Source organism: Agelaius phoeniceus, chromosome 25, assembly GCF_051311805.1.
Source record: "Agelaius phoeniceus isolate bAgePho1 chromosome 25, bAgePho1.hap1, whole genome shotgun sequence".
NCBI lineage: Eukaryota > Metazoa > Chordata > Aves > Passeriformes > Icteridae > Agelaius > Agelaius phoeniceus.
Genome location: NC_135289.1, coordinates 3,539,325 through 3,660,200, shown reverse-complemented (window position 1 = coordinate 3,660,200; position 120,876 = coordinate 3,539,325). Strand labels below are relative to the sequence as shown.

The 120,876-nt window shown below is 46.8% G+C and overlaps 5 protein-coding genes across 9 annotated transcripts; all 5 read left to right on the top strand.

Moving 5' to 3' along the window:
• Positions 1–2,631: 2,631 nt before the first annotated feature.
• Positions 2,632–19,172, top strand: SLC26A9 (solute carrier family 26 member 9). The gene is made up of 20 exons (XM_054648851.2): positions 2,632–2,756; positions 3,373–3,512; positions 3,674–3,784; positions 4,009–4,184; positions 5,220–5,384; positions 6,208–6,360; positions 6,692–6,774; positions 7,017–7,164; positions 7,825–7,938; positions 8,369–8,446; positions 9,457–9,552; positions 13,076–13,182; positions 14,634–14,703; positions 14,783–14,875; positions 15,335–15,451; positions 15,956–16,276; positions 16,826–16,880; positions 17,266–17,411; positions 18,183–18,260; positions 18,785–19,172. The coding sequence occupies exons 1-20, from the start codon at positions 2,632–2,634 to the stop codon at positions 18,830–18,832; spliced, it is 2,424 nt and encodes an 807-aa protein (XP_054504826.1). The 3' UTR covers positions 18,833–19,172.
• Positions 19,173–21,903: 2,731 nt separating this feature from the next.
• Positions 21,904–39,576, top strand: PM20D1 (peptidase M20 domain containing 1). Its single transcript, XM_054648761.2, has 13 exons — positions 21,904–22,109; positions 23,785–23,871; positions 24,433–24,665; positions 27,176–27,262; positions 28,718–28,851; positions 29,287–29,406; positions 30,165–30,240; positions 30,440–30,501; positions 30,747–30,825; positions 31,862–31,933; positions 32,376–32,544; positions 33,644–33,743; positions 36,453–39,576. The coding sequence occupies exons 1-13, from the start codon at positions 21,914–21,916 to the stop codon at positions 36,580–36,582; spliced, it is 1,545 nt and encodes a 514-aa protein (XP_054504736.2). The 5' UTR covers positions 21,904–21,913; the 3' UTR covers positions 36,583–39,576.
• A 6,909-nt stretch (positions 39,577–46,485) lies between these two features.
• Positions 46,486–67,195, top strand: SLC41A1 (solute carrier family 41 member 1). Of its 4 annotated transcripts, none has more exons than XM_077190671.1 (11): positions 46,486–46,501; positions 47,923–49,021; positions 53,175–53,282; positions 57,879–57,950; positions 59,917–60,061; positions 60,157–60,303; positions 60,827–60,974; positions 61,047–61,126; positions 62,014–62,148; positions 62,791–62,939; positions 64,626–67,195. In XM_077190671.1, exons 2-11 carry the CDS (start codon positions 48,686–48,688, stop codon positions 64,809–64,811), a joined length of 1,506 nt encoding a protein of 501 aa, XP_077046786.1. In that variant the 5' UTR covers positions 46,486–46,501; positions 47,923–48,685; the 3' UTR covers positions 64,812–67,195. The 4 variants fall into 4 exon arrangements, with proteins under 4 accessions (XP_077046786.1, XP_077046785.1, XP_077046787.1 ...); XM_077190670.1 differs by lacking the exon at positions 46,486–46,501 and adding an exon at positions 47,491–47,598; XM_077190672.1 differs by lacking the exon at positions 46,486–46,501 and adding an exon at positions 47,527–47,541.
• Positions 67,196–69,717: 2,522 nt separating this feature from the next.
• Positions 69,718–79,695, top strand: RAB29 (RAB29, member RAS oncogene family). The gene is made up of 5 exons (XM_054648823.2): positions 69,718–69,962; positions 72,178–72,249; positions 74,767–74,948; positions 77,560–77,681; positions 79,364–79,695. The coding sequence occupies exons 1-5, from the start codon at positions 69,800–69,802 to the stop codon at positions 79,479–79,481; spliced, it is 657 nt and encodes a 218-aa protein (XP_054504798.2). The 5' UTR covers positions 69,718–69,799; the 3' UTR covers positions 79,482–79,695.
• An 8,832-nt stretch (positions 79,696–88,527) lies between these two features.
• NUCKS1 (nuclear casein kinase and cyclin dependent kinase substrate 1) lies at positions 88,528–120,578 on the top strand. 2 transcript variants are annotated; one of them, XM_054648740.2, is made up of 8 exons: positions 88,528–88,847; positions 103,889–103,938; positions 105,708–105,813; positions 107,664–107,719; positions 107,987–108,139; positions 108,369–108,521; positions 111,735–111,884; positions 113,108–120,578. In XM_054648740.2, exons 1-8 carry the CDS (start codon positions 88,831–88,833, stop codon positions 113,305–113,307), a joined length of 885 nt encoding a protein of 294 aa, XP_054504715.1. In that variant the 5' UTR covers positions 88,528–88,830; the 3' UTR covers positions 113,308–120,578. The 2 variants fall into 2 exon arrangements, with proteins under 2 accessions (XP_054504715.1, XP_077046808.1); XM_077190693.1 differs by having other exon boundaries at positions 88,529–88,847; positions 111,738–111,884.
• The last annotated feature ends 298 nt before the right edge of the window (positions 120,579–120,876 follow it).

Sequence of the window (120,876 nt, the reverse complement as noted above, 5' to 3'; positions counted from 1 at the left end):
GCAGGAAAGTGGCTTTGTGCCAGGGGCTCCTATCAACACCAGCCAGGAACCTCAATGTGACTTTCCTCTTCCCAAGCACAGCTATCACCAGCACGGGGCAGCAGATAAGAGCTCAGTGAGCGTGTTTGCAGAATGAACTCTGGCAGAAAAGGTCTGTGCCTGGCATGCACAGCCTGGCCTGGGGCTGGCAGGGCTGGCATCAGCCAGGTCTGGACCGAGGGGACACCCATGTCCTGTTGGTCACCCACATCACGTTGCTGAAGCAGAGCAGCTCTGCTCCCATGTGTTGTTTGCCCTGATATCACATCCCATTTGTGTACTCAGTGAGGTCAAATCTTACATTTCTGAGCATCACTCACTGCAGGGATGGGCTGCCTGAAAACTTGTGAGCTCTTGGAGCTCTTCTCCCAGCCCTTGTCCTTTATTTCCACGCTCAAACTGGATGAGAGATCCTGAAAAACCTGGTCCCTGCAATGCAGCAGCTGTCTGGCACTCTGCTCTCCCCTCCACACTCATGGAATTGCTCCGGGGTCCTGCCCCAGCTGCAGGGTTTAAACCAGCTCTGCAGCTTGCCTCGGGCTCATCCCAGCAGCACCAGGCCCAGCTGGATTTGCCTTTTGTTCAAGGAGCAGCCACGCAGCTCCTCGTGCTCTTTACTGCCCAAATCTCTGAGGTTTCAGCTGCTGTTTGATCTGGGCAAGGCTGTGATAAGCCAAGGCAAGAACTTGACTCTGTCCGGGACGCTGACATCACGAGCCTGTTTGTTTAAGATGGAATTTAATCATGGGGATATTTTCCCCTCTATACCTGCTCTGTTGATTATTTTTTTCTGATTGCCAACACTTTCACTCAGCGGGGGAATTTCATTAAAGAGCTGGGATTTAATTGGCTGCTTGGGTCTGTCTGGTGGCAGAAGGGATGGAGATCAGAGAGACCACCAGGGATTATCAGCCCTCAGAAACTGTTGCTGAGGCTGGACATTCAAAATATTCACCAAGGAGAACTGGAAATTCCAAGCAGAGCTGTGGGGCTGGGAGGAAGGCTGGGAACAACCAAAGGATCACTGAAAACGTGGGAAAACCATGAGTGTTTATCAGACAGGCATTTGGCATGAGGGGCTGGGAATAGCCCAGGACACGGGTTAGTGCTGTTATCCAAAGGCAAAGCTTGTCCTTGCTCTTGGACGGGAATCTCCGGGGGAACAGGAGCAGCAGGGATGCCCTGCAGAGGGCACTGGGTCAGGCACTGGGACGGGTTCCCCCTTTGCTCCAAAGCCATGGGCTGGGGTCCCTCCCGAGCCCCGTGGGTGCAGCTCAGAGCTGGAATCTCAAACACCCCATGGCCGGGGCAGTTTTACAGCACAGTGCTCTTGATGGCCCCTGTGATCTCTAAAGGGTTGATGACCTCCCTTTCTAGACCCATTAGCTGCTATTAGCATAATGATTCTATTGACCTAAATTCTCCCCAGAGTTTCGGCTCCCTGCATCATCCTCTCCTTCCTGCGCTGCTCTCCTCCAATCCCCTCCCGCTCCCCGCTCCGAGGCACAGCCGGGCTCTCTCCACTCCTGTGCAAGGACACTTTGCTCATCCCGCTGTGCCCTGGACTCTCAGCAGCGCCCGGAGAGGGGCGGGGAGGCTCCGGCACATCCAGATCGCTCTGTAAACTCTAAACAACCTGGATGTTGCTTCTCGGTGCATTCTCCTGCCTGAATCACCAGCTTTTCCCACCCCCTCTTCTCCTCCCGTGTTGGGCAATGACCCATTTAGATACACGCCAAAACACAAATAATTACGGAGATGCTGGGTTTATATCTGACCACTTCCTCCCTCCCTCCTCTCCCCTCCCAGGTGATTCCCTCTCTCCTGGGCACGGTAAAATCAGGGATGTCTCAAGTCCATCATCCCTTTGCTGAGACCCAGATCCCGGGCAGGACTGGTCTGCCGGGATGTTTGGGCATCTTCATCACTGCCATGAGTTAGCAACAGTTATCTCCCCGAGCATCACTTCCTAGAGGAAGCCGGGCACTCACCCACGGCCGGGAGGATCGGGAAGGTTCTGGAATGCTGGGCAGTGTGGCACGAACAGCTCGGGAGGGATCCAGCCCTCAATCGTGCCGGTGCCGGTATCAACCAGCCTGGCAAAGCCTTGGTGGTGAAACCGAGCCATGGGAAAGGTCAAGGGCCCCGCCCGAGGCAAAAAGGCACTCCCGGAGCTGGGATTAACACCCCTAACCCTAACCCGGGATTAACCCTAACCCTAACCTGGGATTAACCCCAACCCTGCCCCTCTGCCGGGCGATCCAGGGTCCCCTGGCGCGGCACCGCTCATTAACACCGCTCATTAACACCGCTCATTAGCACCGCTCATTAGCATCACCTCCGAGCAGCCGGGAAGGCTGCGGGGCCGGGGAGCAGCAGCAGCCCCTGGAGCTGGGAGAAGCCACTCCCAGGACCTGCCTCTCTGCCACGGGGAAACTATTTAGGGTGGAGGAGCTCGGGGAGGGCTCCAGAGGCTGGAGGTGTCCGCTCTGGGCCAACTCCAGCCGCATTCTTGCCTTTGCTCTTTCTATTTTTTTTTTTTAATTTCTTTTCTTTTCTTTTTTTCCTTTTTAATATCCAAATGATGCAGAGATGAGCCAGGCCAGGCCTCGCTATGCCATCGAACGTGCTGCCTACTCTGTCAGCCTCTTCGACGAGGAGTTTGAGAAGAAAACCAGAGCTTACCCCGTCGGGGAGAAACTGAGAAACCTTTTCAGGTAACAGGGAGCGCTCATATTATTACACCACTCCAATTCCAGATTTAGTCAGGAATTGGAGGGGTATAATTCAGACCTGGGAATCCAGATCACATTTTTATCCTGGGGATCTGTGCTCTTCAGGGGTTTGATGGATGAAAGGTATGGGAGAAATGCAAATTGGGCTGAAGAAAATGAAATTGGTGGCTCTTTTCTCAGCAGAACAGTTTGCACTGGGTGCATTGGGGATTTGGGGTCCTATTTTCCTGTTTTTTTAATAGTGGGAAAAGCACAATTGATGATGTAGGCACGTGTGCATTATTTTTTTATGCTTTCCAGCTGAGATTTCCTTTTCTCAGCTTTCTGATTAAAATCAATACCACCTTAAAGAAAGGCTAATAATTATGTAAACAAAGGTTTATAACCCTGCTGATCACTTCCTTGGAAATCTATCTCCATTCCCCAGAAGAAGGAAGATAATAGAGGAAAGAGAGAGCTCAGGATCTGGTGAGGGAGAAAAGCTGAAACATTCCTGGGAAGATCCTTCCTTACTCCCAGCTCATTCGCTCCCTCCCTTCTTTCAGTTTCAAATTCTCCACCTTTCAAATCTGCTTTCATTTTTTTATCTCCCTTTTAGATGTTCAGCTTCCAGGCTCAAGCTCACCCTCTTCCGCCTGTTCCCCATTCTGGGGTGGCTCCCCAAGTACAAAATCAAGGACTACATCCTGCCTGATGTCCTCGGGGGGCTCAGTGCAGGGACAATCCAAGTGCCACAAGGTGAGCAGCCTCCCTCTCTGGGTGTCCAGGAGGGAATGACAGCTCTAGCAAAGCCCTGCAGGCGATGCTGGTGCCCATTTGGGAGGGATTTGTGTTTTGCTGGTGACACCAAGCTCTCCCTCCAGCCTGGAGCTCCCTGTATTTTCCCTTGTGTTTTGCAGGAATGGCCTTTGCCCTCCTGGCCAATCTGCCTCCTGTCAATGGCCTCTACTCCTCCTTCTTCCCCCTGCTCCCCTACTTCTTCCTCGGGGGCATCCATCAGATGGTGCCAGGTGAGGAATTGCCTGCTCAGGACAGTGAAATGCTGCCTGGGGACGCTGGTGTGTCCCAGAGCTGGGCTGTTTGCCCTGCCAGGCGTTTGTGGGGTCGCTGATTCTGTCACCCCAATGACCCCAACCCTGCCCCGGGGCTGGGGAGGGGCTGAGTGGAGCCCAGGAGCCTTCCAGGACAGGGCTCTGCCCACAGGGAGCTCCTGACCTCCCCGTGCTGCCCGCAGGGACCTTTGCTGTCATCAGCATCATTGTTGGCAACATCTGCAACGAGCTGGCTCCAGAGTCGGACTTCCAGTACTTCAACCACACCAGCAACGAGAGCAGAGTGAACAGCACGGCCCTGGAGGCAGCCAGGCTGGAGATCTCTGCCACCCTGGCCTGCCTGACAGCCATCATACAGGTGAGGGCTCTGCTGTGTCCCCGTGGAGCAGAGATGGTGGTGATGGCAGAGATGCTCAAAGGGGACAAACTTCTGGGTGGATGATGCCTCAAAAATAGAGATTTTGGGGCGGTTTTGGCCTTGGGGTGGAATTCTCCATGGGGACAATCCAAGAATGGCACTCTCAGCCCTGAATGGGGGTGGATTATGGCTCAAAATAGAGATTTTTGCATTTTTGGTCTTATGGGTAGAATTCTTTATGGGGACCATCCATTAGCCCTGAGTGGGGGTGGATGATGCCCCAAAGTAGAGATTTTTGGTCGTGGGGTGGAATTCTCCATGTGGACAATCCATTAGCCCTGAGTAGAGGCAGATTATGGCTCAAAATAGAGATTTTTGGGGATTTTTGATCTTGGGGTGGAATTCTCCATGGGGACAATCCAAGAATGGCATTCTTAGCCCTGAGTGGGGGCTCAAAATAGAGATTTTTGGTCTTGGGGTGGAATTCTCCATGTGGACAATCCATTGGCCCTGAGTAGGGGCAGATTATGGCTCAAAATAGAGATTTTTGGGGATTTTTGATCTTGGGGTGGAATTCTCCATATGGACAATCCAAGAATGGCACTCAGCCCTGAGTAGGGGTGGGTGATGCCTAAAAATAGAGATTTTTGGGAATTTTTTGGTCTTGGGGTGGAATTCTCCATATGGACAATCCAAGAATGGCACTCAGCCCCGAGTAGGGGTGGATGATGCCTAAAAATAGAGATTTTTGGGGATTTTTGGTCTTGGGGTGGAATTCTCCATATGGACAGCCCAAGAATGGCACTCTTAGCCCTGAATGTGGTTGGATGATGCCTCCAAGTAGAGATTTCTGGTCTTGGGGTGGAATTCTCTGCGTGGGCAATCCCAGAATGTCACCCTTGTCCCTGCTGTCCCCTCCCCTGCTCCGGGACACCGCTGTGTGTGTGTGGGAGAGCTGTGTGTGCTCCCCCAGATGATGCCCCTGCCCCACGCAGGGCTGTCCCTGCTCTGACCACAGCTCCTCTGCCTCTCTAGCTGTGCCTGGGCTTCCTGCAGTTCGGCTTCGTGGCCATCTACCTGTCAGAGTCCTTCATCAGGGGCTTCATGACGGCGGCGGGGCTGCAGATCCTCATCTCCGTGCTCAAGTACGTCTTCGGCTTGACGGTCCCGTCTTACACCGGGCCCTTAGCTATCGTCTACGTAAGTGGGGGCTCTGCACAGCCACCTTCCCCCCAACCCCGGCAGCACCACCACCCCTGCCTGGGAAACAGGGCCCAGGAGGTCAGGAAAGGGTGGGGGGAAAGGGGAATCCCTGCCCCAGCGGCAGAGTTGGGTGTTAGGAGAAAGTTTTTTGCTGAAAAGGGTGATAAAGTTCTGGAGTCACCGTCCCTGGGTGTGTTTAAAACAAGGCTGGGTGTCAGGGTTCAGTTGAGGTGTTGGGGATGGGTTGGACTCGATCATGAAGGTCTTTTCCAGCCTGGTGATTCTGTGCTCCCCAGCCAGCATTATCCGAGCTTGGATGTGTTTCAAACAGCCTGGATGTGGCACTGGGTGCCAGGGTTCACTTGAGGTGTTGGGGATGGGTTGGACTGGATGATCATGAAGGTCTCTTCCAACCTGGTGGTTCTGTGCTTCTGTGAATTCTGTGTTCCCCAGCAGCATTATCTGAGCTGTGGTTTTAGTGAGGAATAATGGATTGGGACTGGGATCTGGGGGTATGAGCTGTGCTGATTTGCAGCAGGAGTCTTGCAGAGTTGTCAGCAGCAGGAACGTTTCCCCTGAGCAGGTTTGGCCATTCCTGGGATTCCCTGTGTCTTCCATGGGTGCATCCTGTGCTGATGCAGCCAGAGCTGCATTAAATCACCAGCCCAGGCCCAGGGCTGGGGCCTGACCCCTCAGCAGAGGCTTTTTAGCACTGCTCACATCTCAGGGTGTCGATTGTGGTAACAAGTGCTGTCCGTTGTTCTGTCCATGTCGCCCATGTGGCTCACCGTGACCCCTCCTCCTGTTCTCTCCCCTTCAGACATTCATTGACATTTGTAAAGGTCTGCCCCAGACCAACCTGGCCTCCCTGGTCTATGCCTTGGTCAGCTCTGTGCTCCTGATCGTTGTCAAGGAGCTCAACCTGAAGTACATGAAGAAGATCCGGATGCCCATCCCGATGGAGATCATCATTGTAAGTGACACCTGGGCTGTCCCTGCAGCCTCCCCTGGCCTCACAGGCCCTGCTCTCAGCAGGGCCACCATGCAGAGCACTTACACAGTGAGTGTGACACGGCCCCCACATGGTTGGGGCTCAGGAACTGGGCCAGCCCCATGCTCATCCCTGCACTGCATCCTGGTGATGCTGAGGGTGAAGAAAACAACTCTGCTGGGACAGTCCTCACCTTCCCCAGCCCCAGCTTGGTGCTGGTTTTATTCTGTCAGCTCTGGGAGCGTGGCAGGGTGAATGCCCTGAGCCAGCCCAGCTCTTCCTGCTCACAGCTCTTTATTCCCTGTCCCTGCAGGTGATCGTGGCCACCGCAATCTCCGGCAGCTTCAACATGCCCGACAAGTATGGGATGCCAATAGTGGGGAAAATCAGCATGGGGTAAGAGCTTGTGCTGCTCTGATTCACCTTCCAGACAGTTTTCCTTCCTCCTCCTCCTCCTCCAGCCTGGAAAACACCTCACTCTTCCCTGCAACCCCAGAGTCCCCTTCCAGGAATGTCAGCGTGCCCTGTGACACAACCACCCCCATCCTCTGCAGTGTGGGCAGGGATTGTGCCATTCCTGAACCCTCCAGCCCCTCAGCCAGCACTGCCACACCTTCTCCCCTGTGCTCTGAGTGCAGGTTCCCAAAGGCCACCCTGCCCCTGGTGAGCAAGTGGAAGGACATGGTGGGCACGGCTTTCTCTCTCGCCATCGTGGGCTACGTGATCAACCTGGCCATGGGGAGGACCCTGGCAGCCAAGCATGGCTACAACGTGGACCCCAACCAGGTATGGCTGGGGCTGGGGCAGCCAGGGGCTGCTGCCTTTGCTGTCAGGCGTGAAGCGAAGAGCTCACAGCGTGAAGGGAAGACGTTCAGACGTGCTGGGCCCCGAGCAGACGTGCTGCTCCCGAGGAGGCTCCGTGGCTTTGTGCCATGCTGGGGGCAAAAGGACACGGCAGAGCCCTGTCCTGTGTACTGGAGAGAGGCTGGAAGAGGGAAAGGAGCTTCAGGCTGGGCTCTGTGCCTTGCTCTCCCTCCACACTCAGTGTTTTGGCAGCTTGAGGTGCGTGCACTGCTCAGGGAGCAGAGAAAGACCTGGATTCCTGGTGTGTCACCTAGATACTCGGAGAGGCAGGACATTAAATAATCCTCTTTTGTCATCCCTGGCACGGTGGCAGCTTTCAACAACAGCCACACATACCACATGGAGCCCTGCCCTGAGTGTGTCAACAGATGACAACGTGTTTATGTGGGATTGTGCTTCCAGGTTTCCCTGCTGCACCAGGGCCTAGCCCAGATCTTACTGGAAGGAAAGAGTCTGGGATGCACAGCAGGGAACCCAGAGCTGCCCTGGCCACATAAACCAGCCTCAGGCCCCTGCTCTCTTGCCAGTGTGTCAGCAGGAAGGGCAGCTGTCCTTTCTGATTCACTCTCCACATCTCCACAGGAAATGCTGGCCCTGGGCTGCAGCAACTTCTTTGGATCCTTCTTCAAAATCCACGTGATCTGCTGTGCCCTCTCTGTCACCCTCGCCGTGGATGGGGCAGGAGCAAAATCCCAAGTTAGTTCCTCTTCCTCCTCCTCCTCCTCCTCCTCCTCCTCCTCCTCCTCCTCTCCTCTCTCCATTCCCTCTGGATCACCAAGTGCTGTAGCAGCCACACGCTGCCAGCCTCACTGTGCAGCCCTGGAGAGGTTTAACACACAAGTGCTTCAGGCTGCTGCTGTTAAAGCACAATTTCCTCCCTCCCCAAGCCCATTTTGGTCCCTGATTTGGGCACAGAAACAGAGCTCTCAATCTGCAGTCCCACTCTGGACTGGGCAGCGAGGGAAGGTTGGGGTTATCTGTGAGATCTGCAACCCCCTGCCTGTTTTCAGAGGCAAACATCCTCTCCCATAAAATGCTGCAGTGCCCAGTTGTGCCCCTGACTACACCCAGGGGAGCTTTGAGAAGCCCTGATGTTTGCAGAAGTGATTTTCTTCCCTCTTTGCAGGTGGCAAGTTTCTTTGTGGCTCTGGTGGTCATGGTGACAATGCTGTCCCTGGGAATCTACCTCGAGCCTCTTCCAAAGGTAACACAAACATCTGTGCAGGCAGAGCCATTGCAACACCCGCTCTCCACACCCAAACACGGGCACAGCCTGGCTCCAAAAAAACCCTGATGCAAACAGAAGCACGGGACAGCTTGTTCCTGGCCTGGGGACCTGTCTGCAGGGCTGGCTGGAATCACACAATCACACAGCCACACAATTCCAGGCTGGTTTGGGTTGGAAAGGACCTTAAACCTCATCCCTGCCACGGGCAGTGACACCTTTTACTGTCCCAGGCTGCTCCAAGCCCTGTCCACGCTGGCCTTGGGCAGGGATGGGGCAGCCACAGCTTCTCTGAGCAAATAGAAATGTAAATTATGGTGAAAGAATCATCCAAATGACCCTGCTCAGATCCAGGTGAGATCCGTGTGAGCATCACCCTTGTGATAGGGCAAATATAAGTGTAAATTATGGTGAAATATTCATCCAAACGACCCTGCTCAGATCCAGGTGAGATCCTTGTGAGCATCACCTTCGTGATGGGGCAAATATAAGAGAGCAAATAAGTGTAATATATATATATATAATATAGATAATAAGTGTAAATTATGGTGAAAGAATCATCCAAATGACCCTGCTCTGATCCAGCTGGGAGCTTTGTCAGCATCACCCTTGTAATGGGGCAAATATAAGAGAGCAAGTGTAATATATATATATATAATATAGATAATAAGTGTAAATTATGGTGAAAGAATCATCCAAATGACCCTGCTCTGATCCAGCTGGGAGCTTTGTCAGCATCACCCTTGTGATAGGGCAAATATAAGAGAGCAAATAAGTGTAATTTATCTATATAATATATAATATAGATAATAAGTGTAAATTATGGTGAAAGAATCATCCAAATGGCCGTGCTCAGATCCAAGTGGGAGCTTTGTGAGCATCACCCTTGTGATGGGGCTGGCCCAAGGCAGGCAGATGCTGCAGAAAAGCATCCACTGCCAAACGTGGCACATCCAGGTGTGGCTGACACCATTCCCTGTCCTCCACAGTCTGTGCTGGGAGCCCTCATTGCTGTGAACCTGAAAAACTCCCTCAAGCAGCTGGCTGACCCCTTCTACCTGTGGAAGAAGAGCAAGCTGGACTGTGTGAGTGCCTGGGGCTGCTGGGAGGGATCACCTGGCCAGGGCTGGATGAGCAGGACAGACCCCAAAAAAGCCTTGAGTGGGGTTTTGGGGTTGTGAGTCCCTTGCAGGAGGTGGGTTTGGCTCTCTTGGTGAGATGGGGCTGCCTGGCCTGCCCAGCTGAGCACGCTGCAGCTCAGAGCACATATCAGAGAGGCCTGAACTCTTACCTGCTGTGTTCAAATGCCAATCAAGAGCGGAGCCTGTTTGCCCAGAACTAGCCAAACCGGCCCTGCTCAATATCTGGGAGTCATGACTTCAAAACTCACACAATGGCCCTCCAGGGTGAGGAGAGCCCTTCAGAGTGATAAGGACTCCAGGCACTGGTTGATGTATAAACCCAGGCAGGGGGTGGCGGGGGAGTGAGAACGGAATTTGGAAATGTCTGACATAAAAAGAGAGTGTTTGAACAGGGCTCCCACGGCTGAGTGCCGTGTGTGGACACGGAGCCAATATCCTGTCAGGGCCCAACAAAACCCCTTATCAGGGCAATCAGGAGGAGTCCAGAGGGGCTGGCCTGGGCCATGAAGAGCTTTCCCAAAATCCTGCTCAAACAAGTGCTGGGGAAGAGCTGGGTTATCAATTTGGGCACATCTCTGATCAGGTTTTGCTGCTGGGGGGTGAGAGGGGAGCTCTGTGGGCTCTGGCAGCTCTGTGGGCTCTGCTGCCCCTTTACCAGAGCACAGATGGACCCCACAGGCTTCAGAGACCCCGAAACCTGGGCAGAGCCCTGAGCATGGATTGAGTGGAGATGGATGGTGCTGCCTGAGGAACATCCTGGCAGATGCCAATGGAGTGAACGGGATTCCCCTGACCTCAATCTCCTTGGAATTTGAACTAGATTCAGTGTCCTGGCCCAAAATGGGGAGCACCATTCCTGGGTGATGTCAGAGCATTGGTGTTCATCACCTTCATGCTGGTTGTGTTTCAGGACAGCTAATTCCAACTAATTCTAATGATGGATGCATGGATGGATGGAGGAAAGCTCTTCCTTGCCATTTATGCACAAAATGAATATAAATTAAGATATTGAAGTCATCAAAGTTACCTTTATTCATCCAAGGTCAAAGTTAGTTTTTATTCATTTTGAGGATGGGTTTAAAACAACCTGATAATGATTTTCAGAGGAGATGTTTAAATGCAGGGCAGGACTGATCTCATATAGAGTGAGATGCTTGAGTGCTAGCACATAAAAATGACAAATGGCAGAGCTGTGAGCTGGAGTGGGGCAGGTTTTGGTCTCCTCTGCCACATCAAATCCTCTCTGTGTTCAGAGCATTTCCAGCAGGTGCTCAGGCAGTTTTCAGAGAGACAATTTCTGACTTTTTCTGAACTGCTCTGGCTGACAGCAGGAGCTGCTCAGGGTTGGAGCAGGGAGCAGCAGATGGTGGGATCTGCAGGAGCCCCTTCCTGATCAAGCCAGGCTGATCCTTTTTGGGTGGAACGAGCAGAGTGGGCGCTCGAGCAGCCGTGGAGAAACGCCCTGGCTGCTTCTGTGGCTGAAAAGGAACAGGGGCTCCTGGCAAACTGCCCAGCAAGGACGGTTCCCTCTGAAACATGCAGCAACTGCAGCATTAGAACAGCTGCACAATTCAGGGTTTGGCCTATTCATGTTGAGCTGGGAGGGTTTGAGAGCTCAGGGTAGCAGCACAGAACCATTTCCCCCATCCATTTTTCCCCCGTCCATTTTTCCCCCGTCCACTTTTTCCCATCCACTTTTTGCCGTGCATTTTTTTTTTCCATCCGTTTGCCCACACAGGTTTTCCATCCGTTTTCCCCGTCCATATTTTCCCCATCCATTTTTTCCATCCACTTTCCCCATCCATTTTCCCCATCCATTTTCCCCATCCATTTTCCCCATCCATTTTCCCCATCCATTTTCCCCATCCATTTTCCCCATCCATTTTCCCCATCCATTTTCCCCATCCATTTTCCCCATCCATTTTCCCCATCCATTTTCCCCATCCATTTTCCCCATCCATTTTCCCCATCCATTTTCCCCATCCATTTTCCCCATCCATTTTCCCCATCCATTTTCCCCATCCATTTTCCCCATCCATTTTCCCCATCCATTTTCCCCATCCATTTTCCCCATCCATTTTCCCCATCCATTTTCCCCATCCATTTTCCCCATCCATTTTCCCCATCCATTTTCCCCATCCATTTTCCCCATCCATTTTCCCCATCCATTTTCCCCATCCATTTTCCCCATCCATTTTCCCCATCCATTTTCCCCATCCATTTTCCCCATCCATTTTCCCCATCCATTTTCCCCATCCATTTTCCCCATCCATTTTCCCCATCCATTTTCCCCATCCATTTTCCCCATCCATTTTCCCCATCCATTTTCCCCATCCATTTTCCCCATCCATTTTCCCCATCCATTTTCCCCATCCATTTTCCCCATCCATTTTCCCCATCCATTTTCCCCATCCATTTTCCCCATCCATTTTCCCCATCCATTTTCCCCATCCATTTTCCCCATCCATTTTCCCCATCCATTTTCCCCATCCATTTTCCCCATCCATTTTCCCCATCCATTTTCCCCATCCATTTTCCCCATCCATTTTCCCCATCCATTTTCCCCATCCATTTTCCCCATCCATTTTCCCCATCCATTTTCCCCATCCATTTTCCCCATCCATTTTCCCCATCCATTTTCCCCATCCATTTTCCCCATCCATTTTCCCCATCCATTTTCCCCATCCATTTTCCCCATCCATTTTCCCCATCCATTTTCCCCATCCATTTTCCCCATCCATTTTCCCCATCCATTTTCCCCATCCATTTTCCCCATCCATTTTCCCCATCCATTTTCCCCATCCATTTTCCCCATCCATTTTCCCCATCCATTTTCCCCATCCATTTTCCCCATCCATTTTCCCCATCCATTTTCCCCATCCATTTTCCCCATCCATTTTCCCCATCCATTTTCCCCATCCATTTTCCCCATCCATTTTCCCCATCCATTTTCCCCATCCATTTTCCCCATCCATTTTCCCCATCCATTTTCCCCATCCATTTTCCCCATCCATTTTCCCCATCCATTTTCCCCATCCATTTTCCCCATCCATTTTCCCCATCCATTTTCCCCATCCATTTTCCCCATCCATTTTCCCCATCCATTTTCCCCATCCATTTTCCCCATCCATTTTCCCCATCCATTTTCCCCATCCATTTTCCCCATCCATTTTCCCCATCCATTTTCCCCATCCATTTTCCCCATCCATTTTCCCCATCCATTTTCCCCATCCATTTTCCCCATCCATTTTCCCCATCCATTTTCCCCATCCATTTTCCCCATCCATTTCTTCCCCTCCACTTTTCCCCTCCACTTTTCCCCTCCACTTTTCCCCTCCACTTTTCCCCTCCACTTTTCCCCTCCACTTTTCCCCTTCGTTTCCCATCCATTTTCCCATCCCCTTTTCCCATCCATCTCCCTCCACATCCCCACCATTCATCTCCCCTCTCCCTCCTCTCCCTGCAGCTGGTCTGGCTCGTGAGTTTCCTCTCCGCTTTCTTCCTGAGCCTCCCCTACGGCGTGGCGGTGGGCGTTGGATTCTCCGTGCTCGTGGTGGTTTTCCACACCCAGTTGTGAGTACCTCATGGCCCCCAGAGCCACAGCAGATCTGCCAGGGGCAGGAGGAGGGACAGGTGATTTTTTAGGAGCGACCTCTGGCCCGCGGAACGCGCGGCAGGAGCCCCGGGGAGTGCAGGTGTCCTGCCCGGAATGTGCAAACAGGAATGGCAGGCGCCAATTGACTGCCTGCATTCCCGCTCCCGTGCACATCCCAGGGCCAGGGGAAGCCTCAAGGGATTTGCTTCACCCCACACAGTTCCCAGCTCACACAAAGAGAGAGTCCTTGTGGGAACCCAGCACATCCCTCTGGCTGTCCAGAACAGCCCAGACCCTGCCAGGGGGCTCAGAGACCCTGGCACAGAGCCCAAAACACCTCTGGGATTGATTATGACCCATGGAGCAAATTACCAACCATAGATGATCAGCAAGCCACAACAGTTTAGGTAGAGTAATAGTGAAGTTATCACGGGGTGGAAAAGGAGATTTTGGGGTTTTTGGTATGGGGGTTCATGAGGCAAGACAGAGGGAACTGGGCATGTCCAGCCTTTCTCCTTCTTTTTCTTGGCCTCCATCTTCTGCTGTGATGGTGGCACTTTTGGATTGGTTTAGAGTAGAAGCTCACTGTCTAACACAGGTGATAGGTATTGGACAGTAATTGTAAACATTGTACAGGTAGTTTTTAGTATAAAGACATAACACCACCCCAAGGGCTGGAAACAATTCCCAGCTTTGTGTGAGGAGTTACAAACCACAAGAGTTTGAGCAAAATAATAGTGAATTAATCACAGGGTGAAAACGTAGAATTTTGGGGATTTAGAATGGGAGTTCATGAGGCAAGATGGAAGGAACTGGGCATGTCCTGTCCTTCTTCTCCTTCTTCTTCTTGGCCTCCATCTTCTGCTGTGATGTTGGCACTTTTAGATTGGTTTAGAGTAGAAGCTCACTGTCTAACACAGGTGATAGGTATTGGGAAGTAATTGTAAATATTGTACAGGTAGTTTTTAGTATAAAGACATAACCCTGCCCTGGGGGCAGGCAGAGTGCCTGGAACTGTCCTGCTGGATGGACCTCGGCAGGGCAGGAGAAAAATTTTTTATAGATAAGACACAATAAACAACCTGGAGACAGAGAAATGAAGAGCCCTGACTCCTTCTTTGAGCTATGGGCTGAGAAAAGAGACTTTCCAACTTTTCTTGGAGTCACTCTGACCAGTGAGAGATCCCAACAAGTCCTGTCTGTGTGCAGGGCCCTGGTGTGAGGTGTTCTCACCACTTTTAATCCATTAAAGCCCTTTCTTAATATTTCCCAGTCTGCCATCTCAAAATACTGACTCTTTTTTTTGCCCTGTAGACTCTGCAGGGGTGAAATGTAAGAGTTTTCCCCAAGCAAATGTTCAAATCCTGGGGTGGAATGTGAAGCAGAAGCAGTTTTCTTTCCCCTAACCCTGATCTCTTCTTTTCTACAGCCGCAACGGCTCTGCCCTGGGCCAGGTGACTTCCACTGACATCTACAAGAACCCCAAAACCTACAACAAGGTGAGCTGCAGATAAAACACCCTCGGAGAAAATGCTGTTCTTAGCCACTGTTTGCTCTGAGCTCCTGTCTCTGCTGCAGGTCCATGAAGTTAATGGGATTAAAATCATCACCTACTGCTCACCGCTGTATTTCGCCAACTCGGAGATATTCCGGGAGAAAATCATAGCCAAGGTGAGCAGTTCCTCAACAAACCCCTGCCTGAAGCCAATCCCAAACTGCCCCTGCTCTCTCCTGTGGTGCTGCACAGGGTTAATTCAGCTGTGGATGATCGTGGACAATGGTCACATCCACTCTCTACTCCTCAATCCTCCTCTCCCTGATCCTCAGGGCTGTTCGCAGAGCTCATTTTAAAGGTTGTGCCCAAATCATTTTAAGCTCATTTTAAAGGTTGTGCCCAAATCCTGGCAGGCTCCTCCTCCAAGCTCTGCCAAAACAGGAGCATCCTGCTATTCCAAGTCTCTCCCTGCATGTGCAGGTTCCCTGAATTCCAGGAGATGTTTGGATGTCATCAGGATCACCCCACTCCAGTGCCCAGCTGGTGCCCCAGGCTGGGAAATGCCAGGGAAGGAACAGCAGCTCCTCACTCTTGGAACTGACTTTTTAAGGAAAAGAAATATCTCTTTTCCACAGACAGGGGTGGATCCCGGCAAGGTGTACTTGGCCAGGAGGAAATTTGTGAAACAGCAGGGGAAGAGCACAGCACAAGCACCAGCAAAGCTCCCAAAATTCCTGCTAAAGGAGAACAAGGTAACTCAGCTCTGAGTTCCCAAAAGGGTCCCTGTGTCCATGGGTACAGCCCCAAGTCCCCATCAGACAGCTCCTCTTGACATGGGATTTCCTGCACTGTTTTCCTGCCACATTTCCCACCTCTCACCCCCTTTCCTCCCCACCTACATCTCCATTCCTCCCCAAACCTGAAGGTGCAGGAGAACTGGGAATGGCTGGGAGGCTGGAGAGGAGGCTGGAATGGGAACATGGGGAACAATCTGCAGAAACCAGGCAGCTTTGGCCTCTTTCTCTGGGGCTGTGTCAGCAGTTCAGCCCTTTCAAAGCCCATTGCTCAGCCACCCCAGCCCCATTTGCTTTGCAATGCTGAGCACTTTGGAAATAAATGAATCATGGAAATTATCCTAAGTCCAGCCCCAAGGGACAGCCAGGCTGGAGTTAGTCCAGATTCAAACCCTTCATATCATGGGTAGAGGTGCAGTCACCTGTGCCCTGCCCTGACTCTGCACCTCTGCTCTGCCTCAGACCTTGTCTTTGCAAGAGCTCCAGAAGGACTTTGAGAGCGCCTCTCCAACAGACACCAACAACAACCAGACCACTGCCAACGGTGCCAGCATCTCCTACATCACATTCCACCCTCCTGCCCCCGGGGCTGGGCCAGGGCAGAGCCCTGGGGAGCTGGGCAGCAGCAGCAGCACCCTGCAGGGCAGCACCCTCAGCGTGCTGCCCACAGCAGACACTGACCCTGTGCTGGCAGCACCGCCCTACGTCAGCTTCCACACCATCATCCTGGACATGAGTGGGGTGTGCTTTGTGGACCTGATGGGCACAAAGGCACTGAGCAAGGTGAGTTCTGTGCAGGGACCTTCTGCTCTCTCACATGGAGGTGTTTATGTGCCTCAATTCACAGAATTCACAGAATCACCAGGTTGGAATCACCTTCAAGATCATGGAGTCCAACCCAGCCCCAACAGCTCAACTCAACCCTGGCACCCAGTGCCACATCCAGGCTTTGTTAAACACCCCCAGGGATGGGGACTCCAGAACTTTCTCACCCTTTCTGTAAAAAACTTTTTCCTGATATCCAACCTAGATTTCCCTCGAGGCTGTGTGCTCTGGTTGTGTCAGTGCCTGGAGACAGAGCCCAGCCCCAGCTGAGCACAGGCACCTTTCAGGAGCTGCAGAGTGAAGGGGGCACCCCTGAGTCTCCTTTGCTCCAGGCTGAGCACCCCCAGCTCCCTCAGGGGCTCCTCACAGGGCTTGTGTTCCAATTTTCCTCTTCTGCATCTCTGATTTTCTCCTTCAGCCCCAGCACTGATAAAAGTCTTTATGCATGAACACAAAGCTGGAGCAGCAGTGGTTTTAATCCTCTCTCTCCCATCTCATCCCTTCCAGTTGTGTTCCAGTTACCGGAAGATTGGGATCAAAGTGTTCCTGGCAAACGTGCATGGTAAGAATCCCCAAAGAACACATTTCCATGGGATCTCCCCCCATTTCTGAGCTGCTGACAAACAGCAGATCCTTTTCTGTTCTTTATTCAAACTGTGAGATACCAGTCCTTTGCTGGACCAGGCTAGAACAGATAAAAGGAGAAAACAGAAGAAAGGAAAGAGAATCACTGTTCTCTGTGTGTGAAATCAGTGCTTTCATTTGGGAAGTAACAAAGCTGGAACCCCTCCACACTCAGCATGCAGGAAAGCAGATCCCCACACTCATTTCTGCTGCAAACCTGCTTCTTCTGAGCCTTGCCTGAGCTCAGAGGACCCCAGCAGCCACACACAACTCCAGAATTCCTCCTGGGCTTTCCTCCTGGTTCAGCTGTCTCCTTTCTCCAGCCCAGGTGTACGACGACATCAGCACAGGGGGAGTCTTTGAGGAAGGAGCTCTGGACCCAAGTCACATCTTCCTGACCATCCACGATGCTGTTTTGTTTGCACTGGCCAGTATCAGAGAATTTGTCCACCCACCCATCTTGGAAGAGGTAAATTTGCTCCCCAGCCTGCAGGATTCTCCTGTTTGGCCTCCAGGGTGTGTCAGCACAATGAAAAAAATAACATTTTATTGCCTAAAATAACATTTTATTACCTAAAGAAGCTTCATGTTTATCTCAAGCGGTAAAGGCCTAAATGCAGGAAATTATTTAATATTCCAGTTGTTGTGTATGGGCTGAGCACCTTGTGATGGAATGGATTTCCATGGGAAATCAATTTTTTTAGTGTCAATTTGTTTTACACAAACCCTTAGCTGAGAGATGAGTACTGTGCCAGCCTGGAGGAGCCAGAAGAGCTGTTCCAGCACTGTGCCCTCAGTTTGGTGCAGGTTGGAACAGACAAAGGCAGAATTTGGCCCCCAGTGATGAAGAAATGAAGGCAAAGCTGGTGCAGCTGGAATAGTCCTGGCATCCATGAGTGCTCCACTGGTGGGAGGAGAACAGGAGGAATTCTGAGGCAGGAATGTGGCCCATGCTGGTGGCACAGCACCAGACAGGCTCTGTCCCCAAATAGAGGTTGGTTTATTGTGTGCCAGCTGGAGGTGGCACCAGTTATCTCCCAGGAGGAGTTAAGGTATCTCCTATCAAAGCAGAGTGATAGGAAATGCAGATAAACACCTGGAGCAGGACTCCTCCTGTGCCCCTTCTCCTGGGCATTTCCCTCAGAGCATGGGTCACCTTTTAGGCCTGGCTTAATCATTGTTTTCACTCCTTTTGACCCTGCACTCTGCTAATTCGTGGACTCAACTCTTCCCTGCACAGAGGCCGACCCAGACAGAGCTCTCCATCTATGATGAGTCTGTGGATGAGGGCAGTGCAGAATACAAGAACCTGGAGGAGGTGAGTTGTAGTGCCAGGGGTCACTGCAGCCATGGGTACGAGGCAGAAATCAAAACTTCTAATTGGGACTGATTAGATGGGAAACCATCTGGAAGTACTGCAGTGCTCAGTGGAAAGTTAATTGCAAATAGAATTTTAAATCTCTGTCTTGAGGAGCTCTGGAAGGCACCAGGATGAGGAGCAGGTAGGTGACCCCACAGAGGAGTCCTTCAATCATTCTGGGCCACATGGCTCAGGTTCCGTAGGACCCGTGGGCTCCACACATTGTGGGGGAAACTCAGAGAACCAGGTTTGACTCACATCAAAGGCAGAGTCACCAGTGAAGATTTTCAGCACAGGCTTTGTAAATGCTGCAGTGATTTTCACCCACGTGTGGGCCTTGGGAGGAGCTCCCCTCCCTTCCCCGTGCTGCCCATGCCCAGCTGGAAGCTGGAGAAGAGCTGGAGCTCCTGGGGGTGTTTGTGTGACAATGACACCGAGCTGTGCCACCAACCCTGACCCTGCTCATCCTCTGTGCCCTTCAGGAGATGTTTGGGAGCATGTTCCACTCAGAGACCCAGACAGCTCTGTGAGCACAGCGAGCACCGGGCAGACCCTCCAGGGGAGATTCCTCCAGACCCTCCAGGGGAGATTCCTCTCTCCCACCCCTCCATGGAGAGCTGTGCTTCTACCTGGGGATGGAACAGGTTTGCAACGAGGCCATCACCCTCCAGAACTGCCAAATCCTCCCTGTTCTGCTTGTGGCAAACCCTCCAGAGGAGACTCCTCCAGACCCTCCAGAGGAGATTCCTCTCTCCCACCCCTCCATGGAGAGCTGTGCTTCTACCTGGGGATGGAACAGGTTTGAAACGAGGCCATCACCCTCCAGAACTGCCAAATCCTCCCTGTTCTGCTTGTGCCAGACCCTCCAGAGGAGATTCCTCTCTCCCACCCCTCCATGGAGAGCTGTGCTTCTACCTGGGGTTACAACAGGTTTGCAACGAGGCCATCACCCTCCAGACCTGTCAGATCCTCCCTCCTCCATGCTCTGCTCGTGGCAGACCCTCCAGAGGAGACTCCTCCAGAGAAGAATCCTCTCTCCCCCCCTCTGTGGAGAGCTGTGCTACTACCTGGGGATACAACAGGTTTGCAACAAGGCCAGGACCCTCCAGAACTGCCAAATCCTCCCTGCTCTGCTGTGGCACCCAGAGCAGAGGACTCTGAGCAGGCAGAGCCAGCTGGGGCAGCAGGAGCTCAGCAGCTGCCATCTGATGGACTCTCAGCTGGAGGCAGGTGCCTGAGCTCAGGGGACGTTCAGCCACCCCTTTGTCCCTCACCATCCTTCTGCCCACCTGGAATTGCATCCCCTGGCCCTCCTGCTCCTTGCCTTTCCCTCCTCCCTGTATCCCCCCCCAGGTGAAACACAGGCAGACACTGAGAGCCTTTCAGGAGGTGTGGCAGGGCAGCTGTGCCAGCTGTGCCAGCTGCTGCTGCTCTCTGATGTGCACTGACCCCTGCAGCCCCCCGAGTTCCCCTGTGTGTCTCTGCCTCTCCTCTTCTGTGTCCCAGCAGCCCAAAAAACACTGCCTCAGACCAGTGCTGTGTTTCTGATACCCCAAAGACCTCAGGACTCTCTCATCAGGGCTAAATTCTGAAATATATATATTTTTTTTTTCTTACTAATAGGACAGGTTTGTACTCAGAAATAAGAATTATGTGCACGTTGTCCTGCCTGCCCAGCGGGTTGAGTACGTGAAAACTATTTTAAAATTCTATTTCTATTTTAACACTCTAAAATATTACAAATATAAGCAAGCTTTAATGTGTATGGTTTTAAAGTACACGGATGTTATTGAGCTGATTGCTGAAGGCTTCCTGGGGCTTTCCTGCAGCTCCCACATGTCTCATGTTTAAGGAAAATAGAGTTTCCTGAACCATCCTTGCTAGAAAGTCACTGAAGGAAACAACAGCAGCAGCCTGCCAGTTTGGTTTTATGTAACATCTCAATAACCAAGTCACCATTTCTCTACCTCAATTTCTGATTTTGTGGTGCAGGAGAGTAATAAAACCAAAGGAAGGCAGAAAACCCCACTAGCTGATCTTATTTTAATCTTAGACAACAATGGTTTCTCCAGAAATCTCCATGTATAGCTTGTTTTACAAGGTAAAAGCAAGAGATGAAGTCTCTTAAATTATCTTTGAGGGTGATTCCTCATGGCCTTTTGTACTGCCTGAGTGCTTCTTTTAAAAAGTGCTAATTTTGAATGAAAGGCAACGAAGAAATTGGTGCAGAGCAACAAGAAACTGCCCTGATCAATATTTTTGGGTCTCTGAGGCAGCATCAAATTAAAAGAGGGAAGTTCCAGTTCCCAGCTCTACATTCAGGATTCCTTACAGGAGGTTGATTTTTCCAGCCTGGGGTCTGACAGGAAAATGCAGGAATCCTCAGAGCAGAGGCATAAACCAGATTGTATTTCCTGAACTTCCTACAAGAAATGGGATGGGATGTCACAAGAAATGGCTCAGAAACAGCAGAGGTGGCTCTCCTGCAAGTCATGACCCAGGCAGAAGGAAATCCCATTTCTGCAGCCAAATTCTGGGTCAGTTCTGGCAATAAATGTCACACCAGCAGGTAAATGGCACTGCTGGAGGCACAATGTGGCCAAAGTCATAATTCCCAAGTGCCTGGGCAGAGAATTAGGGGAGCTCAAAGTCACGCTGGTGAAATATTTTCAATTCCAGTAAAATATTCCTTTTATTGCTCTTAAGTAACAGTGAGGTTGATGTGGTTTGGCTCTGAAGCCTTACTTGGTAAATGCATGATGTATAACCGGCTCAGAAATGTTTGTAATTTATTTAATTTAATGTTGGTTTCGTTCTTCTTTTTTTCTTTTTCTTTTTTTTTTTTTTTTTGATAATAAAGAATGTGTGAACAATCATTGTCATCTTCTGCTGACTCAGGGGCAGGATTTCCACGGCTGTTCCCATCTGGTCTTTGGCATCCCGGGACAGCTTGTGCCATGGGAAGCTGGGATAAATCTTCACATTCCATTCAGAACAGCTGTAAAGAAGGGAATAAGAAGGGTTCCATCTTGCTAGCTGGTGGAATCAAGGAAAGTAGTGAGATATTTTGAAAAGCAGGTGGATTTAAAGTTTGTCAGGAGTGGGGCTGCACAACACAGGGACTCCCTGGCATTCTTCTGCCTCCCTTGTGGCCCCAGTGAGCCTGGAGGTGGTTATTCCCCGCAGGAATTCCTTTTATCCCCATCCTTTGGGAGCAGCACCCCAAGATATTGGGAACAAATTCTTCCTTGTGAGGGTGGGCAGCCCCTCGCACAGGGTGTCCAGAGAAGCTGTGGCTGCCCCACCCCTGGAATTGTCCAAGGCCAGGTTGGAAAGGGCTTGGAGCACGCAGGGACAGTGGAAGGTGTCCCTGACAGCGCAGGGGTGGAATGAGATGGGATTTCAGAGTCTTTCCAACGCAAACCATTCCCTAAGCAGCGCTTCACTCGGCCGCCCCCACATCCGCTACAAACTACATCTCCCAGCAGCCCCCGCGAGAGCAGCGGGTTACACCCTCCCCTGCTCCACTCCTATTGGTCGCCATGCTGACGAGCCGGGTGGCGATTGGCTCCCGCTCACGCCCATCAGCCGCGGGGGCGCGGCTGTCAGTGATGGCGGGCGGGCGACGGGCGGTGACGGTGGCGCTGCTGGCACTGGGCACGGTGGTGCTGGCGCTGGTGGCCGCCGTCCTGCTCCGAGCCTTCGTCCTGCGAGCCCCGGCCGGGGTGCCGCGGCTCTGGGCACGGAGCGCCGGCACCGTCGCCCTCAGCGCTGGCGAGCGGCAGGAGCTCAAGGAGGTGCTGCGAGGTGAGGGGGCCCGAGCGCTGTGAGCCCCCCTCGCCCCTCCTGAGGGGGGACCCAGGGCACGGGGGGCGGGTGTGGAGGCGGCCGCTCCCCGGGTGCTTTCCCTGCAAGGAACCGGGTGTTGGCTGCCAGCAGGACTAAGGAAGTGATTGAAAGTCTGTGCTGGGCACTGCTGAGGCCACGCCTCGAGCGCCCTGTCCGGTTCTGGGCGCTGCAGTTCAGGAAGGGCTGGAGCGAGTCCAGGGAGGGGAATGGAGAAACCTGAGGGAGCTGGGAAGGGTTTGGAGAATCCTGAGGGAGCTGGGAAAGGGTTTGGAGAGTCCTGAGGGAGCTGGGCAGGGGCTCAGCCTGGAGCAAAGGAGGCTCAGGGGGAATTTCTGGCTCTGCACAACTCCCTGCCAGGAGGGGACAGCCGGGGGGATTTGGGATCTTATCCCAGGGAACAGGGACAGGAGGAGAGGGAACGGCCTCAGGCTGGGCTGGGGAGGCTCAGGTTGGACAGCAGCAGGAATTTCCTCATGGGAAGGGCTGGAAGGGGCTGCCCAGGGGGGTTTGGAGCGCCCATCCCTGGAGGTGTCACCTGGAGGTGGCACTGAGTGCTCAGGGTGGGGATCGGGCACAGCCTGGACTCGATGATCCCACAGGGATTTTCCAGCCTCGGCGATCCTGTGCTTCTCCTGAGCCAACTCTTGCCCTGTTGTTGATTTTCTCCACCGTTTCCTGCTTGTACACACAGAATTTTGCCAGACAGCCGTGAAGGCGTTTCCAGACATCCCTTTGTCCACGGGATAAGTCACCGTCGGGATTTTCTCCCTCTCTTGTTCTTGCTCACCACTGCTGTGCCCAGTCCTGGGCTGTTTGTGCTGTCTGACGTAGAAGATTTGAGGGGTTTAGCTCTCAGTAGGGCTGGCACTGTGCAGGAAACCACAATCTGGCACCAAGTGATAAAACCCTGTGTGTAAACCTCATACCTTGCTGGTTTGTAGGATTTATTGCCTAGCAAATTGTGTTTGCATTCTTTTTTTAATGGGAAAATGAAGGCTCACAATAGATTTTTGTGTTAATTCATGAATCACACGACCTCAAAAGAATCCATAACCTCTGCTGGCAGCTGCTCTTTGGAAAGGCAGCTGGGGCTGAGTTACTCCCATGTTCTGCAGGACAGGGACTGGATGCTGGAGAGCCTGTTTAAATGCCAGGGCAGAGCAAAAGGGCCAACAGAAGCCCTGTGTGTTTATATAAATTAATTTATAAAGCAGTAGGGAGGTGTAATAACCATCACAACCTGCTTAACTCTTGAGAAAGAGCCTGGGACTGCCAGCTCAGCTGCCAGAGGAGCCTGTGGCTCTGGGGAATCAGATCACCCAAGCAAACTGCAGCTGCTCCTGGACAGCAGCACTTCTAAGGACATCATTCAACACTTGCAGCATGAAAAGTGGAGTCAGATTGTCTGGAGAGTTGGTTGAGCTGTTAGGAAATGCTGGTGGCTGCCTGTGCACGGCCCAGCTGAAGCACATCAGTCTCTGTTTGATCATGGCAGCTCGTGCTGTGCTGTGGAATAATGTTTAAATCCTGGAAAAACACTCAGGAACAGAAATGTGCTTCCACTTGTGAAGTGCAGTTGGAGCTGTGATTGGTTTTGGTGCTGAGTGATTTCTGTTCTGTGTTTTCTTTGAAGGGGCCATTAAAATCCCAACTGTGTCCTGGTCTCCAGAGGATGTGAATACAACTGCCATGGCAGAATTTGGGAGCTACATCCAGAAAGGTACTGAACTTTCAGTCTTGGCAATTTCTGCTGCTCTATTTTCATAAACAAATTGAAGAGAGCATGTATCATTCCTGAATATCAGAGATTTTTATGCTTTTCCTGAAGAAATGTCCTGTCAGACGTGAATGAAGGAATTTCCTGTCAGAAATGTCACATGTGTGTCCCCTCTGTAGCAGTGGTATCAATGGCCCCAAAAGGTTCAAAAGCCTTTTTGTAATGATGGTGTTTGGTCCTTGAGATGGTTAAATGCCATTAAAAAATAAAAGAGCATTTTTCTGCTGCTGCTTCAACCTAATTTTTTGGCAATTCCATCATTGTGCCCTGCAAAAGAGCTGCAGCACTGCTGAGCAAGAATTCTGCTTTTGTTTGGGAGGCTTTCAAATCCCAAGTGAGATGGATTGGTAGAAGTGTGAGACCTCCTGTGCCCAGTCTTATTTCCAGTTCCCCTCTGATGCTCCCTAGCTGACAACTATTCCATAATGCTAAAATTACCCCTTATTGTTAATTTTTTCCTTTCACATGTCTCTTAAATTTTTTTTTATTTTTTTTCTTTAACAGTCTTCCCAGCTGTATTTTCTTCAAAGTTCATCCAACATGAAATTGTTGGCAAATACAGCCACCTGTTCAGAGTGCAGGGCTCTGCCCCTGGCCTGCAGCCCTACATGCTGCTGGCACACATGGATGTGGTGCCTGCTCCCCCTGAGGGCTGGCATTTCCCTCCTTTCTCAGCTGCAGAGCACGAGGGCTTCATCTACGGACGAGGAGCACTGGACAACAAAAACTCTGCCATGGTACTGGGCTGGGTGATGTCCTTCCACACAGACACAGCCTGCCAGAGGCACAGGGGAGTGCCCAGCCTCCTGGGATTCACTGTGGTCTCTCCTTCTCACCCCTCTTTCTGCTAGGGATAAATTCCTAGTTCGGATAAATTCCAAGTTTTTCCTAAAGATGGGGTGTTCTCACTCACTCTTCACTGTTACTGGAGAAAAGAGGGTTAAAGAATCAGGAGAGTCATATTCACAGATGCAGATGGGTTTGGTTAAATGCCAGGTTAAAGTTTTATGGCACCAGAGAATCCATGGTTGCCCCATCCCTGGGAGTGTCCAAGGCACTTGGAATTCACTCTGGTGTCTCTTTCTCACCCCTCTTTCTGCCAGGGATAAATTCCTAGTTTGGATAAATTCCAAGTTTTTCCTAAAGATGGGGTGTTCTCACTCACTCTTCACTGTTACTGGAGAAAAGAGGGTTAAAACTCACAAAGAATCAGGAGGATGATATTGCCAGATGCAGATGGATTTGGTTCAATGCCAGGTTAAAGTTTTATGGCACAGGGGGCCAGAGAAACCATGGTTGCCCCATCCCTGGGAGTGCCCAAAGCACTTGGAATTCACTCTGGTGTCTCTTTCTCACTCCTCTTTCTGCTAGGGATAAATTCCAAGTATTTCCTGAAGATGGGGTGTTCTCACTCACTCTTCACTGTTACTGGAGAAAAGATGGTTAAAACTCACAAAGAATCAGGAGAGTCATATTGCCAGATGCAGATGTGTTTGGTTAAATGCCACTTTAAAGTTTTATGGCACAGAGGGCCAGAGAATCTGTGGCTGCCCCATCCCTGGGAGTGTCCAAGGCACTTGGAATTCACTGTGGTGAATTCACTGTGGTGAATTTCTCACCCCTCTTTCTGCTAGGGATGAATTCCAAGTATTTCCTGAAGATGGGGTGTTCTCACTCACTCTTCACTGTTACTGGAGAAAAGAGGGTTAAAGAATCAGGAGAGTCATATTCACAGATGCAGATGGGTTTGGTTAAATGCCAGGTTAAAGTTTTATGGCACTGGGGGCCAGAGAATCTGTGGCTACTCCATCCCTGGGAGTGTCCAGGGCACTTGGAATTCACTGTGGTGTCTCTTTCTCACCCCTCTTTCTGCCAGGGATAAATTCCAAGTTTGGATAAATTCCAAGTTTTTCCTAAAGATGGGGTGTTTTCACTCATTCTTCACTGTTACTGATGAAAAGATGGTTAAAACTCACAAAGAATCAGGAGGATGATATTGCCAGATGCAGATGGATTTGGTTAAATGGCACTTTAAAGTTTTATGGCAGAGGGGGCCAGAGAAACCATGGTTGCCCCATCCCTGGGAGTGTCCAGGGCCAGGTTGGAGCAGCCTGGGATAGTGGAAGTTTCTCTTCTTGTGGCACTGGATGAGCTATAAAATCCCTTCCAACCCAAATCATTCCATAATTCTCTGTCAAATGCTGTGTTTGAAACCTTGTCCTTTTTCCCAGGTGTCACAGAGGCACTCCAAGCCAAAACTGGCCCTTTGAAAAGGTTTAAAAATGAAACATTTAAAAAATGTTTCAAATTAAACATTTTTATATAATAAGAAAGACAAACAACCCTGCATCTTTTATCCAGCCTATGGCAGAACAAAGAGCTGTTGCACTGAACACATTTGGGAAGAATGGAGTCAGAAAAGATTGGGAAAGATTTCTCAGGGGGAAAAATGATGGAAAAATGACTCTGGAAAATGTCCCTTTGAGACTTTGATAATGCCTTCCATGGCAGCCCGATATTTCAATTTGAACAGATGTTTAGTGTCACACAGGACACACTCCTGGAAAGTTTCAGGATGTTTAATCATCAATTTCAAAGCCTTGAAACTTGAAAGTGTAGGTTGGTGCTTCATTCTGCTGTGAACTGCACAAGTAACTGCACAAATGGCCAAAAAAAAGTCAAATCAACAATTTTAGTGAACATGGCAAAAAATGGGTGCTGACAATTTCGAGGTGATATGTGAAAAATTATTTAAATTGAAAAAGAGAGATGGAATAATAGAGCAAATGTGTGTATTTATATATACTGCCACAGCAAATGGTAGATTTGATTTTTTGATTTCTCATCCTTCAGATTAATTTTCTTGTTCTGTTTCTGTCATCTTGGCAGCTCCTTAACCCTCCTGGATTTGGTAGCTCCAGAGAGAGCCAGTCTGGGTGTGTGACAGGCACTGCAAGGGAGCAGTGAATTCCTGGGTGATTCTGCTCCGGGGGCTCCTGTGCAGTTTGTCCCTGACCCAGCTGCTCTGTATTTCATGTCCCTCCCCTGGCACCTGCACAGCATTCCTGATCCAAACCACTGCAGGGTCTTTTCCAAGGAATGGGAATATCCTCGCTGGGAGCTGTAGGAATCAAAGCTCAGCAGTGAACAGCACAAACATCCCAAAATTCTCTTCACTCTGCATTCTGTTGCATTTATTCTCCTGGTCAGCCCCAGGGATGGTTCAGCAGTTCTGCTTTTCCTGCAGGGCACTCTGCAAGCTCTGGAGTTCCTGCTCAGGAGGAATTACCGACCCCGGCGCTCCTTCTACATCGCCATTGGCCACGATGAGGAGGTATCGAATTTCCTTTCCTTGCCACACACGCTCCTCTGGGTTTTCCTTAGAAAGCCCCAAGGACGTTTTGAGCTGAGGCTGTTTCCCACTCCCTTTGCTGTGTCTTCCTTCCCTGCTGAAGGTCCTTGACTGTAACATTTTCCCCTCTCCCTGTGATGGGAGCCCTGGGTCAGTGCAGCCTTCCCTCCTTGCAGCCCCTCATTGCATTTTATTATTGCATTTTCACTTGGGGCCTGCTGTGGGAGGGGTGCAATGGATCTCCATTTTCATTCTATTGCCAAAGCTTGCAGCCAAAGCTGACATTTCAGTGCAGGCCTAAATTGCAAACCCATTTGTGCTCTACACAAATAATTTGGTTATTTAGAGGCATGGTTCTCTGCCCTCTCTTTTCAGTGTAGGCTGAGCTGGGTTTGCAAAGTGCAAACCCATTTGTGCTCTACACAAATAATTTGGTTATTTAGGGGCATGGTTCTCTGCCCTCTCTGTTCAGTGCAGGCTGAGCTGGGTTTGCAAAGTGCAAACCCATTTGTGCTCTACACAAATAATTTGGCTATTTAGGGGCATGGTTCTCTGCCCTCTCTGTTCAGTGCAGGCTGAGCTGGGTTTGCAAAGTGCAAACCCATTTGTGCTCTGCACAAATAATTTGGTTATTTAGGGGCATGATTCTCTGCCCTTTCTGGAATTCCAGACCCCATCACTCCTTCTATGTTGGCATTAACCTCAATGAGGAGGTATTTTCTTTCCTTTCCTTGCAACAACAACCTGTTTGCATTGTTCCTCTAGGTAACAGGGCTTAATTTTGAAACATTGTTTAGCTGGAAGGTCTTTCCTGTTTTTCTTGGTTCTGTGGGGAGATAATGTGTCAGGCCCCAGGTCACAGTTATGGATTGATTGATTGGCTTGCAGTGACATTCACAAAGGGTTTGGTGTGATGAGCAAAGGGAAAAGAACATTGGAGGGTGTCACTTTTAAATTCTTTTCTGCAAGGAAGGTGCAGCAGGAATCCCCTTTTGGAGACAGGAAAAGCTGGGTTGAGATTCACATGGTTGTGCCAAATGTTCAGGAAGAAGTGGCAAATATGGTCCAGTGGTACAGAGAGGGGAGGTGGGTTTGGTTAGGCACTGTCAAAATAGAAACACAAAGAATTGTTAATAGTTGAAATAAATGTCTGCAGTTGCTAATCTGGGACTTTACAGCTCTGAGGTATCAAAATGAAAGCAGCAGGCAGTGACTCATCAATAAGAGCACCTCTCATCATGGCTGTAAATTCATCTGCTATCAGGCCATTAACAATCTGCAATTAATTTTCCTGGAAGAATCTTTCATGTTGCTCTGGAGCTGTTCCCCAGGGGATTTCATGCATTCTTTGTGCTGTAGCCAACAGCAAGGTGCTTTCCAGTTTTCCTCCCAGTGTTTTGGCTGGATCTGATCAGTTCCTCTGCCTGGATTGCACAGGTGTCTGGGCTGAAGGGAGCAAAGAAAATTGCAGCTCTGCTGGAAGCCAGAGGAGTGAAACTCTCCTTCCTGCTGGACGAGGGGAGCGCAGTGCTGGATGGCATCATTGCAGGGGTGGAGAAACCAGTGGCTGTGTAAGAGTGACCACCAGAATGTGACTCATTTTCAGTCCTTAATTAATGATAATGACATTGGTGATATCACTACAGAACGTTGGCAGGACATTGGTGCTGCTGGAGCTGCAGCAGTGGCACAAAGTGCAAGGCAGGGACCTTCAGCCTTTGCCTGCTGTCCATCACAGTCATGCTGACAGAGGCACAATGTTCCACTGAGCATTTGGATTCTGTGCTGGAGAATTCTGCTCTGCTCCCTGCACAGGCAGCCCAGCCACCAGTCCTGCAGAGATCTAAACACTGTTAATGATTTGTTGTTGCTGCTTGAGTGGCTTTTATCATACTAGAACTATGCAGAGTAGTTATTTTTATCTACAGTCTCTGTGTGTGTGTGTGTGTTTGGAATTACATTAGTCATTTATTTGTTAATTAATTGATTAATTTATCATTGTCCAGGATTGCAGTCACAGAAAAAGGTTCAATGACACTGAACTTCACAGTGGAAAAAGAGCCAGGGCATTCATCCTTTCCCCCTAAGGAGACAAGTATTGGCATTCTGGCAGCAGCCATGTCCAGGTGAGAATTTCCCTGCCACCCAATGCCAAAAACAGTCCAAAAACCTCCTGAATCACTGATATGTGACTTTTTAAATATTTGTGTTTGGAGTCTTTTTCAAACTGCTGTTCTATAACTGCAATTGCAGTTTGTAGCTCACTTTGAAGGGCAGAAATGAAACTCCCAGCCAAGGGACAATTGCCAGGTGTCTGCAGAGTCTTTGCACTTCAGCTGTTCCAAGTGTCAGCCAATTCTTTAAAAGCAAGACAAGTGCTGTCTGCCCTAATTTCCTCTGTAGCAACAGAGATTCCATTGTTTGGGTGCAGGATTCCTCTGGAATTTGTTCCTACCTCAGCTGGGAATTCTCCAAGCCAATGAACAGGGAGCAGAGTCATAACGTGACTGCAGGAATCATCTCTCTACATCTCTGTGCAGATACCAAATTGGCTAAGAAATACATATTTTAGAAAAACTGAGTATGTCCAGACCTGCTGGGATTTGTGTGCTAGTTTTCTGGATTTCCATGTATTTATAGCAGCCAGGCTTTGGGATTTTTTCTGCTGTTTCTCCAAGGAAATCTTTGCACGTGACTGGAATGCCCAGAAATCTGTGGAGCTGTGCTTGCAGTCACTTACCAGGAGAGCAGAGTGTGATCACATCTCCAATCACAGAGATACATTTCACAAATCAAATTCCTGCCATCCTTCTGGAGCAGCAACAGCCAGAGAGTTGTTTTTGAACCTTTCCAGCGTTGCAAACATGAACAATTTGTTTTGTAGGCTGGAGCAGAATCCCTTGCGCAACCTGTTTGGCCAGGGCCCAGAGCTCATGACCATGGAGCACCTGGCAGCAGAGGTGAGGACTCAGGCAGGATTTCATTCCCAAATTTCCATAAGAAATTGAAGAATTTAGTTGTGTAGAAAGGATCAAAAAAGCTGGTTTTTCACCCAGATTATTGTTGCTGCTGGGATTGTTTTGTCCATATTCAGGTGACTCCAGCACGCTCTTGACAAATGAAAAGTTTCTGATTTGTGCTTTTGTTTCCTGCCCTTAGTTCAAGTTTCCTCTCAACATCATCATGAGCAATTTGTGGCTGTTCTCACCTATTGTCAGCAGGTAAGAAAAGAGATCCTTGATAAACATCCCCAACCTCTGAGCCTTAAAAGATGAAGCCATTTCTAATCTTCCCAGGAAATCAGTTATTTTATAGTTTGGATAATTCAGTGGTTTCCTGTTAATAACCACTTTGTTAATTGAATAAGCCATCATTCAGCTTATTGCCTGTGCAATTCTGGTGCTTAATTTTTAGCAATATTCAACTTATTTGAAAAATTGGGTTTGATTTGTTTCTATTTTTTTAGAGTCCTTGCCTGGAAACCTTCCACCAACGCCTTGATCCGAACAACCACTGCAGTCACCCTGTTTAATGCAGGAATCAAGGTACTTCATTTGGGTTTTTCTCCATGTAATTATGATGAGACAATTAGGACATTTCATTTCCACCTATTTAAGTCCAGTTCTAAGATCAGTGTGGGCCCTGTGTGGTGCCACAGTCTCATTCTTACCTCAGATACAGCTTGGGTTTGAAGATCACAGTTGAAAATCTCTCTCAGAAGTATCTGATCTCTGCCCACCACTGTTAAAATTCTTAATACTTCAGCATAGACCAGAAAATGTGGTTTCTGCATAATCCTACAGAGGCAATATTTGAAACTGTCACAGTCACCAACACTTCCCTGACCCAGACATCTGCAGCACAGGTCTGGGGTTTGCCTGAAGTGTGTTAAATGTGCACCTTGGACTGAGAGATAACAGCCAGATCCTTCCCTGATAAGGAGGTGGAGCTGTCCAAAAATCCTGGAGCCCTGGAAAACAAACAGGCTGTGTTTGGTGTGTGTCTGAAAAATCTGGGACTGAAAAGCATCCCTGGACAGGAGAAGATGCAGTGGCTGAACAGTGACACGGAGTGGCCAGGAGGGAAGTGACACCCTGGTTCCTTGGGGTTCTTTCTAAAGATTTCATGAAGATTCATAATCATAAAGATTCAGCTTTTGTTTAACAAAGTTGTAAATATTCAGTCTGTAGATAAGAAGAGTTATGTGTTCAATAAAAATCAGTTGTTAAGCAACTTACATTTACCCAAATATGTAATGTGACAGTGAGGTAAAAATAACACTTAAAAAACCCCAGAGTTTCAGGATTTCTCAGTATAAATGTTCTGAAGGGAGAGAGCTTAGCTCAAGATAAAAACTTCTAGAGAATTAACAAGTAACTTCATTTCTGTTGATTTGACAAATATTTCTTTGTGTATTTAGCTGCATTTTAGATAAGATTTACAGTGTTTTAACACAGAAAGAGACATCACACTTGGTGTTAACAGTCGAGCACCTGAGGCCTGAAGCTGTTCTGAGTTTTCAGCTGGCATTTTATTCTGATTTTCACTTCCTTTTAAACTTTGGCCTTTCCTTTTTTCCAGGTGAATGTCATCCCTTCCTCTGCCAGAGCCACAGTGAACTTCAGGATCCACTCAGCTGAGACAGCTGCTGAGGTAGCCCTGGGCAGATCCCCTCACTCAGCCTTTGTGGCCCAGAGCACGGGGATCATCTGGGATATGGAAGGGGTTTGTGACCTGGCACAGTTTGGGGATCTTGGACACCTTGGGATGTCTGACAGGCCTGTCCAACCCAGGGCACCTGGGAAACAAAAGCTCTTCCCTCCCCAAGCCTTTGCTGGGAGTTTCTCTCTCTGGAAGCTTTTTCTGGATTATTTGGATGCCATAATTCCCAAGAGCAGCAGGCTCAGCTCCTGCCTTCCAGGAGTGCCTTGAGACAGAGATTAAAACTGCACCTGAAGTGTCAGCCATGACTCAGAAGAGGAGCTGAACACACTTCAGCCACAACTGCCAGCTCACAGACAGAACATCTGCTGGTGTCTCTAAGGGCTGCTTTCTCATTTCTTGTGTTCCTCTTGTCTCTGTGTCTCACCCCCAGGTGCTGGAGACAGTCAGGAGCACCATTGCTGATGAGAGAGTGAAGATTGATGTGGTGGAGGCCTTTGACCCCCTGCCCATCAGCCCTTGGGATGAGCAGACATTTGCTGTCCATATTTTCCAAAAAACCATCCTGGACACTTTCCCAGCTGTTGACAGTGTGGTCCCAGGTGACAGCAGGCACATGATGATTATTGTTTCCTCTTTTTGCTTTTCCTTTCTCCAGCTCTGCCTTGTTTCCATTTGCTGTGTACTCCTCCACCCCAGCTGTTAACTGCTGGAAACAGCTGTTTTTTCCTCTTTTTATTCCCTTCCCTCTTTATGCTTTAAAAGTTTTCATGTTGTTTTTTAGTAGTGGAAGTAAAAAAGCAAACAGGAAGCTGACAGAAACAATGAGCCTTGAATTGGGCTCTCTACACACACAAAGGAATCTCTTCAGGGAAGAAAGGAATTGTGAGGGAGAGGAGGAGTCTTCTTGCTTCAGTTCTTCTTTTATTGTTTTCATAGCTGCCAAAGCCATTCCTGCTTTTCTGTATTGTTCCTTATGATCCCAGCCCCTTCCCTTTCTTGCAGCTCTTTCCTAGCTCTGCAGTTCTTGGATTGAAGTTTGAAGTCTGCATTTTTGGATTGAAGTTTGAAGTCTGCATTTTTGGATTGAAGTTTGAAGTTTGCATTTTTGGATTGAAGTTTGAAGTTTGCATTTTCGGATTGAAGTTTGAAGTTTGCATTTTTTGGATTGAAGTTTGAAGTTTGCATTTTCGGATTGAAGTTTGAAGTTTGCATTTTTTGGATTGAAGTTTGAAGTTTGCATTTTCGGATTGAAGTTTGAAGTTTGCATTTTTTGGATTGAAGTTTGAAGTTTGCATTTTTGGATTGAAGTTTGAAGTTTGCATTTTTGGATTGAAGTTTGAAGTTTGCATTTTTTGGATTGAAGTTTGAAGTTTGCGTTTTTTGGATTGAAGTTTGAAGTTTGCATTTTTGGATTGAAGTTTGAAGTTTGCATTTTTGGATTGAAGTTTGAAGTTTGCATTTTTCGGATTGAAGTTTGAAGTTTGCATTTTTGCATTGAAGTTTGAAGTTTGCATTTCTGAGTGTCAGAGCTGTTCTTGGGCTGAGTTGTGTGTTCAGCTCCATGTTCCCCAGTACCAATCATTGTTTCCAGGGATGCTTTTGCTGCAGGCAGAGCAGGACTGTTTCCTTTGCTCTCCCTCTCTCCTGGGGAGAGGTGGGGCACTTTTTGAAGCTCAGTTGTTCCTCTTTGTTTTCCAGGCACGTGCATTGGAAACACGGACAGCAGGCACTTCACCAACGTCACCAAGGCCATTTACAGGTTCAACCCCCTGCTCCTGAAACAGGATGATCTCCCCAGGTACTGAGCTCTTGGGGTGGGCCCAGGCAAAGAGGAGATCCATGAGCAGAAGGAAACCCAGCCTTGTGTACCTCCCATGCTGTCATGCCACCATTTCCTGCAGATTTGGGGATGGAAATTGCCTTGGGACCACATCAAGTGGCTTTTTATTCCTTCAAATTCAGCCAGAACCCATTGAGGTGTTTGATTCTGTGCTGCTTTGGGTCCTTTGTGTGCTGCAGCAGTGTGAGAGGTGCTGGTCTGGTAGTTGGCCTTGTCCTGCAGATTTATCCACATATTTGGACACTCTGAATTGATCAGAAATTTCCTGAAGTTATGTGATAACAACACCATCATGCAAGGGATTGATTGCTTATTTAAATTTCTCATTTTATTGAGGTGCAGATGATGCAGGGGTGTTCTGCTGTACAGGAATGGCCAAGAGATTGGCCTTTAAGATTTTTTCAATATTAGATTTTTAGATTTTTTTCCAGACTCAGCTGTTGGGCTCTGAGCCTTTGAATCAGTACATTTGGGTTGGTTACAGTGCAGTTTTTGGGCCATATTGCTGTGTTTTTCTATTGGTTACAGTGCAGTTTTTGGGCTGTATTGCTGTGTTTTTCTATTGGTTACAGTGCAGTTTTTGGGCTGTATTGCTGTGTTTTTCTGCTGGTTACAGTGCAGTTTTTGGGTTATATTGCTGTGGTTTTTGTTGGTTACAATGCAGTTTTTGGGCCATATTGCTGTGTTAACTATTGGGATATATTGCTGTGTAACCAGTGCAGTTTTTGGGCCATATTGCTGTGTTTTTCTGCTGGTTACAGTGCAGTTTTTGGGCCATATTGTTGTGATTTTCTGCTGGTTACAGTGCAGTTTTTGGGCCATATTGCTGTGTTTTTCTGTTGGTTACAATGCAGTTTTTGGGCTATATTGCTGTGTTTTTCTGTTGGTTACAGTGCAGGTTTTGGGCCATATTGCTGTGTTTTTCTGTTGGGATATATTGCTGTGTAACCAGTGCAGTTTGTGAGCTATATTGCTGTGTTTTTCTGCTGGTTACAGTGCAGTTTTTGGGCCATATTGCTGTGTTTTTCTGCTGGTTACAATGCAGTTTTTGGGCCATATTGCTGTGTTTTTCTGTTGGTTACAGTGCAGTTTTTGGGCCATATTGCTGTGTTTTTCTGTTGGTTACAGTGCAGTTTTTGGGCCATATTGCTGTGTTTTTCTCTTGGTTACAGTGCAGTTTTTGGGCTATATTGCTGTGTTTTTCTGCTGGTTACAGTGCAGTTTTTGGGCCATATTGCTGTGTTTTTCTGTTGGTTACAGTGCAGTTTTTGGGCTATATTGCTGTACAGTGCAGTTTTTGGGCCATATTGCTGTGTTTTTCTGCTGGTTACAGTGCAGTTTTTGGGCCATATTGCTGTGTTTTTTGTTGGTTACAGTGCAGTTTTTGGGCCATATTGCTGTGTTTTTTGTTGGTTACAATGCAGTTTTTGGGCCATATTGCTGTGTTAACTATTGGGATATATTGCTGTGTAACCAGTGCAGTTTTTGGGCCATATTGCTGTGTTTTTCTGCTGGTTACAGTGCAGTTTTTGGGCCATATTGCTGTGGTTTTTGTTGGTTACAGTGCAGTTTTTGGGCTATATTGCTGTGTTTTTCTATTGGTTACAATGCAGTTTTTGGGCTATATTGCTGTGTTTTTCTGTTGGTTACAGTGCAGTTTTTGGGCTGTATTGCTGTGTTTTTCTGCTGGTTACAGTGCAGTTTTTGGGCCATATTGCTGGTTTTTTCTGCTGGTTACAGTGCAGTTTTTGGGCCATATTGCTGTGTTTTTCTGTTGGTTACAGTGCAGTTTTTGGGCTGTATTGCTGTGTTTTTCTGTTGGTTACAGTGCAGTTTTTGGGCTGTATTGCTGTGTTTTTCTGTTGGTTACAGTGCAGTTTTTGGGCCATATTGCTGTACAGTGCAGTTTTTGGGCTATATTGCTCTGTTTTTCTATTGGTTACAGTGCAGTTTTTGGGCCATATTGCTGTGTTAACTATTGGGATATATTGCTGTGTAACCAGTGCAGTTTTTGGGCCATATTGCTGTGTTTTTCTGCTGGTTACAGTGCAGTTTTTGGGCCATATTGCTGTGTTTTTCTGTTGGTTACAGTGCAGTTTTTGGGCTATATTGCTGTGTTTTTCTTTTGGTTACAGTGCAGTTTTTGGGTTATATTGCTGTACAGTGCAGTTTTTGGGCCATATTGCTGTGTTAACTATTGGGATATATTGCTGTGTAACCAGTGCAGTTTTTGGGCCATATTGCTGTGTTTTTCTGCTGGTTACAGTGCAGTTTTTGGGCCATATTGCTGTGGTTTTTGTTGGTTACAGTGCAGTTTTTGGGCTATATTGCTGTGTTTTTCTATTGGTTACAATGCAGTTTTTGGGCTATATTGCTGTGTTTTTCTGTTGGTTACAGTGCAGTTTTTGGGCTGTATTGCTGTGTTTTTCTGCTGGTTACAGTGCAGTTTTTGGGCCATATTGCTGGTTTTTTCTGCTGGTTACAGTGCAGTTTTTGGGCCATATTGCTGTGTTTTTCTGTTGGTTACAGTGCAGTTTTTGGGCCATATTGCTGTGTTTTTCTGTTGTGCACTGCTTTATGAACCAACAGCCAAGCAAGGGTGCTGGATTTGATTGCAATTGGATCAGAAATTCCCCATGACCTGAAAAATGTCCTTTTTTCTTTCAGGATCCATGGGTTAAATGAGAGAATCTCTGTTGAGAATTATGAGAAGCAGGTGGAGTTCCTCTTCCAGCTGATCAAGAACTGTGACATTGAGGCACTTCCAGAGCCCCATGCCAACTCCCACGAGCTCTGAGCCACTTGTGGGAGAAGCAGCTGCAGGTGGACCCTGGGACAGGGGCTGAAGATGGAGTTTTGTCTTGAGTATTGAGCTACAGCTGGAATTTGGGTTTTTTTTATACTGTGGTTTACATACAGATGGGAAAAGTGCTGGTTGTGTGATAGGAACCTGATAGCCAAACCCAACAAATAACTCTGATTTCTGTGGTCTGATGTGCAGCCATTAATCTGGCACTAATTATTTTCAGCACTTTAAACCTCTGAAATTGGTAATGACTAAAAATCTGAGCTATAACCAGCAGTCACTCACACTAGAAGCTGACTCAGCCTGTGTGCTTCTGACCAACTCCTTTTTTATGGTGAATGGATGTGTCTCAGGTGAGGACTCTGCCAGGAGCTCATGGGGAGGGTTTGTGGGGTGCTGAAAGGGTTCCTGCCACTGGTACAGCCACACTGAGAGGTTCTTGCACTGCTGCTTCCCAGGGGATGCTCCCAGGGGATGATCCATGCCAGGGGCAGTGCTCACTCCCATGGCTGCACTGATTTCTGACTCTATTTTCAGGTACTTCAAAACTTCTGTGTTGCTGTAACTGAGGAGGTGCTGAAAACTCTCCTGTCCATCGTTCTAGTGATGATTTTTGTTCCCTCCATGGCTCCTGGTGTGGCTCAGGGTGTTTTGTGCACCTGGATGTCAGAATAAGGGACTGCAGCTTTAAATAAGGAATTAAATCCCTGTTGTCTGCTCATCTCTTTTCTCATTGAATCACTTCATGCTTCCCCTTTGCTCTTCTGAAAACTTGATTGTGAAAGATGTGAAACCTTCCAGTTTCTCCCAGTTCAGTGCTCACTCCCATGGCTGCACTGATTTCTGACTCTATTTTCAGGTACTCCACAACTTCCACGTTGTTTTAACTGAGGAGGTGCTGAAAACTCTCCTGTCCATCATTTTAGTGATGATTTTTTCCTTCCCCAACTCAGGGTGTGTTGTGCAGCTGGGTGTCAGAATAAGGAACTGCAGCTTTAAATAAGGAATTAAATCCCTGTTTTCTGCTCATCTCTTTTCTCATTGAATCACTTCATGCTTCTCCTTTGCTCTTCTGAAAACTTGATTGTGAAAGATGTGAAACCTTCCAGTTTCTCCCAGTTCAGAGGGCTCTGAGGTTTGTTCCTTCACTGTCAGTGCAAGCAATTTCCACTTTCCTGCTGTTTTTTGGGAACCCTGGGGAAGGCAGGCATGGATGTTGATCCTGCTCCATCTTGCACTTCTTGCCTACCTATGGCAGCACTGAAGGGTCCAGCATTCCTTTGGCCTTTGCAGTTGGGGTTACCAGTATTAATTTAGACAAATACCAGTAATTTAGACAAATAATTTATTTAATTAAATTAATTCTATCAATAAAAGTGATGTTAGCCAAAGAAAAGCCTGGATCCTGGGCAAGGCAGGCCATGGATGTTGATCCTGCTCCATCTTGCACCTCTTGCCTACCTATGGCAGCACTGAAGGGTCCTGCATTCCTTTGGCCTTTGCAGTTGGGGTTATCAGTATTAATTAGATAAATAATTTATTTAATTTAATTAATTCTATCAATAAAAGTGATGCTAACCAAAGAAAAGCCTGAATCATGGGGAAGGCAGGCATGGATGTTGATTCTGCTCCATCTTGCACTTCTTGCCCACCTATGGCAGCACTGAAGGGGTCTGCATTCCTTTGGCCCTGACAGTTGGGGTTACCAGTATTAATTTAGACAAATACCAGTAATTTAGACAAATAATTTATTTAATCAGTTAATTAAATTAATTCTATCAAGAAATAGTTAACAAAGTGATGTTAGCCAAAGAAAAGCCTGAATCCTGAGGAAGGCAGGCCATGGATGTTGGCTCTGCTTCATCTTGCACTTCTTGCCTACCTATGACAGCACTGAAGGGTTCTGCATTCCTTTGGCCTTTGCAGTTGGGGTTATCAGTATTAATTAGATAAATAATTTATTTAATTTAATTAATTCTATCAATAAAAGTGATGCTAGCCAAAGAAAAGCCTGGATCCTGGGCAAGGCAGGCCATGGATGTTGATCCTGCTCCATCTTGCACTTCTTGCCTACCTATGGCAGCACTGAAGGGGTCTGCATTCCTTTGGCCCTGACAGTTGGGGTTATCAGTATTAATTAGACAAATAATTTATTTAATTAAATTAACTCTATCAAGAAATAGTTCACAAAGTTATGTTAGCCAAAGAAAAGCCTGGATCCTGGGCAAGGCAGGCCATGGATGTTGGCTCTGCTCCATCTTGCACTTCTTGCCTACCTATGACAGCACTGAAGGGTTCTGCATTCCTTTGGCCCTGACAGTTGGGGTTACCAGTATTAATTTAGACAAATACCAGTAATTTAGACAAATAATTTATTTAATTAAATTAATTCTATCAATAAAAGTGATGCTAGCCAAAGAAAAGCCTGGATCCTGGGCAAGGCAGGCCATGGATGTTGGCTCTGCTTCATCTTGCACTTCTTGCCTACCTATGGCAGCACTGAAGGGTCCAGCATTCCTTTGGCCTTGGCAGTTGGGGTTATCAGTATTAATTTAGACAAATACCAGTAATTTAGACAAATAATTTATTTAATTAAATTAATTCTATCAAGAAATAGTTAACAAAGTGATGTTAGCCAAAGAAAAGCCTGAAAGCTGCTGTGTGCCAGTGCCAGTGCCTGTGCTGCAGGGACCAGTGCAGCACCTCCTGCTGCACAGATGGGTCTGTTTATCAGAGCCTAAATCATGCACTGGAATGGGTGGATGTTCTGCTTTAAATTCACACTGTGAAATGTGCTGGAATGTACAGGAAATACCCTGAAATGCATCCTGAAAAACACTGATGGAACTGATGTGATTCCAGTTCTTTCCGTTCACTTATTTATTTGTAGTCTGATCTTATCACTGTGGCCAGAGGGCTCCAACTGTATCACTGAATAATTGCAACAAAACTGACAGTTTCATCTAATAAAACGAGGAATGTGAATTCTTTTCTGATGATTATTTCTTCTTTTTATGTAGCTGTGTAATTGCAGTGAAGTCATTTCCACACCTGAGCAATCCATGAAGTTTCCATCCAAACAAACCCACCTATTTTCCAGCCAGTTTTAATCTTGGCTGCCTTTTCTACACACAATCAGCTCACCCTGGCCAGGCATTGTTGGGCACTAAATCGTTTGCACCTTTTCTGGTTTGCTACACTTTGTGATTTGTTCAGGCACGTGGCTGTGGCTCTTTTGTGGAGGTGTCACTGCTCCTGGGAGCTCCTGTGTGCAGGCACAGCAAAAGTGATGTGTCAGGGCACAGCACTGAATGGAGCACAGCCCTGGCAGGGGGAGGTGCACAGAAGGATTTGTTGTTGTTCTTTTCTCTGGCAAATCTCTGTAAAACTGAGTTTAAAGCCTTTGCTTTGGCTGTAGAGGGGAAATATTGTTTAACAGCTGATGGTTGTGTTGCCAGTCAGAGGGAAAACAGGGAGAAAATGGGAAAAAATCCCATGAGAGAGCACAGGTTGTGAAAATGCTGACCTGGGTCATGCTGCTGAGGTGTGGAAGGAGGGATTTCTTGCCTGTTGTACCAGCAAATATGTCCTAAAGACATAAAGCATCTTTATATTCTGTAATCTTCCCCCAGCCAAAACCCCCTCACTTCTGTTCTGGTGAGGATTGTTTCTTTAAAGGAAGAAAATTCATTTTGCTGCTGAAGGAGCAGTGAAGGGCAGAGGGTGCTGGGAAGGCAGGGCTGGGTTTGGCAGCTCCTGGTGAATGTGTGCCCTGAGATTTGGCTGGGGCAGCTCCTTGCAGAGCTCATGGAGTGCAGCTCCTCAGCCAGGCCTGGGGTCTCGCAGGGCCTCTGCACTGGGGATGTGCTCAGCAGAGCTTTGCTGCCACCTCAGGGGCCACTAAAGTGCTTTAAACAGAGCCTGTCCTGCAGGATCCGCTGGGGAAACTGCACATTCCCATCTGTACCCATTTTCCCATCCCTTCTGATGATTATCCCTGCTTTTTCCATGGGGCAGCTTGGCCTTTGTGCTCTTTAAGCCTCTTTATTTTATCACATTTGCTGCCAGGTCGTGGTTGTGTGACACAGTCCCAGGGAGTCCCTCAGTGTTTGGTGTCTGCACAGGTCCCTTCCCACCCCATTTCCCTGTACAAGAGATGCTGCTGAAAATGCCACTTTGCCTAAGCAGAGTGTGAAATTCCCATCAGTAACAACAATAATATGAACGATGCCTTTTCTGTTCATATCCCCTCCAAGCTTGCATGGTGTGAGCAGCTACTGGAGAGTGCCAAGCACATGATGAAAGCACAGAGAGTGACTCCAGGAGCTATTCTTTTTGTGCTGCAGTGAGTCACCGTGCCTGGAGCAGGGAGAGCAATTACCTCTGACTCAGAGAAGGAAGGAAGAGCCTGATTTTCTGCTCTGAACTCAGGTAACTCAGTCATGCTGACAGATGTGATTGGAGCACTGTGTTAGCCCAATTCCAGCGTGTGGTACAGCCATAACAACTCCATTTTTGCCCTGTTTTTCCCCAAATCTGCACAGCTGACATTCCTGTGCCAGCACTGACTCCAGGTGAGCTGTGTGGAGCTGTCAGGCTGCTGAGGGCCAGCTGAGCTGGGCCTGCTGCACCCTGGGGAAAAGGTCACATCCCACACCTGCATTTTCTAAAGAAAGCTCTGTTGCTGGGCTCTCTTTAACAGAACTTGCTTTATTTTCAGCCCCAAGTGGCCGTGGGGAGTTCAGGCTCAGAGCTGGAGGAACAAGGTGTTTACAGAGTTATTTCCTCCAGCTTTGCATTTGACACTTGCATCCTTGGCTCCTCTTTTGCTGTTTCATTTGCTATTTCATGGAGCTGCTGAAATCCATTTTCTCCAGCAGGTGCTGTGAAAATTTCCCTGTCTCAGTGCTGTGGGGTGAGACAGGCACTGAGAACCTGGAGGCTGCTCAGCCACACCCTGTGCTGATAGAGAAGAGCATTCCTCACCTGCAGCTCAGTCTGTCACCCTCAATTCTCGAATTTTCACTGCTCTTCCTGCTGCTGCTTGAACCCTTCACAAATTCTTGCCAATCTCTTCACTCCTTGCTGGTGCTCTGGAACTTTTACAGAATTTTTGTCCCTTCAGTCCCGAATTCAGGCTCTTGCATCAACCCTTTGCAGATGTGCTGCTGTGAGGTGTCTGCAGCATGTGCCACCATCTCAGGGCCTGCAGTGGTGCAGAAATGCTGCCCAGGGGATGATTTTCCTGGCTGGGCAGCTCAGGGAGGGCTGTGTGACACTGGAGCAGGGGCTTGGCTCAGCTTTCCGCTCCCACAGAGATAAAGGGCTCAGCCTGCTGGGGAAGGGAGGGCCCTGCTCCCTGCAGATCCCTCTGCTGATTGCAGGGCTGAGCTCAGAGCTGTGCTGGGGGGCCCAGAGGAAGCTGCAGTCACTTCTCAGCAGGAAGGAAAATGAGCACATGGAAGGGTGGTTAGAGCAAGGGGGCAGGGGACAAAGGGAAAATGCTCTTTGGCACTCAGGGGTTGCTCACAGGGCAGGGGGTCTTACAAGTGACATTCAAACCATGCAGCTTTTCTCAGGGTGCTTCTCATGCCTCTTTTATTGATGTTTTTAACCCAGCACAATGCTGTGGTTCATTGCAGCCCTGTACATGCTCAGATCCCTTGAACACTGTGCCTGGCCTTGCACTACACAGATGATCCCATGGAGAGGCCTGGCTCAGATATTGTGGATCTGATCTCCTCCCACTTGGATTTCTAAATGTTGGTACTGCAGGACTGCCTTGTTGTATGTAAACATGTTCATCCAAACTCCTCTTTGGGATTTTGGGAAGTGAGAGTGTCTTCATGGAAATAGGGGGGAATTAAGAGATTATTGTGTATTTTTTTTATTTTATTTTTTTATTATCCCATGGAGAGGCCTGGCTCAGATATTCTGGATCTGATCTCCTCCCACTTGGATTTCTAAATGTTGATTCTGCAGGACTGCCTTGTTGTATGTAAACATGTTCATCCAAACTCCTCTTTGGGATTTTGGGAAGTGAGAGTGTCTTCATGGAGCAGAAAATAGGGGGGAAATTAAGAGATTATTGTGTATTTTTTTTTGAATTTTATTTTTTTATTATCCCATGGAGAGGCCTGGCTCAGATATTCTGGATCTGATATCCTCCCACTTGGATTTCTAAATGTTGATTCTGCAGGACTGCTTTGTTGTATATAAACATGTTCATCCAAAATCCTTTTTGGGATTTTGGGAAGTGAGAGTGTCTTCATGGAAATAGGGGGGAATTCAGAGATTATTGTGTATTTTTTTTTTAATTTTTTAAAAATTTTTTATTATCCCATGGAGAGGCCTGGCTCAGATATTCTGGATCTGATCTCCTCCCACTTGGATTTCTAAATGTTGGTACTGCAGGACTGCCTTGTGGTATATAAACATGTTCATCCAAAATCCTCTTTGGGATTTTGAGAAGTGAGAGTGTCTTCATGGAAATAGGGGGGAATTCAGAGATTATTGTGTATTTTTAAAATTTTTTTATTTTTTTATTATCCCATGGAGAGGCCTGGCTCAGATATTGTGAATCTGATCTCCTCCCACTTGGATTTCTAAATGTTGGTACTGCAGGACTGCCTTGTTGTATGTAAACATGTTCATCCAAAATCCTCTTTGGGATTTTGGGAAGTGAGAGTGTCTTCATGGAGCAGGAAATAGGAGGGAATTAAGAGATTATTGTGTATTTTTTAATTTTATTTTTTTATTATCCCATGGAGAGGCCTGGCTCAGATATTCTGGATCTGATCTCCTCCCACTTGGATTTCTAAATGTTGGTACTGCAGGACTGCCTTGTTGTATGTAAACATGTTCATCCAAAATCCTCTTTGGGATTTTGGGAAGTGAGAGTGTCTTCATGGAGCAGGAAATAGGGGGGAATTCAGAGATTATTGTGTATTTTTTTTTTAATTTTATTTTTTTATTATCCCATGGAGAGGCCTGGCTCAGATATTCTGGATCTGATCTCCTCCCACTTGGATTTCTAAATGTTGGTACTGCAGGACTGCCTTGTTGTATGTAAACATGTTCATCCAAACTCCTCTTTGGGATTTTGAGAAGTGAGAGTGTCTTCATGGAGCAGAAAATAGGGGGGAATTCAGAGATTATTGTGTATTTTTTTATTATCAGTCTCTGGCCTGGCCAGTTTGTGGTATCAGTGTTTTCTTCAGCCTAATTCTGGCCATAAAAGCATTTCCTCCCAGCCCATTAGTGGAACACAGCTGCCATGTGAGGCACATCCCCAGTGGCCCCTGGCAGGTGTCCCTGTCCCTGCTGCCCCACCGGATCCGCCGACCTTGTGGAGCACAGGAAAGCCAGGCCCAGGTGCTCTCATGTGGCCACCAGGGAGGGACCTGCCAGGGGCTGCCCCGTGTTTGTCACAGCAGCCCCAGCACGTGGGGCACCCAGGAGCACAGCTGGGACCTTGGAAAAAAGGATGGAGATGGGGTTGTTTGCTTCCAGGCTGGCAAAACAGGAATCCTGGAGCTGCATTTCTGCCCCAGCTCAGGGCCAGCTGCTGACGTGGTTCCCTGCCCTTGTGAGCTGCTTGTGCCCTGCAGTGACATCTGAAGGGGCAGGTCCTGCTCCATAACCTGCTCAGGTTTGTTTTCCTGCTGAGGTTCTTGTTTGGAAGGAATTAAGAACCCAGTTCCTGTCACACTGATTTTCTAAGATTTTCTAATCCTTCTGATGTTGACATTCTTGTAACAAACTTTCTCACACCCCTTCTGTAAATAACTGATTGTTTTGTGTTCTTTTATAGAAGAAGAAAAATGTAATAAACTGTTGGTTTGCCCAGTGTCATTGGAGAGGTGGCACTGTCACCCTCCAATCCACTGTCACTTTTAGAAAATTATAACTGTTGGAGTCAGAAAATAAACTTCCCTTTCCTTCACCTTGAGAGCAGCAGTGTGTGCTCTCGTGTTGTTTTGTGTCCTGCAGGGACAAGTTCCCTCAGGATCCTTGCTGAGGAGCAGCTGGGGCTCCATTGAGGCTGTGGTGAAGCCAGGACAGGGAGCAAAGGCACCTCCCAAGGCACTGACACTTCTCTATCAGGACTTTTAAAGTGATTTTGGCCAAACCCTTTTATCCTGCTGGATTCTCCTGTGAATCCCTGAGGCCATTCCTGAGTGCTGGCCCAGAGCTGGGCAGTTCAGCAGGGCCAGAATCACGTGGCTGCTGTAAAACACACGGGCACCACATTCCAGGAGACATTCCAGGATCCAGCTCAGCTCAGTGCTCAACTCCTTCCTTTCCAAACGTTTTTTGTTGCCTTTGCTACCTGCTCCCTGCAATTGGAAACCCAATTTCCTGCCCTTTCATCCTCTGCTTTTTTTGATCTCAGCCTCGCTGGGGGAGGTTTTATCTATTTCTGTTTTCTTGTCTCAGGCAGCTTTTGTCCCCACACTTCCACTTCCTGAGCCTGCAGCTGGGGAGCAGTGAGGTCACATTTGGGTGCACGTTGTTTTTGGGGAGGTGAGGGAAGAATTGAGGCTCCATCCCGGGGGAGGGATGGATTTTCTGAGTCAGGAAGGAAAGATGAAGGTGGAAGCAGAGCCTTGCAGCCAGGTTTGTTTGGACAAAGGAGGATGGAGGAAGGGTTTGGAGCTGCAGTCCCAGCTGGGCATGGCAGTTGGCTGTGGCTGGAGTTGTGTCTTGAAATGTCTCAAGTTTTCCATGAGGTTTCTTTGCTGCTGAGAATGAGTGAAATGACCCCAAAGGCTCCTCATCCCTGAAATCCCAGAATCCCTGGATGGTTTGGGTCGGAAGGGACTTCACACTCCTTCCTTTCTAGGGAAGGAGTTTTTCTAGACCCCTTTCCATTCTACCCCTGCCATGGGCAGGGACATCTTCCTCCATCCCAGGCTGCTCCAAGCCCTGCCCAGCCTGGCCTTGGGCACTGCCAGGGATCCAGGGGCAGCCCCAGCTGCTCTGGGCACCTCCCAGGGAGGAATTCCTTCCCAAATCCCATCTATCCTGCCCTCTGCCAGTGGGAATCCATTCCCCTTCTCCTGCCACTCTCTGCCATATAAAAAGTCCCTTTTCAGTGCTGCTTTCTCTGTGCTTTCTGCTCCACAGGGTCCTCTCATCCTCTTCTCCAAAAGCACCAAATCCTCCAGGAGAACACCTCACTGTGCCCAGTTTTTGATGGAAGCAGACAGAACTGGAGCAGCAGAGCTTTGGGTCACAATAAATCCCTGCCCAGCACTGCTGCTGTTTCCTTGAGGAATGAGTGAAGTCAGCAGCTCCAGGCAGGCTGAGTCCCTGGATCCATGTGGGAATGTGCCCTCCCCTTCCCCCCCACATTTCCAGTGTCCCAGGCACCCTCATTGGCCCAGATTGTGTCTCCAAGGCCTGGAGCTGGGCTCACATCATCACCCTGAGCAATAACTCGCTGCTGCCTGTTTCCTGGGAGGAAAGGAAAGGCAGGAAGGAAAAACAACGGCTCAAAATTTCCACTCATGACAAGAAAAAAAAAAAAAAAAAAAGGGGAAATAAAAGGAAAGCATGAATCAGAGCTGGTTCATTCAGGAACACAGAACTCTACAGAGCAACAAGGACCTGACCTCTGTAGCAGGAGTTTTTATGCTCTTTATTTATTTGTTGTGGGACAGTTTGGCAGAATAGAGGCAGAGTACGTGACAATATTGCTGAGCTTCTGTTCAGAGCTGCCTCAGCCTGGCAGAGGCCTGGAACCCAGGGGATTGAGCATCTTGGTGCTCCTTGGCCTGGACCCAGCTGTGTTTCCCTGGAAGCAGCCCTGGGGTGGCACCGCCGGGCACCTCTGGCACCTGTGAGCTCCCTGTCCCCAGAGGGGCACAACGAGGCTTCCCCAAAGAGGGATCCACAGAGGGCACAGGTGAGAGCAGGGAAACCATGGGGGGATGGATCCATGGATGGATGGATGATGGATGGATGGATCCATGGATGATGGATGGAGGGATGGATGGATGGATGGATGGATGATGGATGGATGGATGGATGGATGGATCCATGGATGATGGATGGATGGATGGAGGGATGGACAGATAGATGGATGGACAGACAGCAGGATGGATGGATGGATGGATGGATGGATGGATGGATGGATGGATGATGGATGGATGGATGGACGGACAGCAGGATAGATGGATGATGGATGGATGGATAGATGGATGGATGGATGGATGGATGGATGGATGGATGGATGGATGGATGATGGATCCATGGATGGAGGGATGGATGGATGGATGGATGGATGATGGATGGAGGGATGGATCGATCCATGGATCCATGGATGGATGGAGGGATGGACAGATGGATGGACAGACAGCAGGATGGATGATGGATGGATGGATCCCTGGATAGAGGGATGGATGGATGGATGGATGGATGGATGGATGGATGGATGGATGGATGGATGGATGGATGGATGGATGGATCCCTGGATCCGTGGATCCGTGGATGGAGGGAGGGATGGACAGATGGATGGACAGACAGCAGGATGGATGAATGGATGGATGGATGGATGGATGGATGGATGGATGGATGGATGGATGGATGGACGGACAGACGGACAGACAGAAGAATGGATGGAAGAATGGACGGCACAGCGGATGGAAGGACGGCAGGACGGACAGACGGAGGGATGGACAGACAGATTGACCGCTCCCGCCCGGTGCGGGCTCAGCCAGACGTGACCCACAGGCCCCGCCCCCGCGCCGCCAAAGGGGCGTGGCCTATCCGCACAGGGGACGCGCTTTTCACCGGGGGCGGGGCCAGACGTGACGCCACGCGGGTCGGACCAATGGGAGCGCGGCGCGGCGGGGCGGGCGCGGCCGCCATTGGCCGGCGGTGATGTCAGGGCGGCGCGGGGCGGGGCCCGGCGGGGCAGAGCGCGGGGCGGCGGAGGAGCCGCGGGTGCGCAGCGGGAGCGGAGCGAGCGGCACCGGGCGGTACCGGCACCGCGGGGACACGGTACCGGCACCGCGGGGACACGGGCGGCGGTACCGTGGGGACCGGCCGGGCGGCAGCCCCGTTCCGCATCCCCGCGGGGATCCGCTCCGGAGCTGGCGGCTCGCGGGGCGCTGCGGGAGGCGGGAGGAGCCCCGGCCGCCCCGGGGGATCGCCCTGCGGGTCCCTCCCGGGGTCCCGGTGCCCCCGGCTCAGCCGCTGAGGGTGCCCGGGGAAGCGGGAGCGCAGCCGGGGGAGAGGTGGGGGTACGGCGAAGGTTGGAGGAAACGGATGGAGCGGCTGCCACGGGACCCCCCGGAATATCGGCTTTCCTCCCGTGTGTTTCAGGTGACGGGCGAGCTCTCGGAAAAGCGCGTTGTGTGCCAGGCTGCCCCAATGCCGGCCCCCACCCTGCAGCCGGGCCAGCTCCGTGAGTAACCCTCGCTGGGAGCTGCTGTTGGTGCGAGTAACAGGAACTGTGCTGGCCTCGTGCTGCTGGGGGAGGAATCCTGCTGCGGGAGGAGGAGGAGGAGGGCGGCAGTGACACTCGGAGCCTGCTGGAATCGCTGGCTGTTGTGGCAGAAACCCGCAGGAGCCTTCAAAGGGGAATCCTGCAGAGCGACGGTGCCGCTGGCAAAGCCCTGGCAGCAAGAAGAGCCTGAGCGGGATCATGTCTAAAAGCCAATCCTCTCCTTCGGTGTTCCTTTAAGCTTCTACATCCTTTACTTCTTCTGTTTTTCCCTCTGCCCCGTCACATCTGCTGGAGAAAAGCTGGGAGGAGATGCACTAAGGCATCGCACATCTCGGGAGGAGAGCTCGGATCGTGCCTCGGCGGCTGCAGCAGCACAGAGCGCTGGGGAGGAGCAGAGCCAGGGGGAACTGAACCATTCCCAGCTCCTGCCGTGTCCCCTGTGCTCCGTGTCCCTGCTTGATGGGGATCTCTGCCGCAGGAGCAGGCTCCGCACTCCCGGGCGGGCGAGCAGGGCTGGCACAGCTCCCTCCTGGATGCTGGCAAGGCCGTGTGGATAAGCTGCTGGCAGAAGATCCCTCCTGGAGCAGCTGCTGGCTGTAGGCCCAGCGAGCCAAGGGTCAGGAGAGCGTGTCCTGCAGCATGACATCCACGCTGGAGCACAAGGATCCCCCCCAGGCCAACGGGGACTGCGGGCAGCCCGCGGGGCCCGAGCATTTCCTGCGGCCCGAGGGCACCGCCGTGGACCTGGTGGTGCTGGAGTCCCGTGCCAACGCCAAAGGGGTGAGGGAGGAGGATGCTCTGCTGGAAAACGGCAGCCAGAGCAACGAGAGCGATGACACCAGCACGGAGCGGGGGCCTGAGCCCCCCTCGCCCCTGAAGGAGATCTCGTTTTCCATCGGGCTGCAGGTGCTGTTCCCCTTCCTGCTGGCTGGATTTGGCACGGTGGCTGCTGGGATGGTGCTGGACATCGTGCAGGTAGGGCTGGGATGGTGCAGGTGGGGCTGGGGTGGGGCTGGACATGGTGCAAGTAGGGCTGGGATAGGGCTGGGATGGTGCAGGTGGGGCTGGGATGGGGCTGGGATGGTGCAGGTGGGGCTGGGATGGGGCTGGACATGGTGCAGGTAGGGCTGGACATGGTGCAGGTAGGGCTGGGGTGGTGCAGGTGGGGCTGGGATGGTGCAGGTAGGGCTGGGGTGGGGCTGGACATGGTGCAGGTAGGGCTGGGGTGGTGCAGGTAGGGCTGGGATGGTGCAAATAGGGCTGGGGTGGTGCTGGACATGGTGCAGGTAGGGCTGGGGTGGTGCAGGTAGGGCTGGGGTGGGGCTGGACATGGTGCAGGTAGGGCTGGGGTGGTGCTGGACATGGTGCAGGTAGGGCTGGGGTGGTGCAGGTGGGGCTGGGATGGTGCAGGTAGGGCTGGGGTGGTGCTGGACATGGTGCAGGTAGGGCTGGGGTGGTGCAGGTGGGGCTGGGATGGTGCAGGTAGGGCTGGGGTGGGGCTGGACATGGTGCAGGTAGGGCTGGACATGGTGCAGATAGGGCTGGGGTGGTGCAGGTAGGGCTGGGATGGTGTAAGTAGGGCTGGAGTGGGGCTGGACATGGTGCAGGTAGGGCTGGGATGGTGCAGGTAGGGCTGGTGCTCCTCTGGCACTCTGCAGGGCTGGGTGGGATAAAGGAATAATAAAGGAATCGCCAAGGAATGCCAAGGCTGCAATAAAGGAATGCCAGGGCTGCTTCAGCAACAGGGAGGGGGGAAAACAGTTTATCCCTGGTGTGCTGGGTGGGGAGGGGGAGATGGGGGAGCCCTCCAGCTCCTTGTGCCAACCCTGGCTTTGTAAATTCAGCTCAGGTAATTTAAGGAGGTGGAAGAGAAGTGAGGAATGAAGGAGGGAGAGGGCACTCAGAGGAGAAGGTGCAGCCTGTGCATCGCAGCTGGAGACAAATCCCTTCCCTGCTGCTGCCTGGGGACACCCCAGCCCTGGGACTGGCTCCTCTCGTCCTTTTCCCACTCAGGTGCTGGCCCAGGCTGTGCCAGCCAGGGAAATGTTTCCCTCCGTGTGTGCCAGGCTCATTCCAGAGCTTCCTGCACCATTCCTTGTGCCCTGGAGGCACCCAGGGATGACAGGAGAGTTCCCCCTGGAAAGGCTGCGCTGGTGACTTTTAGGAAAGGCCAGCAGGGAGCTGGCAGCTCCCCCTGGATGCAAACTGAGGTGTTCCCTGTGGGAATGTGCCAGCCTGGCCGTGTTTCCATGTGGGAACGCTGCCTTTGCAGACGGAGCTGCTCCCAGCGCGTCCCCCAGGCGTGCCTGGCATCAGATCAGCTTCTCCTGGGGCAGAGCCTCCCTTCCCTGGGGCACAGCCCTGGGCTCTGGGGTGGGGACGCGGCCATTTGGGAGCTGTGGGCAGCCAAAATCGGCTCAGCTTGGAGCTGCTGGGCTGGGTAAACAAGGCCTGGCGGTGTGGGCAGCGGGAGGCTCCGGTGTCAGCCCCTGTGCCAGGAAGTCAGAGGGGTTTTTTTGGGATCTGTGGGCGCTCAGGCAGCCGCTCCTCAGGGCTGCCCTGCCCACAGCAGCAGCTTCCCTGCGTGCCTTTGAGCTCTGCTCATCCCCTCCTGGTGGGACCTGCTGGGACGGCTGGGAAGTGACTGCAAACAGGAAAGGCTGGACAGGGGAAATTAATCCAGGACAGCTTTACTGGAATCGTTTTCTGAAAAAAATAAAGTTTCAAGCGTGTTTTCCCTTCACAAGGTCCTTGCCTGGCTCTTCTGGAAGTTCCCCAAAGTGATTTGAGCCCAAGCTAAAGTTTTTCCTGGAGCAGGCACTGCCCTTGTGGTCAGTGTTGACACATGGTGTTCATAATGTCACTTCTCATCTTTCATGCTCTAAACTACACTGAAGCCTTCAGCACTTTCACAGTGTTCTGGACAATTTTTGTCAGCAGTTATTTGCAATTCAATCAATTACACAACTAAATTATTCCTTTATGAAGTTCACCTTCAGGATGCCCTTTTAGAAAATCAGGATTTGAAGGAAAAACAGAAATTTGAGAGCTACAATAGAAGGGGCTGGGAGAGTCTGGCTCAGCCCTGTGTTCTGATTCCTGTGGCCTTTAGGAGTAAAACTTTGTAATTCCTGTGGAATTCCCACAGCAGCTCAGCCTGTGCTGCCAGCAGCTCCAACTCCCTTTAGCCTTGGGATTAAATTCCCATGGCTGGGAAGGAGGATGGATGATTTTTCCAGAACCACCCAGGTCCAGCTCACCCCTCCAGAGCTGCATGGGATCCTGGGCAGATCCTGAAGGACTATTATTATTATTGTTGTTGTTGTTGTTGTTGTTGTTATATTTCATTATTTCATTATTATATAATAAAGGCTATGAGTCTTTGCTGTGTCTTGCAAATATATATATTATATTATTTGACTATATAGTTATTATATTATATAATTATATATAATATATAATTATATAATGTCTATTATTATATTATAAATATAATATATATAAAATATATATTTATATATAAAATTTTATATATTTATAAAATTTTATTTTACTGTATGATTATTATATTATTGTGTTATTAATATAAGATATATATAATTCTTTATGTATATAGTTATATGATATATATAAAATTTCACATGCAAATTTTTATATTTATAAAATTATATTATACTATATAATTATTATATTAATACATTATTTTATTATTATAATAGATGTCATTATTTTATTATTATAATATATATATAATTCTATAATGTATATCATTTTGTGTATATATATATATATATACATATATATTTATATATAAAGTTTATAGATATATATTTGCAAGACACAGCAAAGGCTTTCAGCTGAGACTGACCAAACTCCAGCACTCAAATCTGCCAAAAACTGCAAGTATTGGGCAAAGCCTGTCCATGTTTCCCTGTTTTGGCCTCTGGGTGTGTAAACATTTTGTCCCTGGGGACTCTCTGGGGGATTTTCAGTGGAAGTTGCTGGCTCAGGGCTGTTTTGTCAGCCTGGCAGGGCTGGGCTCACTGCTGCAAATGTCACAGTGGGAAATCCCCAGTGTGGCAGCAGGAGGGGCACTGGGGGTGCTCAGGGCCAGAGGGGACAGGGAGGGGTGGCACTGAGCACAGAGCCAAGGCTGGCACCAGCCACAGGGAGATGGGCTGGATTTATTGATGTGTTTGCTGAGATGGGCTGGATTTATTGATGTGTTTGGTGAGATGGGCTGGATTTATTGAGTGTGCTTGGGTGAGATTTGCTGATTTTATTGAGAGTGCTTTGCTGACATTTCCTGGTTTGATTGAGTGTGCTTTGGTGACATTTCCTGGTTTTGGTGAGATTGGCTGGTTTTATTGAGTGTGCTTTGGTGAGATTGGCTGGTTTTATTGAATGTGTTTGGTGAGATTTCCTGGTTTTATTGAACGTGCTTTAATGTGAGATTGGCTGGTTTTATTGAATGTGCTTTGGTGGCATTTCCTGGTTTTATTGAAAGTGCTTTTGTCAGAGATTTGCTGGTTTTATTGAGTGTGTTTTGGTGAGATGTGCTGGTTTTATTGAGTGTGCTTGGATGAGATTGGCTGAATTTTATTGAATGTGCTTTGGCCAGAGATGTGCTGGTTTCACTGAATGTGCTTTGGTGAGATTTGTTGGTTTTGGTGAGATTGGCTGGTTTTATTAAATGTCCTTTGGTGAGATTTCCTGGTTTTAATGAGTGTGCTTGGGTGAGATGTGCTGGTTTTATTGAGTGTGCTTTAATTTGAGATTTCCTGGCTTTATTGAATTGCTTTGGTGAGATTTGCTGATTTTGTTGAATGTCCTTTGCTGGTTTTATTGAATGTGCTTGGGTAAGATTTGCTTGAATGTGCTTTGGTGAGATGTACTGATTTTATGGAATGTGCTTTGGTCAGAGATTTCCTGGTTTTATTGAATGTGCTTTGGTGAGATTGGCTGGATTTATTGGATGTGCTTTGGTGACATTTCCTGGTTTTATTGAACGTGCTTTAATGTGAGATTGGCTGGTTTTATTGAATGTGCTTTAGTGACATTTCCTGGTTTTATTGAATGTGCTTTGGTGACATTTCCTGGTTTTACTGAATGTGCTTTAACCTTGCAGCACTGGGACGTCTTCAAACAGGTCACTGAGGTGTTCATCTTGGTTCCTGCTCTGCTGGGGCTGAAGGGGAACCTGGAGATGACCCTGGCATCCCGCCTGTCCACAGCTGTGAGTGCCCAGGAGCTGGGGAGGCACAGGGACACCTGCTCTGTGTGTGTGTGGGAGGGTAAAATTCCCAAATTTCCCCCAGAGCCCGGGGTCCAGCTGTGCTGGGAAGGTGTTTACACCCTGCTGGCTGATGGGATGTGAAGGGTTAATGGTGCTGGAGCTTTGCTGCCAGCTCAGGTGCTGTGCTGGGGCTGGGATCCAGCTGTCCCAGCAGGAACTGGGCACAGCAATGTCCCCAGGGCAGGAGGGGACAGCTGGGGAGCACAGGGGAGCTGGCAGGGAGAGTGGCCAGGGATGGAGGTCACAGCTGGGCTTTTGTCCTGCTGGAACTGGCTCTGGCCATGGAGATGAATCACATATGGAATTGAATCACATATGGAATTGAATCACATATGGAATTGAATCACATATGGAATTGAATCACATATGGAATTGAATCACATATGGAATTGAATCAAACATGGAATTGAATCAAACATGGAATTGAATCAAGTACAGGGTTTAACCAAATGTAGGGGTGAATCCAGTGATCTGTTAGCACTTGTTAGTTTTATTTGCTTCCTTCTGCCACGCAGATGTGCCTGTAGATCAACCAAAAATGAATGTTTAGGTTGCCATAGCCAAATCAACAGGCTCCAACGTCATGTTTTTAACCAATTGTAGCCCAGACAAAGCCTTTGTGACCTGTTTGGTCAATGTGCCAGTGCCAGCCAAGGAGTGGCCAATACCCAGTTGTGACAATTTTTGGTGTGAGGCAAAGGAGACAAATCCCATAACCCAAATTCTGCTGGGCTCATCCCCTTCCTCTGGGGCTGTCCTTGCTGCAGGAGAAGGCACAGCAGAGCTGCACAGGGCTCTCTCTGGGTCTCCTCTCCTCCAGGGACAGAGGCTGAGCTTTGTTCAACCCTTCCCTCTGAAACAATCAAACCAACAATTCCCTTTGTTTGTCTCCCTCTCCACTGTTGGCATCCTTGGCTCTTTGCTGTCCTGGCTCCAGGGACGCTCTCCCTGCTGCTCAGGGGGTGCTTGGCCCTTGTGTGTCCCCTCCTGGAGCAGCTTTGGCCCAGGACCCAGCCTGTGGCCAGTCAGGAGTGCAGAACTTGGCCCCACCAGCCCTGGGGACACCAGCACAGGCTCCTGCCCTGTCCTGCTGCTTCCTCCTGTCCCCAGAGGCTTTGGCCTCTGCCTTCCCTCCTGTGCTCCCCAAATCATGGAATTGAAGCTGCAGGAGCATCCAGGAGCCTCCCCATGCCTGCTGGCACAGGAGCACCTCTGCTCCCAGGTGGGTGTAGGGAGCTCCTCCCTGCCCACAGCTCCCTGCCGTGGGTCCCAACAAATTTTCCAAAAAAATCTCCTTGTTTAGGATTTTTCTTCTAAGGAGCTGGGAAGCTTCAGAGAAAAAGGAAAACAATTATTTCATGGGTTTTTTCTGTGTTTTGCTGCTTTAGAATGTGTTTGGAGATTGTTTATCTAACAGGTGATTGTTTAATGGGGTTTATGTGAATTGTTTTGACTCTTTGGCCAAGCTGTGTCGGACTCTGGAAAGAGAGTCACAAGTTTTTATTTTTATATTTTTAACCTTCTGTAAATATCTTTTTTGTATTCTTTAGGATAGTTTAGTATAGTAGTCTTTAATATAATATAATATATTAAAATAATAAATTAGCCTTCTGAAAACACAGAGTCAGATTTATCATTCCTTTCTTCATCTGGGCACCCCACAAATACAAGTGTTACATTCATATTTTCCAAAAAATCTCTTTTAAGATTTTTCTTCTAAGAAGCTGAGAAGCTTCAGAGAAAAAGGAAAACAATTATTTCATGGGTTTTTTTCTGTGTTTTGCTGCTTTAGAATGTGTTTGGAGATTGTTTATCTAACAGGTGATTGTTTAATTACTTTAATGTGAATTGTTTTGACTCTTTGGCCAAGCTGTGTCGGACTCTGGAAAGAGAGTCACAAGTTTTTATTTTTATATTTTTAACCTTCTGTAAATATCTTTTTTGTGTTCTTTAGGATAGTTTAGTATAGTATTCTTTAATATAATATAATATATTAAAATAATAAATTAGCCTTCTGAAAACACAGAGTCAGATTTATCATTCCTTTCTTCATCTGGGTTCCCCACAAATACAATACAAGTGTCCAAAAAATCTCTTTAAGATTTTTCTTCTAAGAAGCTAAGAAGCTTCAGAGAAAAAGGAAAGCAATAATTGTTTCATCATTTTTTCTGTGTTTTGCTGCTTTAGAATGTGTTTGGAGATTGGCCAAAGAGTCAAAATAATTCACATTAAACTAATTAAACAATCAGGGCCAAGCTGTGTCAGATTCTGGAAAGAGAGTCACAAGTTTTTTATTTTTATATTTTTAACCTTCTGTAAATATCCTTTTTGTATTCTTTAGTATAGTTTTATAATATAATATAATATAATATACAATATAATATAGTATATTATAATATATTAATTTAATATAATATAGTATATTAAAATAATATAATATAGTATATTAATAGAATTTCTTTAATATAATATAGTATAGTATATTAAATATACTTTAATATAATATAGTATATTAAAATAATAAATTCGCCTTCTGAGAACATACAGTCAGATTTATCATTCCTTCCTTTGTCTGGGCACTAACACAATCCCAAGCTCTCTCCACAGCCTGGAGTCCTTTCTCAGGCTTTGGGTTCCTAATTAGTGCTGCCTTAAGGCACCTCAGAAATTCCTTTCACAATTAAGAGGCAAAACTCCCCCATTAGTTAAAGGATTAAGGGAGGTTATGCTAATCCCATTCGAATTGCCATGGGGCTGGAATTTTAAGGTCAGGCTTCTTATGGAGCTCAAATTCCTGTGCTGGCTGTGCTGCTCCACTCAGCTTTTTGTTGGCTTTCCCCCATTCCTTCCTCCTCCCTGCCCAGAATTTGCCCCAGAGATGGGAGCATCTCAGTAAAGCACATCCAGCAAGGAGAGCAGGGGGTTAATCAATCAATTAATTAATCAAATTAATCAGTTTACAGATTTCTTGTTTTATTTTCCACCTGAGAGGAGGAAATTGCTGCTGTTGTGCACAAGTTTGAAGAAGTTTGGGATGCAGTGCTGTAGGTTTTTGTGTCATAGCATGATTGGCTAAGAAAGCTCACACTGCAGCACGAGTCCATAAGATGAAATATGTAAAGATTGGGTCAAAACCATAAATACCCTTGTTGGCAGTGTTTTATTGGTCAATAAACCCTTAAAAAGTCTTGTAACTAAGGGTCCTGAGACCTTCTGAGCCATGCAGTGGAGATGTGAGCTGAACTCACCCTTCCTGTCTGTGTAAAAAATAAGAAAAATAAATCCCATCATCGAAAAAACTCAGAGGTCCCTTCTCTAACTCCTTCAAAATTCAAAATGCATTTCCCACTGCAGTGTTGGAGCCTCTCCCTTGTTTCCTGAGTTCATCAGCTTCTAATGATGCAAATTGGGTATAAATGTACCCAATTGGGTATAAATTTACCCATTGTTCCCATAAAGCCCCTGGAGGTGGCAGGGAGGAGCAGATCTCACACCCTGCAGCGATTCCTCTGCCTTATTTTGGATCCTACAGCAGGAATTGAAGCATTTCCACCTCCTGCTCCTGCTTGGTGTCCCCCCCAGTGACATTTACTGGGTTATTCTTTAATCCTGGTCATCCTGCTCAGCCTCTCCCTGCTCCTCTCTGTGTCCCCATGTGTCCCCAGCCTTGTTTGCTCAGCTCTTCCCAGCAGCTTTCCCTGGCTTTGCTGCTGACCTGGGGCAGCCTGACCCAGCCAGGCCCAGCAGAGTGAGGGCCCTGGGCAATGCAGTTTGTGGCTGCAGGGGTGTCATGGATATATTTTATGGAAAATCCTTTCCTTAGGGTCTTTTCTCTTGAGAGGCCTCAGAGAGGAAATGCAAACAATAATTATCTGTTGCTGTGGGATGCAACAGGGGCAGCTGGGATTGGGCTCATGGGGTTGTTTTTAATTAATGGCCAATCACAGCCCAGCTGGCTCAGACTCTCTGGTCAGTCACAAGATTTTATTATCATTCTTTTCCCCTTTTCCCTTTCCTTTCCTCTCCTCTTAATAGAATATATATATCATAATTGAATATATATTATCATAAAATAGTAAATCAGCCTTCTGAAACATGGAGTCAAGATTCTCCTCCCTCATCCTGGGACCCTCCCTCATAATTGAATATATATTATCATAAGAGAATAAATCAGCCTTCTGAAACATGGAGTCAAGATTCTCATCTCCTCCCTCATCCTGGGACCCCAGTGAACACCACCACACAAGGGGCACAGAGAGATCTTGTTGATTTTGCAGCATTCCCATCGGACTTTTGGTTGGTGACACCAAAAATTTTGGACTTTTGGTTGGTGACACCAAAAATTTTGGACTTTTGGTTGGTGACACCAAAATTTTAGGATTTTTGGTTGGTGTTGATTCCCCTTTGCACTCCCTTTTCTGCTGAATTGTTCTCCTGAGGGTTTGAGTCCCCTCCTGCTCCTGGCAGGCAGGATTTGGCTGTTGGCAGGTGTGAAGGGCTGCCAGGCTGCAATGGTGTCTGATTTTCCTCTTACAGGCTAACATTGGCCAAATGGATTCACACAAAGAGCTCTGGAAGATGATCACAGGGAACATGGCTCTGATACAGGTAAGCAGAGGGAAGGGGAATATTCCCAGCTGGGACAAGCCCAGTTTGGCAGGTGTGGGAGGTTTCAGTGCCTGGGATTTGCTGTTGGTGTCTGATGGTGGCCCTGCAGGCTGGGCTGGGTGTTGCCATGCTGGATTCTGATCCCCCTGGGTGGGGTTTCCCTCCTGGAATCATGGAATAAAATCATGGAGTGGTTTGGGTTGGAAGGGACCTTAAAGTTCATGCCAGGTTTCAGCTTCCTTTGCTGCCTCTGTTGGGGTCAGGATTGAAGGCACTTGAGCTGATAGTTCATGTTCACACTCAGGTGTTTGTGGTTTCTTATCAGTGTTACAGTCTCACAGCCTGAGTCCTGCAGTCTCATTAACAAGGCACAAAATGGCCAACTATCTTTTGTTCCAAGGTCTTTTAAGGCTAAACTATCCAATTAAGAAATAACACCTAAATTATTTTCACTTTTAACCAAATAACTGATCCCTCAAAGCCCTCAGTGTGGACTTTTCTGTCCAATTACAAAATACCACCCAAACCCATGAAGAAGGAAGAAAAAGGTAAAGAAGAACAACCTAGAACCTCCATCTTGCTTCATATTTGTTCCTGTATTCTAAAACCCCAAACTCTTAAGTTTTCCACCCTGTAACATTACACACTTTTAACCAAGAACACACCCATAATCCCAGTGCTGTTAATCAATTTTGGAAGCCTTCTCCACAGCCTCAGGGGGTCAGAGTCTGTTAGCACAGAAAGTTTAAAATTCTCAGCATCCAGAACTCCAACAAGCTCATCCATTTCCCATGGGCAGTGACACCTCCCACTCTCCCAGGCTGCTCTAACCTGGCCATGGGCACTTCCAGGGATGAGGCAGCCACAGCTGGGCAAGGTTTCCTACACACAGAATCACTGGGCTGGGAGAGACCTCAAAGATCATGGAGTCCAACCCAGCCCCAACCCCTCAGCTGAGCCCTGGCACCCAGAGCCACATCCAGGCTTTGTTAAGGGACTCCACCACCTCCCCGGGCCGAACATTCCAGAACTTTATTGTCAGATTATGCTCTTTTCTGACCCAGAGATGGGGCAACTCAGAGGCATCTTAAAAACTTTTATTCCATTTTCAGTCTCATGTGAAGGGTGAGACAACACAGACGTTATAATTCACACCATCACAATCAGAAGTTAACTATTTCCTAATTACAACACATCACAAGTGTTTCTTGGCCTATCAGCTTTTGCCACACCATGCTGTAAATGCCTAATTCTCTACAAATTCATTTCCCACACTTTATCACTCTTTCAGGAGAAAACTTTTCCCTGCTCTCCAGCCTGTATTTCCCTTGGTGCAGCTCGAGGCTGTGTGCTCTGGTTGTGTCAGTGCCTGCAGACAGAGCCCAGCCCCAGCTGAGCACAGGCACCTTTCAGGAGCTGCAGAGTGATGGGGGCAGCCCTGAGTCTCCTTTGCTCCAGGCTGAGCACCCCCAGCTCCCTCAGGGCTTCCTCACAGGGTTTGTGTGTTCCCAGCCCCTCTCCAGCCTCGTTGCCTCTTCTAGACATGCTCAAGTTCTCCCCACTCCCTGGGACTGTTTTGGTGTCTTGGTGACCCTGTGCTTTCCATTTCCAGCTCCAGTCCATGGTGGGACTGTCCTGGTGTCTTGGTGTCCCTGTGCTTTCCATTTCCAGCTCCAGGCCATGGTGGGACTGTCCTGGTGTCTTGGTGACCCTGTGTTTTCCATTTCCAGCTCCAGGCCATGGTGGGACTGTCCTGGTGTCTTGGTGACCCTGTGCTTTCCATTTCCAGGTCCAGGCCATGGTGGGACTGTCCTGGTGTCCTGGTGACCCTGTGCTTTCCATTTCCAGGTTCAGTCCATGGTGGGACTGTCCTGGTGTCTTGGTGACCCTGTGCTTTCCATTTCCAGCTCCAGGCCATGGTGGGACTGTCCTGGTGTCTTGGTGACCCTGTGCTTTCCATTTCCAGGTCCAGGCCACCGTGGTTGGTTTCCTGGCCTCGATTGCAGCCGTGGTGTTTGGGTGGATCCCAGATGGGCACTTCAGCATGGACCACGCTGTGCTGCTGTGTGCCAGCAGCGTGGCCACTGCCTTCATTGCTTCCCTAGTCCTGGGTGAGAGTCCCCCCTCTGCTGTGCCCCCTCCTCCTGAAATATTAACCTCCCCTTGGCCTTATCTTGGGGGTTTTTTTGCCTCTTTCTGGTTGCAGGCATGATTATGATTGGGGTGATCATTGGCTCCAAGAAGATGGGGATCAATCCTGACAACGTGGCCACGCCGATCGCTGCCAGCCTGGGGGACCTCATCACCCTGGCCCTGCTCTCAGGGATCAGCTGGGGCCTGTACAAGGAGCTGGGTGAGGAGCAGCAAAAGGCTCAGGCTCTGCCTGCTCCTTGCTGTGTCCCCCTCTCGTTTCTTCACCCTCTTCCTCTGGAATCTGCCTCGGGGTGTGTGGGGTTCCTGCTCTGGAGCTCCCTCAGTTGGGCTTAGTCCAGGTTAGAGGAGGGGATGGAGCCTCTCACTGCCTGGAACTCCTCCTCCTCTCCAGGTGAGGTGCTCAGGGAGAGCTCCTTCCTCCTTCCTCCCTCTTTCCTCCTCCTCCTTCCTTCCCTGGGACACGGGGCTGGGACTCAGCCAGGTTCATCCAGGGCTGAAGGAAGCAGCTGCCCAGGAGTGGGAAGCAGCAGGGATAAGAGCTGGAATTGCAGAGATCTCCCTCAGATCTGCTGGTGAACACATCCAGGTGTTTTAGAGGCTACAGCTGTGACAAGGAACCACCACATCCTGCAGACTCCAGGCTGCCCTGAACTGTCCCTGGAGCTCCTGAGGGACGTGGCCTTGACTTTTCTGCTTCTTTTTCTCCTTCTTCCCCTGCCCAGAGGGCAGAGCCTACGTGAACCCCTTGGTGTGCGCCTTCTTCCTGTCCCTGCTGCCCATCTGGATCATCATTGCCAGGAGGAATTCTGCCACCAGGGAGGTGCTCTACTCGGGCTGGGAGCCTGTCATCATTGCCATGGCCATCAGCAGGTGAGCCTGGCCCTGGCCTGTGCCCAGAGCCCCCCAGGTGAGCCCAGCACTGACCGCCCCTCTCCCCTGCAGCGTCGGGGGGCTCATTTTGGACAGGACGGTGTCGGACCCCAACTTTGCTGGCATGGCAGTGTTCACCCCAGTCATCAATGGTGAGTCCTGCCCGCCCTGGGCTGCAGCTCTTGGCAAACTGGGCTGGTCTGGGGCTTCAGGACACTCATTCTCTCTCGGGGCACACCCTGTGCCACCCTATCACCCTTTGTTCTTGGCAAACTGGGATGGTCTGGGGCTTCAGGACACTCATTCTCCTCTAGGACACACAGGTTTGGCTCCCCTGTCACCCTCTGCTCTTGGCAAACTGGGGTGGTCTGGAACTTCAGGACACTCATTCTCCTCTCTGGGGCGCCTCCTTTCCCCCCCTTCTTTCCTTTCCTTTCCCCCCCTTCTTTCCTTTCCTTTCCCCCCCTTCTTTCCTTTCCTTTTCCCCCCCTTCTTTCCTTTCCTTTTCCCCCCCTTCTTTCCTTTTCTTTTCCCCCCCTTCTTTCCTTTCCTTTTCCCCCCCTTCTTTCCTTTTATTTCCCCCCCTTCTTTCCTTTTATTTTCCCCCCTTCTTTCCTTTCCTTTTCCCCCCATTCTTTCCTTTCCTTTTCCCCCTTCTTTCCTTTCCTTTTCCCCCCCTTCTTTCCTTTCCTTTTCCCCCCCTTCTTTCCTTTCCTTTTCCCCCCTTCTTTCCTTTCCTTTTCCCCCCCTTCTTTCCTTTCCTTTTCCCCCCCTTCTTTCCTTTCCTTTTCCCCCTTCTTTCCTTTCCTTTTCCCCCTTCTTTCCTTTCCTTTTCCCCCTTCTTTCCTTTCCTTTTCCCCCTTCTTTCCTTTCCTTTTCCCCCTTCTTTCCTTTTCCCCCCTTCCTTCTTTCCCCCTATTCTTTCTTTCTTGCTTTCCATGCCAACAACCTTGGTGGGTAATTCTTCCAGGGCTAAACACTGGAACAATTCCTCTTCTCAGACTTCTCTCTGGCTCACAGAAATCCACCTCTCCCACAGGTGTGGGTGGCAACCTGGTGGCAGTGCAGGCCAGCCGAATCTCCACCTACCTGCACATGAGTGGGGAGCCTGGAGAAGGCCCTGGCACGGCCCCTCGGAAGTGCCCCAGCCCCTGCAGCACCTTCTGCAGCTCAGGTACAGCCCTGGAGGGCAGGGCTTGGTGCCAGCTGGGCTCCCTGGGCACAACCAAGGGGGCACAGCCCTGCTCAGGTCAGGCTGGGGCTGCCCTGCCCCATCCAGGGCTCTGCTGGGGGGGAAATGGGAGTGTGGGGTGTCCTGAGCTGGAAGGGGATTTGGGGATGTCTTGGTTTGAGCAGACAGGTTCTGCTAAGGAAGGCAAGAAATGGGAAATTTTAAACTCCCCTCCCTCCAAATTGTTATAAATTTGAAATTAAGGGGCTCTCAGGCAAAGATGTGGGAATAGGAATAACAGTTCTTTATTGTCCTGAGCTGGAAGGGGATTTGTGGATGTCTTGGTTTGAAAAGCCAGGTTCTGCTCAGGAAGGCAAGAGGCCCCCCCTGAAATAGGAAATGTAAACCTATATATTTATATTTTCTAAAATATATTAAATATATATTTTATATTAAAAATATAAAATATATTTTACAATTATTTACAATAAATAAATAATTTACAAATAATTTACAATTATTCACAATGAGTTATTTTCGCTACAAGAACATAAACATCAGAAGGCTTAGAAAACCTTAAAAAAATCAGGGTGTGACACTTGGGCACTTGCAGGGTCTGAATGTGTCCTTCTGTGCCCTTTGCAGACGTGAACTCCCGCTCTGCCCGTGTGCTCTTCCTGCTGGTGGTGCCCGGGCACCTGGTGTTCCTCTACACCATCCACTCCATGCAGGGGGGACACACCACGCTCACCCTCATCTTCATCGTCTTTTACATGACAGCAGCGCTGCTCCAGGTGAGCTGGGAGCCCTCAGGTGGGGCTGGGCTGCCTCAGGGGACACGGCTGGCACCTGCTCAGGTGTCCCTGTCCCTGCCCAGAGATCCTGTGCTGGGCAGAGGGATCCTTCAGGAATTCCTTCGTGGGCACCTGAGCACACAATTCTTCCATCCTGCCATTCCTGGGGAGTTTCAAAATCTGCCTTTTGTCTCTTTTTATAGTCTTTTTGGTAGCCAAAGTGTGCTAATCTGTCCTGGGGGGTGATCTGGCAATTTGGAAAGGCCTGGTGATGAAAAGAGGATGTGGAATTTGGCAGGGAACGTGTGCCCCGTGCTGCCCTTTGCCCTGGCATTCCCTGGGGCTGTGAGGGACACAAGACCCAAAGGCCTGGGAGGACCCACTGCAGATTTTATTGTGGCCATGGGGTTAATTGTTCCCATGGGGTTGTCGTGGGGTTGTTGTGGCATGTGGGGTTGTTGTTCCCACAGGGTTAATTGTTCCCATAGGGTTAATTGTGGCCATTGGGTTAATTGTGGCCATGGGGCTGTTGTGGCTTATGGGGTTAATTGTGCCCATGGTGTTGTTGTTCCCATGGAGTTATTGTGGCCATGGGGTTGTTGTGGCCCATGGGGTTAATTGTTGCTATGGGGTTGTTGTGGGGTTGTTGTGCCCACAGGGTTAATTGTTCCCATAGGGTTAATTGTGGCCATGGGGTTGTTGTGGCTTATGGGGTTAATTGTGCCCATGGGGTGGTTGTGCCCATGGTGCTGTTGTTCCCATGGAGTTGTTGTGGCCACGGGGCTGTTGTGGCCCATGGGGTTAATTGTGCCTGTGGGGTGGTTGTGGCCCATGGGGTTAATTGTTCCCATGGGGTTGTTGTGGGGTTGTTGTGCCCACAGGGTTAATTGTTCCCATAGGGTTAATTGTGGCCATGGGCTTGTTGTGGCTTATGGGGTTAATTGTGCCCATAGGGTGGTTGTGCCCATGGTGTTGTTGTAGCCCATGGGGTTAATTGTGCCTGTGGGGTTGTTGTGCCCATGGGGTTAATTGTGCCTGTGGGATTAATTGTTCCCATGGAATTATTGTGGCCTATGGGGTTAATTGTGGTTGTTGTGGGATTAATTGTGGCCCACGGGGTTGTTGTTCCCATGGGGTGGTTGTGCCCATGGGGTTGTGCTCCCCGGGGCCAGGCAGGGCCGCAGTGGGGTTTGTAGGGCCGCAGTGGGGTTTGCAGGGCCGCAGTGGGGTCTGCAGGGCCGCAGTGGGGTGACAGGGCTGCCATAGGGTCTGCAGGGCCGCAGTGGGGTTTGTAGGGCCGCAGTGGGGTTTGTAGGGCCGCAGTGGGGGTCACAGGGCCGCAGTGGGGGTCACAGGGCCGCAGTGGGGGTCACAGGGCCGCAGTGGGGGTCACAGGGCCGCAGTGGGGTTTGTAGGGCCGCAGTGGGGTCACAGGGCCGCAGTGGGGTCTGCAGAGCTGCAGTGGGGTTTGCAGGGCCACCGTGGGGTCACAGGGCCACAGTGGGGTTTGCAGGGCCACCGTGGGGTCACAGGGCCGCCGTGGGGTCTGCAGGGCTGCAGTGGGGTCTGCAGGGCTGCCATGGGATTTTTAGGGCTGCAATGGGGTCTGCAGGGCTGCCGTGGGGCTGCAGAGTTGCTGTGGGCTCACACAGGGGCTCAGGGCTGTCCCTGCCGTGGCTCTTGCAGGTGCTGATCCTGCTCTACATCGCAGACTGGATGGTGCACTGGATGTGGGGCAGGCACCTGGACCCCGACAACTTCTCCATCCCGTACCTGACAGCCCTGGGGGACCTGATTGGGACAGGGCTGCTGGCCCTCAGCTTCCACGTGCTCTGGCTCATCGGGGACAGGGACTCCGACGTTGGGGATTAAACCTCCCTGCTCCTCCCTTCCCACAGCTCTCCTCCTTCCATTTGTTGTTTCTTTGCTTCTCCCCCTCCTGCCACCCCTCACCCTGGAAGATTTCACCTTTGATACTGGATTCTCATTATTTTCAATGGGAATTTTACCTGGTTTATATTTCAAGCCGAGTTTGTAAAAAAGAAAAATCTTACCTAGTTTTGGGAAGGACAAACAAACAAACAAACAAAAAGTGTAACGAGACAATCACTAAGTGCAATTTTCGTAGCAGTTGTGTCTGAACCAAGGTTCCAGAGAAGTTCCTGCTCAGTCAGGTCATGCAGGGAGCCCCCCCTGCCCCATCCCTCGAGGTGCAGGGCTGCTTTTTTCGCTTCATAAGCGTTTTTTAAACCCTGCAGGTGGAGCTCATGTCTGTTCAGCTGAGCTGGCACCTTCCAGCCAAGCACAACCTCACAGCCCAGGGCATGGGCTACACCTGCCTTGGCTCCCTGAAGCTCCAGCCTGGGCCCACACCCAGAAATGGGGAGTGTCTGTGAAGGGGGATGAGGAGGATGGTGAGGAAGGCTCCTGTGTTCACCCCAGGAATGTGAGTGAGCTCATTTGGGACCCCCAGCTCCTGGCTGGGCTCTGCTGGCAGCTTCAGGCTCCCTTTTGCCACCCACCCCAGAGTGCAGCACGCTGCTCCTGCCTTGGTGAGCTGAGCTCAGCTGCCCTGAGCCTGGCCCAGAGGGGCTGGGGGCTCTCCCCACCCATCACCATCACCATCCCCTGCCAGGGATCCCTGCTGGAGCCCTCCTGGTGCTGCTCCATTCCCCTGGCTGACCTTCCCAGAGGGGTGGATGGACAAACAGCTCCTGGGTTTTGTGCCCAGGTTTCCTTTTGGGCTGCTGAGGGGCTCCTTGCAGGCAGGAAAAGCCACCCAGCAGCTCCCCCAGCTGAGCCTGGGGTGCTCCCAGCTGGGCAGGAGCATTTTGGTGTCTGTAAGGGAAGGAGCTCCATGGGATTGTTCTGCAGCTGGAGATGCAGTGTCACACACAGGGGCCTGGCTGGTGGAGCAGGAACAGGAACCAACCCCCTGCCCTGGTGTCAAATCTGGGGTTCCTGGGGCTCAGCCCAGCTGGGAGGCCCTGGCTGAGCCCTGGCAGGGCAGGGTTCCCTCTTCTGCTGCTTCCCCTCCTGCTTTTTGTGGAATTCCTGCTCTTCCCCTTAGGCCGTGCTGGGAGGGCAGGAAAAACCCACAGCAAGTGCACCCAGAGGGGTAAACCAAGACCAAAGTTAGGCCAGGCTCAATGTCCCAGGCCAGAGCAGGACCTGGCTCCAGATGATGCTGTTGGAAAGGAGGCTCAGGATGGAGGAGTTCTGGATTGTTGGAAAACAGGGCCAGGATGGAATTCTGGAAATCCACAGAGCAGATAGAGCCAAACCAGAGCTCCTGGCTGCTGCAGGCCCTCCCTGGAGCTCTGCAAACCCTTCCCTGCTGCAGGAGGCAGGGCTGGGCTCCAGGCTGCTCCTCCTGAGCAGGTCTTGTATTTTTGAGGTGATTCCCCCTTTTTTTCCCTTGCTAATCCAGCATCAGGCTCAGTTTCCCTCCTCCTGTGCTCCATGTCCCGTGTGGGAGCAGCTCTGATCCTCCTCTCTCCCCTCTGGTGACATTTCTGAGCTTTCCTTTGGCCAAAGCTGTGCTCAAAGGGAAAAAACCCAACCACAAAACAAACCCTGTCCCTGCTGTGCTGAGCTCTCAGCCCAGGGAATCCTGGAATATTATTTTTCCTGGAATATTATTTTTCCTGGAGTATTATTTTCTGGAATATTATTTTCCTGGAATATTATTTTCTGGAATATTTTTTTTTGGAATATTATTTTCTGGAATATTATAATTTTCTGGAATAATATTTTCTGGAATATTCTCAGCTGCTCACCTGATTTCTCTGCCTGATGTTGAGGAATTAAATGCAAGATTTCCTTCCATTAACATTTCAGCTTTTATGGATATAAAGAGAAGCTCTGCTGGCCTTTCTGGTGTCACATCACCACTTAATCCCCCAGGAAAAAATTCCCTAGAGGAGGAATCTGCCTCTCATGGTGGGGCTGGGGGGGGAGTCTGTACATTAAATATGGTCCAAGGTGTGCTTGGGGAATGGTCAGGGAAGAATTTAATTTAAAACTGAGGAATATTGATGGGAAAACAAACAAAAACAAAAGAAACCTCTTCCCACTGGTTGCACTCCAATGCATGCCTACTCTACAGCTGCCTGCAGATGAAAATCCTGGTTTACTCTTTTATTAAAGGAAAAAAAAAGACTGTCTTAATTATTTATAGTTCCTATAACTGACAGATGTCGACCTAATGGATAAATTATATTTGGTTAAATAAAGATGACATTTATTTATCTGGACTCTGGTGGGGTTTTTTTTGGTTTTTTTTTTCCATCAGGTTGAAGGCCCCACTCAGGTTTTGAGGCTTATTTGAGCTCTCTTTTGATTAGGAGAGTTACAAAAATCAAATAAACTGCTGGGCATGAGGCAAACTGGGCTTAGTGTGAGTGCCAGGTGACCTTGGGCAGGTCCTGGCAGCTCCTGGGGGCTCCCAGCAGGAATTCAGGTGTTTGTTCAGCATCCAGGCCCTGCTGCCACGTGGCCCCTCCCTTTTCCTGCTGATTTGGTGGAAGAAAAGGGAATAGAAAAGGGTAAATAAGGGTTCTGCCCCTTCTGGGCTGCAGAAAAACCCCTGGAGTTGCAGGAATTGGTGTTTCCCTGCAGGGCTGTCCAGAGCAGGGTCTTGGTGCAGAATCCTGTAGTGTTGTGAGGTTTTTAGGACAAGGTGAGAGAATTTAATTTTAAGTTTTCAGAAGGCTAATTTATTTTATATTTGATTATATATTATATTTTTATTTTATATATATAACTTCTTTTAATATAATATCATAAAATATAAAATAAATATAACAATATATTGTTATATTTATTTTATGTTTTATGATATTATATTAAAAGAAGTTATCTACTAAAACTATACTAAAGAAAGGATACATCAGAAGGCTAGAAAAGAATGGATAATAAAAACCTGTGACAGACTCAGCCCAATCAGGCTGTGATTGGTCATTAAATTAAAACAATTCACATGCTGGGTAAACAATTTTCTAAACTGGGGGTGTGTGGGGCCAAATCTGGGGGTGCACAGAGCAGGGGGTGCAGGGGGCTGGGGACACAGGGGATGTGCAGGATCTGGGGGTGCACAGAGCAGGGTTTGGGTTGCACAGAGCAGATCTGGGGGTGCACAGAGCAGATCTGGGGGCGCACAGAGCAGATCTGGGGGTGCACATAGCAGGGTTTGGGGGTGCACAGAGCAGATCTGGGGGGGCACAGAGCAGGGTTTGGGGTGCACATAGCAGGGTTTGGGGGTGCACAGAGCAGATCTGGGGGGGCACAGAGCAGGGTTTGGGGGCGCACAGAGCAGGGTTTGGGGGTGCACAGAGCAGATCTGGGGGTGCACAGAGCAGATCTGGGGGCGCACAGAGCAGGGTTTGGGGTGCACATAGCAGATCTGGGGGTGCACAGAGCAGGGTTTGGGGTGCACAGAGCAGATCTGGGGGTGCACAGAGCAGATCTGGGGGCGCACAGAGCAGATCTGGGGGCGCACAGAGCAGGGTTTGGGGGTGCACAGAGCAGGGTTTGGGTTGCACAGAGCAGGGTTTGGGGGTGCACAGAGCAGGGTTTGGGGGTGCACAGAGCAGATCTGGGGGCGCACAGAGCAGATCTGGGGACGCACAGAGCAGATCTGGGGGTGCACAGAGCAGGGTTTGGGTTGCACAGAGCAGGGTTTGGGTTGCACATAGCAGATCTGGGGGTGCACAGAGCAGGGTTTGGGTTGCACAGAGCAGATCTGGGGGTGCACAGAGCAGGGTTTGGGGTGCACAGAGCAGGGTTTGGGGTGCACAGAGCAGATCTGGGGGTGCACAGAGCAGGGTTTGGGGTTGCACAGAGCAGATCTGGGGGCGCACAGAGCAGATCTGGGGACGCACAGAGCAGATCTGGGGGTGCACAGAGCAGGGTTTGGGTTGCACAGAGCAGATCTGGGGGTGCACAGAGCAGGGTTTGGGGTGCACAGAGCAGGGTTTGGGGTGCACAGAGCAGATCTGGGGGCGCACAGAGCAGGGTTTGGGTTGCACAGAACAGGATTTGGGGGCGCACAGAGCAGGGTTTGGGTTGCACGGAGCAGATCTGGGGGCGCACAGAGCAGGGTTTGGGGGTGCACAGAGCAGGGTTTGGGGTTGCACAGAGCAGATCTGGGGACGCACATAGCAGGGTTTGGGGTTGCACAGAGCAGGGTTTGGGGTTGCACAGAGCAGATCTGGGGGTGCACAGAGCAGGGTTTGGGTTGCACAGAGCAGGGTTTGGGTTGCACGGAGCAGATCTGGGGGCGCACAGAGCAGATCTGGGGGCGCACAGAGCAGGGTCTGGGGTGCACAGAGCAGGGTTTGGGTTGCACAGAGCAGGGTTTGGGTTGCACAGAGCAGGATTTGGGGGCGCACAGAGCAGGGTTTGGGGTGCACAGAGCAGGGTTTGGGGTGCACAGAGCAGGGTCTGGGGGTGCACAGAGCAGGGTTTGGGGGTGCACAGAGCAGGGTTTGGGTTGCACAGAGCAGGGTTTGGGTTGCACAGAGCAGATCTGGGGGTGCACAGAGCAGGGTTTGGGGTGCACAGAGCAGGGTTTGGGGTGCACAGAGCAGATCTGGGGACGCACAGAGCAGGGTTTGGGGGTGCACAGAGCAGGGTTTGGGGTTGCACAGAGCAGATCTGGGGGCGCACAGAGCAGGGTTTGGGGTGCACAGAGCAGGGTTTGGGGTGCACAGGGCAGATCTGAGGGCGCACACAGACCAGGATCCGTGCCACGGGGGATGTTCCGCGCTGCATCCGGCGCTGGCCCCGGCGGAAGGCACCGAACTACAGATCCCGGCAGCCCCGGGCGCGGCCGCGGCGCTGCCCCGGCTGAGCCTCACATGAGCGAGCGGGGCCGGGCCGGGCCGGGCCGGGCCGGGATGGGGCAGCGCGATCGGATGTTCAAGGTGCTGGTGGTGGGGGACGCCACGGTGGGCAAGACCTCGCTGGTGCAGCGCTACGCCAACGACAGCTTCAACCGGCACTACAAATCCACCGTGGGCGGTGAGCCCGGCCGGAATGCCGGCTTAACGGGGCTACCGGGGGGCTCGCTGGTTACCGAGCGCTTACTGGGGGGCTGCCGGGTGGTTCTCGGGGGGTCCTTGGGGTTACCGGGGATTATCGGGGGTTACCATGGGGTTACCGGGGGTTACCGAGCGGTTACCGGGGGGTTCCCTGGCGATTCTCGGGGGTATCCGGGGGGTTTCAGGGTGGTTATCGGGGGTTACCGGGGGTTCTCGGGGGGTTACCGGCGGGTTATCGGGGATTCCTGGGGTTATCGGGGGTTACCGGAGATTACCGGGGGGTTCTCTGGGGTTACCGGGTGTTTTCGGGGGCTACCGGGGGTTACTGGGGGGTTCTCGGGGGTTACCGAGGGGTTCTCGGGGGGTTCAGGGCAGTTACCAGGGGGTCACTGGGGATTCCCTGGGGGTTATCGGGTGTTCTTGGGAGGTTTCCGGGGTTGTTATCGGGGGTGCCCTGGGGTTACCGGGTCGCTACCGGGGGGTCCTTGGGGGTCACCGGGCAGTCCTTGGGGATTCTCGTGGGTTCCCGGGGGTTTCCCGAGGTCCAGCACCGCACCCATCCCGCTGCGCATCCCCGCCCCTCATCCCGCGGAGCTCCCCCCTCTCCCCCCGTCCTCCCCGGGCCGCGGGGTTGGGAGTTCGGGCTGGGAACAGCCGGGTATCGTCGGTGGCTTATGCGGTGTTAACTCCCAGACCCCCTTCCCTGAGCCCCTGGGGAGTCTGTCCCTCTGCCCGCCTCATTTGGGGTGCCCCTGCCTCTGGGAATAATCACCCCAGGAGCTGTAAACTGGATAGGCTGAGGTTCCAGGCTCAGCTTATCCCAGTAAAACCAGCAGCCGTGCTGGTTTGGCGTTAATTGAACAGCCCTGAGCCCCAGGAGCTTCTGCCAGGCTCGTTTGGGGTGCCCCTACCCCTTGGAATCACCACCCCAGGAGCTGTAAACTGGATAGGCCTGGGTTATAGGCTCAGCTTATCCCAGTAAAACCAGCAGCAGTGCTGGTTTGGTGTTAATTGAACAGCCCTGAGCCCCCAGGTGCTTTTGTCCCTCTGCCTGGCTCATTTGGGGTGCCCCATCCTTCTCCCAGCCCTTGGAATAAACACCCCAGGAGCTGTAAGCTGGATAGGCTGAGTTTACAGGCTCAGCTCATCCCAGTAAAACCAGCAGCAGCGCTGGTTTGGCTTTAGTTAAGCAGCCTGGCCTGGCTGCTGAGGGGTCAGCAGCTCTTGGGAAGCTCTGGGAGGGGGGAATGGGGCTGAGCAGGATTTGGGTTCTTTATGTGAATGAATAACCTGGAAGAAGCAGGAGCTGCCAAGGGTTTACCCAGGAAATCTCCCCAAGGACCCAAAATCGGGGGTTTTGAGCACAGCTGTTTAAATCTTCTTATTCCTGAGCTGGGAGGGGATGGATTAGAGGTGCAAACTCTGGAGAGGCACAGAGCTGGGCTGGGCCCTGCTCTGTCCCAGCAGGAAATGCTGCAGGCTCCTTCCTGGGACTTTTCTTGTTGTGCTTTCTTCCTGCTTTTGGTCAGTTCCAGCCCAGCTAGGTCTGGCTGCCAGGTTGAAACCCTGACACATCAGGATCTGAGAACAGCACAGAGCTTCCTCTTTTGACTCACTTTGGTGACAGCAAAGATGGGGTGATTCAGCTTGGAAGGGACCTCAGATCTCTGACCCCATAAACAGGGACACCTTTCCCTATCCCAGGCTAAAATGGGGTGATTCAGCTTGGAAAGGACCTCACATCTCTGACCCCATCACCAGGGACACCTTTCCCTATCCCAGGCTAAAATGGGGTGATTCAGCTTGGAAAGGACCTCACATCTCTGACCCCATCACCAGGGACACCTTTCCCTGTCCCAGGCTAATATGGGGTGATTCAGCTTGGAAGGGACCTCACATCTCTGACCCCATAAACAGGGGCACCTTTCCCTATCCCAGGCTAAAATGGGGTGATTCAGCTTGGAAGGGACCTCACATCTCTGACCCCATCACCAGGGACACCTTTCCCTGTCCCGGGTTGCTCCAAGCCCCATCCAGCCTGGAACTGTGCTTGGGCTGGTGCCCCTGGTGCAGGATTTGGGAGGGCTCTGGCAGATGGGGAGAGGCTGTGCAGGAGCAGCCCCGTGGTGCAGAATGGCCCTGAGCAGCTTTGCTTTCCTTTCCTTTCCTTCCTGCTTTTTTTGGGAATTCTCCAGTGGATTTTGCTCTCAAGGTGGTTCAGTGGTCGGAGTCGGAGACGGTTCGGCTGCAGCTCTGGGACATTGCAGGTATTTGCAAGGTTTTTTGATTTACCCAATGTTTTGGCCTTTTTTGCCTTCCTTTTCCCTTTTCCCTTTTCCCTTTTCCCTTTTCCCTTTTCCCTTTTCCCTTTTCCCTTTTCCCTTTCCCTTTTCCCTTTCCTTTCCCCCTTTGTCTTCCTTTCCCTTCTCTCCAAAAATAAATCCCTGTGGATTCCAGGGCCAGGACTGCTCTGCTTTGCTGCCTCCAGCCTGCTGTAGTAATTTAAATATTTAATTAAAAATCCACCTGCAAGGAATACCCATAGTAATCCCTGCTTTTCAGAGCCTTTCCCCTCTGTTCCAGAGCAGAGGAAAATGTGGAACTGGCTGGACATGAGGCTGCTCAGCTCCAAATTTTGGGTTAAAATCCAAATTTCTGGCATGAGACACACTCCGAGGGCCAGAAATATAAAAGCTGGAGTGGACAAGGAGCTGGAGAGGGGCAGAGGAACGAATTTCCCAAATTCCCTGGCACCAGGAGAGCTCTGGGCAGCAGCATCTCTAAAATGGCCCCTGTGGATGTGGAGCAGGGAGGAAAACAGGGCTGTGGTTTCCTCTGGCATCCTTAAAATGGCATCAGGAAGGAGAAGTTGGCAGAATCAGCAATGCAGCAAGAAACTTTCAGTTTTGGCCCCAAAAAGGAGCTGGAGGTGGGGGAAGCAGAGCTGGCACCGTGCCCTTGGGGTGCCCAGGGACACCCAGGTGGCCTCAGGGCCCTGGGTTCCAGGGGAATAATGCAAATATTGGGGTGTCCTATCCCTGGGCACTGGGTTCCATGGGAATAATGCAAATATTGGGGTGTCCTAACACTGGGCACTGAGTTATAGGGGAATAATGCAAATATTGGGGTGTCCTAACACTGGGGCACTGGGTTACATGGGAATAATGCAAATATTGGGGTGTCCTAACACTGGGGCACTGAGTTACATGGGAATAATGCAAATATTGGGGTGTCCTAACACTGGGACACTGGGTTATAGGGGAATAATGCAAATATTGGGGTGTCCCATCCCTGGGCACTGGGTTACAGGGGAATAATGCAAATATTGGGGTGTCCTAACACTGGAGCACTGGGTTACAGGGGAATAATGCAAATATTGGGGTGTCCCATCCCTGGGCACTGGGTTACATGGGAATAATGCAAATATTGGGGTGTCCCATCCCTGGGCATTGGGTTACATGGGAATAATGCAAATATTTGGGGTGTCCCAGCCCCCCCTGCCCATTGGGTGATCTTTGGTCCCTGATAACCCAGACAAATCCTGTGTGTGTTTTGTGTTTTTCTCTGTGGGTTTTTGTGTGTTTCTCTGTGTGTTTGTGTGTTTCCATGTGGGTTTTTGTGTGCATTGTGTGCGTTTCTCTGTATTTCTCTGTGGGTTTGTACAGGTTTTGTGTGTTTCACTGTGTGTTTGTGTGTTTCTGTATGGGCTTTTGTGTGTTTTTGTGTGTTTCTCTGGTTGTATGGGTTTTGTGTGTTTTCTCTGTGTTTCTTCATGGGTTTATATGTTTTTTGTGTGTTTCTCTGTGGGCTTTTATGTGTTTCTATGTGTGGTTTTGTGTGTTTCTGTGTGGGTTTTTCTGTGTTTCTCTGTTTGTATGGGTTTTTTGTGTGTTTGTGTGTTTCTCTATGGGTTTGTATGGTTTTTGTGTGTTCCTCTGTGTTTCTCTGTGTGTTTGTGTGTTTCTCTATGGGGTTTTGTGTGTTTTTGTGTGTTTCTCTGTTTCTATGGGTTTTGTGTGTTCCTCTGTGTTTCTCTATAGGTTTGTGTGTTTCTCTGTGGGGTTTTGTGTGTTTCTCTGTGTGTTTGTATGTTTTTTGTGTGTTTCTCTGTATTTCCCTGTGGGTTTGTACAGGTTTTGTGTGTTTCTCTGTGCGTTTCTGTGTTTCTCTGTGTGTTTCTGTGTTTCTCTGTGGGTTTTCCACCATTCTGTGACCTGACCCCTGCCCAGCCCAGAGATTCCCATCCAGCCCACACCCCAAATGCCCCCACAAACCAGAAATCCTCACTGCCAGCTGCAAATCCACCCCACAAACACACAACCTACCTGGATAACACCCCAAAACACACAATCTACCTGCACAACACCCCACAAACACACAACCTGCCTGGATAACACCCCACAAACACACAACCTACCTGGGTAACACCCCACAAACACACAACCTACCTGGATAACACCCCAAAACACACAATCTACCTGGATAACACCCCTCAAACACACAATCTACCTGGATAACACCCCACAAACACACAACCTACCTGGATAACACCCCACAAACACACAACCTACCTGGGTAACACCCCACAAACACACAACCTACCTGGATAACACCCCACAAACACACAACCTACCTGGATAACACCCCACAAACACACAATCTACCTGCACAACACCCCACAAACACACAATCTACATGGATAACACCCCACAAACACACAACCTACCTGCAGAACCCCCCAAAATACCAACTCTGGCTGGCTTTTTCTCTGGTTCTGACCCAAGGGCAGGAACGTTTCACCTCCATGACCCGCCTGTACTACAGGGAGGCCTCAGCCTGTGTCATCATGTTCGATGTCACCAACAGCAGCACCTTCAGCAACAGCCAGAAGTGGAAGCAGGACCTGGACAGCAAACTGGTGCTGCCAGACGGGAGCCCCGTGCCCTGCCTGCTGCTGGCCAACAAGGTGGGGCAGCCTGCCCAGGCTGGGCTTCTGGGGCTTTTTTGGGGGGGTTTTGTATGGTTTTCTGTGGGTTTGTGTGGTTTTTGTATGTTTCTCTGTGGGTTTGTATGATTTTTGTGTGTTTTTCCTTGGGTTTGTATGATTTTTGTGTGTTTCCCTGTGGGTTTGTGTGGTTTTTGTGTGTTTCCCTGTGGGTTTGTGTGGTTTTTGTGTGTTTCCCTGTGGGTTTGTATGATTTTTGTGTGTTTCTCTGTGGGTTTGTATGATTTTTGTGTGTTTCCCTGTGGGTTTGTGTGTCTTTTGTGTGTCTCTCTGTGGGTTTCTGTGTGTGTGTTTCTGTGTTTCCCTGTGTGTTTGTGTGTCTCTCTGTGGGTTTGTATGATTTTTGTGTGTTTCTTGTGGGTTTGTATGATTTTTGTGTGTTTCCCTGTGGGTTTGTATGATTTTTGTGTGTTTCTCTGTGGGTTTGTATGATTTTTGTGTGTTTCTCTGTGGGTTTGTATGATTTTTGTGTGTTTCCCTGTGGGTTTCTGTGTCTTTCGTGCGTCTCTCTGTGGGTTTCTATGGTTTGTCTTCCTCTGTTGGTTTGTATGGGTTTTGTGTGTTTCTCTGTGGGTTTCTGTGTGTGTGTGTGTTTCTCTGTGTTTCTCTGTGGGTTTGTGTGGTTTTTGTGTGTTTCCCTGTGGGTTTGTATGATTTTTGTGTGTTTCCCCATGGGTTTGTATGAGTTTTGTGTGTTTCCCTGTGTGTTTGTATGATTTTTGTGTGCTTCCCTGTGGGTTTGTATGATTTTTGTGTGTTTCTCTGTGGGTTTGTATGTCTTTCGTGTGTCTCTCTGTGGGTTTCTATGGTTTGTCTTCCTCTGTTGGTTTGTATGGGTTTTGTGTGTTTCTCTGTGGGTTTCTGTGTGTGTGTTTCTCTGTGTTTCCCTGTGTGTTTGTGTGTCTCTCTGTGGGTTTGTATGATTTTTGTGTGTTTCCCTGTGGGTTTGTATGATTTTTGTGTGTTTCCCTGTGGGTTTGTATGTCTTTTGTATGTTTCCCTGTGGGTTTCTGTGTCTTTCGTGTGTCTCTCTGTGGGTTTCTATGGTTTTTGTGTCTTCCTCTGTTGGTTTGTATAGGTTTTGTGTGTTTGTATGGGTTTTGTGTGTTTCTCTGTGGCTTTGTGTGTTTCTGTGTGTGTTTCTCTGTGTTTCCCTGTGTGTTTGTGTATTTCTCTGTGGGTTTCTATGGTTTTTGTGTCTTTATTTGTTGGTTTCTATGGTTTTTGTGTGTTTATATGGGTTTTGTGTGTTTCCCTGTGGGTTTGTATGATTTTTGTGTGTTTCTCTGTGGGTTTGTGTGTTTCTCTGTGGGTTTGTATGAGTTTTGTGTGTTTCCCTGTGGGTTTGTATGATTTTTGTGTGTTTCTCTGTGGGTTTCTGTGTCTTTCGTGTGTCTCTCTGTGGGTTTCTGTGGTTTTTGTGTCTTTCTCTGTTGGTTTGTATGGGTTTTGTGTGTTTGTATGGGTTTTGTGTGTTTCTTTGTGGGTTTGTGTGTTTCTGTGTTGGTTTCTATGGTTTTTGTGGTTTTCTCTGTGAGTTTGTCTGGGGTTTTTTTTGTGTTTTTGTACGTTTCTCTGTGGGTTTGTAGGGTTTTTTTGTGTGTTTTTGTGTGGGTTTTTTTTGTGTTTCTCTGTGTGTTTGTACAGTTTCTGTGTGTTTCTCTGTGTGGTTTTTTGGTGTGTTTCTGTGTGTTTTTGTGTGTTTTTTTGTGTTTCTCTGTGGGTTTGTATGGTTTTTGTGTGTTTCTCTCTGTGTTTGTGTGTTTCTCTCTGTGTTTGTGTGTTTCCCTGTGTCTTTGTGTGTTTCTCTGTGGGTTTGCGTGTTCCTGTGCCCGGGCAGATTTGGGATGGGAGATGAGGCTGGGGAGGCAGATTTGGGATAGGATAAAGTCGAGGAGGCAGATTTGGGATGGGATAAGTCGAGGAGGCAGATTTGGGATGGGATAAGTCGAGGAGGCAGATTTGGGATGGGAGATGAGGCTGTGGAGGCAGATTTGGGATGGGATAGAGTCGAGGAGGCAGATTTGGGATGGGATGAGGTCAGGGAGGCAGATTTGGGATGGGATGAGGTCAGGGAGGCAGATTTGGGATGGGAGATGAGGCTGTGGAGGCAGATTTGGGATGGGATGAGGTCGGGGAGGCAGATTTGGGATGGGATGAGGTCAGGGAGGCAGATTTGGGATGAGGACGGGGTTGGAAGCTCCGTTCCAGGCGTGCCTGACTGAGGTGTGTCAGTACCTGAGATCTCAGATAAAGAAATCTCTGCTTGCAACACCCCAGGGAGAGCCTTGCCCTGGGAGCTGGCAGGGCTGAGCCGCCTCCCAGGGCTCTCCCAGCTGCAAAACTGGGGAGAAATCCCCCCCCTGAGAGGCCCTGGCACTGATGATCCAAAAAATCCATCCCTGGGGGTGTCCCAGGCCAGGCTGGAGAAGGCACAGTGGAAATGGCCCTGCCCATGCATGGTTTGAATGAGGAATTCATTTTATTGAATTGATAAATGAAATTAAAATTGCTCCAACCCAAGCCATTGTGGGACTGAGTGCCCCTGAAATGCCCCATTTCTGCCTTGCAGTGTGACCTTGCCCCGTGGGCAGTGAGCAGGGAGGAGATCGACCGGTTCAGCAAAGAAAATGGATTTTCAGGGTGGGTGGAGACGTCTGTGAAGGAAAACAAAAACATCAACGAGTCCATGAGGTAGGAGCAGTGCTGGTGCTGTGTCCTGTGCTGGTGTTTGAGGGTCCCCAGGATGAGGGCAGGGATGAGAATCTTCACTCCATGTTTCAGAAGGCTGATTTATTATTTAATTATATTATATATTATATTACATTATTATAATATAATCATATTATATTATAATAATGCAATATTATTATATCATAATGTAATGTTATAATAGTATATTATTATATTATAGTATAGTATTATAATATTATATTATAATATAATAATATTATAGTATGTTATATTATAATATTATTATATTATTATATCATATTATGATTTATTCTATTATTATATAATATTTTAACAATATAATATATAATATAATATTTTATCATATTATACATATATTATCTATTATCTATATAAGATATATATAATATATATAATATAGTATTATATTATATTGTATTGTACTGTATTATATTATATTATATTGTATTGTAATGTATTGTAATATATTATATTATATCATATCACATTATATCACATTATATCACATTATATCACATTATATCACATTATATCACATTATATTATATTATATTATATTATATTATATTATATTATATTATATTATATTATATTATATTATATTATATTATATTATATTATATTATAATGATATACTAAAACTACACTAAAAGAATAGAGAGAAAAGGATTTCATCAGAAGGCTTGAAAGGAATAGAAAAGGAATGATAATAAAATCTTGTGACTGCTCACAGCTTTGACAGGGGTGGCTGTCATTGGTCACCAAGTAAAACCAATTTCACGTGCTGGGTAAACAATTCTCTAAATCACATTTCAAGGCAGCAAAACATGGAGAAGCTGAAGTTTCTCAGGAGAAAAGATCCTGGCAAAAGGATTTTCATAGAACGTGTGTGTGGCAGTGTCCCAGAGCTCACTGCCTGCCCAGAGCAGCCCTGGCAGTGCCCACGGATCCTGGGCAAAGAGGAGTTTTCAGAAAATGTGATGGTGACAGGGAAGGGAGGGGCAAAACGCTGCTTTGCTTTTTTATTTTTTAGTTATTTCTTTTCTGCACTGCCCAACTCTCTGCAAATCCATTTCCAACCCTTCTGAGCTTTGCTTTTTATTTTTTATTTTTTTTCTTCACTGCCCAACTCTACAAATCCATTCCCTGCACTTCTGAGCTTTGCTTTTTTTATTTTTTATTTCTTTTCTGCACTGCCCAACTTTACAAATCCATCCCCCACATTTCTGAGCTTTGTTTTTCATTTTTTTTTGTTTCTTTTCTGCACTGCCCAACTCTACAAATCCATTCCCTCCACTTCTGAGCTTTGCTTTTTTGAATTTTTATTTCTTTTCTGCACTGCCCAACTCTCTACAAATCTATCTGTAACCCTTCTGAGCTTTGCTTTTTGATTTTTATTTCTTTTCTGCACTGCCCAACTCTCTATAAATCCATCTGTAACCCTTCTGAGCTTTGCTTTTTAAGTTTTATTTCTTTTCTGCGCTGCCCAACTCTCTACAAATCCATTTCCAACACTTCTGACCTTCGCTTTTTTATTTCTTTTCTGCACTGCCCAACGCTGCCGATTCAAAAAAAAACCCCAAAAAAACCAAAACCAACAAATAAACAAAAAACCAAAAAGTCCCCAATCCAACTGAGGGCTGTTCCACTGTTTTCCCCAGGGTTCTGATTGAGAAGATGATGTCCTCACCCCCAGGGGATGGCAGCTCCTGCTCTGCTGGCACTGGGGATTACATCAGCATCAAGGAACCCTCCCCTCCAGGCTGGGCCTGCTGCTGAGGCCTCTGGCACCGCTGGGCTCCAGCTCTTCCTCCCCTCCTCATCCTCATCCTCGTCATCGTCATCGTCACGGGCACCTTTCCCTGGGCCGTCCCTGCTTTGGGGTTTTTTCCTGTGATTCTGAACTTTTCAGTGGCTGTTTCCTCAGCACAGCCCTGCTGCAGTGCCTTGGAGGGAGGGTGGAGGAAGGGGAGGGGGAATGTTCCTGATTTTGGGAATATTCCTCACTTTGGGAATATTCCTCATTTTGGGAATATCCTCATTGGGAATATTCCTCATATTGGGAATATTCTCCAGTGGGAATGTTCCTGATTTTGGGAATATTCCTCACTTGGGAATATTCGTCATTTTGGGAATGTTCCTGATTTGGGAATATCCTCACTTGGGAATGTTCCTGATTTGGGAATATTCCTAATTTATTAATATTTCTCATTTTGGGAATGTTCCTGATTTGGGAATATTCCTAATTTATGAATATTTCTCATTTTGGGAATATTCCTGATTTGGGAATATACTCATTGGGAATATTCCTGATTTGGGAATATTCTTCAGTGGGAATGTTCCTGATTTTGGGAATATCCTCATTGGGAATATTCCTGATTTGGGAATATTCTTGATTTTGGGAATACTCCTCACTTGGGAATATCCCTCATTGGGAATATTCCTCATTTGGGAATATTCTTCAGTGGGAATATCCCTGATTTGGGAATATTCCTGATTTGGGAATATTCCTATTTTTGAATATTCCTCATTTATGAATAACCCTCATTTATGAATATTCCTCATTGGAAATATTCCTCATTTTGAATATTCCTCCTTTGGGAATATCCCTCATTGGGAATATTCCCCATTTTCTCTGCTGCTCTGATGGAGCACAATCCATGTCCAGGCAGTGCCTTGGATTATATTGAATTTTTTTTTTTTTAAATTTTAAGCACTTCCCCTCTGGCAGTGCTGGCCTGGGCTGTCAGAGGGATTTTCTTAATTTTCTGCACCTTCATCCCCTCCCTTTTGGGGACATTCCAGCAATTTGCTCCCTCCCTGCTCTGTGCTGGAGGGACCAGCACAGCCCAGCAGAGCCCCAGGCCTGCTGAGGATGAGGATGAGGATGAGGAGCTGGGTGTGCTTCATCCCTGGGCAGTTCTGGGGGTGACCTGGAGCAGCACAGCCCCCACTGCCCTGAGAGCAGAAACCCCAAAATTTAATCAGGAGCTGCTCCTGCCCTCCCTGGACCAGGACAACCCTCACTATTTGGGTTCTTTCTGTGGGGCAGAGACCCCAAAATTTGGTCAGGAATTGCTCTGGCCTTCCTGGACCAGAAGAATCCTCATTCCCCTGTGGAACAGAAACCCCAAAATTTGGTCAGGATTTTCTCCTGCCCTTCCTGGAGCAGCAGAATGCTCACTATTTGGGTTCATTCTGTGGAGCAGAAACCCCAAAATTTGGCCAGGAATTGTCCCTGTCCTTCCTGGAGCAGAACAACCCTCACTATTTGGCTTCTCCTTGTGGAGCAGAGACCCCAAAATTTGATCAAGAATTGCTCTGGCCCCTCCTGGACCAGAATAATCCTCAGTCCCCTGTGGAACAGAAACCCCAAAATTTGGTCAGGAGCTGCTCTGGCCTTCCTGGACCAGCACAAACCTCAGTCCCCTGTGGAGGAGAAATCCCAAAATTTGGTCAGGGTTTTCTCCTGCCTTTCCTGGACCAGAACAACCCTCACTATTTGGCTTCTCCCTGTGGAGCAGAGACCCCAAAATTTGGTCAGGAATTGCTCTGGCCTTCCTGGACCAGAAGAATCCCCTGTGGAACAGAAACCCCAAAATGTGGTCAGGAGCTGCTCCTGGCCCAGCTGGGTTCTCTCTGTGGAACAGAGACCCCAAAATTTGGTCAGGAATTGCTCTGGCCTTCCTGAACCAGCACAAACCTCACTCCCCTGTGGAACAGAGACCCCAAAATTTGGTCAGGATTTTCTCCTGCACTTCCTGGACCAGAACAACCCTCACTATTTGGGTTCTTTCTGTGGAACAGAGACCCCAAAATTTGATCAGGAGCTACTCCTGCCCTTCCTGGACCAGAACCATCCCCACTCCCCTGGGTTCTCCATTTGGAGCAAGACCCCAAAATTTGGTCAGGAATTGTCCCTGTCCTTCCTGGACCAGCACAATCCTCACCCTCCTGTGGAGCAGAGACCCCAAAATTTGGTCAAGAATTGCTCTGGCCCTTCCTGGACCAGCACAACCCTCAGTCCCCTGTGGAGCAGAGACCCCAAAATCTGGTGAGGAATTGTCCCTGGCCTTCCTGGAGCAGAACAACTCTCACTATTTGGCTTCTCCTTGTGGAGCAGAAACCCCAAAATTTGGTCAAGAAACTTCTCTGGCCTTCCTGAATCAGCACAATCCTCAGTCCCCTGTGGAACAGAAACCCCAAAATTTGGTCAGGAATTGCTGGGTCCTCCAGCAGAGACCCCAAAATTTGGTCAGGGTTTTCTCCTGCCCTTCCTGGACCAGAACAACCCTCACTATTTGGCTTCTTCCTGTGGAGCAGAGACCCCAAAATTTGGTCAGGAATTGCTGGGTCCTCCCTGTGGAGCAGAAACCCCAAAATTTGGTCAGGAGCTGCTCCTGCCCTTCCTGGACCAGCACAACCCTCACTATTTGGGTTCTTTCTGTGGAACAGCAACCCCAAAATTCCATCAGGATTTTCCCTCTGGGCTGTAATCAATCCCCTTTTGTGGCCCCACAAGGGCCCTTTTTGGGACATCCCAAAGTGCTTTTGGCAAGTGCTGCTCAATTGCCTCCCCAGCATCCTGCTGCACCAGGAGGGAATTTGGGGAGGAAACAGCTCCCTAAAAACCCCCCCTGCTGTTTAATGGGGCTGAGGAAGAGGAGGAAAAAAAAGATTTTATGGGATAAAAGGAAATTCCCATTTCCCTCTGGTGCCACATTCCCCGTTATTGCTGGTGGAGAGCAGTGCTGGCCAAAAAATTGATATTAATTGAGGAGAATTTATAGGAAATTCCCACTTGAGAGCTGAAGTTTTGTGTGTTTAATTCAGGATTTGCTGTTCCATGATTTTCTGAGGGAACACAATCACTCTGCTGATGTTTTGGGTTTGGATTTTAGCATAAGGCCTTCAATAATTGGAATTTTTTACCTCCTTAACTGTTGGTTAACATCTGAAAAAATAAAAATAAAACTCCCCACAAGCTGCCCAAAAGGAAAAGTCGTTGCTTGAGCTGGATGTGAACCCCAAGCAGACAGGAAAACGATTTTCCTGGGCACCTGGGGGTGTTTGCAGAGCTCTCCTGTGCTTAGAAAAATCCAAATAAACCCAAAAAATGCCCCTGGATTAAAGCAGATTCCAGGGGCAGAGCGGGAGGAGCAGGGGAGGTGCCCAGCTGAAATAATTCTGGTTTTTAAACCCCAGAATTAGTATTAAAAAATTATTATTAAAGATTATTTTTTTAAAAAATTACCATTATATTAAAAAATGTTAAAACCCAGAATTATTTTAAAAATTATTTTTAAAATTATCATTATATTAAAAAATGTTAAACCCCAGAATTATTAAAAATATTATTGAAATTATTATTATTATTATTATATTTTTAAAAATTCAACCCCAGAATTATTTAAAAGTTATTATTAAAAATACTATCATATTTAAAAATTTTAAACCCAGAATTATTTTAAAAATTATTAAGGATTTATTATTATATTAAAAATCTTAAAACCCAGAATTATTTTAAAAATTATTATTTCAAGAATTATATTTTAAAAATTTTAAACCCAGAATGATTGTAAAAATATTATTTAAAAATTATTCAAAATTCTAATTATATTTTAAAATTTTAAAACCCCAAAATTATTTTTAAATTATTATTTCCCCTGGAAGGGAAAAGCCAAAAAATGGCTTAATTTAACTTTTGTTGATGTAGGTGGGTAAAAACCTGAATCTTTCAAATAGGAATCAGAAATTATCTTTATTCTGCTTCAGAATTTCCACTCCTGGCCTCATCAGGAATGAGGATTTTGGGAAATTTTTTGGGAAATGAAGAAATTTCCTTTCCCTTTTCACTCTGGGCCAACTGTTCCCATTTCCTTCTCCTTTCTCCTTCCTGGAATTTCAATTTTTTTGCCCAAAACCACGCAAATTTCCAGGTGGATTTTGTGCCTTGGTTTCTTCACACAGCTGGAGAATTTCACTGCAGCCTCAATAAGTCAAAAATATCAAAATTCAGGTTTTTTTTTTTTTTAATTTTTAAATTTTTAATTGCTTATTTTTAAGCTTAAAAAGCTTAAAAGCTTTTATTTTATTTTTTTTTAATTTCTTGTTGTTTCACTGAAGTGTTTTAAAGGCAGGGTCCTGAGCATTGTAAAATTCAGTATTATGGTTGTGGAAAGAGGAAAAAAGTGGATTTTAATCCACATCAGTCACTGGTGCAGCATTGCAAGGGTTGGAAATAAAAATTGGGCATTGCTGGCTGGTGATCAGTGCTGAGGAATGAGTTTACACGTTGAAATTAGGAATAAAAATAATAAAAATGTTTAAAAGATGTGGTGTGGATTGCCTTGCATTGCCAGGAAAACAAATCCCTATGAAATATCCCGAAAAACAAACAAACAAAAAACCCAACAAAAGCCCAAACAAATCAACAACAACAAAAAAAAACCAGAAAAAACCACCCCAAAACAAAGCAAAAAGGAAAAAAAAAAAAGCAAAAAAAAAATCCCAAATATACACCCAAAAATCACAAATACGCACCCAAAAACCCAAATAAAAACTCCAAATGCACACCTAAAAAAATCCCAAATACATACCTAAAAAAATCCTAAATACACACCCAAAAATCCTAAATACACACCCAAAAAATCCCAAATACACACCCAAAAAACCCAATTACACACCCAAAAAAAACCCCAAAAAATCCCCCAAACAAGCAAAAAAAACCCCAAAAAACACTAAAAACCAAATTAACTCAGCTTATTATTATCCTCAATTATTTATATATAATTATTTACATATAATTATCCCCAGTTATTGCATTTTTATTGGGCTACAAAAAAACCTGCAAAACTTTAAAATTAAAATTAAATTAAATTATAAAAATAAAAGTTCACTGCCCCCAGGGCTGATAAAACTTCACAGTGAGAAGTGGTGAGAATAGGAAATTATTTTTATTTATTATAAATAAATATTTATTATAAATAAATAAAAATAATAAATCCAACCATAAAATCCAGCCCGGTTTGGGGTGCAGGAGGAGGAAATAATTGGGGAAGTGGTGCTGGTGAAACCAGAAAAATCTGCTGGTGAAATGATAAAATTAATGATAAAAATAAAAGAAAATAAATAAAATGAAATGATAAAAATGAAATAAAAATAAATTAAATTATAAAAATAAAAAGGAATGGTAAAAATAGAATTAAAATAAAATAAATTATATTTTTAAAATAAAAATTCAGTGCCCCCAGGGCTGATAAAGCCTCACAGTGAGAAATGGTGGGAATAGGAAATTGTGGAGATTTATTATAAATAAATAAAAATAATAAATCCAACCATAAAATCCAGGCAGGTTTGGGGTGCAGGAGGAGGAAATAATTGGGCAAGTGGTGCTGGTGAAACCAGAAAAATCTGCTGGTGAAATAATAAAATTAACGATAAAAATAAATAAAATAAAAAATACATTATAAAAATAAAAAGGAATGATAAAAATAGAATAAAAATAAAATAAAATTATAAAAAGAAAAGGGAATGATAAAAATAAAATTAAATTAAATTTTAAAAATAAAAATTCACTGCCCCCAGGGCTGATAAAACCCCACAGTGAGAAGTGGTGAGAATAGGAAATTGTGGAGATTTATTAAAAATTGAATTTAACCATGAAATCCAGGCAGGTTTGGGGTGCAGGAGGAGGAAATAATTGGGAAAATCCGTGAAATTCAGTGTTCGGGGCGTTGGGTGTGGATCGGGGCCTTGGGGACGCTTCCATGACAAAGGGACGGGAACGGCCCCGGGCTGGCGCTGCCCTAACCGGGACCGCCTAAGTCGCGATAGGCCCGCGACAGGGAGGGACAAAACAAAAGAAAAACAAACAAAGCAAAGGGAGAAATAAAAGAGAAAAAATTCTAAAATAAACAAACAAAAAATTCACAAAAAACCCAAATAAAAAAACCGCGAAAATCAAAAATAACCGCCAAAACAACTCAAAAAAAAACCAAACAAAAAGGAAAAAAAATCCCAAATAACAGGCAAAAAATCCCAAGTAACAGCCAAAAAAAAAAATCAAATAAAAAACCCAAATATACACCCAAAAGCCCAAATAAAAAACCCAAATACACGCCCAAATAAATCCCAAATACACAGCCAAAAAAAACCCAAATACACACCCAAAAGCCCAAATAAAAAACCCAAATACACGCCCAAATAAATCCCAAATACACAGCCAAAAAAATCCCAAATACACAGCCAAAAAAATCTCAACTAAAAAACCCAAATACACACCCAAAAGCCCAAATAAAAAACCCAAATACACGCCCAAATAAATCCCAAATGCACAGCCAAAAAAACCCAAATACACACCCAAAAACCCCAAATATACACCCAAAACCCCAAATAAAAAACCCAAATACACGCCCAAATTAATCCAAAATACACAGCCACAAAAATCCCAATTACACAGCCAAAAAAATATCAACTAAAAAACCCAAATACACACCCAAAAGCCCAAATAAAAAACCCAAATACACGCCCAAATAAATCCAAAATACACAGCCAAAAAAATCCAAATACACACCCCAAAAACCCAAATGCACACTCAAAAAACCCCAAATAAAAAATCCAAATACACAGCCAAAAATATCCCAAATACACACCCAAAAAATCCCAAATACACACCCAAAAAAACAAATAAAAACCCCAAATACACACCCAAAAAACCTCAAATTCACACCCAAAAAAACCCCAACAAATCCCCCAAACAAACCAAATGAAAAAAACCAAACCAAAACAAAAACCAACCCCAAAGACAACCCACAAAAACCAAACAAAAAAACCCAAAACAAAACAAAAAAGAAAAAAAAATCCCAAATACACATCCAAAAAAATCCGAAATACACACTCAAAAAACCCAAATAAAAAACCCAAATACACAACCAAAAACCCCAAATACACATCCAAAAAAACCCAAATAAAAACCCCCAACAAAACCCCAAAACCCAAATTAATTCCTCTGAAATATCCTCAATTATTTTTATTGGGCTGCACGTGGGACATAAAAATGCAAAATTTGTGCACCTGAGTCAGCCCCAGTGGGGTTTAATTCAATATTAATTCATTAATTCCATATTTCCAGCAAGGAATTCCTTGATGTGGTTTCTGCTCCTTCCTCCTTGGGGCTCCTTAATTCAGTGCCTCTTTATTTTTATTTTAATTTTAAATTATCTTAATTTTGGGCCTCTTTATTCCGCATTCAGCCAGAATTCCAAAGGAATTCCAATAAAACTCAAGCAGGGCACGAAATGAAGTGAAATTATCCAAAAATTGTAATTTTTCCTATAAATCTGACCATGTTTGTATCATCAAATGCAGAACAAAACGCATAAAAATAGGATTTAAAGGCATAAAAATAGGATTTAAATGTTATTTTTACTAAAATGGAGGCATGAACCTCCAAAGACCAAAATGCAAAGCAAAAGTGAGAAGGTGCCATTTTAATGGCTGTGGAATATTTTTAATTTTTTCATGGTTAAATCCTCCCCTTTTCTAACAAAATGAGTAATTTGGGGGGTTTGGAGGGAATTTAAAGTGTAAAAATTAAATATTTTCAGTGGGCTTTGCATGAATGGTGCTGGTTAGCACAGGAAAAATGGTGCTGGTGAAAAAAACCCAAAATTATAATTTCTCCTATAAATCTGATCATATTTGTATCATCGAACCAGTCTTCTTAGTGAACCCAATGCATAAAAATAGGATTTAAATTATTTTTTTATTAAAATGGAGGCATGAACCACCAAAGACAAAATGCGAGAAGCTGCATTTTAATGACTGTGGAATATTTTTAATTTTTTCATAGTTAAAGCATCCCCTTTTCTGACTAAAATGAGTGGGTTTGGGGCTTTAAATGGAATTTAAAGTGTAAAAATTAAATATATTCAGTGGGAATTGCATGAATGGTGATGGTTAGCACAGGGAAAATGGTGCTGGTGAAAAACCCCCATAAAAAACCCAAATTGTAAAAATTTCTCCTATAATTCTGACCATGTTTGCATCATCAAACCATTTTCGCACTGTATAAAAATGGGATTTAAATGATATTTTCACTAAAATGGACGCATGAACCTCCAAGGACCAAAATGCAAAGCAAAAGTGAGAAGGTGCCATTTTAATGACTGTGGAATTTTTTTAATTTTTCCATGGTTAAGGCATCCCCTTTTCTTACCAAAATGAAGAATTTTGGGATTTCTGGCGAGTTTAAAGTGCAAAAAAAATCCAAAATCTTCATTGGACTTTGCATGAACTGTGCATGTAACTGCTGACATGCACAGGGAGAAGTGGCGGTGGTGACATCAGTGCTGGCGTCAGAATTTGCCGATGTCACCGATTTTTTGCATTTTTTTATAATAAAAATTAACGACACCGAACCCGCGCCCGGGGCCGCCTTTTCCCTCCAAAACCGCGCCGGGCCCGCGCGGCGAATCTGCGACTCGGGCCTTGAGGCGCCGCAGCTCCCCGGAAAATTCCCGGAGAAACGGGAAAAAATTTCTGCGTGGCGCCGGTGCCGGAGTGACGCGGCGGGCGCGGCGGGAGGGGCGGGACGGGGCGCGGAGGAGCCGCGGCGGCACCGGGAGCCCGTGGCGAATCTGCCGCCGGGGCTCCGCCGCGTGCGGGCCGCGCTGCCCGCCCTCCCCGCGGGGACAGTGGGCGGGCCCTGCGCGCCGTGATGGTTCGAACGAGCCAATGGGGAGCGAGCTCTCGCGGCCTCCGACCAATCGGTGATCGAGGGGGGCGTGGCCGGCGGGGTCGGCGGTACCGCCCCCCCGCTCGCATCCTCTCGGCGGGGCGAGCGCGACCATTTTGCGGGGGGGAGCGGCGGGAGCGGGACCGGCACCGACACCGGGACCGCCAGCGGGATCGGGGAGCGACACCGCGATCGGCGCCGGGGCCGGCATCGGGGAGCGGCACCGGGGGCGGCGGCGGCGCCTGACGGGGGAGCGGCGGCTCCGCAGGCGCGGCCTGAGGCGCTGGGCCCAGCGCTCCCGCTCGCTCCGGGCGGCCTCAGCGGCCCCGGCGGCCTCAGCGTCCCCGTTAGCTCCGCGCCCAGCCCCGCGCGGCCCGCAGCGCCGGGAGGATGTCGCGGCCCGTCAGGTGAGTGCCGGCGGGCCGGCCCCTCGCAGGGCAGGGCGGGCAGGCCTTGCTCGGGGCAGGCCGTGCGGGTTTCTCCTCTATTTCCCCTTGTTTCCCCCCCGCTAACTTGGCACGGCCACCGCCATCCCCGCCGCATTTCGCCCCGCGCCGCTCGCCCGCACTCGGGGGGCCGCGCCGGGGCGGCCCCGCGGCCGCTGTCCCACATTTTGTAACGGGGGAAAAGCGAATTTTTTTATCGCCGCCGCCGCCGTGACCCACTTGGCGCGGGGCGGGCGCCGCTCTGGCCGCCATCCGCGGCCCCCTCCGGGCGGCGGGGCCGGGCCGAGCACGCTGCCGGGGGAGGGGACGCGGTGCCATCCGGCGAGGGTCCGGGGCACGGGGGCTGTGCATGGGGAACCACGCGTAGGGGAGGAGCCGCCAGGAGCCGCCCCCTCGGAGCGAGCGCCGCTGCCTCATGCCCTGCTCCGGCCGGCCGCGGGCTGCGCGCTCCGCGATCGCCTTCCCGCCCTTGTTTTCCCTCTTTTTATTTTCGTTTCCGAGCTTTTGGCAGCCGGGCTGTGCTGGGCGAGGTGGGTCCGGGGTTGGTGGCCGCGGTTGAGCGGTGTTGGTGGGCTCGGATGGAGCGTGGTGGTTTTGGGGATGTGTGCGCGGAGAAGGGAAGGGCTGGAGTGTCAGGGTGGGTATTTGGGGAATATTTGGAAGAAATATTCCCTCTGTGTATTCACTCAGTATTTGGGGTATTTCTTCTCTCAGAGGGTGCTGGGCACTGCCCAGGGAATGGGCACAGCCACAGAGCTCCAGGAGAGTTTGCGTGAGCTCGGTGGGCTGGGATGGAGCGAGGTGGATTTGGGGAGGGGGTGCCCGAGGGAAGGGGCTGGAGCTGTGTCAGGGGAAATATTTGGGATATTTCTTCTTCCAGAGGGTGCTGGGCACTGCCCAGGGAGTGGGCACGGCCACAGAGCTCCAGGAGAGTTTGGACAGGGCTGGGATGGAGCGTGGTGGATGTGGGGATGTGTGCACGGGGAAGGGAAGGGCTGGAGCTGTGTCAGGGTGGGGTTTTGGGGAATATTTCTTCCCTCAGAGGGATGAAATATTCCCTCTGTATATTCCCTCAGTATTTGGGGTATTTCTTCCTTCAGAGGGTGCTGGGCACTGCCCAGGGAGTGGGCACAGCCACAGAGCTCCAGGAGAGTTTGGACATTGCTGGGTGTGGGCTGGGATGGAGCGAGGTGGATTTGGGGAGGGGATGCCCGAGGGAAGGGAAGGGCTGGAGCTGTGTCAGGATGGGGTTTTGGGGAATATTTCTTCCCTCACAGGGAAGAAATATTACCTCCATATATTCTCTCAGTATTCGGGGTATTTCTTCCCTCAGAGGGTGCTGGGCACTGCCCAGGCTGCCCCGGGAATGGGCACGGCCACAGAGCTCCAGGAGAGTTTGGACGGGGCTGGGATGGAGCGTGGTGGATGTGGGGATGTGTGCACGGGGAAGGGAAGGGCTGGAGCTGTGTCAGGGTGGGTTTTTGGGGAATATTTCTTCCCTCAGAGGGTGCTGGGCACTGCCCAGGCTCCTCAGGGAATGGGCATGGCCACAGAGCTCCAGGAGAGTTTGGACATTGCTGGGTGTGGGCTGGGATGGAGCGAGGTGGATGTGGGGATGTGGGGCATGGGGAAGGGAAGGGCTGGAGCTGTGTCAGGGGAAGTATTTGGGATATTTCTTCCCTCAGAGGGTGCTGGGCACTGCCAGGGTTCCCCAGGGAATGGGCACGGCCACAGAGCTCAAGCAGAGTTTGGACATTGCTGGGTGTGGGCTGGGATGGAGCATGGTGGATTTGGGGAGGGGATGCCCAAGGGCAGGGAAGGGCTGGAGCTGTGTCAGGGGAAGTATTTGGGATTTTTCTTCCCTCAGAGGGTGCTGGGCACTGCCAGGGTTCCCCAGGGAATGGGCACAGCCGCAGAGCTCAAGCAGAGTTTGGACATTGCTGCCGGGGATGGCCAGGATGGGATTTTGGGGTGTGTGTGCAGAGCCAGGAGCTGCTCTGGATGAACCTTGGGAGTCCATTCCAGCTCAGGACATTCTGTGATTCCCCTGGTGTCTCAAATCTTTAGCAAGGAGGTGGCAAAAGGGTGAGCTCGTGATTCCAGCTGTCCTTAGAGCAGAGCTGTGAGGTTTCCCACGGTGTTCTCCTCATGCTTTGGAATTTCCTCATTCTCAAGTGATTGGCTGGAGTTTTATTCCCAGCTGGAGTTGTTTTATTCCCAATTGGAGTTTTATTCCCAGTGAGCCTGGGCTGGGCTGTGGATGTTTGGTGTCCTGGCTGATTGAACTATAAAGTACAAATTACTAATTGAACTATAAAGTACAAATTACTAATTTAACTATAAAGTACAAATTAACAACGATGCATCGATACATTTGGAGATGACAGCATTTCTATTTAATAAGTAATATGTCCCAAAATGCAGAATTGAAAATATAAATGGGACCCAGGAGTGCTTTGCTGAGTGGGGGAGTGGCTCAGGGATGGGTGAGCTCCCAAATTAGTGCTGATGTGACTCTGCTGCCTGAGGGGACACTTCAGTGCTGGGCATTTCCTCCACGTTAGGAAAAGCTGCTGTCTTTAAGGGCAGAGCCTCTGAACTTGCTGGAATTAATATTTTTGAGAGAGTTTTAAAAAAATAATTAAAATAAAACACCTCTGTCCAATCCTGGTTTTGTTGCTTTATAGAAAGGAGTGAAATTTCCCATGGTGTTCTCCTCATGCTTTGGAATTTCCTCATTCTCAAGTGATTGGCTGGAGTTTTATTCCCAGTTGGAGTTGTTTTATTCCCAATTGGAGTTGTTTTATTCCCAATTGGAGTTTTATTCCCAGTGAGCCTGGGCTGGGCTGTGGATGTTTGGTGTCTTGGCTAATTGAACTATAAAGTACAAATTACTAATTGAACTATAAAGTACAAATTACTAATTGAACTATAAAGTACAAATTAACAACGATGCATCTATACATTTGGAGATGACAGCATTTCTATTTAAGTAATATGTCCCAAAATGCAGAATTGAAAATATAAATGGGACCCAGGAGTGCTTTGCTGAGTGGGGGAGTGGCTCAGGGATGGGTGAGCTCCCAAATTAGTGCTGATGTGACTCTGCTGCCTGAGGGGACACTTCAGTGCTGGGCATTTCCTCCACGTTAGGAAAAGCTGCTGTCTTTAAGGGCAGAGCCTCTGAACTTGCTGGAATTAATATTTTTGAGAGAGTTTTAAAAAAATAATTAAAATAAAACACCTCTGTCCAATCCTGGTTTTGTTGCTTTATAGAAAGGAGTGAAATTTCCCATGGTGTTCTCCTCATGCTTTGGAATTTCCTCATTCTCAAGTGATTGGCTGGAGTTTTATTCCCAATTGGAGTAGTTTTATTCCCAATTGGAGTAGTTTTATTCCCAGTTGGAGTAGTTTTATTCCCAATTGGAGTTGTTTTATCCCCAATTGGAGTTGTTTTATTCCCAATTGGAGTTGTTTTATTCCCAATTGGAGTTGTTTTATTCCCAGCTGGAGTTGTTTTATTCCCAATTGGAGTCGTTTTATTCCCAATTGGAGTCGTTTTATTCCCAATTGGAGTCGTTTTATTCCCAATTGGAGTTGTTTTATTCCCAATTGGAGTTGTTTTATTCCCAGCTGGAGTTGTTTTATTCCCAATTGGAGTTGTTTTATTCCCAATTGGAGTTGTTTTATTCCCAATTGGAGTTGTTTTATTCCCAATTGGAGTTGTTTTATCCCCAGTTGGAGTAGTTTTATCCCCAATTGGAATTGTTTTATCCCCAATTGGAGTTGTTTTATTCCCAATTGGAGTTGTTTTATTCCCAGTTGGAGTAGTTTTATCCCCAATTGGAGTTGTTTTATTCCCAATTGGAGTTGTTTTATTCCCAATTGGAGTTGTTTTATTCCAAATTGGAGTTGTTTTATTCCCAGTTGGAGTTGTTTTATTCCCAATTGGAGTTGTTGTATTCCCAATTGGAATTGTTTTATTCCCAATTGGAGTTTTATTCCCAGTGAGCCTGGGCTGGGCTGTGGATGTCTTGGGTGTCTTGGCTGATTGAACTATAAAGCACAAATTAATTGTGATAATGATACATCTATACATTTGGAGATGACAGCGTTTGTATTGAAACCCATTCATAAATTAATGCTGCAATGAAGTTTTTTCTGCCTGGCTTTGCTGATTTTTGGGGAAATGGAGGCCTGGTGAAAAGTTCCTCAATGTAGGGTTTTCCTCCAGTCAGTGCTCTTTGAATTTATTGCAGTTTTCTGCTGGTTTGGGGTGGAGTTTGTGTGCACCTAAAGCAGTGAAATTCATAAAATCCACCCTAAATCCCAAGTTTTTACTCCACTTGTTGAGAAAATTGCCCTGATAGATGCAGCAGTGCCTTATCTCTGGATTTAATAACCCTTCAGGGGAAAAAATGTAAATATTCAGTGCCTGCTGCATTGTATTGCTCTGCTAGCTAGAAAACCCTGCCTGTGGATTGAAACCCATTCATAAATTAATGATGCAATGAAGTTTTTTCTGCCTGATTTTGCTGATTTTTGGGAAAATGGAGGCCTGGTGAAAAGTTCTTCAATGTAGGGTTTTCCTCTTGTCAGTGCTTTTTGAATTTATTGCTGTTTTCTGCTGGTTTGGGGTGGAATTTGTGCTCACCTAAAGCAGTGAAATTCATAAAATCCACCCTAAATCCCAAGTTTTTACTCCACTTGTTGAGAGAATTCACCTGATAGATGCAGCAGTGCCTTATCTCTGGATTTAATAACCCTTCAGGGGAAAAAATGTAAATATTCAGTGCCTGCTGCATTGTATTGCTCTGCTAGCTAGAAAACCCTGCCTGTGGATTGAAATCCATTCATAAATTAATGCTGCAATGAAGTTTTTTCTGCCTGGCTTTGCTGATTTTTGGGAAAATGGAGGCCTGGTGAAAAGTTCTTCAATGTAGGGTTTTCCTCCAGTCAGTGCTCTTTGAATTTATTGCTGTTTTCTGCTGGTTTGGGGTGGAATTTGTGTGCACCTAAAGCAGTGAAATTCATAAAATCCACCCTAAATCCCAAGTTTTTATTCCACTTGTTGAGAAAATTGACCCGAGGCTGAGTGTGGCTGTTAATGTCAATTATTTCAAATTAAGTAGGAATAAAGTCCTGGCTATTTCCAGGCTTCTTGTGGCTGGCACTGAGAGCCAGGTGCTCCTGGCTGGGAATTATGGGGTTTTCAGTGCTGGTAGAAAAAGGCAAGGAGTAAAAACGAAAGAAACCTGAAATTATTGAATTTCTGCATCTCTTGTGTAACTCTGCTGAAGTTCTGCAAAGAGAGCTGGGGCTGCTTATAGAGAAAAAAAGAAAATTAAATTAAATACTTGGAGCCACTATTTTTATATATTTATATGTATATATATTTATATATTTTTCATATATTTTTATTTATATATATCATATATATATGATATATATTTATATATATTATTTATATATATCATATATATATCATATATATAATTATATATATATATATGTATGTATGTATAGCATCAATTAATGTATTTAAAATCAGAATTTTGATTTCTGCTGCAAATTTCTTCTGCTTTTTCCCACTGGTCACTTTTATTTGCTGGTTTTCTCCTGCAGGCTTTGCAGATTGAGGTGTTGTGGGCAGGGGTGGAAATCCCAGGGGTTTTTTTTTTGGTCATTCATTTTAAACTTCAAGCCAGTTATGAATTTATCTCAGTGCTTCAAGGCTTTACACCTTTCATTTTTCTGGATTTGAATCCTTCCTTCCGTTGTTGGCATTGCAGTGAAAGGGTGAAATTTTATTTGCAGGAAAAAAAATAGATTTATTCAATGTAAAATATAAAGTAGAAATAATTGTGATTGTGGAAGAGTTGCTGTGGGATTGCAGGCAAGCAAGAGTTCCTTGGGGATTGGCACTTAATAACATGGAATGATGAGAAAAAAGCTGATTTTTGGTCTCTTCCAGTCTGGGGAGAAGCAGAGAGAAGGTGGAGGTGCAAGAAAATCCAAAATAGAGAGAGTGGGGTGAGCTGAGTGTTTGGCTTTGGTTCCCCTCCTGCTCTGCATCATTAAAATCAAATAGAGAATGAGCAAAAACTGCTTTAATTATGGAATCATTTAATTATGAAATCATTCCATTGTTCTGGGGAGTTCAAAATCCTGAAATCCCTGCAGAAGCTCAAGTGGGGAATCAGCCCAGCCCCAAATCTCAGTGCTGAGTCCTGGCTCCAATTTGTGCCCAGACAGGGGTGATTTTAATTTCACCCAGTTGGGATTTTTAAACCAGTTGGGATCTGATGCTTTAGCAGTGAAAAGAGTTGGGATTTTTGTACCTTGTCAATAAAAGAGCTGGGATTGGATGGTTTATCAATAAAAGAGCTGGGATTTGGGAGTTTATCAATAAAAGAGCTGGGATTTGGTGGTTTATCAATAAAAGAGCTGGGGTTTGATAGTTTGTCAATAAAAGAGATGGGATTTGACAGTTTATCAATAAAAGAGCTGAGATTTTATAGTTTATCAATAAAAGAGCTGGGGTTTGATGGTTTATCAATAAAACCACTGGGATTGGATGGTTTATCAATAAAAGAGCTGGGGTTTGACAGTTTATCAATAAAACAACTGGGATTTTATAGTTTATCAATAAAAGAGCTGGGGTTTGACAGTTTATCAATAAAACAACTGGGATTTTATAGTTTATCAATAAAAGAGCTGGGGTTTGACAGTTTATCAATAAAACAGCTGGGGTTTGATGGTTTATCAATAAAACAGCTGGGATTGGATGATTTATCAATAGAAGAGCCGGGGTTTGACAGTTTATCAATAAAAGAGCTGGGGTTTGATGGTTTATCAATAAAACCACTGGGATTTGATGGTTTATCAATAAAAGAGCTGGGGTTTGATGGTTTATCAATAAAACCACTGGGGTTTGATGGTTTATCAATAAAACAGCTGGGATTTGATGGTTTATCAATAAAAGAGCTGGGGTTTGATGGTTTATCAATAAAACAGCTGGGGTTTGACAATTTATCAATAAAACAGCTGGGGTTTGATGGTTTATCAATAAAACAGCTGGGGTTTGATGGTTTATCAATAAAACAGCTGGGATTGGATGGTTTATCAATAAAACCACTGGGATTTTATAGTTTATCAATAAAACCACTGGGGTTTGATGGTTTATCAATAAAAGAGCTGGGATTGGACAGTTTATCAATAAAACCAATGGGGTTGGATGGTTTATCAATAACAGAGCTGGGATTTGGGAGTTTATCAATAAAAGAGCTGGGATTGGATGGTTTATCAATAAAACCACTGGGATTGGATGGTTTATCAATAAAAGAGCTGGGGTTTGATGGTTTATCAATAAAACCACTGGGATTTGGCAGTTTATCAGTAAAAGAGCTGGGATTGGATGGTTTGTCCATAAACCAGCTGGGGTTTGATGGTTTATCAATAAAAGAGCTGGGGTTTGATTATTTATCAGTAAAAGAGCTGGGATTTGATGGTTTGTCAATAACAGAGCTGGGATTTGATGGTTTATCAATAAAACCACTGGGATTTGATGGTTTATCAATAAAACAGCTGAGATTTTATAGTTTATCAATAAAAGAGCTGGGATTTTATAGTTTATCAATAAAAGAGCTGGGATTTTATAGTTTATCAATAAAAGAGCTGGGATTTTATAGTTTATCAATAAAAGATTTAACCCCCGAGTGCCCAGGGCGGGTCCCTGGCTGTCCCCAGGTGCCCTGGGCCTCCTCCTGTTGGTGCCTTCCCCTCCCTGCCCATGGAAATCCCAAATCCAGCCCTGCTTTTGTTATGGCTGCAGGAATCATTCATTGTTCTGTGGGGTTCCAATCCTGAAATCCTGAAATCCTTGCAGAGCCTGAAGTGGGGAATGAGCCCAGAGCCAAATCTCAGCTCTGTCCTGGGACCCTCTCAGTGCTGGGTCCTGAGTCCCAATTTGTGCCCAGACAGGGGTGATTTTAATTTTACCCAGTTGGGATTTTTAAACCAGTTGGGATCTGATGCTTTAGCAGTGAAAAGAGTTGGGATTTTTGTACCTTGTCAATAAAAAAGCTGGGGTTTGATGGTTTGTCAATAAAAGAGCTGGGGTTTGATTATTTATCAATAAAAGAGCTGGGATTGGATGGTTTATCAATAAAAGAGCTGGGATTTGGGAGTTTATCAATAAAAGAGCTGGGGTTTGATGGTTTATCAATAAAAGAGCTGGGATTTGGGAGTTTATCAATAAAAGAGCTGGGATTGGATGGTTTATCAATAAAACAGCTGGGGTTTGATTCTTTATCAATAAAAGAGCTGGGGTTTGATGGTTTATTAATAAAACAGGTGGGATTTGGGAGTTTATCAATAAAAGAGTTGGGGTTGGATGGTTTATCAATAACAGCTGGGATTTGATGGTTTATCAATAAAACCACTGGGATTTGATGGTTTATCAATAAAACCACTGGGATTTGGGAGTTTATCAATAAAACAGCTGGGGTTTGATAGTTTATCAATAAAAGAGCTGGGGTTTGGGAGTTTATCAATAAATCAGCTGGGATTGGATGGTTTATCAATAAAAGAGCTGGGGTTTGATTCTTTATCAATAAAACCACTGGGATTTGGTGGTTTATCAATAAAAGAGCTGGGATTTGGGACTTTATCAATAAAACCACTGGGATTGGATGGTTTATCAATAAAAGAGCTGAGATTTTATAGTTTATCAATAAAACAGCTGGGGTTTGATGGTTTATCAATAAAACAGCTGGGATTTTATAGTTTATCAATAAAAGAGCTGGGATTTTATAGTTTATCAATAAAAGATTTAACCCCCAAATGCCCAGGGCGGGTCCCTGGCTGTCCCCAGGTGCCCTGGGCCTCCTCCTGCTGGTGCCTTCCCCTCCCTGCCCATGGAAATCCCAAATCCAGCCCTGCAGTTTTGCCTTGCCCAGCTCTGGAAATCCCTGCAGGGAGCACTGGTGGCTGCAATTTCTGATTTCTGTGCATTAAAAATGCACCCAAAATGCTTTTAGTGGCAATATTTGGTGATTATTTTGGCCTCACCTTTACCTGAGAGTGAAACCTGAGGCTCAGGAGGGGCTGGAGCTTTGCTCACAAACCCTGAGGAGTTTTGGTCCCATTGGGTGAATCAAGGCTGTGCTGAAAATAAATATTAAATAAAACCTCAATAACCATTTCATGTCCTTGCCCTTGCTCTGTTGGATTGAGCCTGGGAGGTTTGATTTGATCTAAATTTTCCCTTCAATGCCTGCATTTTTGAAGGCTCCTTTCAGCATTGCTTTGCAGCATTTTATGTGTTGTGGCATTTTTTAAAATGTGGCTTTTAATGCCTGTAAAAACATCTGGGAATCTCTGCATTCCCTTAAAACACAAAAAAACCCCAAACTTTTCTATCTGATTGTGGGGCTGTGCTGATGTGGATTTAAAAACTGAAGGTTTAGGCACTAAATTGAAGTTGTGGTATTAAAATGACATTTTTTTCTCAGTGTTATAGGAATTTAGTGATGTTTTAATGTTTTGATTTTGCATTTCATCTTTGCATTCTCTTTAAAAAAAACCCCAAACTTTTCAGATTGTGGGGCTGTGCTGATGTGGATTTAAAAACTGAGAGTTTTGGGGACTAAACTGAAGATGAGGATGACATTTTTTTCTCAATTTTTATAGGAATTCAGTGATCCTTTGGTGTTTTGATGTTGCATTTCATCTTTGCATTCTCTTAAAAAAACCCCAAACTTTTCTGATTGTGGGGCTGTGCTGATGTTGATTTAAAAACTGAGAGTTTGGGCACTAAACTGAAGTTGAGGTTATGAAAATGCCATTTTATTCTCAGTTTTATAGGAATTTGACATTTTGATTTTGCATTTCATCTTTGCATTCTCTTTAAAAACCCCAAACTTTTCAGATTGTGGGGCTGTGCTGATGTAGATTTAAAAACTGAGACTTCAGGCACTAAATTGAAGATGAGGTTATGAAAATGCCATTTTTTTTAAAAAATAAAACCAATTTTAAGCCATGAGTTCAAGGTGCTCAAGAGGACAAACTTCATTTCCCTGTACAAATTTTCTCTTCCTTTCATTTGTATTTTTGGGATGTTTTTTAAGGGATTGGTTTCATTTTTTTTGGTTTTTCAATTTCTTTAAGAGGTTTGGCTTAAAAAGCAATTAAAATTAAAAATAAAACCACTTTTGCTCCTGCATCCTTCTGCAAGCCATGACTTAGAGATGCTCAGCAGGGCAACTTAAACTTGATTTACCTGCACAAATCTTCCCTTCTTTTCCCTTTTTGGTATTTTGGGGGTGTTTTTTAATGAATTGGTTCCATTTTTTCATTTTTCAATTTCTTTAAGAGCTTTGGGTTGAAATAAAACCAATTTTGCATCTGGGAATTCCTGTATGCAAAATCCCATTTTTCCTTGGTTTTGGCCCAAAGGACAGGAAAAGGAGCTCTGGGAATTTAATTTTGTATGCAAAATCCCATTTTTCCTTGGGTTTTGGCCTAAAATGCAGGAAAAGGAGCTCTGGGAATTCCTGTATGCAAAATCCCATTTTTCCTTGGGTTTTGGCCTAAAATGCAGGAAAAGGAGCTCTGGGAATTTCTGTATGCAAAATCCCATTTTTCCTTGGGTTTTGGGCCCAAAGTGCAGGAGAAAGCAGCTCTGGGAATTCCTGTATGCAAAATCCCATTTTTCCTTGGGTTTTGGCCTCAAGGACAGGAAAAGGAGCTCTGGGAATTCCTGTATGCAAAATCCCATTTTTCCTTGGAATTGGGCCCAAAGGACAGGAAAAGGAACTCTGGGAATTTCTGCATGCAAAATCCCATTTTTCCTTGGTTTTGGGCCCAAAATGCCGGAGAAAGGAGCTCTGGGAATTTAATTTCTGCATGCAAAATCCCATTTTTCCTTGGTTTTGGGCCCCAAGGGACAGGAAAAGGAGCTCTGGGAATTTAATTTTGTATGCAAAATCCCATTTTTCCTTGGTTTTGGCCCAAAGGACAGGAAAAGGAGCTCTGGGAATTTCTGCATGCAAAATCCCATTTTTCCTTGGTTTTGGGCCCAAAGGGACAGGAGAAAGGAGCTCTGGGAATTCCTGTATGCAAAATCCCATTTTTCCTTGGTTTTGGCCCAAAGGACAGGAAAAGGAGCTCTTGGAATTTCTGTATGCAAAATCCCATTTTTCCTTGGTTTTGGGCCCAAAGGACAAGAGAAAGGAGCTCTGGGAATTTCTGTATGCAAAATCCCATTTTTCCTTGGAATTGGGCCCAAAGTGCAGGAAAAGGAGCTCTGGGAATTTCTGCATGCAAAATCCCATTTTTCCTTGGTTTTGGCCCCAAGAGACAGGAAAAGGAGCTCTGGGAATTCCTGTATGCAAAATCCAATTTTTCCTTGGTTTTGGGCCCAAAGGACAGGAAAAGGAGCTCTGGGAATTCCTGTATGCAAAATCCCATTTTTCCTTGGTTTTGGGCCTCAAGGACAGGAAAAGGAGCTCTGGGAATTTAATTTTGTATGCAAAATCCCATTTTTCCTTGGTTTTGGCCTAAAGGAAAAGAGAAAGCAGCTCTGGGAATTTCTGTATGCAAAATCCCATTTTTCCTTGGTTTTGGGCCCAAAAGACAGGAGAGAGGAGCTCTGGGAATTTCTGCATACAAAATCCCATTTTTCCTTGGTTTTTTGGCCCAAAGTGCAGGAAAAAGCACCTGGGAATTCCTGCATGCAAAGTCCCATTTTTCCTTGGTTTTTGGCCTAAAATGCAGGAAAAGGAGCTCTGGGAATTTCTGCATGCAAAATCCCATTTTTCCTTGGTTTTTTGGCCCAAAGTGCAGGAAAAAGCACCTGGGAATTCCTGCATGCAAAGTCCCATTTTTCCTTGGTTTTTGGCCTAAAATGCAGGAAAAGGAGCTCTGGGAATTTCTGCATGCAAAATCCCATTTTTCCTTGGTTTTTTGGCCCAAAGGGCAGGAAAAAGCAGCTCTGAGAATTCCTGTATGCAAAATCCCATTTTTCCTTGGTTTGGGCCCCAAGGACAGGAAAAGGAGCTCTGGGAATTCCTGTATGCAAAATCCCATTTTTCCTTGGGTTTGGGCCCAAAGTGCAGGAAAAGGAGCTCTGGGAATTTCTGTATGCAAAATCCCATTTTTCCTTGGTTTTGGGCCCAAATTGCAGGAGAAAGCAGCTCTGGGAATTTCTGTATGCAAAATCCCATTTTTCCTTGGTTTTGGCCTGAAGGACAGGAAAAGGAGCTCTGGGAATTTCTGTATGCAAAATCCCATTTTTCCTTGGTTTTTGGCCTAAAATGCAGGAAAAGGAGCTCTGGGAATTTCTGTATGCAAAATCCCATTTTTCCTTGGTTTTGGGCCCAAGGGACAGGAAAAGGAGCTCTGGGAATTTCTGTATGCAAAATCCCATTTTTCCTTGGTTTGGGGCCCAAATTGCAGGAGAAAGCAGCTCTGGGAATTTCTGTATGCAAAATCCCATTTTTCCTTGGTTTTTGGGCCCAAGGGACAGGAAAAGGAGCTCTGGGAATTCCTGTATGCAAAATCCCATTTTTCCTTGGTTTTTGGGCCCAAAGGGCAGGAAAAGGAGCTCTGGGAATTTCTGCATGCAAAATCCCATTTTTCCTTGGTTTTGGGCCCAAGGGACAAGAGAAAGGAGCTCTGGGAATTTCTGCATGCAAAATCCCATTTTTCCTTGGTTTGGGGCCCAAAGTGCAGGAAAAGGAGCTCTGGGAATTTCTGTATGCAAAATCCCATTTTTCCTTGGTTTTGGGCCCAAAGGACAGGAAAAGCAGCTCTGGGAATTCCTGCATGCAAAATCCCATTTTTCCTTGGTTTTGGCCCAAAGGGCAGGAAAAGGAGCTCTGGGAATTTCTGTATGCAAAATCCCATTTTTCCTTGGGTTTTGGCCTAAAGGAAAAGAGAAAGGAGCTCTGGGAATTCCTGCATGCAAAATCCCATTTTTCCTTGGTTTTTGGGCCCCAAGGGCAGGAAAAGGAGCTCTGGGAATTTCTGTAGCTGCAGCTCCTCCAGGGCTGAGTTATCAACTGAAATTCATGGAATTCTCAAATCCAACAAGGCTGCCATGGTTTCCTTGGATTGCTGTTTTATGGGGCAGGTGTCTTGTGAATGAAACAGCTGGATTTGATATCTTGTGAATAAAACAGCTGGGTTTGATACTTTATCAATAAAACAGCTGGGATTTGATAGTTTATCAATAAAAAGATTGGGGATTTTTATACTTTGTCCATTAAACAGCTGGGGTTTGATATCTTGTCAATAAAACAGTTGAGGTTTGATAGTTTATTGATAAATCAGCTGGGGTTTGATACTTTATCAATAAAAAGATTGGGGGTTTTTATACTTTGTCAATGAAAGAGCTGGGATTTGATATCTTGTCAATTAAACAGCTGAGGTTTGATAGTTTATCAATAAAAAGAGTTGGGATTTTTATATCTTGTCAATAAAACAGCTGGGGTTTGATATCTTGGCCATTAAACAGCTGGGGGTTGATACCTTGTCAATAAAAGAGGTGGGTTTTGATAGTTTATTGAGAAATCAGCTGGGGTTTGATACTGTATTTGATACTTTTTTACTTTGATTTCTTGTCAATAAGAGTTGGGATTTGATACTTTATCAGTAAAAAGAGTAGAAATTTTTAGACTTTATCAATAGAAAGAGCTGGGATTTTTATACTTTGTCAGTGAAACAGCTGGGGTTTGATAGTTTATCAATAAAAAGAGTTGGGATTTTTATATCTTGTCAATAAAAGAGCTGGGATTTGATTTCTTGTGAATTAAACAGTTGGGGTTTGATAGTTTATTGATAAATCAGCTGGGATTTGATAGTTTATCAATAAAAAGAGTGGGGATTTTTATACTTTGTCAATTAAACAGCTGGGATTTGATATCTTGTGAATTAAACCGCTGGGGTTTGATACCTTGTCAATAAAACAGCTGGGGTTTGATGGTTTATCAATAACAGAGCTGGGATTTGATGGTTTATCAATAAATCAGCTGGGATTTGATACTTTATCAATAGAAAGAGTTGGGATTTTTATATCTTGTCAGTGAAACAGCTGGGGTTTGATTTCTTGTCAATAAGAGTTGGGATTTGATACTTTATCAGTAAAAAGAGTAGAAATTTTTAGACTTTGTCAATTAAAAGAGTTGGGATTTTTGTACCTTGTCAATAAAACAGCTGGGATTTGATAGTTTATCAATAAAAGAGCTGGGATTTGATATCTTGGCCATAAAACAGCTGGGATTTGATACTTTATTGATAAATCAGCTGGGATTTGATAGCTTGTCAATAAGAGTTGGGATCTGATACTTTATCAGTAAAAAGAGTTGGGGTTTTTGTACCTTGTCAATAAAACAGCTGGGGTTTGATGGTTTATCAATAACAGAGCTGGGGTTTGATGGTTTATCAATAAATCAGTTGGGGTTTGGTGGTTTATCAATAAAACCACCTGGATTTGATGGACAAGGTGCTGATAAATCCCCAGCAATTCCATTCTGGGGGTCTCTGGGAGTTCAAGGGGCAGATTTGGTTTTGTTGATTTTCAGATGGGTGTCACTCATTCAGGAAGCTCCAGTGGAAACTTGGAATGCTTTAAAACCAGGGATCCAATGGGAAAATAAAAACTGGAGGAGAAGGTGGGAGAGCAGGTGAGCTGTGAGAAACAGGAATTCCAAAGAGAGCAGCTCAGGAAGGTTTGGTTTATAACCTTTGTGTATTTATCAAAATTCACATTCACATTCTGAGCCTATTATTGTTCAATCTCCTCAGGAAAATGCTATTTATTCATTAATATCCTTTGCTGGCTGCACAGGTGGAGGTGGCTGAATTCTCCAGGTTTTCTTGAGGTGTTTTTGGGCTACAAATGCAGCTCTGAAGAAAAGGATGTGACATTTCTTATTCCTTAAAGCTTTAGTAGCCCTGAAGTGGCAGAAATTCCTAATTTATTTTCCTGCTTTTTCCAGGAACAGGAAGGTGGTGGATTACTCCCAGTTTCAGGAATCAGATGATGCTGGTAAATGAATTTTTTTGGCCTTAATTTCTTCATTATTCCATGCATATTAATTGTTCTGCCTCAGCTCCAAATTCCAAGGAGTTTCTGTTCTCTACAGCCTGAACTGTTAATAAGTATTTGGAAATTCAATGATTCTCAGATGTTTTGTGTTAAAGCAACAATGGGGATGGAAATCTCCATCTTTGCTGCTGGAATTGTGGTGGTGCCTGCAGGGCCTCCCCTCTCTGTGCTCTGGGCCAGGGGCTCCCTGGTGCTGCTTTTCTGCACTGGAAAAGATTTTGGGATTTCTGGAATGGCTCCAGGGAGCCCACAGCATCAGGGATTGGGGATTGTGGGAAAAATATCAATTGTGGGGATTAATGAAATAGTGCTGGGTCACACTGGGAAAATGGAAACTCTGAGTGAAAATTGTGAAACCCTTTTCTAAAATAATACAATTTGTGTGAATTAATAAATAGTGCTGGATCACACTGGGAAAATGGATCTCTGAGTGAAAATTGTGAAACCCTTTTCTAAAATAATATAATCTGTGAATTAATAAAATAGTGCTGGATCACATTGGGGAAATGGATCTCTGAATGAAAATTGTGAAACCCATTTCTAAAATAATATAATCTGTGAATTAATAAAATAGTGCTGGATCACATCTGGAAAAAGTGTAAACTCTGAATTAAAATTCTGGTTCCCATTTGTAAAGTAATAGAATCTGTGTGAATTAATAAAATAGTGCTGGATCACGTTGGGAAAATGGAATCTCTGAATGAAAATTCTGAAACCCTTTTCTAAAATAATATCATTTGTGTGGATTAGCAAAATAGTGCTGGATCACATCTGGAAAAAGTGTAAACTCTGAATTAAAATTCTGGATCCCATTTCTAAAATAATACAATGTGTGAATTAACAAAATAGTGCTAAATCACATTTGGAAAAAATTAATCTCCGAACTAAAATTCTGGATCCCATTTCTAAAAAAGATAATGTGTGTGAATTAATAAAATAGTGCTGGATCACATTTGGTAGAAATGTGATCTCTGTGGTTTAACATTTCTGGATCCCATTTCTAAAATAATAGAATATGTGTGAATGAACAAAATAGTGCTGGATCACATTTGGAAAATGTAATCTCTGAATTAAAATTCTGGATCCCATTTGTCAAAACATCTGATCTGTGTGAATCAACAGAAATTTTCTGGAATGTTTTTGAGTTCTTGGGAGATGAACTCAATCTGAGTTTGCCCTGATAATTCAAACCAGACAAACCTGCATGGTTGTAATTGCAGTGGTTCATTCATTCATTCATTCTTTCATCCATCATCCATCCATCCATTCATCCATTCATTCATTAGTCCATCCATCATCCATCCATCCATCCATCCATCCATCCATCCAGTGCTGTGGGAGGTTCTGCTGTAAACTCCTGTGCCATGGCACCTTCACCCCTCACAGCCTGTGCTGGTGGAGCCCTGCAGAAATGCCCAGGGATGTTCATTTTTAATACCTTTATAGAAGAACTAAATGCAGAATGAATCCTGTGCCCTCTTGTGAGGATTGTTTGTGACTCCTGAACGTTTTCCTGGTGCTGTGGCAGAGGCAAAGCTCAGATCAGGGATTCCAGCAGGGCTTTGCTTCCACCAAGGTTTTTTTGCAGCTTTGGGATATTTTTCTTTTTGCTTTGCACGAAATGCTCAGTTGGAGCTGTATCTGAGGAGAGCTGAGTTTGCTGGGCATGAGTTTGAGCCAAAGCCATGTTGTGCTGTCTGTCTGTCCAGATGATGATTATGGAAGAGATTCAGGTCCCCCATCCAAGAAAATCCGCTCATCTCCCCGAGAGGCAAAAAACAAGAGGAGATCTGGGAAGAATTCTCAGGAGGACAGGTAAGAAAATCAGCTTTGATCTCATGGCAACATTTCCTGTGTGTGGGCAGTGGAATTGCAGTGAGACTGGGGGCTGAGACAGGTTGGAAATGGGATTTAGGCACAAAGGTGAGTCAGGGCAAGGGGCAGCTCCTGCAGCCTCTCAGGGCATCCCTGTGGTGCTGATCTCCCCAAGAGGAGATCTGGGGAGAATTCTCAGGAGGACAGGTAAAAAATCAGCTTTGATCTCTTGGCAACATTTCCTGTGTGTGGGGAGTGGAACTGCAGTGAGACTGGGGGCTGAGGCAGCTTGGAAATGGGATTTAGGCACAAAGGTGGGTCAGGGCAAGGGGCAGCTCCTCCTGCAGCCTCCCAGGGCATCCCTGTGGTGCCAGGGGTTGGGGACAGCTGGAAGTTTTGTCTCTCTTTGTTCCCATTTTGGGTAATCTATAAACCTTAGAGATGCTCAGGAGGGCAACTTAAACTTTAAGATGGATCAGCCCTGCTCCAGAGGCAGCTGGAGGGGCAGGGAAAGGGATTTAGGCACCAGGGTTGGCATCCTCAGCTGGGTCAGGGCAAGGGGCAGCTCCTGCAGCCTCTCAGGGCATCCCTGTGGTGCTGATCTCCCTGAGAGGCTACAAACAAGAGGAGATCTGGGAAGAATTCTCAAGAGGACAGGTAAAAAATCAGCTTTGATCTCTTGGCAACATTTCCTGTGTGTGGGGAGTGGAATTGCAGTGAGACTGGGGGCTGAGACACTGAGGTGAGGCAGGAATCACTGGGGAGCTCCTGGCTGCAGGGCTCCATCACTGCAGAGGCAGCTTGGAAATGGGATTTAGGCACAAAGGTGGGTCAGGGCCAGGGGCAGCTCCTCCTGCAGCCTCCCAGGGCCTCCCTGTGGTGCCAGGGATTGGGGACATCTGGGAGTTTTGTGGCTCTTTGTTCCCCGTTTTGGGTAATCCGTAGACATTAGAGATGCTCAGGAGGGCAACTCAAACTTTAAGATGGGTCAGCCCTGCTCCAGAGGCAGCTGGAGGGGCAGGGAAAGGGATTTAGGCACCAGGGTTGGCAGCAGCTCATCCTCAGCTGGGTCAGGGCAAGGGGCAGCTCCTGCAGCCTCCCAGGGCACCCCTGTGGTGCCAGGGGTTGGGGACACCTGGGAGTTCTGTGTCTCTTTGTTCCCCATTTTGGGTAATCCATAAACACAGAACTTGCTTTGGGAGCTGAAAGTGAACTTTTCCTGTAGAATTTCCATTTTGCAGTGCCCCCAATGATTGCCACAAGACCTTTGAAATGATTTCTTTTTGTTGTTATGACAGATTTCAGCTTCAGGGGTGCTGGTTCTGAAGGTCCACAGGTTCTGCTAGCTGGTTCTTGTTCTGTCACCCCAAGATGTCTTTTATTTTCCAAATCAACCAAATGATCAAATAAAGTGAGGAAGCTTAGGTCAGACTTATGTCAATGAAGAGCAAGATGCACAGAATGGAATTTAAACAATGACATAAAGACAAATGCTGCCTTAAAATCTATTTAGGATAAACCTTTATTGCATTTCTAAACTGCATATAAACCATCAGAATTGGAACTAAACTGAAAGCCCCTTGTGGGCTGGATGAAGAGTGAATTTTTCACCTCAATCTGATTATTTCCTGCCTGGTTGAAGTTTTTTTTTTGTGATTCAGAGTCTGAAATTTATCTTCCCAACCCTGATAACTCCACAGACAGCTGAGTAATCCTGAGTATGTCCAGGACAAGTGAAAATTCTCAGTTTGGACATCATTTGCTCTTTACAAGTTGTTGTTTTCCACACAAAAGTGACTGAAATCCAAGCTGAGACAAACACTCAGACTTTCCCCTTCTGTCATTTGCAGTGAGGATTCAGAAGACAAAGATGTGAAGACTAAGAAAGATGATTCACACTCAGCAGGTAACTATTGTGTAGCTTTAAATCATGTCTGTGAGAGTTGCAGGAGCAGAATTTGAGGCAGAAATTGAATTATTCTGATTTATTTGAAGTCTTATGTTGCCTCTGCTGCTGTTACTTCCCACCCTGCTTTGGGGTAATGGGGTTTTTTTTTGTGTTATGTGATGATCCTATAAAATTTATCTTCAGGAGTGCACAGATTGATCCCTTCCCTGCAGCTTTTAGCCAGAATGATCCCAGAGATTCCACCTTGCTGCCTTTTCTTTGCAGATGAAGATTTTGGCAGTGAAGACGATGACGTAGGGGCCGACGACGGCAAAGCCGACAGCGACTACGAGAGCTCCCAAAAAAGCAAAAAAGGAAAGAAAGCTAAACCAGACAAGAACAAGAGAGCAGCCTCCAAATCCAGGAAAAGGCCTGCAGGTAAAAAGGGAAAAAAGAGAAAAAAAAAGAGGGGAAAAAAGGGAAAAAATTAATTCTTTTGCAGAGGATCTTTGTTGGGTGGGTATTGCCGAGGTTGAATTGTCCCCACAGTAACTCAGTGAGGGTTTTAACCCCCTGATAAATGCCCTAAAAAGATTTTGCTGCCTCATGGCAGGAGCTGTGTGCTCTGTGCTCTGTACTCAGCCCAGTTTGGGGCCTTTTCCTGCAGAGGACAGCGAGGATGAGAAGGAAGATCACAAAAATGTTCGTCAGCAGCGGCAGGCGGCGTCCAAAGCAGCCTCCAAACAGAGGGAGATGCTCATGGATGATGTGGGCAGTGAGGAGGAAGAGCAGGAGGATGATGAGGCACAGTTCCAGGAGAGTGAGTAAATGGGATGGGAGACAGGAGCACACACAGTTGGGTTCTTGCTGGGAGACAAATGGAAATTGTGCTCCAAGTTTGCAGCAAAGGTTGGTGTGTGTGTCCCACAACATTTATCCTCACAAATGGGTAAATCTGTTAATCCCTTCTCTGCTTTTCTTATCCAGAATGAGATTTAAATCATTAAATACTTAAATTATAAATCATCAAATACTTAAATCATAGAAATGTGGCTGTAGCAACTTTCTATGATTTGAAAGCTGCAATCTGTCATGAATTTGCACCATTTCTTGTTCCTGCAAGCTTGGTTGGTGATGTTCAGTGGGAGATAAACCAGAGCTTCAAAACTGCTTTGGAATTTTTGCAGTCCAAAGTTTTTCAAGTTCAATGCCAGATTTTAAGATCTAAACTGAAAATTTAAATGACTGAAGAATTCACTCAATGAATCTGGAATTATCTGTGAGACACAGCAGCCTCCAAACAGAGGGAGATGCTCATGGATGGTGTGGGCAGTGAGGAGGAAGAGCAGGAGGATGATGAGGCACATTTCCAGGAGAGTGAGGAAATGGGATGGGAGACAGGAGCACACACAGTTTGGTTCTTGCTGGGACACAAATGGAAATTGTGCTCCTCATTTTTATTGTCTGTCTGTCCCAGCTGGGTTTGCACAGCTGAATTTGTGCTCCAGGTTTGCAGCAAAGGTTTGTGTGTGTGTCCCACAACATTTATCTTCACAAATGGGTAAATCTGTTAATCCCTTTCCTGCTTTTTAATCCAGAATGAGATTTAAATCATCAAATACTTAAATTATAAATCATCAAATACTTAAATTATAGAAATGTGGCTGTGGCCACTTTGTGTACCTTGAAAGTTGGAATCTGTCATGAATTTGCATCACTTACTGTCCTGCAAGCTTGGTTGGTCATGTTCAGTGGAAAATAAACCAGTGCTTCAAAACTGCTTTGGAATTTTTGCAGACAAAAGTTTTTCAAGTTCAGTGACAGATTTTAAGATCTAAACTGAAAATTTAAATGACTGAAGAGTTCACTCAATGAATCTGGAATTATCTGTGAGACAAAGCAGCCTCCAAACAGAGGGAGATGCTCATGGATGGTGTGGGCAGTGAGGAGGAAGAGCAGGAGGATGATGAGGCACAGTTCCAGGAGAGTGAGGAAATGGGATGGGAGACAGGAGCACACACAGTTTGGTTCTTGCTGGGACACAAATGGAAATTGTGCTCCTCATTTTTATTGTCTGTCTGTCCCACTTGGGTTTGCACAGCTCAATTTGTGCTCCAGGTTTGCAGCAAAGGTTTGTGTGTGTGTCCCACAACATTTATCTTCACAAATGGGTAAATCTGTTAATCCCTTCCTTGTTTTTTTTATCCAGAATGAGATTTAAATCATCAAATACTTAAATTATAAATCATCAAATACTTAAATCATAGAAATGTGGCTGTGGCCACTTTGTGTAACTTGAAAGCTGCAATCTGTCATGAATTTGCACCATTTCTTGTTCCTGCAAGCTTGGTTGGTGATGTGCAGTGGGAGATAAACCAGAGCTTCAAAACTGCTTTGGAATTTTTGCAGTCCAAAGTTTTTAAAGTTCAGTGACAGATTTTAAGATCTAAACTGAAAATGTAAATGACTGAAGAGTTCACTCAATGAATCTGGGAGAATCTGTGAGACAAAGCAGCCTCCAAACAGAGGGAGATGCTCATGGATGGTGTGGGCAGTGAGGAGGAAGAGCAGGAGGATGATGAGGCACAGGAGAGTGAGTAAATGGGATGGGAGACAGGAGCACACACAGTTTGGTTCTTGCTGGGACACAAATGGAAATTGTGCTCCTCATTTTTATTGTCTGTCTGTCCCAGCTGGGTTTGCACAGCTGAATTTGTGCTCCAAGTTTGCAGCAAAGGTTTGTGTGGGTGTCCCACAACATTTATCCTCACAAATGGGTAGATCTGTTAATCCCTTTCCTGCTTTTCTTATCCAGAATGAGATTTAAATCATCAAATACTTAAATTATAAATCATCAAATACTTAAATCATAGAAATGTGGCTGTGGCAACTTTCTATGATTTGAAAGCTGCAATCTGTCATGAATTTGCACCATTTCTTGTTCCTGCAAGCTTGGTTGGTGATGTTCAGTGGGAGATAAACCAGAGCTTCAAAACTGCTTTGGAATTTTTGCAGTCAAAAGTTTTTAAAGTTCAATACCAGATTTTAAGATCTAAACTGAAAATTTAAATGACTGAAGAGTTCACTCAATGAATCTGGAATTATCTGTGAGACACAGCAGCCTCCAAACAGAGGGAGATGCTCATGGATGGTGTGGGCAGTGAGGAGGAAGAGCAGGAGGATGATGAGGCACAGTTCCAGGAGAGTGAGGAAATGGGATGGGAGACAGGAGCACACACAGTTGGGTTCTTGCTGGGACACAAATGGAAATTGTGCTCCTCATTTTTATTGTCTGTCTGTCCCAGCTGGGTTTGCACAGCTGAATTTGTGCTCCAAGTTTGCAGCAAAGGTTTGTGTGTGTGTCCCACAACATTTATCCTCACAAATGGGTAAATCTGTTAATCCCTTTCCTGCTTTTCTTATCCAGAATGAGATTTAAATCATCAAATACTTAAATTATAAATCATCAAATACTTAAATTATAGAAATGTGGCTGTGGCAACTTTGTGTAACTTGAAAGTTGGAATCTGTCATGAATTTGCACCATTTCTTGTTCCTGCAAGCTTGGTTGGTGATGTGCAGTGGGAGATAAACCAGAGCCTCAAAACTGCTTTGGAATTTTTGCAGTCCAGAGTTTTTAAGTAGGAAATCCTTAAATAACTGAAGAGTTCATTCAATGAATCTGGAATTATCTGAGACAAGAAACTTCACCTTGGTGCCTTTTCCTTGCAGATAATTTGAGGGTCTGTTTAAAATGAGTGTGTGTTTTCCAGAGATCTCTTTCTTTGGAGGCAGCCCTAAAGTTTAATTGTAAACTTCTCAATGCTTTTTTTCTGCTTTTTTCTGTCTCTGTGGCATTGCTGATGTAAAAACCCCCTCAGATTTTAGCACAGCAGATAAATGGAAGCCCACAAAGTCTCAGGGTCTGTGTCCACAATTTCACTGGCAGATTTCAGCTGTATCTTTTATCTTTTTCTTCCTTTTTTGGTTTTTTTTTTCCCCCAAAAAACCTGAAATTTCCATATGCTTCCAGCAGATTCAGGAAGTGATGAAGACTTCCTCATGGAAGATGATGATGACAGTGACTATGGCAGTTCAAAAAAGAAAAACAAGAAGGTTTCCAAGAAATCCAAGCCAGAGAGGAAAGAAAAGAAAATGCCCAAGCCCAGGCTAAAGGCTACAGGTGAGTCTGTGCAAGGAAAGGTTCTCAGTTGAAAATCCAGATTTTTCTTTTTGCTGCAGAGCTTGGTTGAAATCTTGGGGTCCTGGACAGCCACAGAAATGTTGGAAAAGCCAAAATCCACGATTGGAAGCAGCAGGAGGGAGTGATGAGCTTGGCTTTAGTTCTTCCTTAGGGGCTGATTTGGTGGCTGTGTTTTGGTGGTAAAAACCCATGGTAGGAAAAGCTGAGGGGCTGCATTCTGCCTTGGTGCCTCCCAGGCAAATAATAAATAATGACAATTTGTGGCTTTGCTTGGGACTTTGTGAAATGTCAACCAGAGCAGAGCTGGGTGCATTTCTGCAGGAAATTCAAATTATAACAGCAATGTGTGCTCTGCTTGGACATTCTGCAGGAAATTCAAATTATAACAGCAGTGTGTGCTCTGCTTGGACAGAGCTGGGTGCATTTCTGCAGGAAATTCAAATAACAGCAGTGTGTGCTCTGCTTGGTCAGAGCTGGGTGCATTTCTGCAGGAAATTCAAATTATAACAGCAGTGTGTGCTCTGCTTGGTCAGAGCTGGATGCATTTCTGCAGGAAATTCAAATTATAACAGCAGCAGTGTGTGCTCTGCTTGGTCAGAGCTGGGTGCATTTCTGCAGGAAATTCAAATTATAACAGCAATGTGTGCTCTGCTTGGACAGAGCTGGGTGCATTTCTGCAGGAAATTCAGATTATAACAGCAATGTGTGCTCTGCTTGGACAGAGCTGGATGCATTTCTGCAGGAAATTCAAATAACAGCAGTGTGTGCTCTGCCTGGACAGAGCTGGGTGCATTTCTGCAGGAAATTCAAATTATAACAGCAGTGTGTGCTCTGCTTGGACAGAGCTGGGTGCATTTCTGCAGGAAATTCAAATTATAACAGCAGCAATGTGTGCTCTGCTTGGACAGAGCTGGGTGCATTTCTGCAGGAAATTCAAATTATAACAACAATGTGTGCTCTGCTTGGACAGAGCTGGGTGCATTTATGAGGTCACATCCAACAATTAACCAGCACCTGCAATCAAACACCTTTTAAATCTCATTAAATCACTCTTCACTTCAGCTTTGCTAATTGGGAGTGCTAAAACCACTGTGGGTATGGTCAAACTGCTGCTGAATGACTCAAAAATCCCATTTATTGGGAATTTTTCTGCCTTTTTCTTTCTGCTGCTGCTGAGTTTTACAAAGTTTTTCTTTTTCCAGTGACCCCCAGCCCAGTGAAAGGCAAAGGGAAGGCAGGTCGCCCCACAGCTTCCAAGGCAACAAAAGAAAAAACCCCATCCCCAAAAGAAGAGGATGAAGAGCCTGAAAGTCCCCCAGAAAAGAAAAAATCAGCCAGCCCTCCACCAGAAAAGTCAGGGGATGAGGGATCTGAAGATGAAGCACCCTCTGGTGAAGATTAAAATGGCAGTTGAGGAAAAAAAAATCTTTGTTTAAAAAAAAAAAAGAGGAAAAAAAAAAGAAAAAGGAAAAGAAAACAATACTTAGGGGTAGAACACGGTTTTGGCTGTGGCTTGACTCATGGGCTTTGAATGCTGTCTTTACTTTCAGCTGTTTAATACAGTGTAATTCTTTTTTAATAAGAGGAAACCCTTCTACAGTGAGATTTTGAAGTCAATGTTCTCTGTTGGCCATTCCGTTCTCCCTCCCCTGCCAAATCTGAGAAGCCATTTGAGACAAATTAACAGACCAATATTTGATTTTTTTTTCCCAATATTTGATTTTTTTTTCCAATATTTGATTTGTTTTTCCAATATTTGATTTTTTTTCCCAATATTTGATTTTTTCCAATATTTGATTTTTTTCCCAATATTTGATTTTATTTTCAATATTTCATATTTTTTTTTCCCAAGGGTACTGCAGTTGTGAAGCAATAAGGTTTGAGACTGATCTGTGGAAACCATACTTACAAATCCTTAAGTAGAATAGATTTTTTTTTTTTCCCAGTGCTGGTAAGAGCTGTTTAAAACTATTATTCTGTATTTGGAATATATGGGGAAAAAAAAAAATAATGAAGCTTTGCTTTAACAGACTTTGAGATGAGTTTAGTCTCAGCAAAAATGTAGTTGAGCTGATTGCAGTGGAGGAGGATGGAGCACAGGGAGGAATCCTGTGTTTCTTGGATTCAGGCACGTTTTTCATGGAAAGCAATCAAGAAACTCTGAGATGCTCCAGTGTCTTTGATTTTAAAAAGCCCCTCTAGTCAGGATGGGAGATCTTTTGTCTCTGCTGGATAGAAAACTCTTCTTGCTGCAGGCAAATTGCAGCCCATTCCAGAGAAATTCAGATTTTCAACCTCCAGCCTTCTTTTATTCCTTCTGTAGAGGGGCAGAACAGGGGAGAGAAATGACAAAATCATTTTTAAACCTGCTTTCCATTGGGTATGGTGGGAAATGTTTTTATTATCGATTTTTCCAAGGGAAAAAAAAACCCAAAAAAAAAAAAACCAAGCAAACAAATTCCCAGATAATGTAAAATGAAATTCTTCAGCTTTTGGGGTGAGGGATTTCCTTTTGTGGCTGTGAGCAGAGGATGGCCCTGAGCCAGCCCTGGCTGTTCCTTGGCCGCCCTCACAGAGCCCCAGGGATCCCTGGCACAGGGAGGGGCACAGGGGGCACTTCCTGTGCCCCCCTGCTCCTGTGGGCTCTGTGGGGTCAGCTCCCCCTAAACCTGTGGGGTCAGCTCCCCTTAAACCTGTGGGGTCAGCTCCTCACCGCTGCCTGTAGGATCAGCTCCTTACCACTTCTGTGGGCTCTGTGGGGTCAGCTCCTCACCCCTGCCTGTGGGGTCAGTCAGCTCCCCTTAAAACTGAGGGTCTGTGGGATCAGCTCCCCTTCTGCCTGTAGGATCAGCTCCTCATCCCTTCTGTGGGGTCAGCTCCGCACTCGTGCCCGTGGGCTCTGTGGGGTCAGCTCCCCTTGTACCTGTAGGGTCTGTGGGGTCAGCTCCCCTTCTGCCTGTAGGGTCAGCTCCTTACCACTTCTGTGGGCTCTGTGGGGTCAATCAGCTCCCCTTAAACTTGTAGGATCAGCTCCTCACCCTTCCTGTAGGATCTGCCCCTCTTCTGCCTGTGGGGTCAGCTCCTCATCCCTTCTGTGGGCTCTGTGGGGTCAGCTCCCCTTGTACCTGTAGGGTCTGTGGGGTCAGCTCCTCTTCTGCCTGTAGGATCAGCTCCTCACCCTTCCTGTAGGATCTGCCCCTCTTCTGCCTGTGGGGTCAGCTCCTCATCCCTTCTGTGGGCTCTGTGGGGTCAGCTCCCCTTATACCTGTAGGGTCTGTGGGGTCAGCTCCCCTTCTGTCTGTAGGATCAGCTCCTCATCCCTTCTGTGGGCTCTGGGGTCAATCAGCTCCCCTTAAACTTGTAGGATCAGCTCCTCACCCTTCCTGTAGGGTCTGTGGGCTCAGCTCCCCTTCTGCCCATAGGATTAGCTCCTCCTCCTGTGGGATCAGCTCCCTCTATACCTGCAGATTCAGCTCCTCACCCCTCCTGTGGGATGTGTAGGATCAGCTCCCTACCCTTCCCTGTGGGATCAGCTCCCCTGCTGCCTGTGGGCTCAGCTCCTCACTTTTCCTGTGGGATCTGTGGGGTCAGCTCCTCCCTTCTCCTGTGGGATCTGTGGGCTCAGCTCCTCACCCCTCCTGTGGGATCTGTGGGGTCAGCTCCTCACTTTTCCTGTGGGATCTGTGGGCTCAGCTCCTCACTTCTCCTGTGGGATCTATGGGGTCAGCTCCTCACCCCTCCTGTGGGGTCTGTGGGCTCAGCTCCTCACCCCTCCTGTGGGATCTACTCCCCTGCTGCAGTGTGTGCTGTAGGATCAGCTCCTCACCCTTTCTGTGGGGCCTGAGGGATCTGCTCCTCTCCCCTCCCTGTGGGGTTTTCTCCTTACCCCATCTGTGGGATCAGCTCCCCTCACCCCTGTGGGATGTGTGGGATCAGCTTCCCACCCTTCCTGTGGGATCTGCTCCCCTTCTGCCTGTAGGATCAGCTCCTCATCCTTCTTGTGGGGCCTGAGGGATCTGTGGGATCAGCTCCTTATCCTTCTGTGGGATCAGTTCCCCACATTTCCTGTGGGATCTGTGGGATCAGTTCCCCACATTCCTGTGGGATCTGTGGGATCAGTTCCCCACATTCCTGTGGGATTTGTGGGATCTGTGGGTTCAGCTCCCCAGGTTCTGTAGGATCTGTAGGATCAGCTGCCCCTGCCTGTGGGATCAGAGGCCCGAGCTCCATGGATCTTTTGCAGGGATCTTTTTGCAGGGATCTTTTGCAGGGATTTTTTTGCAGGGATTTTTCTGCAGGGATGTTTTTTTGCAGGGATGTTTTGCAGTGGGGCTGTCCCTGGCAGAGCAGGACTTTGTTGCTGCCATTTTAATCTGCTTTTATCCAAGCAGCCAAATCCTTTCCTTCATTATTTTTTTATTTTCTGCACTTCATGAACCTCCACAAACCTCAATTTTCACACCCTCAGACAGTTTCCTGCCACGTTTATTGGTGGAAACATTGAAAACTGGACCTGCCATTTTTATTTGGATTTTTTTCCTTAATCCCTCTGTGCTTCTGTCTGTTGCTCACCTTCCCTTCCAGCTTTGCATCCTTCTTGTTTTTTTTGCTTTTTAACTTTTTTGTCCCAGAAGTCCCCATTATTAACCAGCCTCTGGAACGTGACATAAGGCAGCTAATTCATGAATTTGGGATTTCTGGTGGCAGCAGGTTCTGAATCCTCTTTGGGATTTTGGAGATTTCCTCGAGTTAGACACTAAAAATGATCAGAAAGGACCCTGAATGCAGTTCAGGTGGATGGAATGAATATTCCTGCAGCAGCTCAGTGATTGTCCTGTGGGATTCCCTGGCTTTTATTGAGGCTGGTAAATTCCTTTTTCTTAGCAAAATTAAATTTCTCTAACATTCTTGACTCTCATGGAACTCCTGTTGCAGTTACAATAAAGATGATGTTGTTTCATTGTAAATCTATTTTTATTTTTTTACAATGCTTTGATTTTTTTATTATTATTTTTTTTTTCCAGAACAGATCAGGCTGCAGGGAAATCTCAGTCTTGAAAAAGAAAAAGAAAATGTAATTCCCTCTCCTCTCCCACAGCTCTGCTGGATTGCTGGGAGAGCAGAAATTCCCTCAACTTTTTGAGGGAAATTTTGGGTAATTCTGGGAAATTCTGGCCACATTTAAAAAATAAAAATTTGGGGAGTAGCAAACATTTGTGCTACTTCAACTTTTTGGGTAATTCTGGGAAATTCTGGCCACATTTAAAAAAAATAAAAATTTGGGGAGTAGCAAACATTTGTGCAAATCTCAGATTCCCAGAGCTGGTCCCCAAAATATTTCAAGCTGCTCTTCTGCATTGGATTTTTAGGATTTTCTTTAAATTTGGGTGTGCAGGGAGAGTTCCAGGGGATCTGGTTCTTCACCTGCCCCACCTGATGTTTTCTGAAGTGAATTTTGAATTTCTCAAGTTTATTTTATGACTCTCACCTCAAATTCATTTTTGGTTGCTTCATTTCTTTTTTCCTAACACGGTTAAGAGAAGTTAAGGCTGTGAAAATCCAATTTTCTGTTATTTCACTGCAGTTTTTGGGTTGTTTTATCCTTTCCCCTGTATTTCACAGAACTGTTCTGCTTCTCCCACATTCATTTCTGCTGGGTTGGAGGCTGCCTGATGCTTTTTTCTGTCTCACAACCCAAACCCCATAAAAATCCCAAATTTTCAGGATTTTGCAACTTTTCCAAACCTGTTTTGCTGATTGGTTCAAACACTTTGGTCTCTGTTAGAAATTTCACATTTTTACAGACAGGAGCAAATTATCCAGGTGAATATTTCTATTATTTTCAGTATTTTTATTTTAAAGTACATTTTTTTTAATACATAATTTTTCAGCAGCAGCAAAATTTAAATCACCTTTTAAAATGCCAAATTAATTGGAATTAATTTGTATTAAACATTCTGGAAGGAAAGCTGGGATAAAATGCATTTCTTTAGGAGCACCAAGAGATTTTTATGGAGCAGAAAGTTTCATTTACCAAAGGAGGAGCCTTTGAAAGGATTTTGTCATTTTTCCAAACCTGTTTTGCTGATTGGTACAAACACTTTGGTCTCTGTTGGAAATTTCACATTTTTACAGACTGGAGCAAATTAATCAAGCTGAATATTTTTATTATTTTGAATATTTTTATTATTTTGAATATTTTTATTTAAAATACATCATTTTGCAGCAGCAGCAGGCTTCACCCTTTTTTAAAAATATTTTATTTTTAAATACCCGTTAGAATTAATTTGTATTAAACATTCTGGAAGGAAAGATGGGATAAAATGCTTTTCTTTAGGAGCACCAAGAGGTTTTTATGGAGCAGAAAGTTTCATTTACAGGAGGAGGAGGAGCCTTTGAAAAGATTCTCTGTAGTTCTGGAGCCTTTGCAGAGAGGTAAAACGGATTTATTCCAAAATTCCCTCCAGCCCTGCCCTGCCCTGCTCTTGCTTTTAAAATCCCCCAATTTCCATCCTGTCCCTGAATCCACAGCAGCACCTCCAGCTCTGCTCTCTGCCTTTGATTGATGAAAATCAGGCAAAATCTGCAATTTTGGAGCTGCTTTGGTTCAGTTCCATGGGGTCAGCAGGACAAGGACAGCTGAGTTAGGGGGGTCAGGAGGGGCTTCAAAATGGGGCAGCTGAGGAGCTTGGAATTAAATTACAATTTTTCAAGGCAAAAATCTGAAATTCCTGGGGTTTTTTTTTCATTTTTTTTCCCCCTTTTTTCCCCTTTTTTTGTTAAATATTCCCTCCACTGATGCTCACAAAGGTACAGGAGCCCCTGAGGGCAGGCAGGTGAGGGAGGGAAGGAATCTGTACCGTGCTGGAAGCTTCTGGAACTGTAGAAAAAAACAAAAATAACAAAAATAACACAAAAAAAACCACCCAACGAAAAACCTGGTGCTTTGCTTTCCTGTCCTTTTGTTCGTGAAGTGTTTATTTTTCTAACAGATCTAGCGTTGAACACGCGGCTCCTGCCGGGAGTTTAAAATGGGGCCCGGAGTTCGTTCATCTCCTGAGGGGGAGGAGCGGGAGCGGCTTTGCAGGGACGGCCCCGAGTGCCCCTGAGGGCATTTGGGATGTGTGGCTGTGGGGAGGCCTTGCTGTCACATCTGTCACCAAAAAATGAGAAATTCTCGGGTTTTCTGACCAAAATGGAGCCGGGAGCTGCAGGCTGAGGAGGCAAATCCCAGCGCTGCTGGAACAGGAGCTGTGCTGGAGGAGTTTGGGGCTTTTTTGGGCCTTTCAGAGAGCTCCCCAAGGCCAGCCTGGCTCTGGATTAAACCCCACCTTCCCCCTGAATGGTTTCTCATGGAACTCTTGTGTCAAACCATGGAATTTTGGGGGGCCCAGCCCCAGCATGCTCAGTGTGACTGCAAAGCACCCGTGTGCAAACGCGCTGTACAGAGGGGCCAGGGTTTTTTATATATATATTTTGGGATTGAGGGGAGGGAGGAGGGAGGGTGGAGATCCTAAAATCAGCTTAAGCCAGACTTAAATGTGTGTAAAAAACAAAAAAAAAAACAAAACAAAAAAAAAATAACCCCAAAATCTTCAATGTGTGAGTGTGTGAGCGGGAGCGTTGCCATCCCATTCCCTTTGTGTTCTCAGCTTTTGGGAGGTTTTTATTTTCTTTTTTCTTCTTTTTTTTTTTTTTTTCTCCCCCCACCTCCTCTCCCCTTCCTGCAGAAGCAATTGTTACAAAAAAAAAAAAAAAAAAAGAAAAAAAAGAAAAAAAAAGAATTGTAAATAAGAGCTACGTAAATTTTCGTTGTTGTTGTTTTTGCCATCGTGTCACAGCAAACCCTTGGGTGAAGGTGGAGGAGGAGACTGGCAGCATTTTCTGGTATGCAAAGGAATATTTTTGTCTTGAGTATCCCCTGGTGAGCTTTTAGAAAAAGAAAATATTAAAAAAAAAGTCATCAGGCTCTTTGCAGTCCCCTCTCCCTGTCCTTTTTTTTTATTTTTAATTTTTTTGTTTCATTTTAAAAGCAGGAAAAAGGGGCAGCTGCAAACAAGTCTGTGGGGTTGGGAACTCTTGACAACACTGAGATCTAGCATGGTACTAGGAGTTAAGTCTGAATGTAACATTAATGCTTTATTTAAAATTAAAAAAAACGAAACAAAACCACCTTTTTATTTTTATTTTTGTTGGTTTTTTTATTTTTAAGGGGTTGAAGTGAACATGAGTGCTGCCCATGTTCGTGAATTTCTAGATGCAAACCATTCATTGGTAGAATTGTGTGATGGTCTTTTTGTGCTGATTAATTTGACATATTCCCAGTCTCTGTATGTACCTGCAAAGAAAGAAAAACAAAAAAACAAAAAAATATAAATAACAAAAAACCCTGCTTTGCTTTGATTGAAAAAGGGTTCCTGGGACTGCATACCTGCTCCTGAGCTCTGTTTTAAGTATGTGTATCCTTCGCTTGTATTTTGTATTAAAAAAAAGAACCACGAGGAAAAAAAACGAACCCTTTATTGTTCAGCATGTTGGAATTGTGTCCCCTCTTTTATTTTTCTCCTTTTTTGGAATATATTAAGCAACTCATTCTTCTGTATCTTTTATTTTCTTTTGTAAACTTTTTGGTTTTGTTTAAAAATGGCTTTATAAAAGGGCTTTTATAACCCATCAACAGCACTGGTGTCATTTTTCTGCTGCTGCAAAGGGGGGGAATCATCCCTGTCAGAGGTAAAAATTGTTCATTTTCCAGGATTTCTGAGAGTTTTGGGGTGAAATCCTTGGAATTCTCTGAGGAGGTGAAGCTGCTTTGGGCCAGGTGTGACTTTTGAGAAATAATCCAGAAAATTCTGCTTTCCCCAGGCTCTTGCTGGAGTTATAAATGGAAATTTTAAGGTCCAAAACTGAGATGAGAGGGGGGAAAAACCCCTTGGGATGTCATTTTCCAGGATTTCTGAGAGTTTTGGGG

Coding starts and splice junctions, on each gene's coding strand:
- SLC41A1 (XM_077190671.1), top strand. CDS start 48,686: ATGACATCCACGCTGGAGCACAAGGATCCCCCCCAGGCCAACGGGGAC. Junction 61,127..62,013: donor GTTCACCCCAGTCATCAATG/GTGAGTCCTGCC, acceptor CCTCTCCCACAG/GTGTGGGTGGCAACCTGGTG. Junction 62,149..62,790: donor CAGCACCTTCTGCAGCTCAG/GTACAGCCCTGG, acceptor TGCCCTTTGCAG/ACGTGAACTCCCGCTCTGCC.
- NUCKS1 (XM_054648740.2), top strand. Junction 103,939..105,707: donor TCAGGAATCAGATGATGCTG/GTAAATGAATTT, acceptor CTGTCTGTCCAG/ATGATGATTATGGAAGAGAT. Junction 108,140..108,368: donor ATCCAGGAAAAGGCCTGCAG/GTAAAAAGGGAA, acceptor CTTTTCCTGCAG/AGGACAGCGAGGATGAGAAG.
- PM20D1 (XM_054648761.2), top strand. CDS start 21,914: ATGGCGGGCGGGCGACGGGCGGTGACGGTGGCGCTGCTGGCACTGGGC. Junction 28,852..29,286: donor GTGGAGAAACCAGTGGCTGT/GTAAGAGTGACC, acceptor ATCATTGTCCAG/GATTGCAGTCACAGAAAAAG. Junction 31,934..32,375: donor CAGCTGAGACAGCTGCTGAG/GTAGCCCTGGGC, acceptor TCTCACCCCCAG/GTGCTGGAGACAGTCAGGAG.
- RAB29 (XM_054648823.2), top strand. CDS start 69,800: ATGAGCGAGCGGGGCCGGGCCGGGCCGGGCCGGGCCGGGATGGGGCAG. Junction 69,963..72,177: donor CTACAAATCCACCGTGGGCG/GTGAGCCCGGCC, acceptor GGAATTCTCCAG/TGGATTTTGCTCTCAAGGTG. Junction 77,682..79,363: donor AACATCAACGAGTCCATGAG/GTAGGAGCAGTG, acceptor TGTTTTCCCCAG/GGTTCTGATTGAGAAGATGA.
- SLC26A9 (XM_054648851.2), top strand. CDS start 2,632: ATGAGCCAGGCCAGGCCTCGCTATGCCATCGAACGTGCTGCCTACTCT. Junction 15,452..15,955: donor TCCTGCTAAAGGAGAACAAG/GTAACTCAGCTC, acceptor GCTCTGCCTCAG/ACCTTGTCTTTGCAAGAGCT. Junction 16,881..17,265: donor GTTCCTGGCAAACGTGCATG/GTAAGAATCCCC, acceptor TCCTTTCTCCAG/CCCAGGTGTACGACGACATC.